Source organism: Emys orbicularis, chromosome 17 (assembly GCF_028017835.1).
Source record: "Emys orbicularis isolate rEmyOrb1 chromosome 17, rEmyOrb1.hap1, whole genome shotgun sequence".
In the NCBI taxonomy this organism is placed as follows: Eukaryota; Metazoa; Chordata; order Testudines; family Emydidae; genus Emys; species Emys orbicularis.
Genome location: NC_088699.1, coordinates 23,006,715 through 23,150,893, shown reverse-complemented (window position 1 = coordinate 23,150,893; position 144,179 = coordinate 23,006,715). Strand labels below are relative to the sequence as shown.

General features: G+C 48.9%; 1 protein-coding gene across 1 annotated transcript; it reads left to right on the top strand.

The window, feature by feature from the left end:
- The first annotated feature begins 43,987 nt into the window (after positions 1-43,987).
- On the top strand, positions 43,988-119,834 carry BAZ1B (bromodomain adjacent to zinc finger domain 1B). The gene is made up of 19 exons (XM_065418141.1): positions 43,988-44,100; positions 53,106-53,222; positions 57,554-57,698; positions 59,060-59,258; positions 68,299-68,420; positions 69,745-69,942; positions 74,975-76,670; positions 82,937-83,075; positions 83,918-84,060; positions 94,794-94,905; positions 101,225-101,323; positions 101,764-101,941; positions 102,852-103,037; positions 107,610-107,757; positions 109,645-109,792; positions 111,966-112,084; positions 115,022-115,173; positions 117,203-117,306; positions 117,918-119,834. Exons 1-19 carry the CDS (start codon positions 43,988-43,990, stop codon positions 118,282-118,284), a joined length of 4,485 nt encoding a protein of 1,494 aa, XP_065274213.1. The 3' UTR covers positions 118,285-119,834.
- The last annotated feature ends 24,345 nt before the right edge of the window (positions 119,835-144,179 follow it).

Genomic DNA, 144,179 nt, shown 5'->3' with positions numbered 1-144,179 from the left:
TAGTTGGAAGAAACACTCTTAGCACAGCTACTCCCCGGGAATCCATTAGCAGCCAAAGCTCTAACACGGCCTCTAAGTTATGACCCCACTTCACAAATGACAGACACACTCCCTCAATCAGCAGGGTTGACATAAGCCTCTCCACTTCCTCCTATTGCTTCCCCAACCCTTCAATAGAGCTTCAGGGGACCACAGTACTCCTCTGGCCCAATGGAGCTCTCTACAATAAGGGTAAAGCTCGCCTGAGCGGGAGATGGAGCTTTCTCAGGGGCTGGTCCGAGGCGGTGGAATTAACTTCTCCAGGAACTAAGGACTGTCCCAGCCCTCCCCACCTTCCGCTCACAGTACAAGGAGAATGTTTTTGGCTTTGCCTTCTCTAATGTCAACATCTAGCCACACGGGTATATATTTAGTAAGACAAAAACTCCAAACTAAAGCCCACTACCGCACACCCTTCTCCCTCTCAGGGGATGAGAGAATGGACATGTGATAGATGCATGTCATGTGGTTTAATGTGCAACTGGAAGGTGCTCAGATACTATTGTGATAAGTGACTAGCCCTCATCCCAAACCCCAACCTCCTGCACACTTTTGTTCTATGGCTCCACTGGGATTCGAAGTTACATCCAATTTATCAACTGGTCAGCGCATCTTGCAATGAACACTTACGGTGTCAAACACAAGACAGCAGAAATGCTTCCCACTCTACGAGGCTTGGCCTTATTAGTTATTTGTACTGCGATAACACCTAGGGGCTAGAATTAAAGACCCAGGTCCCACTGGGCTGGTAGCTGCCAGACCCAGAACAGAACGACAGGCCTGCCCCAAGGAGTGAACCCTTTATAAACCCATGTGAACGCAAAGATGACACTGTAGAATGCCAGGCAGTTCGCTCGTGTCAGTCAGCCACAAAACGTTAAAGCCAGCAACGTTTCGGTGGCTCAGGGCTCGTGGGGCAGCTCCTCCTCCTTGCTGCAGTCAGGCAGGTTATGAAGAGAGCAGCCTTCATTGGTACTATCAGCTCCGCCCCTTCCTGCCTCTGCAGCAGGAAGTGGCTGTCTGTACTGCACCGAACGCTCTCCTAGTCACAGGTAGGGTTGCCAACTTTCTAATTGCAGAAAACCAAACACCCTAGCCCTGCCCCCTGCCCCACTCCCCTTCTCCAAGGCCCCGCCCCGCTCCCTCGATCACTCGCGGCTCCCGGCCAATGCTCGGGGCAGGGGCAGCGTGCAAAGCCCCCATGGTTCCCCCTCCACCAAGGAGCTGGACATGCTGGCCGCTTCCGGGAGCCTCACGGAGCTGGGCAGGGAGCTTGCCAGCCCTCCTGCGCTGCCAACCGGACATTTAACGGCCTGGTCAGCAGTGCTGACCAGAGCCACCAGGGTCCCTTTTTGGCCAGGTGTTCCAGTTGAAAACTGGACATGTGGCAACCCTATTCACAGGTCCTTTCCTTGTGATTGGTTTGTGCAGCACTTTCATACCTACGAATCCACACTAGGATCGAGGGCGATGGCCAACAGTCTGGGCCATGGGCGCACTGCTTGTTGGGGACCCTCTGTTGCGGGTACTAGATCACCATCCTGCATCCCCAGTGCAGTGGCATCTGCCCCTTTCGGGCCTCGTGGTGATTTGGGGGAGCAGTCACAGCCCTTTAAGACCCCTCAGCCATGTCCTGACACAAGCTGGCAGAACAAGATCAGAGGTAACATTTTCAGCAACACCTGAGTAACTTAGGAATGTAAGTCACGTTTTCAGAAGTCACTTAGGAGTCTAAGTCCTATTCACTATCAATGAGCATTAGGCTTCAAAGTGCCTAAGTCACTGTTGAAAATGGGACTTCGACGCTTTTGAAAATGTTATCCCAGATCAAGAATCATGTTTTTCCTCAAAAACTTTTCAGGTCTAGCCCTTGACCTTCCTCCTCCATCTGCCAATCTCCCTGAAAGCACAAGCAATTCAGAAACAGATTCTAAGAACGTAAGAACGGCCATATTGGGTCAGACCAATGGTCCATCTAGCCTAGTATCCTGTCTCTGACAGTGGCCAGTACCTGAGCTCAGGGACAGTGTACAGAACAGGGAAATACTGGAAAGACTCACACCTGTCTTCCCCTCCCTGCTCCTGGCAGTCAGAGGTTTAGGGTTGCCCAAGCGTGGGGTTGCATCCCTGACCATCTTGGCAGATAGCCACTGAGGGGCCTATCCTCCAAGAACTTACCGAGTTCTTTTTGGAACCCTGTTATACTTCTGGCCATGAGTTCCACAAGTCAATTGTTCATTGTGTGAAAAAGTATTGACTCTTATCTGTATTAAACCTGCTGCCTATTAATTTCATTGGGTGACGCCTGGTTTTTGTATTGTGGGAATGGGTAAATTACACTTTTTCCAGCCCATTCATGCCGGTGAGGAACCAGTGGCCATGGTACATGTAGGTACCAATGACATAGGGAAAGGTGGCAGAGAGGTGCTGGAGGCCAAATTTAGGCTTCTAGGTAAGAGATTAAAGTTCAGGACCTACACGGGAGCATTCTCTGAATTGCTTCCAGTTCTGTGTTCAGGGCTAGTTAGACAGGCAGAACTGCAGGTCTCAATGGTGGATGAGAGGATGGTGTTGGGAGGAGGGATTTAGGTTTATTTGGAACTGGGAAACCTTTAGGAAAGAAGGAGCCTATACAGGAAGGATGGACTTGACCTAACCCAAAATGGAAGCAGATTGCTGGCATGTAAAATTAAAAATGTCATAGAGGAGTTTTAAACTAAGGGCTGGGGGAAGCCGACAGGTGTGAAGGAGCACACGGTTCAGAGAGAGACATTCCGTGGGGAGCATTTATATCCTATATCATAGTGAAGAGAGGATAGAAGTTGATAAAATACAGGCAGGAACTGAAGAGAAACAGTCCAATGAAAAAGAGTCCCATTCAATTATCTCACATGAAAGCAGACGACTAAATATTGACAAATTTTATAAGTGCTTGTATACAAACGGTAGAAGTCTAAATATGAACAGGGGTGAATTTGAGTGAACTGAGTGCCTAGTATTAAATAAGGATATTGATATAATAGGTATTACATAAACTTGATGGGAAAATGATGATCAGTGGGACACAGTAATACCAGGATACATAATATACAGGAATATATAGACTGTACTGGTGAGGGGTGGTGCTATATGTGAAAGAAAGCAGAGTCAAATATAGTAAAAATCTTCAATGAATCAAACTGTACCATAGAATCTCTATGGATAGAAATTCCATGCTTGAATAGTAAGAACAGTAGGAATATGTTACCGACCACTTAACCAGGATGATGACGGTGATTGTGAAATGCTCAGGGAGATAAGAGAGGAAAAACCAGTAATAACGGAGGACTTCAACTACCCCATATTAACTGGGCATATGTCATCTCACAATGGGATGCAGGCATAAAATATCTACACTCCATTAATGACTGCTTCTTGGAGCAGCTAGTCCTGGAATCCACAAGGGGAGAGGCAATTCTTGATTTAGGCCTAAATTCAGATACACTCACCTCTTGGTGAGTGTAGCTGAACTGCTTGGTAATGGCAACCATAACGTAATCAAAAAAATGCCACCATGGCTAAACAGCAGATCAAAATAGGCAGGTAGACTCAAAAAGTCATCCTTTAAAAACTGGAAGTCAAATCATAGTGAGGAAAATAGAAAGGTGCATTAATTCTGGCAAGGCAAGTGTAAAAGTATAATTAGGCGGCCCAAAAAAACATATGAAGAGCAACTAGCAAAAGGCACAAAAACTAACAGCCAAAATATGTTGAAATACATCAGCAGCCAGAGGCCTGCAAATAATCATTTGGGCCACTGGATGATCAAGGTGCTAACGGAGCACTCGCTCAGGAAAGACAAGGCAGTTCCACACCTGAGCCATTCTTTTTAGGTGACAAATCTGAAGAATTGTCCTAGATTGTAGAGTCAATAGAGGATGTTTTAGGACAAATTGATAAACAGTAATAAGTCACTGGAACCAGATGGTATTCACCCAATAGTTCTGAAGGAACTCAAATACACCTCTACCCCGATATAACGTGACCCGATATAACACGAATTCGGATATAACGCGGTAAAGCAGCGCTCGGGGGGGGGCCTGCATGCTCCAGCAGATCAAAGCAAGTTCGATATAACGCAGTTTCACTTATAACGCGGTACGATTTTTTGGCTCCCGAGGACAGCGTTATATCGGGGTAGAGGTGTATATAATTGCAGAATTATTAACTGTGGTATGTAACCTCTCGATTATATCAGCTTCTGTATGAGATGACTGGAGGATAGCTAAGGTAACACTTAAAACGGCTCCAGAGGAGATCCTGGTGATTACAGGTTGGTAAGACTAACTTCAGTACCAGGCAAACTGATTGAAGAACAGAATTAAATGAACTTTTGTAAAGGGCAATAATACCTCACCAATCTATTAGAATTCTTTGAGGGTATAAACAAGTATGTGGACAAAGGTGGGATCCAGTGGACATAATGTACTTGGACTTTCAGAAAGCCTTTGACAAGGTCCCACATTAAAGGCTCTTAAACAAAATAGGCTGCCATGGCATAAGAGGGAAGGTCCTCTCATGGATCAGTAACTGGTTAAAAAACAGGAAGCAAAGGGTAGGAATAAATGGCCCGTTTTCACAATGGAAAGAGGTAAATAGCAGGGTCCCACAAGGATCTGTACTAGGACCTGTGCTGTTCAACATGTTCACAAATTATTTGGAAAAGGAGTAAACGGTGAGGTGGGAAAGTTTGCAGATGATACCAAACTACTCCAGATAGTTAAGTCCAAAGCAGACTGTGAAGAGTTACAAAGAGATCTCACAAAACTGGGTGACTGGGCAACAAAATGGCAGATGAAATTCAATGTTGATAAGTGCAAAGTAATGCACATCGGAAAACATAATCCCAACTACATATACAAAATGATGGGGTCTAAATTAGGTGTTACCATTCAAGAAAGAGATCTTGTAGTGGTCATGGATAGTTCTCTCAACATGCAGCAACAGTCAAAAAAAAAAAAAAAAAAAAAAAAAGAATGTTGGGAGCCATAAGGAAAGGGATAGAGAAAAAGACAGAAAATATCATAATGCCACTATGGAAATCCAGGATAAGCCCACTCCTTGAATACTGTGTGCAGCTCTGGTCACCCCATCTCAAAATATATCAGAATTGGAAAAGGCACAGATGGGCAACAAAAATCATTAGGGGTATGGAACAACTTCCATATGAGAAGAAATTAAAAGACTGGGACTGTTCACCTTGGAAAAGACATGAGTAAGGGGGGATATGATAGAGGTCTATAAAATCATGAATGGTGTGGGGAAAGTCAATCAGGAAGTATTATTTACCCCTTCACATAGCACAAGAACTGGGGCTCACCCAATGCAGTTAATAGGCAACAGGTTTAACATGAACATAAGGAAGTACTTCACACAACGCATGGTCAATCTGTGGAACTCACTGCCAGGGGATATTGTGAAGGCCAAAACTATAACTGCGTTGAAAAAAGAATTAGGCCTGGTCCACACTAACCCCCCACTTCGAACTAAGATACGCAACTTCAGCTACGTGAATAACGTAGCTGAAGTCGAAGTACCTTAGTTCGAACTTACCGCGGGTCCACGCGCGGTAGGCAGGCTCCCCTGTCGACTCCGCGTACTCCTCTCGCGGAGGAGGAGTACTGGCGTCGACGGCGAGCACTTCCGGAACGATCCGGGATCGATTTATCGCGTCTAGACAAGACGCGATAAATCGATCCCAGAAGATTGATTGCTTACCGCCGGACCCGGAGGTAAGTATAGACCTACCCTTAGATAGAGGATAGGTCCATCAATGCTTTTAGCAAAGATGGTCGCAGATACAACCCTATGCTCCAGATGTCCCTAAACCTCCAAATGCCAGAAGCTGGGACTAGACAACGGGGGATGGGATCACTGAACAATTGCTCTGTTCTGTTCATTCCTTCTGAAGCATCTGGCACTGGTCACTGTCAGAAGACAGGTTTCAGAGTAGCAGCCGTGTTAGTCTGTATCCGCAAAAAGAACAGGAGTACTTGTGGCACCTTAGAGACTAACAAATTTATTAGAGCATAAGCTTTCGTGGGCTACAGCCCACTTCTTCGGATGCATATGTCAGAAGACAGTATACTGGGCTAGATGGACCATTGGTCTGACCCAGTTCTGCCATTCTTATGTTCTTATTTTATAGAGCCTCTATCACAGCGGTGGGCAAACTTTTTTGCCCAAGGGCCACATCTGGGTAGGAAATTGTATGGAGGGCCATGAATGCTCAAAAAATTGGGGGTTGGGGTGCAGGGAGAGGTGAGGGCTCCGGGGTGGGGCTGGGGATGAGGAGTTCGGGTTGCAGAAGGGTGCTCCAGGCTGGGACCAAAGGGTTCAGAGGGCAGGAGGGGGATCAGGGCTGAGGCAGGGGGGTTGGGGCGCAGGAGGGGGTCGGGGTGCAGGCTCCGGGCAGCTCTTACCTCAAGCAGCTGCTGGAAGCAGCGGCATGTCCCCCCTCCGGCTCCTACGCAGAGGCGCGGCCAGGCGACTCTGTGTGGTGCCCCATCCCCAGGCGCCACCCCTGAAGCTCCCATTGGCCGCGGTTCCCAGCCAATGGGAGCTGTGGGGGTGGCACTTGGGACGGGGGCAGTGTGTGAAGCAGAGCCCCCTGGCTGCCTCTACACGTAGGAGCCGGAGGAGGGACATGCCGCTGCTTCCAGGAACCCTACGGAGCTAATGGCAAGCCCCCAACCCTGCTCCCTTGCTGGAGCACCAGAGTGGGGCAAGCCCTGGACCCCGCTCCCCGGCGGGAGCTCGAGGGCCGAATTAAAATGCCTCAAGGGCCAGATGTGGCCCCTGGGCTGTAGCTTGCCCACCCCTGCTCTACCATATCCCCACGTAAGTGTCTCTTTTCTAAGCTGAACAGCCCTAATTTTTTGTACTCTCTCCTCATATGGAAGCCATTCCATACCCTTGACCATCTTTGTTGCTCTTTTCTGAACTGCTTCCAGTTCCACTACATCCATTTGGAGATGGGGCGAACAGAACTGGACACAGTATTCAAGGTGTTTCCTTCCTCAGGTCCTTCAGTCCAACAGACATGCCCCAGCCTCCCACGGTTTTCAGTTCTGAACCAGTCTCTCCCATTTCTGAGCACGGCACTAGGAGAATGACAAGTTCCCTTTCTCAGCCAAAATGGGCAGCCACAACACAGGGCAAATGGGTTATTCAGCTGTGAGCAGGATCCTGCACAGTCTCTCTCTCCCCTCCACTTTCTCCAAAATAATACTGTCTCCCCTTTCTCCCAGCGTAGAGGTGCAAATTTCTCTGCAGCAATACAAGTCATAGGCCATGTACCGGGAAAGCAGCTGCAGGTGGGAGTACCTTCAAGAGGATTCTCAGGGGCCAAGTAGCCAAGGGGATGCAATCAGCCCTAGACCTAAAATGCCAAATTCTTCAGCTAATTCAAAAATGTGCTGATGCAGAGCTCAGAATTTGGTATCACGTCCAACAGCGTGCAGTCTGGGTGACCGTTCTGTCTGGACACATTTAAAGAAGTCCTATTCGCATATCCTATGATTCACCCTACATCTCAGCTCTTTTCCACCCGCTCTGGTCATGGCACTCCAGCCTTTCAGAAGATGGCTGTTTCCCTGCAAATGTAAGGCTTGTATGGTATTTCCTATCTGGATGACTGGCTCATATGGGCCAGTTTTTCCAGAAGGGGAACTCCACGGTGAGTGGAAGATGCAGGCAGCCTTTGCACATTAATGTGCACAATTAATTATTAAGAGGATTGTCTGATTTATGCCAGTCGCAGTCCTACTCTCTAAGAATGAGAGTTGGTCACAATATTGGTAAATCCCAATAATAGAAACGTCTTGTGGGATAACCAGGGTAAAAAAAAAAATCAATAAAATCACAGAATTGTAAAAAGGAATTGCAATTTCATCATAAATTTCAGGCACAGAGCTACATACAAACTTGAATAATTCACATATTTGGAGTCTGGAAAATCAGAATTTGGCTTGAATCTTGAAATCAAGTTCGTGGGAATAATCCAGTGACCTTCCTCCAATTTTACAACGGCTGGCTGAGTAACCTCTAACACCACAATCTCATCACTGTCTGGAAATCAAACCAAACACTTCCTGAAGGATCGTGGACAAAGCGTGACAATAAAAGGGACAGTATTCAGTTAGGAGTTGTTGTTTATGGCAGTGGAGGAGGCGTAGGTGTTTTGCCCTATTTATTTCACATCTTCATTAATGACCTAGGGAAAGGGGTAAACGCTCCATTAATTAAACATGCAGAGCACATTAAACAGGGAGCTGGTGAAGCTGGGACCACCTCCCAGTGGTGACATTCCTACACAAAGGACACAGCCTGAGTAAACAGGCTCTCGCTGAGCCGTATTCTCATGGGTCTGCAAGAGGCAATGGAGGGTAAGGGAATAGCTTTTAGTTGACCAACTTCTGCTAGGGAACGAGAGAAGCTTTGAAACTTACACTGAGCCCTTCTTCAGGTCTGAGGAACAGAATCCTTATTCATCTCCTGAGTAGACACTACATCAGGGTATGGGGCAGGAGTAGAGGCCAAGGACCTGCTTCCCCTCATGGGCCAATAGATACATGCAGTCCAGGGACCCACTGGCCACATCCTTATCCTCTTCCCATCACACTCCCTCAGGGTTTGTCATCGCTAGGAAGCCTCACTCGGTTCACACACTATATGTAGCAATTGAACTAGGTAAAATGCTGAGCATGGCAGTGGGCAGCACAGACAAGGCCAAGTTGTGTTCAGCAGCTTGTCAGTTGGTGGGGTGTTAACCTAGCTCAGGGGTCGGCAACCTTTCAGAAGTGGTGTGCCGAGTCTTCATTTATTCACTCTAATTTAAGGTTTCGCATGCCGGTCATACATTTTAACGTTTTTAGAAGGTCTCTTTCTATAAGTCTATAATATATAACTAAGCTATTGTGTATGTAAAGTAAATAAGGTTTTTAAAATGTTTAAGAAGCTTCATTTAAAATTAAATTAAAATGCAGCGCCCCCCGGACCGCTGGCCAGGACCCGGGCAGTGTGAGTGCCACTGAAAATCAGCTTGCGTGCCGCCTTCGGCACACGTGTCATAGGTTGCCTACCCATGACCTAGCGCTTAGTGGAGTGCAGCCACGGCGCGATGACAGGATACTGAACAACTGATTCTAGTCACACTGATCACAGCATCACCTCAGCTAACTCGGCGCTTAAGACTCAAGCTAAATACGATTCGATTTCCCAATGAAAACCGGCCCTTGTTCCAGGAATCGCAGCATCCCAGAGATTCACCCTGGCCGGGCTCTTGGCTGCTACACGCTGGGGAAAGAAACAAACAGCAGATCCTGCAAGGCAGCCCTGCTGAGAGACTATGGGGTGCTGCAGAGAGCAGTGATGGGGCAGAAAGTCCAGTGGGATTTTCAGTTCCGTGTCCAGGTTCCACTGGCACAAGCCTGGAGCACGTCCCTCAGCCCGGGATCACAGTCACTCTTTGCGCTAAGGAAGAGAGGTCTTGGGGGAATCAGTGCTTTTTTTGAAGATGAAATTGGCTGCAGTGATAATACTCTGCCCTTCCCAGCACCTTCCATCTAAGGCCTCTCTACACTTCAGCGGCTACAGGGACACAGCTACCACCCTGCAGCTGGGCCACCGCGGCACCATAGTGTAGATGCTTCCTACGTCCCCTAAGGGTTTGCTCCATGGATGTAGATAATCCATCTCTCTGAGGCTGTAGGTAGGTCCATGGGAGAACTCTTCCCTCCACCTAGCCCTGGCTACGCCGGGGGTTGGACTGACCTGAGGACGGCGCTCAGGGCGTCTCACTTTTCACAGCCCTGAGCAGCACCCGGCTCTGCTGGTCTAGTCTTTCTGTGCAGAGCAGGCCTGAGAGCGCGTCCCAAAGGGGCCTAAGATCCGGGCTCGGGGGCATTACCAGGGAGAGCCCCCCAGCCCCGGGCCCCATGTCCCGGCCCCACCTCTGCGCTACAGGCCAGGCCAGGCACCGCACAACCCCCAGCGCCCCTGAGCCACAGCCCGGCCGAGCTCCCGCCGCACCTGGCTCTTCCCTCACGGCCTCGCAAGCGGCTTTCTTCACCTCCAGCGCCCCCTCGGGCCGGCCGGGGCGGAACACGGCCGTGTGCACCTCGACCCGCGGGGCGGCGCCCGGCCCCGGCGGCTGGAAGACCTCGAGGAGCAGCTCCTCCAGGCGGCGGCGGGCCTCCGCCTCCTCCTCGGGCCGGGGCTGCACGATCACCCCCACCAGGGCGGCGGGCGCGCCGCGGCTCTGCTCCCGCACGCCCCGCAGCACCTCCCGCAGCCGCTCGGCCCGGCCCCGCAGCGACGGGGCGCGGCACAGGAAGAAGATGAGCTGCCCGGCCGGGGGCGCGCTGGGCGGCGCGGGGCTGGGCGGCCGGCGGGCCACGGGCAGCACCTCGTGGGCGAAGGAGCTGAGCGCGGCCTGGGCGCGGTCCGGCTCCCACGTCTCCCCGGCCAGCAGCAGCACCTGCGTCCGCTGCACCACGGCCTGGAACTCCCCGTCCGGGCTCGCCCCGGGCTCGGCGGCGTCCGCCCGCCCCGACTGCTCCTGCGGCTCCATGGCCGCCCGCCGCTGAGCTGGGCCCGCGGGGCCACGAGCTGCGCCCCCGGGGCCACGAGCTGCGCCCCCGGCCATGTCACAATCCCACCCGGAGGGGCGCGCCCCCCGCCTGTAGGCTGGCTCCGGGCGCGCTGCCTCCTGCCATCCCTCCGGCGGGCGAGCCCAGGGCAGCCAGCTCCTGCCCGGCGGGGTCGGCTCCCAATAGCCCAGAGCTGCAGGCTCGCAGGGGTGATTGGTGCCTCCTGCCGGCGGCAGCCCCCGAGCCGCTCTGCCTCCTGCTGGAAGGGTTGTTCCCCCCGTGCCCAGGGTAGAGTCTGCACCGCAGGTGGACTGGGGGCGCCCGAGAACAGGCGGATGCCCATTCGGAGGTGAGGACATGAAGGTGAGTGTGTAGGGATAGACGAAGCTAAGTTTGTGTCTCCTGGTTGATGAATGTGTGTCATGGTCTCTAGATAATTGCAGACACACGCACCTCTGTGTGTTGAATTGTATGTAATATTGGAAGAGCAGCAGCTCCCTTGGATGTAAGATGCACAAGACTTTTCTGGTGGCGTTTGGGCCAGTTACCCATTCAGAGGCCGTGGAGACTCTGAAGAAGGAATGTCTGGCGAAGTCCGGCAAAGGACACTTGGCTGGTCCTCTTCATAATTGAGATCCATGTCCATCAAAGGAATTACCAGATACCAAGAATGCGGTCCTAGAAGCCTACACACCTCAAAGATCTTTCTAATTACTGCTCCAGGTCTAAACCTGGCTTTCTCCATGGTTACAGGGACAATGGTGTCCTCTGCCAACATTCTAGACTCATCACCATGCCTCCGGCCAGGACACAGCACACAACTGGCCTCGCTGATGGACAACCTTATTCTGGCTACTGACAGCAAACCTACCTCTCAGCCTATTCTGCTAGACTCCACTGCAGGCATTGATACTGAGGGGGCCACACTCCCTACCACATGACTCCCTGCTCTCTCCCATCCTAGCCAAGATCCACATAAGAGACTGGAGAGATTGTGACACCTATGTGAATGACAGATTGTGACACCTCTTCTCTGCTGATACAGTCTCCACCAATGCAGGCTATCCCAGTGCTGGGAAGAAAGCAGCTGATGGATAAAACACAGTGGCCAGCTCCATCTGGGAAAGGCAGAAGTGGTGCTGATAGAAAAGGGGAAACATTTTGAGGAAATTGGCAATGACTGAGAGCATCAGACCACAGATGGTAAAGGTGGTGCAAAACCTTGGGGTCTTGCTAGACTAAGGCCCCCCCTACTCCTGGATATGCAGATTGCCATAGCAGTGGGGAACACATAATCTTCGCCTGGCCGAGAGTCTTCACCCAATCCTTTCACAGGATGATTTAGCTCAGTGGTTCTCAACCAGAGGTCCGGGGGCCCCCTGGGGGGGGGACGTGGGCAGGTTTCAGGGGGTCCGCCAAGCATGGCTGGCATTAGATTTGCTAGGGCCCAGGGCAGAAAGCCAAAGCCCCACTGCGCAGGACTGCAGCCCATGGCCCTGAGCCCACCACCCAAGGTTGAAGCTGAAGCCTGAACAACTTAGCTTTGTGGTGGGCTCTGTGGCATGAGGCTTCGGGCAACTGCCCTGCTTGCTATCCCTTAACACTGACCCTGGCTTTTATATGCAGAAAAACAGGTGTTGTGGTACAGCTGGGCCTGGAGTTTTTATGGGCGGTGGGAGGGCTCGGTAAGAACAAGGTTGAGAACCCTGATTTAGCTGCTCTTTTGTTGTGTGTTCGCACAGCCCCTAGCACAGTGGGGCCTGCTCCTTGCCTAGGGCTCTTAGGCTCTATGGTAATACCAATAATATTGTAGCTCACCTACCTGTACAACAAGGCTCCTGGTAGCATTAGCAATAAAGGTTGAGGTGAACACTTGGTTGGACTCCACTGACTCCCTGTTCATTTCAGAGCAGAGCTCAACTCCTGCTCCTAGTGAACTGGGACTTGACTAGGTCAGAGATCACCTCAGTCTTCACAACCCCCCCCCCACAGCTATGCTTCCCAAGGTCAGGCTTGGGGAACAAAGTATTCTCAGTGACAGGAGCTCATTATCCAAAGAGATCAGACTGAGCCCAAGCTAAGGTGTAAAGCTGCAGCGCCTTTGTGGCAGTACCAGGGGGAGAGAGGTAAATCTCCCTTTTGTTTGGGTTTTTGTCCACTTCAGTTTTGTGCAGCGCCTAGGCTCCACCTGGGACAGAAAACCTCCAGGGTGGAAAGTTTTCCTTTTTAACACATGTAATAATCTTGTCACGGCCTCTTGCCCAAATGTGCCTTCTCCGGGGAACCTGTCCGGTCCGGAGCGTATCGGACAGGTGGATTTGTGTTAAATCACAGCTAGGGTAGGGAAGATAGAGGGGGCTGCTCTAGTGATAGTTCCTCGCTGATGGGACGGGGAGGGACCTGGCCTATGTGGGTCCCTAGCAGCACCGACTGGCTAACTGGCCACCCCGCGGGCTCCAAAGGCAGGTGACTGGCCCAGGGGAATATGGCCTGGTCGCGGGGGGAAAGGGTGTGTGTGGGGGGGGTCTGTCTGTTCCAATGGGACTGTGTTCCTGACCCGGGGAAGGGAGGGACCCTAGGGGAAGAGTCTGAGCCCTTGGCAAGCGGCTGCGCCGCTCCCGGGTGGGATTGTGACATGGCCGGGGGCGCAGCTCGTGGCCCCGGGGGCGCAGCTCGTGGCCCCGCGGGCCCAGCTCAGCGGCGGGCGGCCATGGAGCCGCAGGAGCAGTCGGGGCGGGCGGACGCCGCCGAGCCCGGGGCGAGCCCGGACGGGGAGTTCCAGGCCGTGGTGCAGCGGACGCAGGTGCTGCTGCTGGCCGGGGAGACGTGGGAGCCGGACCGCGCCCAGGCCGCGCTCAGCTCCTTCGCCCACGAGGTGCTGCCCGTGGCCCGCCGGCCGCCCAGCCCCGCGCCGCCCAGCGCGCCCCCGGCCGGGCAGCTCATCTTCTTCCTGTGCCGCGCCCCGTCGCTGCGGGGCCGGGCCGAGCGGCTGCGGGAGGTGCTGCGGGGCGTGCGGGAGCAGAGCCGCGGCGCGCCCGCCGCCCTGGTGGGGGTGATCGTGCAGCCCCGGCCCGAGGAGGAGGCGGAGGCCCGCCGCCGCCTGGAGGAGCTGCTCCTCGAGGTCTTCCAGCCGCCGGGGCCGGGCGCCGCCCCGCGGGTCGAGGTGCACACGGCCGTGTTCCGCCCCGGCCGGCCCGAGGGGGCGCTGGAGGTGAAGAAAGCCGCTTGCGAGGCCGCGAGGGAAGAGCCAGGTGCGGCGGGAGCTCGGCCGGGCTGTGGCTCAGGGGCGCTGGGGGTTGTGCGGTGCCTGGCCTGGCCTGTAGCGCAGAGGTGGGGCCGGGACATGGGGCCCGGGGCTGGGGGGCTCTCCCTGGTAATGCCCCCGAGCCCGGATCTTAGGCCCCTTTGGGACGCGCTCTCAGGCCTGCTCTGCACAGAAAGACTAGACCAGCAGAGCCCGGTGCTGCTCAGGGCTGTGAAAAGTGAGACGCCCTGAGCGCCGTCCTCAGGTCAGTCCAACCCCCGGCGTAGCCAGGGCTAGGTGGAGGGAAGAGTTCTCCCATGGACCTACCTACAGCCTCAGAGAGATGGATTATCTACATCCATGGAACAAACCCTTAGGGGACGTTGGAAGCATCTACACTATGGTGCCGCCGTGGCCCAGCTGCAGGGTGGTAGCTGTGTCCCTGTAGCCGCTGAAGTGTAGAGAGGCCTTAGATGGAAGGTGCTGGGAAGGGCAGAGTATTATCACTGCAGCCAATTTCATCTTCAAAAAAAGCACTGATTCCCCCAAGACCTCTCTTCCTTAGCGCAAAGAGTGACTGTGATCCCGGGCTGAGGGACGTGCTCCAGGCTTGTGCCAGTGGAACCTGGACTCGGAACTGAAAATCCCACTGGACTTTCTGCCCCATCACTGCTCTCTGCAGCACCCCATAGTCTCTCAGCAGGCCTGCCTTGCAGGATCTGCTGTTTGTTTCTTTCCCCAGCGTGTAGCAGCCAAGAGCCCGGCCAGGGTGAATCTCTGGGATGCTGCGATTCCTGGAACAAGGGCCGGTTTTCATTGGGAAATCGAATCGTATTTCAGCTTGAGTCTTAAGCGCCGAGTTAGCTGAGGTGATGCTGTGATCAGCGTGACTAGAATCAGTTGTTCAGTATCCTGTCATCGCGCCGTGGCTGCACTCCACTAAGAGCTAGGTTAACGCCCCACCAACTGACAAGCTGCTGAACACAACTTGGCCTTGTCTGTGCTGCCCACTGCCATGCTCAGCATTTTACCTAGTTCAATTGCTACATATAGTGTGTGAACCGAGTGAGGCTTCCTAGCGATGACAAACCCTGAGGGAGTGTGATGGGAAGAGGATAAGGATGTGGCCAGTGGGTCCCTGGACTGCATGTATCTATTGGCCCATGAGGGGAAGCAGGTCCTTGGCCTCTACTCTTGCCCCATACCCTGATATAGTGACTACTCAGGAGGTGTGTTCTGGCTGCTGTGAACTGGGGTGTGAGGATTCTGTTCCTCGGACCCATGAGAATATGGCTGAGCAAGAGCCCGTTTACTCAAGCTGTGTCCTTTGTGTAGGAATATCACCACTGGGACGTAGTCCTGGCCTCACCAGCTCCCCATTTGTTATGCTCTGCCCCTTTCCCCATGTCATTAATGAAGAAGTCAAACACCCAAGCCTCTGGCACCGCCATAAACCCCAACTCCTTACTGAATACTGTCCCTTTTATCATCACTCTTTGTTCATGGTCTTTCAGGCAGTGTTTGGTTTGATTTCAAGCTAGTGAGGGGGAGTCTGAGATTGTGACAATAGACGTCACTCAGCTAGTAAGGTTGGAGCGAGGTCATAGGAATACTGTCAAAAGCTTGATTGCTAGACTAGGGGCAAGCCTTGATTTTCCAGACTCCAAATATGTATATTATTCCAAATTATTATGTAGTCCTGTGCCCGAAATTCACAGTGAAACTGAAATGTCTCTGCAGCCCCCTAATTTTATTGAGTTTTATTTCTAATTTTCCCACAAGACCTTTTATATTGGGGTTTACCACTATTGTGACCAACTCTCATTCTTACTGTGTCTGGGGTAAATCAGACATCCCAGATTTGGCTGTAGTTAATTTGCACACAGCTTAAAGGGGTGTCACAACTGGTAGGAAAAGCATGTTGGCACCAGAGGAATTTAGACTCCTTTGTTGACAGCATAGCTGTGAATCAGGGCCTTCTTCTGTTTAGTTGGCAGTGGCTTTTTAACCATATTTGCTTTGTGTTACATATGCTTGCCAGTTGTTGGTGTATTTGTATTACAGCTGAGTGCTGAAACATCCACTGAATATATGTATAATCCCTTACAATATAATGGGCTGTGTCCCAGCTCTAGGCCATGGAGGGGGGCTGTGCCCCAGGGTGAGGTGAGGCAAGGTGGTGTATTGTGACATAGCAAGAAAGTGTAATTTGTGATTCCTTCAGTATTAGGCGAGCAGAGGGCAGGAGAGTTCATGCTAACAGGACATGGACAGTGCGGGGCAGGTGTCCGAGAAACCCCCTGCTGCTGCCACTGGCGAGCAGATCCTAAAGGATTTCCAGGTTCTGATAGAGAAGGTTGGCGGGAAGCCAGAGGTGCTGCTGGTTGGAGAGTCTCAGGAGGGAAAAGACACTCGGGCTCTGATGGCGGCTTTTGTCCAGGAATTGTTCCCGGACGCTTGCAAACCAGGGATTAGTCCAGCAATAGCTGTGACCCAGACACTGCCAGGGGCCAAGCCTGGTGCTAGCAACAGTCAATCCCAACTCATCTTCTTCCTGTGCCGAGCTTCCTCCCTGCGGGGCAAGCAGGCCGAGATCCAGAAGATCTTGAAGGAAGTGAAGAAGTTTAGCCGCAGAGCCCCAGCTGCCCTGGTGGGAGTCATCGTGCAGCCCAAGAAGGAAGAGGAGACAGAGGCCCGGAAGCTGATGGAGAGCGTGCTCCAGGGTGCCTTCCCTAGACAGCCGCGTAAACGGGACAAGCGGGGTAGGAAGCAGGGCCAGGCGCTGGAGCTGGAGGAGGTGCAGGTGGAGGTGGAAGTCTTCATTCCGGGCCGGCCACGGGGGAAACTGGCCATCATGAAAGCCGCCTGCCGAGCTTCTGAGGCCCTGCAGCAGCGCACATCTGCAGATGTGAAGCAGGATGGTATGGACGGATTGGGGGGAGAGGGGGAGGAGGGAAGCCAGGGAGCACATGGGGGCAGTGGATGGAGGAGTGAAGTACATAGTCTAGAAGTCAAAATAACAAGATTGGTGAACTAGAGTGACTCGTGATAAAGGAGGATATTGATATAATAGGCATCACAGAAACCTGGTGGACTGAGGACGATCAATGGGACACAATCATTCCAGGGTACAAAATATATCGGAAGGACAGAACAGGGAGTGGGAGTGGCACAAATTTGTGAAAGAAAATGTAGAATCAAATGAAGTAAAAATCTTAAGTGAATTCACATGTTCTATAGAATCTCTATGGATAGTAATTTCATGCTCTAATAAGAATATAACGTTAGGGGTCTATTACACTGGTCTACAATTTTTGAGAAGTCATCTGCTTCAGAGATAAAATGTGCTATTTATTATGTATTTTGATGTGCTGAGTTCAAATATGACAATTAAAACAACTGATTGGCTACTGTTTGTAAGATATTTAAGTTTTTACATTTTATGTCTATGTATATTCTGTAGATAGTAGAGTTTTAATCATAAATTGTAAACCTAGGTCTTTTCATGTGTTTATGGTTGCTTTACATGATAATATTTCACCTGTCCTGTTTATGTAACACTTTAAAAATCAGCAAAAGGGTTATATAAATAAAATGTATTATGAAACAAAAGGCAAAAAACTATTATGTACATAGTTTAGTCCTATTCAGTGTCTACTCGGCGCTTCTTGGCTTGTCTCTTGTATTCATTAAATGGAGCATCTCTTGTCACTGTCCAGCAATAGTCTGCAAGCATTGATGGGCTCCATTTGCCCTGATAGCGTTTCTCCATTGTTGCAATGTCCTGGTGAAATCGCTCGCCGTGCTCGTTGCTCACTGCTCCGCAGTTCGGTGGAAAAAAATCTAGATGAGAGTGCAAAAAATGTATCTTTAGTGACATGTTGCAACCAAGGCTTTTGTATGCCTTGAGGAGGTTTTCCACCAACAACCTGTAGTTGTCTGCCTTGTTGTTTCCGAGAAAATTTATTGCCACTAACTGGAAGGCTTTCCATGCCGTCTTCTCCTTGCCACGCAGTGCATGGTCAAATGCATCATCTCGAAGAAGTTCACGAATCTGAGGACCAACAAAGACACCTTCCTTTATCTTAGCTTCACTTAACCTTGGAAATTTTCCATGGAGGTACTTGAAAGCTGCTTGTGTTTTGTCAATGGCCTTGACAAAGTTCTTCATCAGACCCAGCTTGATGTGTAAGGGTGGTAACAAAATCTTCCTTGATTCAACAAGTGGTGGATGCTGAACACTTTTCCTCCCAGGCTCCAATGACTGTCGGAGTGGCCAATCTTTCTTGATGTAGTGGGAATCTCTTGCACGACTATCCCATTCGCAGAGAAAACAGCAGTACTTTGTGTATCCAGTCTGCAGACCAAGCAAGAGAGCAACAACCTTCAAATCGCCACAAAGCTGCCACTGATGTTGGTCATAGTTTATGCACCTCAAAAGTTGTTTCATGTTGTCATAGGTTTCCTTCATATGGACTGCATGACCAACTGGAATTGATGGCAAAACATTGCCATTATGCAGTAAAACAGCTTTAAGACTCGTCTTCGATGAATCAATGAACAGTCTCCACTCATCTGGATCGTGAACGATGTTGAGGGCTGCCATCACACCATCAATGTTGTTGCAGGCTACAAGATCACCTTCCATGAAGAAGAATGGGACAAGATCCTTTTGACGGTCACGGAACATGGAAACCCTAACATCACCTGCCAGGAGATTCCACTGCTGTAGTCTGGAACCCAACAACTCTGCCTTACTCTTGGGTAGTTCCAAATCCCTGACAAGGTCATTCAGTTCACCTTGTGTTATGAGGTGTGGTTTAGAGGAGGAGGATGGGAGAAAATGTGGGTCCTGTGACATTGATGGTTCAGGACCAGAAGTTTCATCCTCTTCCTCTTCCTCGTCTGACTCAAGTGAGAATGATTCTGGTGCATCAGGAACCGGCAGTCCTTCTCCGTGGGGTACTGGGCGTATAGCTGATGAAATGTTTGGATAATGCACAGTCCACTTTTTCTTCTTTGACACACCTTTCCCAACTGGAGGCACCATGCAGAAGTAACAATTGCTGGTATGATCTGTTGGCTCTCTCCAAATCATTGGCACTGCAAAAGGCATAGATTTCCGTTTCCTGTTCAACCACTGGCGAAGATTTGTTGCACAAGTGTTGCAGCATATGTGTGGGGCCCACCTCTTGTCCTGATCTCCAATTTTGCAGCCAAAATAAAGGTGATAGGCTTTCTTAATCATAGTGGTTATACTGCGCTTTTGTGATGCAAAAGTCACTTCACCACAAACATAGCAGAAGTTATCTGCACTGTTCACACAAGTACGAGGCATCTCTGCTCACTTTGGCTAAACAGAAATGTGTCCCTTTGCAAAATCAAACAGTGACAAATAAGAGAGCACGACACTGCATGATTTCTAGAGCTGATATAGGGCAATTTGTTCAGCAGAGTGATGTAAGCTTCGTTATGATTGCATCATCCATGACTTCTAGGAATAACATGATGCAATTCATATCATGTATGACGCAATACCAGCTTCAGATTGCATCATTCATTGTTTTGCCTAAAAAGCATGTACTGTCCAAACTCAGTCATAGATTTATTCATAGATCCAGTCAAAGATGTATTTTAGTCATTTCTGGTTTAAATTGAGATCCCTTCCCTTTATAACTCACTTATCCTCCGCCATTCCCAAGTCAAGGGTCGTACATACTGACCCAATAGCATATCTTGAAAACTAGAGCCAATCAACAATTTTAAGCATCATTTTCGTTCAAAAGGTACAGTGACTAAAGTGAAATCCCTGCAAGCTGCATGGACGCTTTTTAAAGACACCATAATAGAGGCCCAACTTAAATGTATACCCCAAATTAAGAAACATAGTAAAAGAACTAAAAAAGAGCCACCGTGGCTTAACAAGCATGTAAAAGAAGCAGTGAGAGATAAAAAGGCATCTTTTAAAAAGTGGAAGTCAAATCCTAGTGAGGTAAATAGAAAGGAGCATAATCACTGCCAAATTAAGTGTAAAAATGTAATAAGAAAAGCCAAAGAGGAGTTTGAAGAACGGCGAGTCAAAAACTCAAAAAGTAATAACAAAATGTTTTTTAAGTACATCAGAAGCAGGAAGCCTGCTAAACAACCAGTGGGGCCCCTGGACAATCGAGATACAAAAGGAGCGCTTAAAGACGATAAAGTCATTACAGAGAAACTAAACGGATTCTTTGCTTCAGTCTTCATGGCTGAGGATGTTAAGGAGATTCCCAAACCTGAGCCAGCTTTTGTAGGTGACAAATCTGAGGAACTGTCACAGATTGAAGTGTCACTAGAGGAGGTTTTGGAATTAATTGATAAACTTAACATTAACAAGTCACTGGGACCAGATGGCATTCACCCAAGAGTTCTAAAAGAACTCAAATGTGAAGTTGCGGAACTATTAACTATGGTTTGTAACCTGTCCTTTAAATTGGCTTCTGTATCCAATGACTGGAAGATAGCTAATGTAACGCCAATATTTAAAAAGGGCTCTAGAGGTGATCCCAGCAATTACAGACCGGTAAGTCTAACGTCAGTACTGGGCAAATTAGTTGAAACAATAGTAAAGAATAAAATTGTCAGACACATAGAAGAACATAAATTGTTGGGCAAAAGTCAACATGGTTTCTGTAAAGGGAAATCATGTCCTACTAATCTATTAGAGTTCTTTGAAGGGGTCAACAAACATGTGGACAAGGGGGATCCAGTGGACATAGTATACTTAGATTTCCAGAAAGCCTTTGACAAGGTCCCTCACCAAAGGCTCTTACGTAAATCAAGTTGTCATGGGATAAAAGGGAAGGTCCTTTCATGGATTGAGAACTGGTTAAAAGACAGGGAACAAAGGGTAGGAATAAATGGTAAATTCTCAGAATGGAGAGGGGTAACTAGTGGTGTTCCCCAAGGGTCAGTCCTAGGACCAATCCTATTCAACTTATTAATAAATGATCTGGAGAAAGGGGTAAAAAGTGAGGTGGCAAAGTTTGCAGATGATACTAAACTGCTCAAGATAGTTAAGACCAAAGCAGACTGTGAAGAACTTCAAAAAGATCTCACAAAACTAAGTGATTGGGCAACAAAATGGCAAATGAAATTTAATGTGGATAAATGTAAAGTAATGCACATTGGAAAAAATAACCCCAACTATACGTACAATATGATGGGGGCTAATTTAGCTACAACGAATCAGGAAAAAGATCTTGGAGTCATTGTGGATACTTCTCTGAAGACGTCCACGCAATGTGCAGAGGCAGTCAAAAAAGCAAACAGGATGTTAGGAATCATTAAAAAGGGGATAGAGAATAAGACGGAGAATATATTATTGCCCTTATATAAATCGATGGTATGCCCACATCTTGAATACTGCATACAGATGTGGTCTCCTCATCTCAAAAAAGATATACTGGCACTAGAAAAGGTTCAGAGAAGGGCAACTAAAATGATTAGGGGTTTGGAACGGGTCCCATATGAGGAGAGATTAAAGAGGCTAGGACTTTTCAGCTTGGAAAAGAGGAGACTAAGGGGGGATATGATAGAGGTATATAAAATCATGAGTGATGTGGAGAAAGTAGATAAGGAAAAGTTATTTACTTATTCCCATAATACAAGAACTAGGGGCCACCAAATGAAATTAATGGGCAGCAGGTTTAAAACAAATAAAAGGAAGTTCTTCACACAGCGCACAGTCAACTTGTGGAACTCCTTGCCTGAGGAGGTTGTGAAGGTTAGGACTATAACAGAGTTTAAAAGAGAACTGGATAAATTCATGGAGGTTAAGTCCATTAATGACTATTAGCCAGGATGGGTAAGAAATGGTGTCCCTAGCCTCTGTTTGTCAGAGGGTGGTGATGGACAGCAAGAGAGAGATCACTTGATCATTACCTGTTAGGTTCACTCCCTCTGGGGCACCTGGCATTGGCCACTGTCAGTAGACAGGATACTGGGCTAGATGGACCTTTGGTCTGACCCAGTACGGCCGTTCTTATGTTCTTATAGAATGCAAGTGGAGAGACATTGGAAGGCAGGATGAGGAAGCAGGGCACTCGGGGCTTCAGGTCACGGCCATTTTATTTTTGTTGATTGTTGTTATTTTTGAAAAGACTGAAGATGGGGGAGAGCTCTATGTGAATAATAAATATGGGCTCTTTATAGCTCTTCTATAGCTGATTAATGTGTGGGGTAGGTGTTCCCAGGACGCCACTGTGGGCTGCTTGGGTCAGGCTCTGTAAAGCGCCCAGCACATTTTCAGGTTCCATGTAAATAATGACTCCGCCACGCCACGTAGGTGCTAGGCCGCTTTGGGAGCTGTGTGCCCCTCAGAGAGAAATGATTCAAGGGACGGGACTCCTACTCTCCCTTCGGAGAACAGTCTGGATTCTGCCATGATTAGACCAGAACAGTGGGTCTGGCAAAGAACCTTCTGCTTCAGAAGACGTCTTGCTGCTGCTTTGGTATTTATAATGCAACAGGAGGCTGGGGCTTTGTGACATTCCCCTGGTGTTATCCGGACCAGTGATCTGCTAGATCACTCCAATCCTTGACTCTGGGAGCCAGCCTTACCCTGCTCTGCTTTGAGAACCCCCACTCCTGGGCTGTTCACACACAGCCTCTAGCTTGTAAGCTGCTCCCAGCTACGTGAGTGTGCACTTTTGGCCAGCCGCTGCTTGGATAGTGCAACCGAATGACACTAGCCAATATCTCCAGTCCCAGACACAACCCTAGGAACCTCCGTCTTGCAGTGTCCAGTTATGCCCGCTGGATGCTGCAAGCTTACATGAGTTCCTCAATTTAACAAAGAAATTGATATTTACCAGGCTTGTTATCCCAAGGGGAGTTTCTGACATGCTTCAAACCAAATCCACTGCTTCAGGTACAATAAACAAACTGATTTATTAACTACACAGATTTTAAGTGATTATAAATGAAAACATAACAAGTCAGATATGGTCAAATGAAATAAAAGCAAAACGCATTCTAAGCTGATTTTAACACTTTCAATACCCTTATAAACTTAGATGCTTCTCACCACAGGCTGGCTGGTTGCCCCTCAGCCAGGCTCTCCTCTTTGGTCAGTGCTTCAGTCGCTTGGAGGTGATGTTTGTAGATGGAGGTGGAAGAGAAAGAGAGCGCATGGCAAATGTCTCTCCCTTTTTATCATGTTCTTTCTTCCCTCTTGGCTTTGCCCCTCCTCCCTTCAGAGTCAGGTGAGCATTACCTCATCACAATCCCAAACTGACCAAAGGAAGGGGGGTGACTCACTCAAGAGTCCAACAGACCCTTTTGTCACTGCCTAGGCCAGTGTCCTTTGTTCCTGTGAGGCTGGGGGGCGGGGGTTTGTCCCATACATGCCTCAATGAGGTGTGAACTGCCCCTCTGCTCTTAGAGAGCTTTTCCCTGGGCTTTCTTCAAGCCATGAGGACACATTTTCAGCCTCATAACTATATACATGAAATTATAACCTATAACATTACTATAACATCACTATAACAACAATGCTCAGTGCATCATGAGCCTTCCGAAGACACCCAACCTGACAAACTTTGCATTGGATACCACACAATCATTTTCTAAGGATGAACATGGGTGTTTCCACAAGGTACGGAACGTCACAGGCCTGTCATGGTGCTCTAAAGTCGGTTATCATTGCTCTGAATGTACAGTAGAACCCCAGAGTTACAAAAACCTCGGGAATGGAGGTTGTGCATAACTCTGAAATGTTCCTAACTCTGAACAAAACATTCTGGTTCTTTCAAAAGTTTACAACTGAACATTGACTTAACACAGCTTTGAAACTTTACTGTGCAGAAGAAAAATGCTGCTGTCTCTTTATTTTTTTTAGTAGTTTACGTTTAACATGGTACTGTACTGTATTCGCCTTTTTTTTTTTTTGGTCTCTGCTGCTGCCTGATTGTACTTCCGGTTCTGGTTCATAACTCTGGTGTTCATAACTCTGAGGTTCTCCTGTATCTGTTGCGGCAGCCTTCATAGCTTCTTTGTCTGCCCCCCCCCCCCCCGCCATTGCTGCATGTGCTGTAAGCCCCTGGAACTGGGTCATACAGTCCCCCATCTCACAGCCCGCTGCTCTGTTAATGTAGGATTTGCTGCTGAGCGAGGGGCTGTTGGCAATATGCTGTTTGGTGCCTGCTGGGTTGGAGCATGAGGAGGAGCTGTTTGGGGTTTGAGCGAGGGATGGAGAACATAAGAACGGCCATACAGGGTCAGCCCAATAGTCCATCTGGCCCAGTGTCCTGTCTTCTGACAGTGGCCAGTGCCAGATGCTTCTGAGGGAATGAACAGAACATGGCAATTTCGAGTGATCATCCCCTGTTGTCTAGTCCCAGCTTCTGGCAGTTGGAGGTTTAGGAATGCCTGGAGCAAGGGGTTGCATCCCTGCCCATCTTGGTTAATAGCCTTTAATGGACCTATCCTTCATTAACGTATCTAATTCTTTTCTGAACCCAGTTATACTTTTGGCCTTCACAACATCTCCTGGCAAAGAGTTCCGCAGGTTGACTGTGCATTGTCTGTCGAAGTACTTCCTTTTGTTTGTTTTAAACCTGCTGCCTATTAATTTCATCAGGTGACCCAGAGTTCTTTTGTTATGTTCTTCCTTGTTATACTCTCTACACCAGTCATGATTTTATAGACCTCTATCATATCCCCCCTTAGTTGTCTCTTTTCTAAATTGATCAGTCCCACTCTTTTTAATCTCTCCTCATACAGAAGCTGTTCCATGCCCTGATCATTTTTGTTGCCCTTCTCTGTACCTTTCCCAATTCTGATATATCCTTTTTGAGACAGGACAACCAGAACTGTATGCAGTATTCAAGGAGTGGGCATACCACGGATTTATATAATGGAGTTATGATATTTTCCAGTTTATTATCTATCCCTTTCCTAATGGTACCTAAGAACCTGTTAGCTTTTTTTTTCACTTCAGCTACACACTGAGCAGATATTTTCAGAGAACTATCCACAATCTCTCCAATATCTCTTTCTTGACCCCATCATTTTATAGATCTAGTTGGGATTATTTTTGTCAATGTGAATTACTTTATACTTATCAACATTGAATTTCATCTGCCATTTTCTTGCCCAGTCACCCAGTTTAGTGAGATTCCTTTGTAACTCTTCGCAGTCAGCTTTGGACTTAACTATTGAGTAATTTAGTGTTGACCTCAAATTTGGCACCTCTATATTCACCCCCTGTCATGAATATAGGGGGAAGGGTAGCAACCTTTATGTATGCAGTAGCATAAAATCCCTCCTTGGCAGCTGTACTGGATTGCCTTATCTGTAAGGGGTTAAGCAGTTCAAATAACCTAATTGGCACCTGACCAGAAGGACCAATGAGGAAAGAAGATACTTTCAAATCTGGGGGGGGGGGGGGGGCGGGGGAGGATTTGTTTTTTTGTTCTGTGTGTTATTCCCTCTCCGGACGGAGGGAGAAGCCAAGCAGGTACAATATCTCCTGCAAATATACCTGGAATAATCCATCTGAAATCACAGAAACTGTGAGTAGAGCAAGGAAATGCATTAGGTTATCTTTTGTTTTGGCTTGTGGATTTTTGTATGCTATAGAGGTAGTTTTATTCCTCTTTTTGTAACTGTGAAGCTGAGCCGAGAGGGGAATCCTCTGTGTTTTAAATCTGTTTATTACCCTGTAAAGTTACCTTCCATCCTGATTTTACAGGTGTGATTCTTTCATTTTTTCTTTATAAATAAAGTTCTTCTTTTAAGAACGTGATTGATTTCAGTGCCCTGAAGACAAAGGGTCTGGTCTGTGCTCACATTGCTAAGGCAACTGGTTGGTATATTATTCTCACGCCTCCCCAGGAAAGGAGGTGAACGGGCTTGGGGGGATATTTTGGGGGGGGAATAGGGATTCCAAGTGACCCTTCCCTGAATTTTTGTGTAAATCACTTGGTGGTGGCAGCAATACCGTCCAAGGACAAGGAAAGGAATTTGTACCTTGGGGACGTTTTAACCTAAGCTGGTAGAATATAAGCTTAGGTGGGTCTTTCATGCGGGTCCCCACATCTGTACCCCAGAGTTCAGAGTGGGGGGGAACCCTGACACCCCCTTTACCGGATCATTTATGAATATGTTGAATAGCACAGTCCCAGTACAGATCCTTAGGGGACCCCACTATTTACCTCTCTTCACTATGAAAATGGACCATGTATTCCTACCCTTTGTTTCCTATCTTTTAACCAGTTACTGATCCATGAGAGCACCTTCCCTCTTATCCCATGACAGCTTACTTCACTTAAAGAGCCTTTGGTGAGGGACCTTGTAAAAGGCTTTCTGAAAGTCCAAGTCCACTTTATCCACTGGATCCCCCTTGACCATGTTTATTGACACCCAATTTGCCTGGTACCAATGTTAGGTTTACTGGCCTGTAATTGTCAGGATTGCTCTGGAGCATTTTTTTAAAAATGGGCATTCCATTAGCTACCCTCCAATCATCCGCTACAGAGGCTGATTTAAGCAAAAGGTTACATAACACAGTTAGTAATTCTGCCATTTCATATTCAAACTCCTTCAGAACGCTTGGGTGATACCATCTGGTCCTGGTGACTTATTACTGTTTAATTTGTCAATTTGTTCCCAAACCTCCTCTATTCATACCTCACTCTGGGCCAGTTCCTCAGATTTGTCACTTAACAATAATGGCTCACATGTGAGGATCCCCTCCATATCCCGTGCAGTGACGACCGATGCAAAACATGCATTTAGCTTCTCCACAATGGCTTGTCTGTTTCTGATGTACTTACATTTTTTTGCTGTTAGTGTTTGTGTATTTAGCTAGTTGCTCTTAGAGTCTCTCTTGGCCTGCCTTCTTATGCTTTTACACTTGACTTGCCAGTGTTGATGCTTCTTTCTGTTTTCCTCACTAGGATTTGACTTCCGGTTTTTAAAGGATGCATGTCTTTTTGTCTCTAAGTGCCTCTTTTACTCTGCTGTTTAGCCATGGTGGCATTTTTTGGTCCTCTTACTGCTTTTTTTGATTTGGGGTGTACATTTAGTTTGAACCTCTATTATGCTACTTTTAAATAATCACCGTGCAGTTTGCAGACTTTTCACCCTTGTGACTGTATCTTTTAATTTCCGTTTAACTGGCTTCCTCATTTTTGTGTAGTTCCCCTTTTTGAAGTTAAACGCTGCTGTGGTGTGTTTCTTTGGCATTTTCCCCCCTACAAGGATGTTCAATTTAATTACATTATAGTCACTATTACCGAGTGGTTCAGCTATATTCATCTCTTGGGCCAGATACCGTGTGCCTCTTAGGACTAAATGAAGAATTGTCTCTCACATTGTGGGGTCCAGGACTAGCTGCTCCAAGAAATGATGTCTAGAAATTTTATCTCTGCATCCATTCCTAAGATGACATATGCCCAGTCAGTATGGGGATAGTTGAAATCCCCCATTATTATTGAGTTTTCTGCCTTGGAGGGACGTTCAAGGCCCGGCGGGTGGCTCAAAAGGGGGAGAGGGATTGTTCCAGGGTGTTCTCTCCGCTCACGAAGGAGAATTGCCCACCAGTTCATTTCTTTCTGTGGCCCATTGATCTTGGGAAAGACTCATGGGGTCTGACATAGCAGTTCTCAGTTTCACTAAGAACAATGCGGAGGAGCAAGTGCTAACTGCTGAACAGCCCCTTCTGGAGCGGTAGTATCAACTTGTATGGTCCTAAGTACCGGCATCTAAAAGCTGCGTTGTGCCCCGCTACTCCTGACCCGGCAGTGTTTGCTAAGGACGTGCATGTGTTGAGGGCTCTGTGGTCTTTCTGTGCAGGAGGCTGTCCCAGCTCAGGTGGGAAGAGCTTTCATTTTAAGCAGGTGGGGGATTGGTAGCCCTATAGACGGTGCAGTGCAGGACCTGGGACGTTTAGGGGTGACACATCTGGAGGCAGCCATACCCCTTTTGTGTCTTTCAGGAAGGATAAAGAGATCAATGAGGATAAAGAGAGGACGGTTTGAGTTAAGTACACATTGGTGACAGCATCGCCTCGGTTTGAGTCAAGGACAAAAAAGCTGGGGAGGGAACTGGCTTGATTCTTGTGGAAACTGGCAACGGCCTTGGGAAAGAGCCCCAAGATTACACGTTACTTAGACTGGATAGAAAATTCAGTAGGAAAAGAGACGCGAGGGCAGCAGACTCTTCCTTCGGGCTCAGGGATGTAAAGGACTCCAAGAAGGCCACCTTCCAAACTGCAGGGTAAAGGTGGGACAACTGTTAGCAGGATTTCAGATGGAGTAAGGTGAAAGCTAGTGAAGCACCATGTTAAGTTTCCAGGGAGAAACAGTAGGTCCAACCACAGGCCTGAGAAAGGACCGAGAGACTGGGGGGGAACTCCTGGGTGATCCCATTTACAGATCCCCTGAGAGACCCTAACATGGCCACTTGCACCCTGAAAGAACCTGGGGATAAGCATTTTTCACACCCAGATTGAGGAAGGCAGGAACCGAAGAGCTCCCTAGCCTGAACCATGATGTAAAGAATCCCTGCTGTAACAGGCATCGTGGTGTCTGCTCTCCAGGAGACCACGGGTGTGGTGAGAACCCTGCCTGAGGAGCAGTTTGAGGGGTGGGCTGACTGACTGAGCTGTCTGGGGTTTGGATGGGAGATGGCGTGTTGCGCTCAGAAGGCCTAGAAACACAAGCAACCTGATTGGACATGCCAGAGCAAACTGGAGCTGGTTTGTAGCAGGACCTTCTGAGGCCGCTTCCGGCCTGCAGGACCACCTTCACTCTGCCCTCCCTTTTTTAGAACTTGTCTGTGGTGAGGTATTGGAGGGGCATTGAAGACACATTGGGGGAAGTTCCCTTGGACTCGTGCGCCCAGGCCTGGTGGGTTGAGGGTAACAGTTGCAGATTTTACACACTGACTTTGAATTTGTGAGGAGGTCAGCGTGCTGGATGGAGCCCACGCTGGCAAAGTACGAGGCTGAGTGACTCCTTCCCAACGACCTGCTTAGCTAGCCTGCCTTTGGATTGTGGGATGAAAAAGGTTCCTTCAGCCCACAAAGTGCATTCTACCCACACAAAAGATTTTGTGGCTTCTTTGAGGTTTGCACCAGTTGAGATCCAGCACTACAGCTGGATTGTCTGATCTTACCAGGATGTGTTGACCTTGAATTTGAGGGGACCTTTGGCTTGATGGCTTCAGAGAGGCTGTCCACAGACAATCACATTGCTTGAGCTGTAGCTTGTGCATAGGAATCCCCAGTGATTCCTTAGTGATATTAAGCCATCCAGGGATAACTCTTCAGCATGTTCTTTCTGCCTTATGCATTTGGATGCCTGGAGGAGGGGACAGCTCCACTTCTGGATGGTTGGGAGAGCTTCAAGTTTCTAATAGGAACCGCTGCAGGGAAACAGCCACTGCCACCATCGCCTTCCGAAGGCTGGAGAGCCATAACCAGATCGGGTAAAAAAGGATGGAGCTGTAGGATGGCAGGGATATGTAAACAGGCCTCCTTTAAATTTGTCCAGGATGAAAGGTCACCCAGACTGCTCGCTGCTAGACATGTTACCAAATTCTGAGCTCTGCATCAGCACATGTCCAATACACTGAATTAGCTAAAGAAGTTGGCGTTTTAGGTCTAGTGCTGAATGCACCCCGCTGGCTACATGGCCCCTGAGAATTCTCTTGAATATGTTCCTGTATGCAGCCGCTGCCCTGGAACATGGCCTATGGCCTTTACTGCAGCTGAGAAAGCTGCTTCTCAGCATTGGGAGAAAGGGAAGAAAATATTAGTTTGGGAGAAGGAGGAGGAGCAAGAGTCCGTGAGACAGTTGAGTAACCCATTTGCCCTGTGTCATGGCTGCCCACTTTTGCTGAAAAAGGAAACTCTTGGTTCTCTGAGTGCCCTGCTTAGAATTGGGAGAGGCTGGTTCAGAAGTGGAAAATGTGGGAGACAGGGATGTTTCTGTCAGACTGATGGGCCGGAGGAAGGAAACGAATGAGGAATCTCTCTCTGTGTGGCTTGTGCTTTCAGGGAGATTAGCAGATGGAGGAGGGAAGGTCAGGGGCTGGACCTGAAAAGTTTTTGAGAACAACTCCTGTCGTTAATCTGAGGTAACATTTTCAAAAGTATCCGTGACTTAGGAGCCCAAGTCCCATTTTCAACAATGATTTAGGTGCTAGGAGCCTAATGCTCATAGGACAACGTTCACTGCAGTACAGACAGCCACCTCCTGCCCTCCTGCTGCAGAGGCAGGAAGGAAACTGACTGGAGGCAGGCAGGGGCGGAGCTGATAGTACCAATGAAGGCTGCTCTCTTCATAACCTGCCTGACTGCAACAAGAAGGAGGAGCTGCCCCACGAGCCCTGAGCCACGGAAACGTTGCTGGCTTTAACGTTTTGTGGCTGACTGACACGAGCGAACTGCCTGGCGTTCTACAGTGTCATCTTTGCGTTCACATGGGTTTATAAAGGGTTCACTCCTTGGGGCAGGCCTGTCGTTCTGTTCTGGGTCTGGCAGCTACCAGCCCAGTGGGACCTGGGTCTTTAATTCTAGCCCCTAGGTGTTATCGCAGTACAAATAACTAATAATGCCAAGCCTCGTAGAGTGGGAAGCATTTCTGCTGTCTTGTGTTTGACACCGTAAGTGTTCATTACAAGATGCGCTGACCAGTTGATAAATTGGATGTAACTTCGAATCCCAGTGGAGCCATAGAACAAAAGTGTGCAGGAGGTTGGGGTTTGGGATGAGGGCTAGTCACTTATCACAATAGTATCTGAGCACCTTCCAGTTGCACATTAAACCACGTGACATGCATCTATCACATGTCCATTCTCTCATCCCCTGAGAGGGAGAAGGGTGTGCGGTAGTGGGCTTTAGTTTGGAGTTTTTGTCTTACTAAATATATACCTGTGCGGCTAGACGTTGACATTAGAGAAGGCAAAGCCAAAAACATTCTCCTTGTACTGTGAGCAGAAGGTGGGGAGGGCTGGGACAGTCCTTAGTTCCTGGAGAAGTTAATTCCACCGCCTCGGACCAGCCCCTGAGAAAGCTCCATCTCCCGCTCAGGCGAGCTTTACCCTTATTGTAGAGAGCTCCATTGGGCCAGAGGAGTACTGTGGTCCCCTGAAGCTCTATTGAAGGGTTGGGGAAGCAATAGGAGGAAGTGGAGAGGCTTATGTCAACCCTGCTGATTGAGGGAGTGTGTCTGTCATTTGTGAAGTGGGGTCATAACTTAGAGGCGGTGTTAGAGCTTTGGCTGCTAATGGATTCCCGGGGAGTAGCTGTGCTAAGAGTGTTTCTTCCAACTACGCCTGGCAAGATGAGGGTGACCATTTCTTTTGGATGAAGGGAACTTGCTACTTGCATCTGCACCTTTGTGTCCTCTGCACTAGGCTGCTGTAACGTGGTCTTCTTGGGGCTATCTCCTAAGAAAACCTGGAAAGTGAAACTGGTGCTGAATTTGGCTGCCTGAATTTTTGGTGGAGCTTCATATCAGGAGTCCTGGCTCTACACTGGGTGTTTTATTCTTTACTTGTGGAGTTTGGGGAGTTGGTTTTAAACTATAACGCTCTAGGGCAGTAGTTCTCAAATGTTTGTACTGGTGACCCCTTTCACATAGCAAGCCTCTGAGCGTGACCCCCCCCGTATAAATTTAAAATCACTTTTTTATATATTTAACACCATTATAAATGCTGGATGCAAAGCGGGGTTTGGGGTGGAGGCTGACAGCTCGCGACCCACCCATGTAATAACCTCGCGACCCCCTCAGGGGTCCTAACCCCCAGTTTGAGAACCTCTGCTCTAGAGCCTGGCTCCACAAAGGACGTAAGCACCTAGAAAATCACAGGAATACAGAGATCCACAGAGTCTGAATTAGGCACCTAGCCTCCCTATGCAATGAATGGGGAGGGTTAGACACCTTAGGCTACATCCTCACTACAGGGGGGGGTCGATTTAAGATATGCAAATTCAGCTACGCGAATAGCGTAGCTGAATTCGACGTATCAGATCCAACTTACCCTGTTGTGAGGACGGCGGCAAAATCGACTGCCGCGGCTCCCAGTCGACGGCGCTTACTCCCACCTCCGCTGGTGGAGTAAGCGCATCGATTCGGGGATCGATTGTCGCGTCCTGACGAGACGCGATAAGTCAATCCCCAAGAGATCGATTTCTACCCGCCGATTCAGGCGGGTAGTGTAGACCTAGACTAAGACTGGGATCCCCAAAAGCTGGCTCACTGCAGGGACCGGCACAAGCTAGCTAGTGGGAGATCCTGAGGAGAGGTTGTGTTCTAAGCCCTCTCAGGGAGCACCTAGAGTCCAGGCTATAGGGAACTACCTATCTCTGCTTGTGATCCACCACTGGGAACCCCTCTCTGGAGTCGGGCGACTCAAGGACACAAGTTGTTTCATGTGAGAATTAATTACTCCCCTGCCTGACTCCACCCACAATGGCCAGAGAAGGAGGAAGCAGCGGGGGTACTGCCCTTATCACCTTTAGCCCAGTGGTAAGAGCACACACCTGGGACATGGGACACCTGGGTTCAGTTCCCCCCGTGCTTGATGTGGAGAAAAGATTTGAACAAGTGTCTCCCACCTCTCAGGGGATGCGCTAACTACTGGGCTTTGGGATATTCTGATGTGGGGCTCCCTGAATCTCTCTTGTTGAAGCCTCTTCCTCTGGCCAGCTTTCAAGTGGGACATGATCCAGTAAGTGGTCTCTGAGTACGCCTGCCGGATTGGGCCCCACAGGTGAGTTAGGTGCTCATACGCCTGTCTTCTGCCAGGTTGGAGGTTGCTGTGGGGAATCAGGTGGGAGATAGGTACCTGGACACCCAGAGGGAGGCAGAAGTGTTCATGCCCGGAGCCAGGAATTTAGGTTCCTAGGGAACTAGTACAGAGGAAATGTAGGCACTGAGGCTACGTCCTCACTACGGGGGGGGGAGGGAGGGGTCGATTTAAGATACGCAAATTCAGCTACGCGAATAGCGTAGCTGAATTTGACGTATCCGAGCCGACTTACCCCGCTGTGAGGACGGCAGCAAATCGACCTCCGCGGCTCCCCCGTCGACGGAGCTTACTCCTACCTGCGCTGGTGGAGTACAAACGTCAATTCGGGGATCAATTGTCGCGTCCCGACGAGATGCGATAATTCGATCCCCGAGAGATCAATTTCTACCTGCCAATTCAGGCGGGTAGTGTAGATGTAGCCTGAGTGATTTTAGACACCTATGGGGTTAGGCGGCAACCGAGCGGGGGTTTTGTGGATTGCCGTGGCACCTAAAACTGGAACTTAGGCTCCTAAATATATAACCTTTTAACAGTTTTTCATAACATTTTCTTTGCCAGAAGACGCTGTTTGGGTTTCACGAGCCACCCTCTTCAAAGTCCTGGGGGCGCTCTGTGTGGCGTGCGCTGGTATTATCGGAAGCCAGTATATGAACATTCGCACCTGAGACTGGCTCCCATCGGGCCTGCTCCCTGCCTACAGGTGGGTGTCCTTTGACTCTACTCTGCCAAGTTACATTTAGCCATTAGCAAAAGAATCTGTCCACAGCGATGTCCCATTAGCAAACCTATTTGTCTGACATAGTCTGTATGCCAGATGGAAGCTGGTTAAGTGACTCACGCTGTATTCTAAGTACACCTCTACCCCGATATAACGTGACCCGATATAACAGGAATTCGGATATAACGCGGTAAAGCAGCGCTCCGGGGGGACAGGGCTGCGCACTCGGGCGGATCAAAGCAAGTTCGATATAACGCGGTTTCACCTATAACGCAGTAAGATTTTTTGGCTCCTGAGGACAGCGTTATATCGAGGTAGAGGTGTAAAATGTGCTTAGCAGTTCATTAGACTTTGGCATCCATAACTAATTACATTTGTAGCATCACTCATAGGCGCCGACTTTTTGGTTCCCAGGGGGTGCTTCTCCACCCCTTCCCACAAGCCCCCACCTCCGCCTTGGCTCTTCCCGCCACTGCCTCCTCCACCCCGCCTTTTCCTGCTCCCTCTCCCCCAGAGCTTCCTGCATGCCATGGAACAGCTGATCGCAGTGGGTGGGAGGCACTGGAAGAGAGGGGGAGGAGCTGATCAATGGTGCTGCCAGCCGGGTGGGAGGCGCGGAGGGGGAGGGGGACGCGGGGCTACCAGTGCGTGCTCAGCACCCGCTATTTTTTTTCCGTGGGTGCTCCAGGACTGGAGCACCCACAGAGTCGGCGCCTATGGCATCGCTCATAAGGCAGGGGCTCTTACACGGCAATATGCTAACGTCACAGGGTCTCTGCCCCAGTTCAGGGCCCGCTCATGGCGATAATATTTTATATGGTCTCTGGCCAGTGCCTTTTATCTGTGGATCTCCAAGCCCTTCAGGAAGCACTCTAAGTAAAACTTTGTTCCAGTCAGATAGAGGATGTCCCTTCTTCCTGTTCTAAGTACCTTGGGCCTGATTTTTCTGCCCCGGTTCAAGCCCCTTTGCACCACCCAGGTGGCACAGAGGAGCTGAATCTGGCTCTGAGGATTCCCCCAGCATAGCATAGTCAACTCAGACACCAAATACTCCCCACCCTGCCCTGGTGTAGGGGTGGTGCCCAGGGTGGAGCATGTCCATGCTACACTGATTCACGGCTGGCTCAAGGTATATAGGGACCCTATATTGCTATAGTGCCTAGAGGCCAACCAGGTCAGGACCTTGACGTGCTGGGTGCTGTGTAAACCTAATAAATGACAGCCCCTGTCCCAAAGAGCTTGCATTGCACGTAGCCAGCTGGTCTAAAATAGAGTAGCACCTAAGCTGCTCTTGCTCGTGCTGATAGGCTGGGGCAGGTATCATGGGATTCACGGAGACTGTTTGGTCCCTCCTTCACTTATCCCAAGGGTATCTTGGTACAAGAGAAACTCTGTCACTACGTTCTGAGGGTGGGAGTGTCTTAAATCTGCATCATCGCCCCTCTCGCACTATATCCCCCCCCAGTTATGGCTTACATTAGCCGCCATCTTTTGTGTTCCCTCTGTTGCATCTACTACAGAAGCTCTGACAGCTATTCCTGGAGCTGGGCTGAAATTCTCCAGGATTCTATACAAAGTTTTGGGGAGCGGGAAGATGCAAACATTCACCCCTGCTTCCCAAAGCCAAGAGAGCAACAACTTTTATACTCACGCTACTGAGTTATCCATACAATGGAGAGGAAACGAATTAGAACCAAATAAAACTTACCAAAGTATGTTTTCTCTCTAAGCAAAACATAAGTATTAACATTAGTCACTAGGCAGCTAACTTGCCTGTAAATCTGTGGTTTGTTGTAGCATTCTATGCATGTTACCTAGAACACACTGCTGCTATCTCCTAACCTGACGTATGTATTTTCATTTTTTTTCCAGATCCTCTGTCCACCTGGATCTCACCTGTCATCCAAAATAAAAAACATCAGCACCTGTTACTGTTTTGTGTTTGTGTTAATACAGAGCTCCAAAATTACAGTTGTTGCAACAAGCTTCTGTTATAAAGTCCTATGTTAATCCACCAAGAATTTTGGCTTAGAAATTTGATTTGGTATGAAAGTTACCAGATTTGCTCTGAAGGCAAAGGAAAAAATTTCTGCAAAGTTTGAAGAAAATGAATCAAACCGTTTGAGTTACAGATCATTTAAAAAAATACCCCATGTGAAAGTTGGCATGTCTAACATTTTCGTTGGGTCCCTCTAGCTCACAAAAAGATTTGTTTGTTATCCTTCAAATTTTCATAGAGTTAAATTTCCTGGAAAACTCATGCCTTGGCTCTATTGGGAGAAAATAGATTGTAATTAAGCAAACTTTATTAATGTTTTTTGTTGGGAGCCAATTCTGTTCCCATTCCTAAGTGTGTGATGCATTGGGTATTAGTTCTGTTTTGATTTTTTTGGTTATTGACCAGATACTATAGGTGTGTGTGTGAGTAAGTTGATTTCCATTGGTGGGTTACAATTTAGAAAGGACATAAGGTTCCTTCTATATCTGAGAGCTAAGCATAGCTTTCTTTTACTTCAAGTTTGGACTGAGTTTGGAGCTTCAAGATCAGGGTTCTGGACCCACCTTCTGCACCCTGTGTGATTTGTAACTGTGAGGATATAGCCCAGGGTTGGGCAAACTTTTTGGCCCAAGGGCCACATCTGGGTATGGAAATTGTATGGTGGGCCATGAATGCTCATGAAATTGGGGGTGCGGGTGAGGGCTCTGGCTGGGGGTGTGGGCTCTGGGGTGGGGCCAGAAATGAGGATTTCAGGGTGTGGGAGGGGGCTGAGGCAGGGGGCTAGGGGGAGGGCTCGGGCTGGGGGTGCGGGCTCTGGGGTGGGGCTGGGGATGAGGAGTTAGGGGTGCAGTTTGCTCCAAGCTGGGAGGGAGGGGTTTGGAGGGTGGGAGGGGGATCAGGGCTGGGGCAGGAGGGTTGGGGTGCACGAGGGGGCCAGGGGTGCAGGCTCCGGGCAGCACCTACCTCAAGCAGCTCCCAGAAGCAGCGGCCTGTCCCCCCTCTGGCTCCTCCGCCCCTGCAGCTCCCATTGGCCACGGTTCCCATGCGGAGCTCCCTGGCTGCCCCTACGTGTAGGAGCTGGAGGGGGGACAGGCCGCTGCTTTTGGGAGCCGCGCGGAGCGGGGCAAGACCCGGATCTCGCTCCCCGGCAGGAATTTGAGGGCCGGATTAAAACGTCTGGAGGGCTGGATGCGGCCCCCAGGCCGTAGTTTCCCCACCTGTGATATATCCTCTTCATAGTTAAGATTACAACGCATTAGAAAGCTGACTTTGATCCCCTTTGTTAGACAAGAAAGAAGGGGGTTAAAAAGACAAACCATCTTGTTTTCACATTTGTAGGGCGGAATGTCAGTGACAATAGAATATTTTCTAATGTTTTTGAGTAAACTGAGTAAGGGCTTTTTGAGATTTAAATCATTTGACGTGCCTCCTTTTCGTAATGTGTGGAGCGTGTGTGTTGTTTCTTTGTGTGATCATGCTGGGCCAAGAGAGGGATAGTGTACCACGAGTGTGAAACATAAGTAGATCTTGACGGGCTGAAGCAAGAGGCAGTTTTCTAGTAAAATGTTTACAAAATTGCCATTATTTGAAAACTAGACATTAGTCTCTGTCAGTGAAGCCAAGGAGAAAAAACTTGGTGAGGGAGAATTTTCACTGTCAACCTCTGAACTAGCCCAGGTTACTCCTCAAAAGTGAGAGGAAACATCAATGGAGAAATTCTGGCCCTTTTGAGAATAGAGATTTTGCCCTTGACTACAGTGGGGCCAGGACTGCACCCTAGGACAACTCTCCCTGCCTTTCTCACCAAAGTGCCTCCTTCACCTGGGGCAATACGTACTGGGGTAACTGGGGAAAAGAAAATATAAATGCCCTGGAAAAGGTCACATAAGAAATTTTGGATAAGGCTGGGGACAGAATCCTGCTACAGATTTAAGGCTAGAAAGGAACATTCTGATCATCAAACAGGCCTTGTGCATAGTACAGGCCAGAGACTTTCACCCAATATTCCTACAGCAGCTGAATAACTTGCTAGGAGACCCATCTTGTATCCAGTACACCAGGGGTTCTCAAACTGGGGGGTGGGACCCTAAGGGAGTCGTGAGGATATTACATGGGGGATCGCGAGCTGTCAGCCTCCACCCCAAACCCTGCTTTGCCTCCAGCATTTATAATGGTGTTAAATATATTAAAAAGTGTTTTTAATTTATATGGGGGGGTCGCACTCAGAGGCTTGCTGTGTGAAAGGGGTCACCAGTACAAAAGTTTGAGAACCACTGCAGTACACCACACTGCCTGTCACTGTATCAAATCCATGCACTTAGGTCAACGGTCAATTTCAGCTAATAAATCCTCGTCACCCTTTTAAGAATATTTGAGAACTACATGTAATAAAGCAATAGAAATGCAAAGCATTAAAACACAGGTTCAGTAGCTTAACAGTAATGTGGCCTAGGGCGTTAGACACTAGCTGTGGAACCAGGAGAGGAAAGTTCTAGTCTCGGTCTGATGCTTAATCTGCTAAAATTTATGGTTTGTGTTCGGAGTGGTGAAGGCCAGCTGTACGGTGCATGCAGGGATCACTTAGCTACATTTGTGTAGCTTGTCAGCTGTGTTTTGAATGAGGCAGGGTTCTGCAGGAGCCAAAATTAGCTTAGCTGGCACCACCCACCTCTTTAATTCAATAATTTGGTGACACAGCCCATTAATTTAACCCTTTAAAAACTTCCTTCATTTACTTTACAAAATATAAGAAAATTGTGTGTGCTTACATAGGCAGTGTAGGATTTGTTACCCAGACCTAAAAAGTATGATCTAAGATCTAAAATTAAGACTTTGCAATTTCATTGGGCCAGAATTTGATCCCTTTCTTAGCCTTAGTGTCTTACGCTATATGAAATCCTTTTGGTATGAATGAGTCTCCTCTGGAGTAAGGTGCTACTCAGAGCATGTAGGGCTCTAAAGCCCTACATAACACCCCCCCCCCCCCGAGCGCTGCTTTACCGCATTATATCTAAATTCATGTTGTATCAGGCCGCGTTATATCGGGGTAGAGGTGTACTGTGGGCTAGTGGATAAGATGTGGGTCGACCACCTTAAAGGTCAGGGCGGTCACAAGCTGTACCTCAAATCTCCTATGTAGCTTTCAGCAAGTCATTAAAATGTTGGTTTTCTTACTATCCCAACTGATAAATGCCCATTCCTTTGAGACGAGGGCTGTGCTGGCAGGGCATGGAGGAAGAAGAGTCATTTTGCCACATCTTAGCATTTAATTTCACTTTTGAAACGTAACCCTGGCTGATTTTTGCAGATTAACAAAAATATTCTCTCATCACTTGTGTCCCCTGCGCATCAGTTCCATTGACAGAGACTCCTATTTAGTATTCAAATAATAGCAATTTCTTAAACATGTTTATTCTTCTTGCCTTTAAAAATTGCCTTTGTCTTGAACCATATTCAGAATCTGCCTGTGTTTTAGATGTAATGACACACTATGATTTTATTGGGCAGAGTGAGGGAGACAGAAATATTTAACATAAGAACATAAGAAAGGCCGTACTGGGTCAGACCAAAGGTCCATCTAGCCCAGTATCTGTCTACCGACAGTGGCCAATGCCAGGTGCCCCAGAGGGAGTGAACCTAACAGGCAATGATCAAGTGATCTCTCTCCTGCCATCCATCTCCATCCTCTGACGAACAGAGGCTAGGGACACCATTCTTACCCATCCTGGCTAATAGCCATTTATGGACTTAGCCACCATGAATTTATCCAGTCCCCTTTTAAACATTGTTATAGTCCTAGCCTTCACAACCTCCTCAGGTAAGGAGTTCCACAAGTTGACTGTGCGCTGCGTGAAGAAGAACTTCCTTTTATTTGTTTTAAACCTGCTGCCTATTAATTTCATTTGGTGACCCCTAGTTCTTGTATTATGGGAATAAGTAAATAACTTTTCCTTATCCACTTTCTCAACATCACTCATGATTTTATATACCTCTATCATGTCCCCCCCTTAGTCTTCTCTTTTCCAAACTGAAGAGTCCTAGCCTCTTTAATCTTTCCTCATATGGGACCCTCTCTAAACCCTTAATCATTTTAGTTGCTCTTTTCTGAACCTTTTCTAGTGCTAGAATATCTTTTTTGAGGTGAGGAGACCACATCTGTACACAGTTTTCAAGATGTGGGCGTACCATGGATTTATATAAGGGCAATAATATATTCTCAGTCTTATTCTCTATCCCCTTTTTAATGATTCCTAACATCCTGTTTGCTTTTTTGACCGCCTCTGCACACTGCGTGGACATCTTTAGAGAACTATCCACGATGACGCCAAGATCTTTTTCCTGACTCGTTGTAGCTAAATTAGCCCCCATCATGTTGTATGTATAGTTGGGGTTATTTTTTCCAATGTGCATTACTTTACATTTATCCACATTAAATTTCATTTGCCATTTTGCTGCCCAATCACTTAGTTTTGTGAGATCTTTTTGAAGTTCTTCACAATCTGCTTTGGTCTTAACTATCTTGAGTAGTTTAGTATCATCTGCAAACTTTGCCACCTCACTGTTTACCCCTTTCTCCAGATCATTTATGAATAAATTGAATAGGATTGGTCCTAGGACTGACCCTTGGGGAACACCACTAGTTACCCCTCTCCATTCTGAGAATTTACCATTAATTCCTACCCTTTGTTCCCTGTCCTTTAACCAGTTCTCAATCCATGAAAGGACCTTCCCTTTTATCCCATGACAGCTTAATTTACGTAAGAGCCTTTGGTGAGGGACCTTGTCAAAGGCTTTCTGGAAATCTAAGTACACTATGTCCACCGGATCCCCCTTGTCCACATGTTTGTTGACCCCTTCAAAGAACTCTAATAGATTAGTAAGACACGATTTCCCTTTACAGAAACCATGTTGACTATTGCTTAAGAGTTTATGTTTTTCTATGTGTCTGACAATTTTGTTCTTTACTATTGTTTCAACTAATTTGCCCGGTACCGACGTTAGACTTACCGGTCTGTAATTGCCGGGATCACCCCTAGAGCCCTTTTTAAATATTGGCGTTACATTAGCTAACTTCCAGTCATTGGGTACCGAAGCCGATTTAAAGGACAGGTTACAAACCTTAGTTAATAGTTCCGCAACTTCACATTTGAGTTCTTTCAGAACTCTTGGGTGAAATATTTGATACTACATGATTTAGGAGCACAAGTCCCATTGACTTTCATTAGGAGTTGTGCTCCTAAGTCACTTGGGCACTATTGAAAATTTCATCCAAAAATACTATTGTACATTTTAGTTGTAAACTCTTCAGGGCAGGGACTTTCAGACTGTGGGTCTGTAAAATGCACAGCACAATGGGGCCCCAATCTCATGGGGCCTTTAGACTTTACCGTAACCACTAATTAATAACACTTTTCTCAGATTTTTCAGAATTTTTTTGAGTGAGAGACTTAACTCCTCCTGCTTGCACATGTTGAGGGTATTCTTTTTAGGGTTGCCAGGATAGGTCAAAATTGGTCTGATAACGGGATAGGGGTTGCAATGTAAATAATAAAATAACACACAACTGCAGAGTCAGAACCCTGTTGTTCTAGCTCCAACCACTTAAGAGCACAAGAACAGCCATACAGGGCAGACCAAAGGTCCATCTAACCCAGTACCCTGTCTTCCGACAGTGGCCAATGCCAGGTGCCCCAGAGGGAATGAACAGAACAGGCAATCATCAAGTGATCCATCCCCTGTTGCCCATTCCCAGCTTCTGGCAAACAGAGGCTAGGCCTAGGGACACCATCCCTGCCAATCCTGGTTAATAACCATTGATGGACCTATCCTCCATGAATTTATCTAGTTCTTTTTTGAACCCTGTTATAGTCTTGGCCTTCACAACATCCTCTGGCAAAGAGTTCCACAGGTTAACTGTGCTGTGTGTGAAGAAATACTTCCTTATGTTTGTTTTAAACCTGCTGCCTATTAATTTCATTTGGTGGCCCCTAGTTCTTGTGTTCTGAGAAGGAGTAAATAACACTTCCTTATTTACTTTCTCCACACTAATCATGATTTTATAGACCTCTATCATATCCCCCCTTAGTCGTCTCTTTTCAAACTGAAAAGTCCCAGTCTTATTAATCTCTCCTCATATGGAAACTGTTCCATACTGCTAATAATTTTTGTTGCCCTTTTCTGAACCTTTTCCAATTCTAATTGAGCTAAAGGAAGATCTCTTTAGCTGTCACCTATAGGAATATCCTTACATTCAATCTAATCTGTAACCAGCCAATAAAGGGCAACAGGATCCCAAATATACAATGCCCAATCTTGTAATCAAATAAACCAATGGCAAAAAAAGCTTCAGCTAATACCAGCAAAAGCAAGATTGAGATGAAAATTATCCACAACAAAAATCATTAATAATTTTGGTTAATTACAACCTATTTTAATCAAATTTAGTAACTGAACAAGTTCAAAAGGTGATTTAACAATACGGACAATTTGAAGGGCCAAAAACCAACCCATTTCTGAGCTAGAGGGAGACGAGCATTAATCCAGTCATATTTAAAACAATGGAATGGTTTAAGTGACTAATTGTTTTCAAAACTCACAGAAACATTTTCCTTTGCCTTCAGAGTAAGGCTATGTCTACACTAGCACTTTTGTCCGTCAAGAGTGTGAAAAAAGTGCCCCTCGTAACATGACCAAATGTCCCAATTTTATAGGGGAGTCCTGATTTTTGGGTCTTTTTCTTATATAGGCTCCTATTACCCGCCACTCCTTGTCCTGATTTTTCACGTTTGCTGTCTGGTCATCCTAGCCCCTCAGAGTGACATAAGTTTCACTGACAAAAGCACCGGTGTGGACAGTGGTATGTTGGTGGGAGATGCTTTCCTGCCGACATAGCTACCATGGCACAGAGCGGCTATGTGGGAGACAGTTACAGCAGCGCAGCTGAGCGGCTGTAAGGTATGTAGTGTAGACATAGCCTAAATGTGGCAATTTTCAAGCCAAATCAAATTTCCAAACAAAGGGAGCCTAGTATCACAACAAAAATGATCATGGAAGGGAAGAAGCCCATGTGAAGTGCTTGCGGGGAGTGCAGTTTGTCCATGGTGAAGAGATCTGCCTATTGTTTGGCTCAGTTTTTCCTATGTTGGAATAGATTTTTTTTAATACAATGTTGCTACATATCCTAGAATATCAGGGTTGAAAGGGGCCTCAGGAGGTCATCTAGTCCAACCCCCTCTGCTCAACGCAGGACCAATCCCCAGACAGATTTTTGCCCTAGATCCCTAACTGGTCCCCTCAAGGCTTGAACTCACAACCCTGGGTTTAGCAGGACCAATGCTCAAACCACTGCACTATCCCTCCCACAATAACAGTACCCCCATTTTGCAGAGGATGAAACAACAGCAGAGAAAGGGGCAATTGACTCACCTGAGGGCACCCAGCAGGCCAGGGACTAGAACCCAGATCTTTTAAGTCCCCATCCAGTGCACGTAGACCCCCTTGACCAAGAACCAGAGAGGTCTACACTTATGAGTCAGGCACCAAGAGTTTGGTTTAAAAACCATGAATTTAAAGATAGATAAATAAACACACCTTGCTTTTTTGTTTTGTGTCTTTTTTTATTTGCCTTTGGCTTCTGCACACTGCGGGGTCAGGTTCTCAGGCTTCTCTCTGCAAGAGCGTCGCATGGAATCACCTGACTCCAGGCGCTGGTGCCTGGAGAAAAACACCAGGAGACTGGCAGTCTCACGCCAGTGCCTGGGGTGGGCAAGGCGGGCTGCTTGGGCACCATGGCTGGGTGTGGGGGGCCCAGCAGAGCCAGGGCCGCGGGTGCCCTCCTCAGTGAGGGGCCAGCCTGGCTCAGCCCCCGCAGGGTCTCCAGGCCAAGCTCCAAGGAGCTGCCGGGCTGGCTGGGACCAGCACAGCCGGGGGCAGGGCCTGGGGCGGGGGTAGCCGGCTGCGCTGCGCAGGGGGCTGGCGGAAGAGAGACGGTCCCGGGGCGGGGGAGGGTCAGGCCCCCTAGAGCCTCGGCGAATCTCAGCCCTCCGGGCCAGGCGCTACCCCTTTAAGGGGGGGAGGGGGCGGGTTCCGTTTGTGGAGACAAAGCCGGGCGCGCGGCCTCTCCGTGGTACCCGGATGGATATGAGGGGGACGCGCTCCCATTGGCCGGCGAGGGAAGGAGGCGGGGTTAGTAACAGGGCCACAAAATGGAGTCTCGCTCCCCTCCGCTTATATAACGTGACCTTTCACCCTACGCGCTCTGCAGCCTAAATTGTCCGCTAAGTGGGCGGGGCTAGCCGAGTAGACAGGCGCGCCACATGGCCACTAGAATGTGCGTGTCCCAGACTGCGACCAATCGGGCGGTGCCGTAGGCGGGAAGGGCCGGCCTGGCGGTAATAGCAGGTTAGGGTGCGCGCGCAGCGCTTCTGCCGGCCGCTCGCTCGGGAGGGGGGAGGGGAATCTCCCGCCATTTTTCAATCCTCCCGCCCGGGTCCTACCGCTGCCGGGGTCGCTGTGGGGAGCCGCCAGGCCCAGCCGGGGCCACTTCGCTTCCCGTCATGGCGCCGCTACTGGGCCGCAAGCCCTTCCCGCTGGCCAAGCCGCTGCCGCCGGGGGAGGCGGGCGAGAGGTTCATCGTCCCTCACACGCAGGAGGCCTTCCGCACCCGCGAGTATCCGCCCGGCCCGTGGGGCCTGAGGAAGGGGGCCGGTGCGGGGCGGGAGGGGCGGTTCCGAGGGGACAGTGGCCGTGCCGGCTCCGTACGGCTGCCGGCCCCTTCCCCTGGCCCCGGTACCGGTAGGGGTGTGACTGAGCGGCCGCTGCCCGGGCTGGGCATAGGGCTGTTGGCGCTGTCCCGCGGCTGCGAGGAGCTCCCGGTTGGGCTGGGGCAGGAGCGGGCGCCAAAGCGCCCTGGGTGCCGGCCGCTGCCCCGCGTGGCTCCGCGCCCCTCTGGGGGAGGGGCAGCCGCCCGCTCCTGCTGACCGGGCCCGCGGGTGCGTCGGGGCCCCCTTGGCTCGTTGGGCCGTTGACAGCGCTCCGAGGCCTGGCGCTGTCACTCCCCTTGGAGCCCGGGCGTCTCGCACAGCGGCCGGCGAGAGTTGCTGGTCGCGAAACATCAGCCGGGGGCTCGGGAGGTGGGGTCCTCCCGGCCGGCATTGGCCGGCTCGCAGGTTCCTGCTGTCCGGCTTCTGCCCTGGCCGCCTGGGCTGCGCTCCGCCCGGCAGTCCAGCCTCGCACCGAAAGTAAACTAGTCCGTTCCCGTTTGGTTTATAGTCGATTTCTGTTCCCCGATGCGGCGTGATTTGTGTGGCAGATGCTTTGCACGAGAGTTTAACTCCTCGCTTACACTTCCGCTGAGAAATCCCAAACGTTTCTGTTAGTTTGTCACTTCTTCCGAGTTCCACCAAAGCTGCTTTAGAACTCCATGTTTCCTAGATTATTGACTGGTTTGGCTTACTGGGCAAGAAATAGGGCGTCAAGCTCCAAAATCTGATGAAGTAACTGAATACTTAAATTCATATGGCTAGTCTGGTAGTAAACGCAGATGGTTTGCGAAAACTTGCTTCTGTCTCAGGATATTCTTGTAAAATTCAGTTCGCGTTTTATGATTTTTAATTTTGTAAAATAAAGGGAAGGGGGGGGAGAGAACCCAAGTGTAAGTGTTAATTTGGCGAAGCATATTTTAAGAATCTCTGACATACATGCTTGCTGCTTAAACACTTGAAATGGTAAATATGTTAAGAAAACTAGTCTTGCTAAAGCTTAGGCCCTAGAACATTGCACATTGTTTGTTTTGTAGCCTACATTGTAGGAACTCGCGACTATAACTCTTTTTGAGGACAGATAACTATTAGATTTAACCCATTTTAATTCTTCTTGATTATTGGCCCTCCCTTGCTTATAAGGGCAGGTCTACACTTAAAATGCTGCAGTGGCACTTAAGTGAAGATACTCCTACATTGAGGGGAGAGCTTCTCCCATCAGTGTAGTTAATCCAAGTCTGTGAGAAGCAGTAGCTATGTCGATGAGAGAAGATCTCCCGCTGACATAGCATTGTCTACACCGGGAGCAAGATCGATATAACTACAGAGGTGTAGATTTTTCACAGCCCTGAGTGATGTGGACTTGGCCTAAGGGTTTGTAGGATCAGAGCCAGAGTAGAAGGTTAATGGCCCCTGCTTGACAAACTTATACCCCAACTTAAGACATGGCAAATAGTTTGTGTAACAAGAGAATGAGGCAGACAAGAACACATAAGCCAGGAGTGTATACAGGTATAAAGGTTTGAGTGTCTTAGAATAAATATTAATGAGATAAATATCAGAAGCCCCAACTGACCATATATGTAATAGTTGTCAATAGGCCTCAGTTTACTCTAGGCATTGGAGCAGAATTGGGAAGGGATTTAAAGGACCAACTTATTTAGCAAGTGTATTTCTTGCATAAGAGGTGGTGTGGAAAACATAGCTCTTGTGGGAAAAATTAAGAAACAGGCAACGGAAGTTGCTTGTCTGCAGTGGATTCTTTCTCTCTCTCTCTCTCTCTCTCTCTCTCTCTCTATATATATATACAGTTTGAAAGCCCTCTGGGATTCTCCTGTATGAAAGGTAGGCTATAAATTCGTGGTATTGTAGCATAATAATCAGTGTTCATCGCTTCTTGGAGGGATGAAGTGGGTTGTATGCAAATCAAATACCATCATAGGAGATGGACCAGTAATTCTGTGCAGAGGACTTAATGTCTACGTAGATAGGTGTGTGGGTGGGTGTTGTTTTTTTTTTTTTTTATGGGCTGTAACTCTGCAAACTACTGGCCCTGGATTACAACAAGTGGGATGGAAACCGCAAGGAGAACTTAGAGTGTGGAGGAAATGTATAAATGTCTATAATGTGCGCGAGTTCTTGGCAGCCTGTGAGACAAAGGGTCTCCAGAACTTATAAAGACTCTTGCATTAGAAAATGTTCTGTTACTGCACTATGAAGTGCAACCAGGTAATGCCCATAGGAAGGATTATGTAGCCCAGGGGTTGGCAACCTATGGCACACGTGCCAAAGGTGGCACACGAGCTAATTTTCAGTGGCACTCACACTGCCCGGATCCTGGCCACCGGTCCAGGGGCTCTGCATTTTAATTTAATTTTAAATGAAGCTTCTTAAACATTTTAAAAACCTTATTTACCTTACATACAAGAATAGTTTAGTTATATATTATGGACTTAGAGAGAGAGCGCGCTTCTAAAAACGTTAAAATGTATTACTGGCACCCGAAACCTTAAATCAGAGTGAATAAATGAAGACTCGGCACACCACTTCTGAAAGATTGCCGACCCCGATGTAGCCTTTGAGAAGGAAGTGTAAGTCTGAGATTCAGACAGGTATTACTAATGCATTCAATACAATGAAATGGTGTTGGGGTGCCTTAATTCAATGTTTTATTGAACATCATGTTTTAAATCAGTAAGCAGTAAACCTTGAGTTAAACCATTTGATTTTAATTGTTATGCATTTGTACTTATTTATTTTCCTAAAAAAAAGTTGCTTTTTATTAGTTGGTTACTATTAAAACATGTCGATTTGCAACTAAATATAGTCTTTACACTAAATTTGGTCCTTCCTTTTTGCAAGAAGGATATACTAAATTGATGCACATTTATTTAAGCAGTTCTATAACATAAGGTACATTTATTCAGATTCTTAATTTTTACATTTTTTATATTAGAAAATGGTGAATAATGTATTTTACTAGATTAATTTTTTACTTGTGGTTTATATCAAACTCTATTTGGTTGGGAATTCCAAAGCAATTAAAAATACTGAAAAACAAAAAAAAAACTACCTTAAATGTGCTGGATACATAAGAAATTTTTTTCTCAAAACATGTTTTCCGTTTGAAACTGATTTATTAAGAAAAGAAAGTATTATCTGCAGTTAGTGAATTAAACTTACTGTTTCTTGTCAGCATGCCCTTCAGATTTTAGAACTAGTAGATCTCACTCTTACACCTAGTTTTCATTCATAGTTTAGAAGTGTGCATTTTCAGTTTACTATTGGTTTTTAAGAACTAATCATTCAATTGAACTAGCTGAATAAACTGCAGTGATGAAAATATTCTCTGTTCCTGCAGAACCAGCTACTGCTGTCAAAAGTTGGTTTAGCACTTCAACAAACTTTGGTTCCAGGTGCTTAGCCAGTGGCCTTCACCAGTTCAGTGGTTTGACTTTAATTAAGTTGTTGGAAGTAAACATACACTACTACTTGTTTGTTTAATTTAAATTATTTTAACAGATTATAATACATTTATGCTTTAACACTGGTTGTCATAATTTCAAATTTTTAAATAGGTTTAATTTTAAAAATAAGCCTGTATTAAATTTTAAATAAACGAATCTGATTTAAATACAATCATTTTTAATTCTATTTTTATGCACCTTGATATGTATGTGTTAGTTAATTAGTAAGGGGATGTGAGGTATATGTCTTCAAATGGTAGAAGGGTGTAATTGCCAAGGAAAAAGAGAAATTGTTTACTGTCAAGAGAGGCGAGGCGAGTGGCAGGGTGAAGAGTCTCTGGGTTTTCATCCTAAAGCTGCTTTCAAGGCAATCAGGCTCCAAGACATTTAGACCTTCTCTTCCCTAGGAAAAAAGGTGTGTAAGGGCATGTCTTCACTGGCAACGTTTTAACGTTGCCACAGCAGTGTTTTAATGTGGCTGTGTAGTCGCGGCAAAAAAACCACCTTCACGAGGGGAGTAGCTTCCAGTGCTGGTGCATTGTCTACACTGCTACTTTACAGCGCTGAAACTTGCAGCGCTTGGGGGGGTGTTTTTTCACACCCCTGAGCGAGAAAGTTGCAGCGCTGTAAAGTGGCAGTGTAGACAAGGCCTTAGTTAAGAACAAAGGTGTCAGTTAAGAACCCACCGTTTTCCCTAGCGAAGACAACCTTCAGCACTTTCCTCTGTGTTGTGTAGGTTCTTATACTGAATCCATCAACACAATGTAAAGTGGAATCTGGTGGCACCTGAAAGACTAACAGATTTATTTGGGCATAAGCTTTCAGTGGTAAAAACCCACTTCTTCATGTAAGAAGTGTGTTTTTTGTTTTGTTTTTTGTTTTTGTTTTTTTTTACCCGCAAAAGCTTATGCCCAAATAAATCTGTTAGTCTTTAAGGTGCCACCGGACTCCTCATTGTTTTTGTGGATACAGACTAACACAGCTACCCCTCTGATGATGGAAAGTGAAATTCTTTGGATTTTGTCTAAGGGTTAACTGTAGGTCATACTTACTAAAATACGGAAGTTAAGGCTCTCTGCGGGAAAGTATGAAGGGTGGCAAACAGTGGTGAGCTCAACTTCCATATGGGCAGGGTGGAGGGATGGGCTGGTCAGTGGAGCTTGAATACTTATTTGGGCTTATTTGCAGCTGTGCATGGTGCCCTCCACCACCAAATCCCATTAAAGCCTTTTTAGAGGAAAAACACCCTGCCGAGTCCACTGCATGCTAGATGAAACCTTAGGCTTCTGGTCTGTGACTTGGAATGAGCCTTGTTAATTGTGTGGCTCTGGAGAGAGGTGGGATGAATCACTTGGCAAAGCCAGAAATACTCTTCTGCACAGGTTGGCTAATGGGTCTACCCAGAATCAGGTAACATTTACTTTACATCACATCTCACTTGGCTTTATGCAGCATACACATGGGAAGGGAGCAGTCTGCAATAAGTTTTCCTAATTCAGGAATCTGATATCCTGTCAAAAAGACAAACTTTGCCTTGTGTGGCCCAAGTGTCTCTTTCCCAGTGTGTAGGGTGGCTAGCTTGTGACTTCTTTAGAGATGTATTTCATTTACACTGATTGTGGTTTGGAAGAATGCAACTGGTATGCACTGTGCAAAATGCACAGTTTGAGACTCTACTTAACTGACCTGAGAGTGAGGGAAGGAATGCTGAAATCGAAAGTGGCCTGTCCTTAGTGGCAGTGTAATTTGTTTGAAAGCAGTGTTGTTTTTCCCCAAAAATAAAGCTTGCTGCTCTCTTATTTGTCTCCTTTTGTTTAGTATGTGTTCTAAGGCAATGAGCTGGGTCTGAAAGAGTTCAGTATCTCCTACTTTGGAGTAGCACAGAAAATGGTAGAGCGAGAGGTTTCACAAAGGGGAAATGCTTTGCAGATGGGCGAAGGACAAACTTTCAGATCTTTGCATGTGGGTGTCCAGAAAGTTAAAATATGGTTGGAAAATAGTATTATAGGCAGCACCAAAACAGTATCGCGTCATACTGAAGAGACTCTTAGTCATATGAACTTTGTCACCCTTGTGGCAAATTATTTTTAAAGCCAAGACATAAAATAAAAAAGCATGTTTGATATTAAACACTGTAGTTACGACAAATGTGATAGTGTCATCATCAGGCTAAGAATCAGTTTGTTAGAAGTACATTAACCATGTTTATGATAAGTGATTGCTTTCTCGGTGGTTAATGCAAATGGAAGTAATTCAAAGATGATTCTCAAACTGTTGCCTAGTGGATACTACTTGTAGGGATATTAATGGCTTCCCATCAGTCTTGTATGTGTTAGGTTGATATATATATATATATATTATATTTTTTTAAAAAAGATTAAGCATTCTAAGGGCTGGTCCACACTAACCCCCCGGTTCGAACTAAGATACGCAACTTCAGCTACGTGAATAACGTAGCTGAAGTTGAAGTACCTTAGTTCGACCTACAAGGTACTTACCGCGGGTCCACACGCGGCAGGCAGGCTCCCCCGTTGACTCCACGTACTCCTCTCGCGGAGCAGGAGTACCGGCGTCGACGGCGAGCACTTCCGGGATCGATTTATCACGTCTAGACAAAACCCGATAAATTGATCCCAGAAGATCAATTGCTTACCGCCGAACCCGGAGGTAAGTATAGACGTACCCTTAGAAGCATTCTTCTTCTTTAGAAAAGATTCTTTGTTTTAGCACAACTTAGTCTTCCAGGTTTTAACACCTGAGTGCTCTTTAGTGTCTTACCTAAATGTGGGATATTGTCCATTGCCAAAGTGGTATTCATCTGTTAAATTTAACTTGCATGTTATCCATAGATATTTTTGCAAGTCATCAGTAGCTGATCTGGAATTTTTTTTATTAACGCATCTTCAAGGCTCATGGAAATTGCAACCACCAACTCAGTGCTGTTGTTGGAGAAGCTATTTGGTTATAATAGCGAGACAGTCCTGAATCTGATCTGTCAGGTGGCTTGAAATTAGAAAGATTGGCTCTCTTTCCAATTTGAATGGAAAGAACTAAATAGAACTTGCACACCTGAATGGTTTAACATATAGTAATCTCTGTAATAGCATCATCCTGTTTTTCTGGGTTCAGTCCCTGAATCACAAAATACTATCTAGTCTGTATGCTTCCTAGCACTGTTTTGTAGGAGCTGGGAGACACAAAAAGCAGGGTAGCATTTGTGAACATGAACCTGGAATACTAGTTAAAGAATGTGGCCAGAGGTCAGCATTGATGGGCGCTGACCAGCTGTAGTTGGAGTTGAGTTGCATTTGGGTGACAGAGCTGGACTGGAATGGGGAGGCATCCTCTGGATTGTAGACTGGTGAGTTGTTATACCTGCTGGCTTTAAAATTATACTCTAAAAGCATAGAATTTTTATACACTGGGATTATGCTTCTTCGTCCATGAATGCAAGGAAAAAATGTGTACAGAAAACCTGGAGGTGTGGGAAATAGTGTTAGAAATGTGTTAGTCCCAGCTAAGACAAGGCATTTATGTGCTCTCTTTCAGACTGGCCACAGAAGGAGCTGAGTCTGTCTTCAGGGACAGAACAAAGGCCCAGCATATTGTGTGGCAGCAAAGCGGACCCTTAACTATCTTCCCCAGCCACAGATGCAGCACACAGTCTACCAATTTTGCAAACATTTAATAACTTTTAGACATCAAAGATGTTTCTTCTGTTACCAATTGTTAAACATTATGTTAAATATTTAACAAATAAGGGCACCCTCTCCTACTTTTTTCTCTGGCAATTATATGTGCTAGTGTAACTGAACACTTGGTGTTCAAATATTGTCTGTATTTGGTCGGTGTGTGGGTGGTGTGTTTATGGGGTGGGGGATGACTCCCAAAAGACAGTTGAGACAACTGTTGCTTGCATGTTTGGGATTCTGTCTACACTGAGAGCCGGGATTGTCAGTGCCTCTCAAGAGAAATGATTTAGGCACTTTTCGTTCTTGCTAAAAAGTTGTAGGTAGGGCTTTAGTTCAGTGGCTGCAGTTTATCAAGTTTATTGCTGAAATGGTTGGTAGTAGCTATAAATACAAGTAGGAATCTTAGTTTCACAATTAGCTCTCTCTGCCTAGTATCTCTAGAGAGCTGGTTAAAATAACGTCTTAGACAACCTATGTACTTGATGCAGTATCAAGAAAAAACTTCTGTCAGGGTTCACTGTAAAAAATAATCTGTGAAGGATATCTCCTGTAAGTGAAGGCAAAGATCAAGTTCTGGAACTTGAAAGTTAGTGATTCCATCTAACATACTAAACAGGTATTTAAAATGAAAACCAGGGCACAGTGAATGCTTCTGTACACTTAATACTGGTGCAAAGATTGGGAATGCCAGAAGCTTTTTTTTTTTTTTTTTAAATACAGGTTTTTATCATCAACACACCCTTCTGGGGGAGGGGAATGTCTAACGCTTTGGCTAGTGGCAACCTTCTCTAAAGATGACCTATTGCATGACATTGGTTGCTGTGGATACAAATACAATACCTACTTGCCACATGCATCATATCATTTGTGGCTCAGTTTTCTCCAGCTGGAATAGTGTGAAGGGGACCCACAAAGACTGGGATTAATAGTTGTATGTCTTTCCTTCTTAACCAGACTCTGTGGAAAAATGTAATGCTAGTGTGAGTAGCCCACGGCTTAGTTTAACTGAGACACACTAACTGTAGGTACCATAATATCCTAGAAGTAATTTCCAGCACTGAATAGCACTGCCTTCCACGGGAGCATAAGAGTGAGATATCCTTCACAGGAAGGGTTGTAAACTACTCGGTTAGCCAAACTGTGTTTATTCCTCTGTCACTACAGTGATACATAGTTATTGTAAGTGTGCTTTACCTTCCATGCTTGGTGTTTTATTGCAACTCTGTTTCCAAGGTAAAGACACTTTTCCTTGCCTCTCCTCTACTTTTTGCCCCCTTAATTCCCAGTGTTTAATGACCAAAAAAACCTGCAACTTGAGGCTGGTGTTGATATATGAAGAAGCTAATATTAAAGTTCAGCTGAACGGAAAGGAACCAATTCTACTAACTTAACAAATTATTTGTTTTGGAAATTCAAGGAACTTGCCATGAAGTAATTTAATCTCTAATTATAAACTGTCTTTAATTCTGGAATTTACAAGTACAGGATGGAGTAAGAACCTCGTCTATATTAATTTCCTTTTAATCACATTGTTGTGCATTAGTGCAGATGCTCTTTATGCTATTTTTTCAAACACAAGCTCTCCAATTTAACTTAAATTTAGAATAGTGTGTACATACAGAAGCTAAGGTTTGGCTCTGCAGAACTGCAGCATAATATTGTCTCCTAGTCTAGTCAATTGGAAAGGGCTATTTAGTACTTTGGTTTTGCTGTCTGCTCCCTGAATCCTGTTTTCCTGAGCTGATGCTCCTGCAGAGAGTACGAGGCACGGCTAGAGAGATACAACGAACGAATATGGACGTGCAAAAGCACAGGAAGCAGCCAGCTGACGCACAAAGAAGCTTGGGAGGAGGAGCAGGAAGTTGCTGAGCTGTAAGTAACAGTGCAGAAGTTGGTATGCATCTATCTTTAGAATTTGGGGGCAGGAGAGCTGCCTTTGGAATGATAGGTGGCTGCTAGTTACACAGCAAGGAGTTTAAGGTTGTGACTAGTTCCTTAGTACTTTGTAAGATTAAAGAAATTTGGCTCCAAATTTGACATACTCACTAATGGAGCTTAATCTGTAATGTTCTTTTCACAAAATAACTCGGAGTACAACATTTGGCATTATCTCAAAACTACCTACACAAAGGGAATTTTTCTGTAATTTCTCCTGTTCCACTCATTGCTGAAGGAGAGAAAAAACAAAAGCACCGCAGTAGTGTGACTTTTACTGGTTTCCACATAATGATGGTGTGCATACCAGCTAACTCTGCGGCGGCAGTTGTTGTGTTTTCCAGATCTGTGCAGGTATCAACCAGTAAACTGGTGCCATTAAATTCAGTAGTATTTCAGAATAAGGTATTGGTGATCTGCTCCACTTGAAACAAACTGCAAAAAAGCAAAATGGCAAGGATAGTTCTGCCAAGCTCTCTTTTCCCTACCAGTTGGCCTACCCCCTTTTGTCAGTCTCACGGAGTGGCCAGAACTTTGGTTTATATCCAATGTAAAACTTGCCATGATGAAGGAACCTTTCTAAGGGCAAGTCCTTGATTGAACTAATTAGGTATCTTCTTCCTTAATTGCTGTACCCAATGAAAGTAAGGGAGTTGAACACCTAACAGAGGGCATTTCTTTCTCGGTTTTACATACTGGCAACTTTGGCTTTCTCTTTCACTCTATAAAGATGAACTGTTCCCACCTATTTAGTGTGTGTTTATAGATTAAATCTGTCTTGGATATTGCTTCTGCTGTGTTTACTGGAGAGGGAATTCATCATTTTGATTGGAATAAGAGGTGATAGTCCGTGTCCTAGAGAGGAATTGCCTGCAACATTTTTCTTGTCCAATTAAATTGCTCCCTTTAAAAACTACTTCCCAACCGTCCAAGGTGCCAGAAGCCTTAGACAGAGATATAGTTGTCTTTGATCTCTCCCCAGCTAATGTTCTTCAGTATGAGGGAAATGTATGTTGCTGGTTCTGTAATTGCATAATGTTGAAGTAGCTGAGTCAGTGGATCGCTTGCCTAGCTTTGCTGTCTTAATCTGATGCAGTGATACAGGATTAGTTAACTGCTCCTGTTTTTCTGAAAGTTTTCAGTTACATAAATGAGAGAATGTCTTAATTCAGGTTAGATTCAGATTTTTATATTTTTCTTAAACCAAATAGACGTTCAGTAAAATGTCTCTTAGAGACCAGTCTCCATGTTGAATGAGAATTATAATAAAAATTTTATGCAGCTGCAGATTTAAAACTTAAAGCATTGATCTGAATGTACAAGTTTAGTCAGCCTTTGTCGTGAGGAATCCACTGGTTAGTAATCCTAGAATAACTACAAATGAGGACTCAGTCAGCAAGAGCTACCTTAAATCTAAGAAACAAGAAAACTTTTGATAGGGTGAAGTGGAGTTTTTCTATCACTAAACAAACTTGAATTTGGTGCTTTCATTCAAATTTTTTTTTTTTTTTTAAGGGAATGTATGGTGAGAATTCAAACTGACAAACCTGCTCTGATTTAGGAAGTGACCAGGCAAGCTTTCCCCCATCCTTCTAATTCAGTGGTTCTCAAACTTTTTTTGTACTGGTGATCCCTTTTACACAGCAAGCCTCTGAATGCCCCCCCTTATAAATTAAAAACACATTTTTTTTATATTTAACACTATTTTAAACTGATATTTTATGTTTGTTAATATCACTTTTCACAGCAGACTTACTAGTGCAGACTTCACAGCAGACTTGCTAGCTAGATGGGCGGCACATAGTCGCAACCCCCACATAATAACCTTGCGACCCCCTGAGGGATTGTGACCCCCCAGTTTGAGAACCCCTGTTCTAATTAATCATCCTTCACACAACTACATCAGTGGAACACACATTTGCATAGACTAAAATACTGCACAATAATTTATTTAAGTAAGCCCTACTTACTGCATTATAAGACCTATAAAAATATTTTAACAGTATAAACTTAATATGGGAGAAAATGCCAAACTTCAGTTGGGATTGCAATACTCCTGAAGGGAAAACTCATCTTAAAATTAAAAGGTGAAAAGTAGGCCTATCAATTAATCGCAGTTAACTCACACGATTAACTAAAAAAATTAATCACGATGAATCGCACTGTTACACAATAGAAATAACAATTGAAATTAATTAAATGTTTTGGATGTTTTTTCTACATTTTCAAATATATTGATTTCTATTACAACACAGAATACAGAGTGTACAGGGCTCAATTTATATTATTTTTATTACAAATATTTGTACTGTAAAAATGATAACAAAATAAATAGTATTTTTCAATTAACCTCATACAAGTACTGTAGTGCAATCCCTTTATCCTGAAAGTGTAACTTACAAATGCAGATATTTTTGTTACATAACTGCTCTCAGAAACAAAACAATGTAAAACTTTAGAGCCTACAAGTCCACTCAGTCCTATTTCTTGTTCACCCAGTTGCTAAGACAAACGAGTTTGTTTACATTTACAGGAGATGCTGCTGCCTGCTTCTTATTTACAATCTCATCTGAAAGTGAAAACAGGCATTCACATGGCACTTTTGTAGCCGGCGTTGCAAGGTATTTACATGCCAGATATGCTAAACATTCGTATGCCCCTTCATGCTTTGGCCACCATTCCAGAGGACATGCTTCCATGCTGATGATGCTCGTTAGAAAGTAATGCGTTAATACAATTTGTGACTGAACTTCTTGAGGGAGAACTGTATGTCTTCGGCTCTGTTTTACCCGCATTCTGCCATATATTTCATGTTATAGCAGTCTCGGATGATGACCCAGCACATGTTCGTTTTAAGAACACTTTCACTGCAGATTTGACAAAACACAAAGAAGATACCAATGTGAGATTTCTAAAAATAGCTACAGCACTCGACCCAAGGTTTAAGAATCAGAAGTGCCTTCCAAAATCTGAGAGCGACCAGGTGTGGAGCATGCTTTCAGAAGTCTTAAAAGAGCAACACTCAGATGCGGAAATTATAGAACCCAAACCACCAAAAAAGAAAATCAACCTTCTGCTGGTGGCATCTGATCAGATGATGAAAATGAACATGCGTCAGTCTGCACTGTTTTGTATCGTTATCGAGCAGAACACATCAGCATGGACGCATATCCTATGGAATGGCGGTTGAAGATGGAGGGACATATGAATCTTTAGCGCATCTGGCACGTAAATATCTTGCGACGCCGGCTACAACAGTGCCATGCAAACGTTTCTTCTCACTTTTAGGTGACACTGTAAACAAGAAGTGGGCAGCATTATCGCCTGTAAATTATAACCAAACTTGTTTGTCTGAGCGACTGGCTGGACAAGAAGTAGGACTGAATGGACATGTAGGCTCTAAAGTTTTACATTTTTATTTTTCAATACAGTTATTTTTTGCACTTAATTCTACATTTGTAAGTTCAACTTTCATGATAGAGATTGCACTACAGTACTTGTCTGAGGTGAATTGAAAAATACTATTTTGTTTTTTACAGTACAAATACTTTGTAATCAAAAATAAAGCAAGCACTATACACTTTGTATTCTGTGTTGTAATTGAAATCAATATATTTGAAAATGTAGAAAACATCCAAAATATTTAAATAAATGGTATTCCATTATTTAATAATGTGATTAATCGAGATTAATTTTTTTAATCGCTTGACAGCCCTAGTGAAAAGATAATTGAGTGTTCATGTGTCTCATAACTGAGTTACATAAATTAAATTATACACCTCTCCTGGATAGAATACAAAATAACCTGAAGAAAGATTGGTTCCTCTAGGCACTACTGCAGTAGAAATGTTTAAGAATAAAAAATATGGAACTTATTTTTCTGGATAGGTATTATATTAAAAAAATCTATTGTCATGTTTTTGGGTCAGTAACACAGGCAGGGTTTGTTTGGTGTGTAGGCAACACTTCATAGGGAGATGGCAATTGCCAGAAAGATAAGCACTGCCGGCATGGCCCTGTTGCACAGATGTGCTTTGTATTGCTTGTGGGTACAGAAGTGAATTTATATTGGTGACCGTATGAACATTTATTTTTTCTTGTGATAAATCCCACTCTAACCGCTTGCCTTATTATTTATTCTAATGTGGTGTCACCTTGAAAGTGTTTAATTCACTGTCAAAATGCTCTCAGTGGCATGAACTGGCAGAACATGTTGCATTTCATATTTTGTTAGCTGGATGATGTAAACTTTTCACATCCTTGTTCAGTTTGAAGGAGGAATTTCCCACCTGGTATGAGAAACTGGTACTGGAAATGGTCCACCACAATACTATCTCCTTGGAGAAGCTTGTAGATGCAGCCTGGCTAGAGATCATGACCAAATATGCAGTGGACGAGGAGTGTGACTTTGAGGTGAGGCTCTAGTTTCAAATACTTGCCATGCTTCTGCTTAATGCCGCTATCCTCAGGAGAGAGGTAAGAGGATGTCACAAACATTTTCCCCTCCAGTCTTCATGACTGTCTAAATTTGGTGCAGAATGGTAGGACTCTCACCTCTTTGTGGAATTCCCTTGATAATGCCTATTGCCAAAGCAATAGTGTGGAAACCTGTTTCTTAAGCAGAGGCTAACATGGTATTGTCAGAAGATGGGAGTGGCTTGGGCAAAGGAGCCTTTGTCATGCCTAGCAGAAGAAGAGGTTCACATCTAACTGCTCTTCTGCTACACACACACACACACCATGTTCCCAATAGGAATAGCAGAGTGTAACTGACACCGCTTGCACTAGTTCAGCGGTGGGCAAACTTTTTTGCCCGAGGGCCACATCTGGGTATGGAAATTGTATGGTGGGCCATGAATGCTCTCAAAATTGGGGGTTGGGTTTGGGACGGGGTGAGGGCTCCGGCTGGGGATGAGGGGTTGGGGGTCCAGGAGGGTGCTCTAGGCTGGGAGTGAGGGGTTTGGAGGGCAGGAGAGGGATCAGGGCTGGGGCAGGGATGCAGACTCCAGGCAACGCTTATCTCAAGCAGCTCCCGGAAACAGCGGCATGTCCCCCTACCGGCCCCCTGGCTGTCCCTACGCGTAGAAGTCGGAGAGGGAACATGCTGTTGCTTCTGGGCACGCTCCCCAGATGGAGCACTGGAGCGAGGCAAGCTTGATGGTCAGATTAAAACATCTGAAGTGCGATAGTTTGCCCACCACTGCACTAGTTTGATTCTCCTACTTCTTGGAAAGGTCTACAGTAGTGGCAGATGCTCAAATGTGATTAGAGGAAGCCCTCCCCGCCTCCAATTGAGGGGGGGAAAAAAGTGGACCGGGGGGGACTGAGTGGAAACTCAAGTTTGTCAAAAAGGAAGGGGAAGATTCAGTCCTGGTCCTGTGACAGTATATATTTTGGACTGAGTTGTGTTCTCTGTTTCCTGAGCTGGGACCATTGAGATGACACACACAACCCCTTGCAACACATCTGGAAGATTGAGGAAGTAGCAATGGTGGACTTTAGAAAAGCTTGTGTGCGGTTTTTCCTTCCATTGGAGTAATAAGCAGGACTTCTGAATAGGGCGGGTAATGGGGAGATCTTGTAAGTCTGTGACAGAGGAAACTATAGGAGTGTCTCACTGAGGTCAAAGATTAAAAATTGTGTTCTCTCAAACCATAGTGTATATGTGACACTTATTTTGTTTCACTTTCCTTCCTTCCCTTCAAGTGTTAAAAAGCTGATCAGCTCATATTTCCTGCCTAGTTACTGTTTTTTTAATGCATTTTTCTGCTTAGGTTGGAAAAGAGAAAATGCTGCCAGTAAAAATTGTGAAAGTACATCCACTGGAGAAGGTGGATGAGGAGGCTGCTGAGAAGAAATCTGATGGAACATGTGATTCCCCATCCAGTGACAAAGAGAACTCCAGTCAGGTAGCCCAGGACAACCAAAAGGAGTCAGTGGTGAAGGAGGATGACAGCAGAAGAGAGATTATGAGTGAGTAACAAGACAGCCTATTTAAGGGTTTGTGGTCTGGGGGCACAAACCCAAATGTTCTCAGGCCTGGGTTATGAAATACTGTATATGCTCTCTGAAGAGTACCGTGTGGATCTTCTCACTCAATGTTACACGATACACCAAAATTCTGAGCTAGTGGTGTAGTTGTAGTGGAATTAAAAAGCACTGCAAGTCTGCAGCTACATGTAGTCCATTACTTTGTCTTACAGAAATTAAAATGTGTTTAGATTTGCCTTTGTCCAATATAGTCATATGAAACTTTCTTCAGTAGTCCTGTTAATTACAGCATGTGTGCAGTTTCTTTGGGACCTTTATCAAAGCTAAGAAAAATTGAGCATGTTTATCACTGGTGGAGATGCGCTAGTGGTGTTGATAGAAGCTGTAGTATAGCCAGGGCTCGGGTCTTCATCAGTATGTTCATCAGTATGTTTAACTTCACTCAGAGTAAAGTTAGATCAGATAAGGGTAGAGACAACTGCCATGACTAGGCTGTAGCTTCCAAAATTGCTGCCACTGGTTGACAGTTGTCAGTCTAGAGGCCGTGTTATTTATTAATCCCAGGCACATGGAGTCATACTCATCTCACTTGAATGACCTACACCAAGAATGTTGACCATCCAATGTTCTGTGCACACTGCAGCTGAAATAGTGTCACTGAAATATTGGCTAAGCTTCGCTCAGTTGATGCTGTGGACAGGACCTAGATGTTGCTGTCACCTTGTTGGTGTTTAGAGGGAATCATTGAGAAACCTTTCCACTCTGTTGTGGGAACGCTTCAAGACTCTTCCTGTATTTCAACCTCCTGCTGGTACCAGACACTTCTCTTCTCATGAAGATGTATCTCATCCTCTCTGGGTTTCCTGCTGGAGCATAACTGATTGCACTGGTACTTGCCACGTTGCGGTATTTAGGGTCACTTTCTACATAGTGACCAGCAGACAACAAAATGCAGCTAAAACAGAGCATTGTCAACAAAAACAATGATCAGCAGAACTAGGTAATGGTTTGCACTTCTGAAAGGTCAGTAGTATTTAACAAGGAAGAAAATACCCTCTGAGAACAACTGGGGTGATGCATTCTTGGTGATGGGGCTGGGAATTAGGCACTAGCTAACATCTAGTGTGGTAGAATTGCTGAGAGTTAGATTTAAATTTCTGTCAACCACATCTTGAATTTAGAAGGCGTAGCTTGACACATGAGGTTCAAAAGAACGGCTGATATGAGCAGGAGGCAACTCAAAAGCAAGGAAAACCAAAGCTGAGCTTTATGCTCTAGTGCAGGGGTCTCAAACTCAAATGACCACAAGGGCCGCATGAGGACTAGTGCATTGGCCCAAGGGCTGCATCACTGACACCCACCCCTTGCTGCCCCTGGCCCCGCCCCCACTCCACCCCTTCCATGAGGCCCTGCCTCTTCCAACCCCTTCCCTGAAGTCCTCACCCCAACTCTGCCCCCTCCCTGCCCCCAGGGGGTGCAGGAGGGGTGCGGGGTGTGGTGGGGGCTCAGGGCAGGGAGTTGGGGTGTGGGGTGCAGGAGGGGTGAGGGGTGCAGCAGGGGGTTGGGTACAGGGTGTGGCAGGGGGCTCTGGGCAGGGAGTTGGGGTGCAGCAGGTGTGAGGGGTGCAGCAGGGGGTGCAGGGTGTGGCAGGGGGGCTCAGGGCAGGGAGTTGGGGTGCAGGAGGGGTGTTGGATGTGGTAGGGGGCTCCGGACAGGGGGTTGGGAGTGCAGGAGGGGTGTGGGCTCCGGCCTGGCGCCGCTTACCTACAGCGGCGCTGGGGTGGCAGCACTGTGGCCAGGGCAGGCTGCCTGCCTGCCTGCCCTGGCCCCGCTCCGCTCCGCTCCAGGAAGCACCCGGAGTCCCTGGGGGGGAGCAGGAAACGGTGCCATGTGCTGCTCTTGCTGCTCCTCCAGGTACCCCCCCCCCAGCTCCCATTGGCCGCGGTTCCCCGTTCCCAGCCAATGGGAGCTGCGGGGGGCGGTGCCTGGAAGCAAGAGCAGGGAGCCCTCTACTTCCTCCCCTCCCCTCCCTCCCCCCCCCCCCCCCCCCACCTGGGGCTGCAGGGACATAGTTCCAGCCGCTTCAGGGAGTGGCGCGGGGCTCGCGGTGCCACAGGGTAGGCAGAGGGGCCGGGGGGCGCGGGGAGCTGTTTGAGACCCCTGCTCTAGTGTTAACTTTTGTTGTGATTTCCTATCCCCACTTCCCTTCACAGCCCAACCATAAAATCAACCGACCCTTGACTCTAAACGTTGTGGCTCTCTACTTTGAGTCAATATTTAGTGTTTTCTCACCTCCCCAAATAGGCCTTAGGAGCCAATTCTTCCTTTCAGACTTGGAGCTGATTGGAAAACCAAAATCAACTTTGTGGAAAAATCTAAGTTACTATTTTACAAGGTTGGACATAAAACAATTTAAAAATTGTTTTTCTTCCTCTCTCTCTCCCTCCACCCCTTTTTCCCATTGAACACAACAAAATGAATGTCCAAGGCTTTTTCCGTGTTTTCATTTTTGCCTTTTGCTCTTTTATAACTCTTCAAAACTTCCTCAAGTTTGGAAAAGTTAGTGTCAAAAGGAAAAAATGGAACTCTAACACTATCCTCTGTAACTCTTAAGAACTTAAACTTTTTGCTTGTGGTTTTGAAAAGGCAGCTTGAATAAGAACTTTCAACCATCTCTGACCAGGGTAAATATCAAAGCTTATGTTTAAGGACACTTTACTGATTCTTGTAAAGTGCTTGTTACACCCGAGGGGGATGAGCATAGTCCCCATTTTACACATGAGGAAACTAGGAGTAGAGGTGAAGTGACTTATGCACAGTGACACAGCAAATCACTGGCAGAACTGGAACTGGAACCAGATTTCCCAACTTCCGGTCCTTAGCTTCTATGGATTCTCACTCAATGCAGATAAGGAGCTTTTGCACTGCAGGTATATTTGAGCTGTGGACTATGTACATGTTAGTAATATTTGTAATTGTCCATACTATCTGAGAAAATGTTAGCACGTGGAGAAACATTCTGGCATTAAACTCTAAGGCTGTGTCTACACTACAAGTAGAGTGTGATTCCTCTACTCTGTACACCGTGGTAGCTTGATGAAAGCTAGCGTGCATCTAAATAGCAGTAACAGTAGTAGTGAAGGCATGGCTGAGCGGTGCCAAGTACAAACCCACTTGAAACTGGTGGGTATGTACTTGGCATGGCGTGCCATGCCTCTGCTGCCACTACTGCTGTTTATACTCCTTAGCTCCATGAGATCTAGCACAAGTATGTGTACATGGGCAGGGGAATCACACCCCTAGCTCATAACACAGACATAGCCAATCAATTTAGGAAACAAATTGCTGCATTAGTAATGCTTAGAATGGGGCTAAAGCACAGTAATTTAGTTAGCGAGGAACGAAGAAACAGCAAATGCTTGTCATTGGGCAGTAATTGGCAAGAAATTGTGGAATATATTTGTTTTATTCATAGTGTAGTGTTTGCCAAAATTTCATTAAACAAAATATTACACGAGCACAGAAACCCCAAATCAATTAACTTCTGAATGGGGCTGGTCGAGGAAAACAGCCTAGCCCTCTGTGCTTCTGACATAACCACAAAGCCATGTTGAAGAGTTAAGACTCCTGAGTTTTATTCTGGTTCTGCCACTGACTCTGACTTTGGTAAAGTGAATGGTCTAATCTCTGTTTAAAGTTACCCGCTTGTAAAATAAGGATGATGCATACTGTAAATAGGAAATTTAACATTGTAAAGTGCTTTGAAATTATCAGAGGTGTTGAGTATATAATTCCATACTAAATAATCGCTTAATAGAAACGGTAAGAGTACACCATTAAACTCCCAATATTAAGCACGTGCATGCAACTTTAACTCTGTTCTCTTGTGTGAATGCACAATATTTTTTTAATTGCATGGCTGATACATTGTATGAGAAATAGTAACAATGCAATTTTTTTACAATTTTAGATATAACATCACATGGGTAATACTTAGCTGAGTTCGAGTCCTTGAAAATAAATATGAAATGCTTACTGTACTTGTATAACACACTACAGTGGTCAGGGCTGGGGTGCAGGCTCTGGGGTGAGGCTGGGGATGAGGGGTTGGGGGTTCAGGAGGTTTCTCCAGGCTGAGACAGAGGGGTTCGGAGGACGGGAGGGGGATCAGGGCTGGGGCACGGGAGGGGGTCGGGGTGCAGGCTCCAGCGGCGTTTACCTCAAGCAACTCCCAGAAGCAGCGGCATGTTTTCCCTCTGGCTCCCCCCAGCCAATGGGAGCTGTATGGGCAGCGCACTGAACTCCCTGGCTGCCCCTACATGTAGGAGCCAGAGGGGGGACATGCTGCTGCTGCTTCTGGGAGCTGCGCGGAGCGGGAAAAGCCCCGGGCCCTGCTCCCCGGCGGGAGCTCAATGTCCGGATTAAAACATCTGGAGGGCCGGATGCGGCCCCTGAGCCGTAGTTTGCCCACCCCTGCACTAGGGCTTGGGATGGGAATAAGCAGGCTGGGCAGCTGAAATAGTCAGGTTAGGAGACTTCAGGGAGCTGGGAAGCCATAAATTTAAATCTGCTAATGTTGAAAAACTAATTTCATTAGCATTTAAGCTGTTTTATGTGTACATGTGCACAAGTCTGTGGGGGTACTCTTCACAAGTTTAGTGAAAAGAATGTACTGTGTAGTCCTAATGCAGTTAAATCAAAAGCAACTTTATCTGGAGCAAGGCTGAGTATTGCTTCTCAAAGGCTATTTCCACTTGTTTAAAAATGAATGAAACTTCTTAGAAAGTGAGCCAAAAAGTCTGAACAGAGGCAAAGTATTAAACTTCAATGTGAAGAGTATTTTTCTGAGACTCACTCTGAGCCACTGGAAACAGTTATATAACCTGAACTATAGCAGTCACAAAACATTTTTGGAATATCCAAAACATTTGGTAAACAAAAGGAGACAGCTTCATTTGGATGCTTTAGGATGTTAACACCGTTTGGTTAATCCAGGTCTTGCTGAAGAATAACTTGTACCTGTAGAAGACTTTTAAAATCAGATTGTAATTCCTAAAAATGTGGTCGCATTTTTAACTCTAACCTTTATTATATGTAGTCAATGTATGCATAGCCAGAAATGTGTCTTAGCATTCAGACACTGAGTTCTGCTCATTCAGTTCTCTGCTTTCATTTTCTAAGACCCAGATCCTCCAAGCTATTTAGGCTCCTAACTTCCACTAAAATCAATGGGAGTTAGCTGCCTAAATACCTATTGAGGATCTGGGATGAGATGTTTTGCACACAACTTTCATTGTGCTCTTGAGCATTAAAAACATAATATGGCAATGTCCCTTCTATGCCTATAGTCAGTAATACTGTTAAAATGTTAACAAATATTTGTAGAACAAATGCATAAGACTGACTTGTGCATCCTGAGCAGCCAGGAGTGCCTGTCTTGTTCTCTGATCTTGACAAGAAGAGTGTAGCCTCTTCTCTCAGGCCTCTGCACTGTGTTCTGGGCCTTTCACTTCAAGACCAAGCTCGTGTAATGTGCTGTACATGGGGACTGCCTTTTAGACTCTGGAAACTAAAGCTAGTGCAGAATGTGGCTGCCCATTTATTAAATGGTACTTCATGCAGAGAGCACATTATACCTATGCTCTGTAATCTAATCAACAATGCCTCCTTATTAATCTTGGAAGGAGTGTAAAGTGTTGGCTGCTTAACTTGTAAAGCCGTAATGCTTTAGGACCTGGCTGTTGGAGACTGATTCTCTCGCTGTGCAATAGTGCTGTAGGTAGAATCAGCTGAAATATTTGAACTTTGGTCCCCTGGTTTAAAAAGGAGAGATTTTCCCTCTTGTATAATATTTTTCTGTGAGGGTGATATGCTTCCTAGGGTTGTGAGGCACCTTGTTACCACCTGCCCTTAGCATGAGAGAGTCTTATCTATATCTGCCAGGCTCTGCGGTCCCTCCGCAGGCAAGCGGTAAGTACACACCAACCCCCAAGCCCTTCAAGCGTCTCTCTGGAGTGTCCAGCCCCTGTTCTGCTCAGCACTCACATATTCACTATTCCCAAAGGAATAGAACACCAGCTTACTAGTTTTAACTCAGGATCACCACTCCGCTTAACAAACAGCACTTGATGATAAACTTATTCTTTTTTCACTATAAATATACATAAGAATGGAGATTCAAATAATAGAAAGTAAGAATAGTGGAAACAAATGCTTACATATAAACCAAAATCATAACATGCTTTCTAGAGCCTAAACTTAACTCACAGGACATTCCCCTAGCTTACACCAAATTCTTTTCCCAGAATTTTTAACCAGGATGGCTGAGATGCCCTTTCATAAGATCAAGTCTTCTTGTAGTTTCTTTGCAGATTGAAGGATGCCAGTGTGTCTCACTGCACCCCCAGATGTACCAGACCTTTGATCTTCACCTGAAAACTGTCCCACCATCTTCCTCTGCTGTTTACTTTTTCCTATTAATTTCCTTCTGAAGTCTCCGCAAGCCCTTCATTAGCACTTGACTCAGTATGCTAGTACAGTGGTTCTCATCCAATGGTATGAGTACCCCTGAGGGTACACAGAGGTCTTCTGTGGGTACATCAACTCATCTAGATATTTGCTTAGTTTTACAATAGGCTACATAAAAAGCACTAGCGAAGTCAGTACAAACTAAAATTTCATATAGACAATGACTTTATGCTGCTCTATATACTATACACTGAAATGCAAGTACAATATTTATATTCCAGTTGATTTATTTTAGAATTGTATGGTAAAAATGAGTGGGTAAGCCATTTTTCAGTAATAGTATGGGTGTGACACTTTTTTGTATTTTTGTCTGATTTTGTAAGCGAGTAGTTTTTAAGTGAGGTGAAACCTGGGGGTACGCAAGACAAATCAGACTCCTACAAGATGTACAGTAGTCTGGAAAGATTGAGAGCCACTGTGCTAGTAGACTTTTGTTGTAAGACACACGCAATATGCAATGGTCCAGCAGGAGGATAAGCGTCTCCCATTTCCTGTCTGGAGAAGTTTGTCTCAAGGCACCTGTGAGTGACCTGCCTTTAACTACAAGGCCTAGAGAACATAATTTTCAACATATCTACATGATGCCTCACACATGTTCCGTACATGCATCTCACAATGATTGATTGATGACCAATGTGACACATGCTTTCATTAGAGACCTCACGTGACATTATTTTGGTGAACCCAGGGATCTGTGTACCGCTGTGCCTTCTGCCAGTCGGCATCAGGTTACAAGAAATCCTCAGTTTAGGTACTTGTTCCTCATTGACATTGTCTACCAGATCTCAGCTGCCTTCTGAACAGACTGCAATGCCATCTTTTTTCCCCCTTTGCATCCAGATTGTAAGTGGAGTGAGGGATAAAGTTGGTTAGATGTGGCAATGTTATGATTTTGTTGACATATTGATGTTTGGATAGTCTGTTGCTAGGGATTTACTTTGATATGTGTATGATGTGCTTTAATTGTTAGTGTCTAGAGGTGCTAAGTTTGTTAAAACCATAATGTTTACAAATAGACATAATGGTGTATAGAAGTCTGTTTCTAGCCTAGGTCTAGAACAGGGGTGGCCAACCTGAGCCTGAGAAGGAGCCAGAATTTACCAATGTACATTGCTAAAGAGCCACAGTAATACATTAGCAACCCCCCTTTCCCTCCCCCCCACCACCTCAGCACCTCCTGCCGATCAGCGCCTGTGCCTCCTGCCTGCCGTGATCAGCTGTTTCGTGATCAGCTGTTTCGCAGTGTACAGGAGGCTCTGGGATGGAGTGGGGAGGAGCAAGGGTGCAGCAGGGGAAGGGGCATGGGCTTTGGGGTAAGGGGTGGAGGAGGTCGGGCCTGGGGTTGAGCAGTGGAAAGTTGGCACCTGTAGCGCCAGCCCTGGAGTCAGCACCTATGCAAGGAGCCACATATTAACTTCTGAAGAGCCGCATGCGGCTCCGGAGCCACAGGTTGGCCACCCCTGGTCTAGAATTTGCCTGAGTACACAAACATGATTTTTTTATTATTATTATTTTTTAATTCGTAGCAATGAGTGTAAAAATAAAACTTGGGGATGGTCTTCCACAGCAAGTTCTTTTTGAATAAGAGATTTTTTTTTTTTAAGGAAAGACAAACTTCTGGCTGTTTTCTGGTCAAGAAATACACACCTGTTCATTCTAGTAGTTGTCATTATTCCTTTGAACAACTTAACAATTGTAATGTGGGTATTTGGATAGACTGAACATCTTGTGTTGAAGAGAGCTGACCCACTCTCCTGATAACATCTTTTCTCAGAAACTTAATAACTTAAATGGCTTATGAAAATGTGAGTGAGAATTCTAAGACCATTAAAGTTAGCTTATTCTGTACCATTAGTTTGTAGCAAGTCTCCGTGGTGGAATTATTTCCAGATATAAGTGATCTGATCAAATTCACCAGCTTTAGTTGGTTGTTAAAAGTAAGCATGAATGGCACACCGAAAACACAACTGAGAAATGAATACTTAAAACGTCGGTCTTGCCCTATTGTGTTTAGTACTACAGCTCTTTTGGGATGTGATCATCTACTTTACCAAGGCCACTGCATTTGCTAGGTACTGCTGGGAGGGATAAAGTGAATGGTGCATCTAAGTATCAGTTTCACAACTAAAGCTTTTGGCAGTAATACTGACCAATTTTATCTATTGGTGACCAGCTCAAAGGGTCTGAGCAGGTGTAGAGGACTAGATCACTATAAAACCCTCCTCTCTGTGTGTAGATGGTTATAGGCAAACCACTGTGAAGATGGGCTCAGTGGTGGTCCCTCATGCATGTTAAGGTGTCCTAGGTGCTTTACTGAGGGAACTTTAAAGACTGGGGGGCATTAAAGGAACATGTGACAAGTCTAAGCATGATCTGTTAATGGTATGACTGTAGTCTTTTTTTTTTTTCTTTTTTTTTTTCTTTTTAATTCTATAGCCCCTAATCGGTCTGTCTCAGCAGTGCATCAATAACTGTCTTTCTTCTGGTTGATCAGGTGACCGGGCACGCAGGTCCCCTCGGAAACTTCCTACTTCTCTGAAGAAGGAAGAGAAGAAGTGGGTGCCACCTAAGTTCCTGCCACACAAATATGATGTCAAGCTGCAAAATGAAGATAAGGTGAGTTGCCTGTACGAATCTTCTACTATGCAGTGTGACGGAAAGGGATGAAATAAATAACCCCTATGCGCCATCAAGCAGCAGTGAAGATTCCTTTAACCACATGCAGTATTGTATAGAAATGTTGTCTGAAGCCTTGGTGAGTAAGCTGGCTGTTAAGTGGCTAATCCCTGAGCTGTCTGCCAATTGGTTGATGAAACCTGGCCAGTGATATAAAATTTTTTATTAAAGCTAATGTAAAAAATATATATAATACACAGGTTAAGAAAAGCGTGTCTGTACATGTGGGCATAGTGCTTAGATTGTCCACAAATACAAAGTTTGTTTTAAAAGTCATAAGATACATATAGTACATAATCAGCAATAACCTAAATTTAGGTGAATAAATTTAACAATACCATTAGCATCCAAATATTCGGGTACATCACTGATAAAAAGTTGTACAGATTTGTTTGTGTAAAGCGAAATATATCAATGAGTGAAGATTGTCCCTCAGTAATTGAGAATTTAGGGTGGGTTGTTCATTTAGAATATACAATCCATTAGGAAAGTATTTCAGTTACTTTCCCGATTGTGCTTCTCATCAGCACTCTAGCTCATCCCTCCTGGTATTGCTTGTAGAAGTGACCAAGAGTAACTGCTTATATTGTAACTGCATCTGAAGAAGTGGGTCTCTACCCATGAAAGCTTATGCCCAAATAAATCTGTTAGTCTTTAAGGTGCCACCGGTCTCCTTGTTGTTTTTGTGGATACGGACTAACACGGCTATCCCTCTGATGCTTATATTTAATCAGTGATATTTTGAGAGTGACATCATAGCTAATTACACTTCAGGAAGCACTGTGGTTTGCAGCACTGCTGCATGCTTTCTATCAGCTGTTCACTAGGTGATGTAATCTTGATAGGAAGGCAGCAATGACTTCAAACTAATGATTACAGCTTGCAGAGTAACTCCCCTGGTCTCAAAAAGGTTTTGATAAACTAGTCTCTTTTCTTTAACCAAATATTAGTGATTGGGCGTTGTTGCCAAAACAAAGTAGTAGACTTTGGCAAGGAATCCGCAATGTAAGTTAACATTTCAAATACTTCACTGACAGTTTTTAGCTAATTGAACATCCCACCAACTTCTCTCAACTCTCAGTGCTACAAGCGCTATTGGTTCTAATCTGAGGTTGCAATAGGTGGTGGTCACACAAAGAAAGGGGTGGATGCCTCTTGGCTAAGAGGTGATGTAGTGTACCATACCTGTGCTCTTGTGCTGTGTGTTTGAGAGAATATATAAAAATTGAATGTTACTAATCTGTCTTGATGTGATGTTTCAAAGATCATCAGCAACGTGCCAGCAGATAGCTTAATCCGTACAGAGCGACCACCCAACAAAGAGATCCTGAGGTATTTCATCCGCCATAATGCACTACGGGCTGGCACAGGCGAGAATTCTCCATGGGTGGTAGAAGATGAATTAGTGAAGAAGTACTCTCTTCCCAGTAAATTTAGTGACTTTCTGCTAGACCCACATAAGGTAAGAACGCTCATTTAAAAATCTGCTTGCAGGGTAGGGCTGGGGGTGTGGAAGAGACACTGGACAAGATTTTCAAGTGAATAATTTTTTTTTTTGGAGGCTCCAAACTTGAGACATCTTGTAGGGGCTTAGTTTTCAGACTGAAAGCCCTGCACTTTCTGAAAATGAGCTCCATTAAGGCAACTTTAGATGAGCACCTAAAAATAGTCATCTTTGAAAAGACTGGCTGGAGTGGGTTTAGTTGGGCTACGGGAGGTCTTAACCCCTCTTAAGGAGTGGAACTAGGTGAGAAGCCTGTAGTCCTGGGGTCATCAGGTAGAATTAACTTCAAATGAAGTCTATTGTAAATTGCATTTCTCCTTGCCAATCATTGGCAATTATATAAGGAGCCCTCACTCTTGGACAAGAAGAAAAATAAGTTTAGTTGGACACAATATTGTCAGCAACAGATCAATGCAATAAATGTTGCTTTTTTCTAGGTGGTCACTCTCGACAATATATATATATTTTTTTTCAATCCCCTAGCCATCCAGAAAACATACTTGTTTGTGAAACACTGAAGTGTAGAAAATTTGGGTAAAGGAGACCTACAAATACTATTGTAAGGCAATGTGTTTATTCAATTAACTTATTTCATTTAGAGGTTTTTGCCCCGACACAAAACATTGAAAATCTAGTGGCACAATTACTATGATTGCATTTTCTTTGCCGTAGACAAGCAATGTAAATCCCGACTGTTGAAGCTAACTTGAGATGTCAGGAGTTTACTATATAGGAGAAAACTATAACCTTTGTCCAATAGTGTGAATTACTGAATCATTTATCTGGTTATCGTAGTTTAGAGACTGTAGTTGAGATATTAAATATTTTGGTTTTGTAACTGTGTTTCCATAGTCCCTGCAGAATTAATACTTAACTTTCATATAGTGTGCTGGATTCACAGATCTTAAAATACTTTACAAAGGAAGGCCAGGATTACCCCCTTATATAAGTGGGAAATTGCAGTGTAGAGGTGAAGTGATTTGCCCGAGTGCATTAGCATGTCAGTGGCAGAGCTGAAAATAGGACTTAAATCTCCCAGTCATGTGCCCTACTTTTGGACCATACTGCCACTAGAATAGATAGATAATCTATTCTATTATCGTGTTATCCTAGATCAGGGGTAGGCAACCTATGGCATGCGTGCCAAAGGCGGCACACGAGCTGATTTTCAGTGGCACTCACACTGCCCGGGTCTGGCCACCGGTCCAGGGGGCTCTGCATTTTAATGTAATTTTAAATGAAGCTTCTTAAACGTTTTAAAAACTTTATTTACTTTACATACAATAGTTTAGTTATATATTATAGACTTATAGAAAGAGACCTTCTAAAAACCTTAAAATGTATTACTGGCACGCAAAACCTTAAATTAGAGTGAATAAATGAACACTCGGCACACTACTTCTGAAAGGTTGCCAACCCCTGTCCTAGATGCAGGCTTGCCATCCCTTAACTGAGGGAGCTACTTTTGGCAACCCCGTGGCAATTATCACATATACTGAATATTCCACATAGCAGTGATAAAAGGGGCTTTCAGTATTGAGGTTAAACAAGACTCATCCTTCACCCCCAAAAAGGCTAACTATTGCACCATTGCCTCAATATACACCATATTGAAACCCTGCTGGAGCACAGAATCTGCCCTTGGGAGGTGTGCATGTTGGGAAAGTCCTGTTTTTTTCCTTTATGGAATAATTCTAGCATGGTTCAAACTTAGTAAAACTGCACCTTAGAACAAAAAAGGATTTCCTTACATCTTTCTACCTGCCCTAGTAGGATGGCTCCGTGCTCTAGCAGGAATATTTAGGCTCACATAGAAGTCTGGTGTATTTAAAGGAAAGATTAATATAAAATCATTAATATGCAGACTGCCTCTTAATTTGCTGTAGTATTTGGGGCATTCAGTTACTAAAAATACATAATTAAAAAGTATTTGCTGACCACCCTTAAATGCTTTGAGTATTCAAAGCACCAAAGGAGGCATGCTATCAATGTAAAGAATTTTATTCTATTTGCACTTGCAGTGACTTCTCTACGCTGCTGCAAGTCTTTGGTAAATAGTGCATTAGCTGTCCCTAGAACAAGAGCACTGTTTTTATGAAACTCTTAGCCCTGGTCAGCTTGAGATGGTATTTGAGCCTGAGACACCAGTGTTGTGCCTGTACCCTGTCAATGGAGGTCCTGCAGTACATTCTGTTTAACAAGTGTAGCAAAAAACTTGCAAATCTATTGTAATCAGTTTTACTTTTGGGGGGAGGAAGCTGCTGTTACTTTCATACCATTCCCTGCCACTTCTAGTTACTTCCTATTAGGAAACAGTAAAACTGTGGGAGAAGCTGAAAATTGTTTTATATTTCACTGTAAATATTTAGGGAGTCCTGACCTTAATCAGGTCCATCTGTTGAAATGTTAGAGAATTTTTGTCATAACAGCCAATTTCTGGTTTCTTAGAACTTTTACTGGCAAATTCTAAAGAGAAGTGGAGTAGCATACTGTCTGGATAACTGGCAAGTGAAGACAGGACATAGGAGCTAAAGTTAAATACCAGGAGCTTGACAGGAAAAAAAAATTGTCAACATTTGACTGCTCTTACTTCTCAGAAATTTCCCCAATATAGATTTCTTTTCTTGTAAAGAAATGCCTAAACCATATGATGATTTGACGGACAACTTGTTGCCAAATGTAACAACTGATTTTTTTTTTTTTTTTTTTTTTAAGTAATCTGTAGTTATGCAAGTACAAAAGAGCCTGTAGGGACAATGTTCTCCTCTGGCTTGACAGTTATATCAAAGTATGGAATAGAAACTTTTTTGATCACTGGTCTTGGACCAATGCTTGGGGAAAGTTTACTAATCCTAAGAGCATCTGCACTGATACTGCCAAAGTAGAGTTAACCCTGATAGGTTATGAAAGACTGGACTTTCTACTGTGGGTTGTTATAGTTGTTTGTAATCTTGTAAAACATCTTAATAGTCCCAGAGAATGTAAAGTCAAAATTTTCACCTATGCTGTTTCCCTCTCTGAAGTCTGCAGCGTAAACATACCTTCAGTAAAACACCTGCGACTGGTCCACGTCAACTGACTCGAGCAGGGTCTGCAGGGCTATAAAATTGCAGTGTAGCTGTTCGGACTCTGGCTGGAGCCTTGGTTCTGGGACCCTCCCCTCTGGCAGGGTCCTGAAGCCTGGGCTACAGCTAGAGCCCAAACGTATACACTGCAATTTTATAGTCCTGCAGCCCTAGGCCTGCAAGTCTGAATTGGCTGATATAGGCTGGCCGTGGGTGCTCTTTTCAGTGTAGGCATCCACATGACATTCAGGGTATACCGTAGCCATTTCCTATGTTCAAGAGGCAGAATGTAACCGACTTAAGGGAGAGTAAAAGCAAATGACTGTTCACCCCTGTAGCTTCTCTTAAGTGGAAACAAGAGCTGCTTATGTCAGCTGAATGGCACTAAAGTGCCTTCATTGCCCTGTGGGGTAGAAAGAATAACACTGTAAGGGCCTGGGAATTAATGTAGTAGTTAAGGTTACTTCAGAACTTTCATAATCACAACTCTGAGAATCTTTAGGGAGGAAGTTTTCCATGCTTGGCCTTAGCCCAGAGGTAAATTCAAACAATTTTAAAATCTGAAATTGGTTTGTCCTCCAACAATCTAGGATTAGTTCCTCAATTCTGCCAAAATAACTTTGAGTTGTCCGCATGTTCAACTGGCACACATGCTGCAGTAATATCTAACATAAATGGTTGAGGGTTATCACTAATATCATGCTGAAAACAACTTTCACTGTAGGTGGTCTCCTGCAATGTTTATATGCTGTCTTCAGTGGAGCTCTCTGCAATAAGGACCCGAAGTGCATTAAAAGAAAACTAAACTTTCATTAAATGGTTAATCTTAATGTAGTAGTAAACATTCAGAAGTCAGGAAATAAGAATGCTAACATTGCTATGGGAAATGTAACTTGATTACGATGGGCACATGTTTACTATATCTGTTCTGAAATATGTACCTTATTATAGCAATTATTAGAATGTTGCACATCCTGTATCTCTTGTTATGCTTGACATGACAGAATTTTTCACTAAAACCTTAACTTTTTCACTCTCTGACTTCTGATAGTTGCAGTAATATTTATAACATGAAGGTTATAAATATTATTGCAAGTCTTCTGTTGTTTTTGAGTTCTTGAAATTAACCCATCCGGTGCTCATGATGCACATATGTCACCTGAATCTCAGAAATGCTGAGCACCCAAATACCATTGAAATCAATAGGAGCTGGAGGTGATCACAGCACCTTAAAAATTAGGCCGCTAAACTACCACTGTGTAGTCCTTTATTGGACCAACTTCCGTTGGTGAAAGAGACAAATGAACTTTCACCAACAGAAGTTGGTCCAAGAAAAAGGCTTTGTCACCCCCTTGTCTCTCTAATATCCTGGGATCAACACAGCTACACAAATGCTACAAACAATTGTGTAGTCCTATTGATTAGGTAACAGTCCTGAACAATAGAACTGCATTGACAAATGGATCGCTCCAAAGGCTAAAAACCCTCCAAATCGACCCCCATATCCTCAGGAAAGCGTTCAGAGCAGGCCTCCGAAACTGAGTCCTCTTTTTACCATACAAACTTGCAAGCAAACAAATGCATAAATCTGTGAAAACTAGAAAGCTTTTTCATGTAATGCAGTTGGAAGTAACTTTAAAACATCATTGTAGCAAACAAACTTCACAAACAAATTTGAAAGCTGAATGTTAAATCCTCCTAAGATGGGCTGTTAACTTCATAACCTGAGGAACTCTCTATAGCAAATTAAAAGCCTTTGCAATGGTCTGTGTCCCTCAGTATGCTGTGTACTGAACTTACCTGTGAAACTGAACAGGGAACTGAACTAAACTTACCTGTTAAAAATCATTATCAGGGAAAGGTTCTTCAGACATTGCCCCTGCTTAGGTTGGTTTTATATTAATATATCTCTTCTTAAATTCTAGTACATGACTCTCAACCCCTCAACCAAAAGGAAGAGCTCTGGATCACCTGACAGAAAGCCCTCCAAGAAGTCCAAAATTGATGGATCTTCACTGGGCCAGCCACTGAGCCCTACGCTGTGGTGTCATGTGCATTTAAAGAAATCTATTATTGGCTCCCCACTAAAAGTGAAGAACTCTAAGAACGCAAAATCCTCCAAAGAGGAGTTGGAGGAGGTGATGAAAATGGTGTCTCCAGGCAAACTTGGTGCTGACTTCCACATTCCTAAGAGGAACCGACTAGGGAAGGGCAGCGATAAATCCTTGGACAAGAAACTGAAAGGCAAAAGGGTCCTGAATGGGCAGAAGTCCCCTGGGAAATCAAAATCACCCAGGAAAGGTCTGAAGAATCCCAAGATGAAACTGAAACAAATGACACTACTGGACATGGCAAAAGGCACCCCTAAGGTATCTAGAACTCCTAAGAACTCAGCAGGGACTCCCAGGTCCTCCAGCAAACCCCAGAAGCATCTTCCTCCTGCTGCGCTCCACCTCATTGCCTATTACAAGGAAAACAAAGACCGGGAGGATAAAAAAAGTGCCCTTTCCTGCATCATCTCCAAAACAGCCCGGCTACTCTCCAATGAGGACCGGGCCCGCCTTCCTGAAGAGTTGCGCGGGATAGTACAGAAACGCTATGAACTCTTAGAGCACAAAAAGAAATGGGCCTCCATGACCGAGGAACAGCGCAAGGAGTATCTGAAGAAGAAACGGGAGAAGCTGAAGGAGAAACTAAAGGAGAGAGCGAAAGAGCGGAAGGAAAAGGAGATGCAGGAAAAACTGGAAAAGCAGAAGAGGTATGAGGACCAAGATCTTAAAGGAAAGAATTTGCCTGCTTTTAAACTAGTGGATACTCCAGAAGGACTTCCCAATACTCTCTTTGGGGATGTGGCCATGGTGGTGGAGTTCCTGAGCTGTTACTCAGGCTTACTGATGCCAGACGCTCAGTATCCCATTACAGCAGTCTCCTTGATGGAGGCTCTGTGTGCAGAGAAAGGGGGCTTTCTCTACTTGAACCGGGTGCTGGTCATTCTTCTGCAGACCCTGCTGCAGGATGAAATTGCTGAAGACTATGCTGAGTTGGGAATGAAACTCTCGGAAATCCCCCTTACCTTGCATTCTGTTTCTGAGCTTGTCCGCCTGTGTCTACGAAAGTCAGATGTGCAGGAGGAAAGTGAAGTTTCTGATAATGTAGATGAGAGCAAGGATTCAGCTACCTTTGAAGATAATGAGGTGCAAGATGAGTTTTTGGAGAAGCTGGAGACATCAGAGTTCTTTGAGCTGACATCTGAGGAGAAGCTACAGATAGTCGCAGCCCTCTGCCACCGAATCCTAATGACTTACTCCGTGCAGGACCATGTGGAAGCAAAGCAGCAGATGTCAGCTGAGCTTTGGAAGGAGCGGCTAGCTGTGCTGAAGGAAGAGAATGACAAGAAAAGAGCAGAAAAGCAGAAACGGAAAGAAATGGAGGCTAAAAACAAAGAGAATGGGAAAGATGAGAATGGGGTGGGAAGGAATGACAAGAAAAAAATGGAGATGGTGAAAACAGAGCAACAGATGGAAATAGAGGCTGAAGATATGATCAGTGCTGTGAAAAGCAGGAGACTTCTTGCCATTCAAGCCAAGAAAGAGAAGGAGCAACAGGAGAGGCAAATGAGAGGTACAATACTAGAGTACTGGAGTGTATGTGTGGGAGCGGGGGAATGGGATACAAAGTAATGTAGATAATTCAGTTCTCCATTTCCAATAGTGTTACCTGGCCATGAGGGATTTTATGGCTGGTGTCGATTAAGGTCTCTAGTTCTGTTGATGTGAGGCATTGTGCAGCCTGTAGGATTTTCAAAGCCACAGCTATGTGGTGCTTTATTACTCCATTAGCTCAAAATTTAGTGTGCTATGTGTCAGATCCTCTTCTTTCAGTTTTGCCTTTTCAGAAATCCCTCACAAAGTACCTTCCTAGTTCTCACACATGGGGAGGGCTGGAAAACAGCAAGTCTAGATGGAGTACCGGTGGCTGGCGGTGCTACAGCCGAGCCGCCTGGCTAGAGCCAGCCACGCACTGTGCAGCACAGAACACCAGGTCAGGCCGGGCTCTGCAGCTCCGCTACCCCAGGAGCTTGCAGCCCCACTGCCCAGAGCATTGCGCCCACGGCACAGTGAGCTGAGGCTGCGGGGGAGGGAGGATAACGGGGGTGGGGCTGGGGACTAGCCTCCCAGGCCGGACAGAACAGTCCTGCGGGCCAGAGGTGGCCCGTGGGCAGTAGTTTGCCCACCTCTGCCCTATAGGCTCCATTGTAGAAGATGAAGAAGGGGAATGGAGTTTGAGGAATTCAGAAGGCCAGGTAGAGAAGCCTGGAAGGGTCACCTTCCTTGGGGCCACCTGGCCCAGGCCACCCCTGTGCCTGGATCATAGAAGGAAATGAGAGCGCAGCTGTTAGTTTTTATTCTAGTATTTATTTCCTTTTGTTTTATGGCAGAAGTAACAACAGCTGAACACAGATGAAAAGAATAAAAATAAGCTCCTGTTCCCTCAAGCACTGATTTAGGTCCCCAGAATTAATCCGGGTGTGGAGGCAGCTGTGGACCCTGTTTCATGCAATTTTCCAGGTGTGAGGAACCTCTGCCCCTCATGCCACTGAGTGGTTCCTCATGTGGGACAAGAACCAGATGAATCAGAAAATGGAACAAATTAATCAAAAATGGGAAATGGTGTAAATATACCATAGACACCATGCATCTGCTCCAGGGAGCTGTGCTAGGGTGGCCAGATGTCCGGGGGATCTGACCAGATTTTGATCTGACCAGACCTGATTTCTGCAGGCGGGGGAGGTGCTGGGTCATCACCTGTGCCAGCCCCTACTTAGCTGGGGTCGCCTCCTATCTGCGACGGGTGGCTGCAGCTCCCAGCCCTGGCTCTGTAGGCAAGTCCCTCCTGACCAGGGGAGAGGGGAAAAACGAGAGGGGGGGAGGGGAAGATTCCTGCACTCCTGCTGGTGTGTCCGTTTTTTTAAATATTACAAAGTTGGCAACCCTAAGCTGCGCAGGGCATTGTAGGATCGGTGCAGGGAGAGCACCCAAAATAGGATTGTCAGTGTGAAAGCATGGCACTTTTGCAACTTTCTCTAGTTCAGTCACAACTGTGTAATTGTTTAGTAGAGATGTAGCTAGGGAAACGCAGCATTGGGTTTCAGGTGGAAATTTCCTTCACCACCATAAAGGCTAGAAACCTATGGAGAGTATGTTTTAAATTAAACTGAGATTCAGCAGCAAATCAAACAGCCTGTTAAGGCCCTGTCCATATCTGTTGTCATCCCTTGAGATTCTATGCTGTCCCCGTAGGAGACCCCTTCATAGAATCATAGAATATCAGGGTTGGAAGGGACCTCAGGAGGTCATCTAGTCCAACCCCCCACTCAAAGCAGGACCAATCCCCAATTAAATCATCCCAGCCAGGGCTTTCTCAAGCCTGACCTTAAAAACCTCCAAAGAAGGAGGACTCTTCTGGTCCTATGACTTCTGCTGCTACCTCTGTACTAATGCCAAGCCTGCTGCTCTGCTCCCCATTCTTCAACAACCACTCTGATGTAATCTTTTGGTTGTCTCACCACTCTCTGAAACTCAGTCTCTCAGTAACTGAACTCAACTTTCCTCATAAGTAGCCGCCTCCTGCATCAGCCTTGACAACTCCACTGTCCTTGCTGTCTACTTGCCTTGCAACCTCTCTCACCTTTGTAAAGTGCTCTACTCTGCATCCAGCTTTTTGTCAGTCCTGTTGCTGCTGATTTATCACTAAAATCTGTAGTAATAAAAAAAACGGGGGTGGCTTCTGTCACCCCAGTTTTTGCCATGGTTGTCAGTTTTAGGGTCAACATCTATAATCAGAGGAGAGGGAATGAAATCTTGTGCCCCATGAGGCTCCTATTCCTTGCTGACTGGTTCAAATCATAGAATATCAGGGTTGGAAGGGACCTCAGGAGGTCATCTAGTCCAACCCCCTGCTCAAAGCAGGACCAATCCCCAGTTAGATTTTTGCCCCAAATCTCTAAATGGACCCCCTCAAGGATTGAACTCACAACCCTGGGTTTAGCAGGCCAATGCTCAAACCACTGAGCTATCCCTCCCCACCCTTTAATCCTAAATCCTACTTTATGAGGAAGCTGTCAACCAGGAGCCCTCTTTATGCTATGTGGCTTCAAACAGGAAAGAAAACCCGTTTGTTTTGTGGATGTTGAGTTTAAAGTAAAAGCTGTCTTCTAATGTGACGGTTTTTGGTAAGAACAAGTGTTTCTGTTGCTTGGTATATCTCTCTGTTTTTGAGTAGGAACACTCCGCTTTCCCCTCCCCCCCCCCCCCCATATGTAAAATTTCGTGTTCATTAGCTCTTAATCTGAAAACCCAGTTATTAAACTGAGTAGTGTGTGCGTTATTTGAGCATGAAAAGGTATCTTGGATAATGATGCACTTCAGATGGAAAAAACTCGGTTTAAAAGGAAGCAGGAATGTGGCACATGAATGGAAGTCAAGAGATCCAAGTTCTCTTCTTACTCTGCCACAAGTAGTAATCTTAGGCAAATCACTTACGGACTCTGTTTCTCAATCATTAAAATGGGAATAATATATTCCCTACCTAATAACTGTGTTAAGCTTTATTCTTTATCATTTGTAAAGTGCTCCGGTATAGTGACGGATGCCATAGATGTTACCTACAAATGACTTTGCTCTTTTGCATTCTAATTTAAATGGCCCAACTAGGCACTGGAAGTAACATTTTGCAGGGAATAGGGAAATTAAGTACTATTATACAACTTGCATTGCTGTGTTGTGATTGGAGGGAGTTACCAACAGGACAAAATCCTTGCAATCTGATCTGACTTCTTTAAAAATGAGTTTCTATGCTTTGAGGAAAGTGACAGAAATCTTGGAGACCTCAAAGTGCAGAAACTGCTCTTCCCAGCATATAGGACTTTCCCTGTCCTTTTCTAATCAGTCAGACATAGGAATTGACAGGACTCAAAAAACTTCCCAGGCATGTACTGGCCAGAGGGCAGAACCTACCAATCATACCTTGATATGGAGAATGAGTTGGGTGCCCACCAATGAGCTTCCTGGGCAATACTTTAGTGAGAAGTCCAGCACCCACAAGGGCTGCTGGGATTCTTGGGGACAGCACCCCTGTATGGGCTCCATCTGTTTGTTAACATCTGACTGATAGGCACCTCATAAACTTGCTGCCTTTCCTGTCTTCATCTGACTACTAGAAGGGAGAGAGCTTCATCTCCCCACAAATCTATTTCTCCCCCTTGCCCCACAGAGCATTCTGGCAGCAGCAATGAGAGAGTCTTCCTTCAAAATATGCCTTTCTCAGCTTTCCCAAACAGCAAAAGGTGAAATTGATGTCTCATTTTGGTGTCACTAAGGCCCATATGGTTCTGGGTAGCAGCAGTGAAACTGATCAGAATTGTAGGTTGCACTGTGTTGGTTGGGAAAGCTCTGAGCAGGGACAGAGGCACTGGAGCTGTCTGCAGGCTCAGGAACAAATTGCATTCATCGTATGTTCAGGTGCCATTTGGAGGTTTTCTTTGCAATCATAAGGGCTGGCAATGTAATTTTCTGAGAACTTAAATTCAGTAGAAATTGATGGTGTGGGTTCTGTCACTAGCCATGACAAACTTCTCGCTTGTCAATGGTGAATGGAGTTTTCAAGCCATGATAGTGGTCAAACCAAATTAGTACTCCTAATCTGGTATCATATCAGCAGTTAGGATGCCAAAAGTAGTGCTTAAGAAGTACTATGCTGACTCAGTACAAAGCTTGTAGTAAACCTTGTTCAAGTAACTAGTGAGCTCTCGAGGGTATGATGGTAAATGGGATGGAGTGGGGAAGAGGATATGCTGTTAAGAAATTAGCAAGTGTCAATGCTGACAACCTTTCTAGCCCAGGTGCAAGCCTCCCCAGTGAAGGTTCCCACATTTGCAACTGGAAACCTGCTGGTATGCAGTGGAAACCAGAACCAACAAATAGCTTATTAGGGTTTTAATCGCTCTCTTTAAAAGGCCTTCTTGAGAGCTGGCCCTGTAAGAAGGTGCTCTGAGTGTGCACTGTTCTTGTAGTCCTCGGCTAGCTGTTGGCTATTCTGTATACCTGTCTGCAGCACAAATGTAGGTTGTAGATCTTTTAAGTCCTACTCTCCACTGCCTGTAAAAAGGCTGTGGTGAAGTTCTGGCAGCTATACAAGCAGTAAGTGTACAGCGAATGAGGCTTCAGTCCTAGGTTTCAAAAGAAGGCATGGGGAAAGAGGACTGTAACCTGCATAGAGTGGTGTGAGGAGCACTTCCAGCTGTTAGCAATATATGGGGAAGGTGCCTCCTGTATGTTTGGAGGAGGGCTATTGCCCATCTCCCATTGTGATCCGAATTCCCCAGGTTGGCTTCAGTATTTTGTTGGTTCCAATTTTCTCAAGGATTTGAGCTCTTGCATTTAAGTTCTGAATCTACTTACAATCCATGACCAAAAATCTAAGTAATATAACTTTGTCTTTGGGGTCTGGATTTCAGCTTAACTTTAGACAGATTCATTTTTGTTCCCTTTTTCTCAATACATCTCTTACATAGTGAGGTGGGCTTGTTCTTCAGAGGCAGGTAAAAATGCAGGAGACATCTGTAAAGTGCCCTGAGCCCAAAAGAAAAGCTTAAAGCCCTCTGACCTCACGTCTTTGCCTTCTTGGCAGAAGTTGGTTATTTATCCTGCTCATGAGATGAAATGTCTAAGTAAAGCTCTTGGGTATGTTTACACGGCAATGGGAGAGGATTGCAGCTAGGGTAGGCACATCCATGCTAGCCTTAGTGTCGCTAGTATTTCTTAAAAAGCTGTGAAGACCCAGCAGCCCGGACCCTGGCATGGACTAGCAATAGGAGTAGGGACTCCTGGTTCTGGGTGGGCTTGTGCAGCAACACAGGCTTCAGTGTCGGCTGTATCTTCACTGCTCTTTTTGGCTGTACTAGCTAGATTAAAGAGAGCATAGGTATGTCTGCCTGAGCTGCAATCGCCCTTCCAGTTGCCATGTAGACATACCATTCATCTGCAGGAATCCTGCCACCTTTCACTATTTCATTCTGTTTGTGGACTTCCCGGGGGATGTAGGAGCTACTAGAATGCCAAGATTTTTGTCCTGACAGATGAGCTAACCTTGCTGTTTTTGAACTCTTCTGCTGGCATGGCAGAATATCTGGGAATGTATGAGTTACTAGAGCATGTGCTTGTCCTTCCTGTAGCCAGAGCAGAGCAGAACAGCTGCGCTTGGAAACCTATGTGGCTAAGTGGGGCGTGCCTTCCAGTCTACAATTGTCCATTTGGTAGGAAGGCTTCAGAAAAGGTCCTTTATGGTGAGGACCTGAGTTGAAGCAGCTAGTCAAATGAAGTGAAGATGATGCATAAGGCCATGCTGAGGAACAGGAGAACAGAAAATAAAATACCAGTAATATTAAAGTCCTTCTCTTTGCCTCAGGCCAGCTCACCCTCCTGCTCTGGTTTTGTTCTGCATTCTTTCTCAAACTGAAATTAGCAGCGATTGAGCTTGAGGTTTGGGATTCTTTCAGATGCTGGACCCTTGGGCAGTTGTGTGGTCTGACTTGGGAGAAATTCTAGGGGGTTTTCACATGGGGGGCAGGGGGAGTAGTAACTAGTGCATACTAGCTAAAGTTCACAAGCTATTCTGCAATAACTCCCCATGTGGACATTCCCATTGCGCACTGAGTCCCTTTGTGTGCATTAGCTTAATTTACTTTGGAAATGCATTAACAGAATTTACCAGTAAATTAATCTTCTTTCTTCACCGAGCTAATCAGCAAAATAGAAAATAGCCTATTGCAATATGCAGTGACTCTGATTACAGTAGTTTTCTTTTAATGTGTCTGGTAATCCCTGCAGTAAAACTGGAGAAAGAAGCAGAGGAGGAGAGAATCCGGAAGCATAAAGCTGCAGCTGAAAAGGCATTCCAAGATGGGATTGCCAAAGCTAAGTTGGTGATGCGCAGAACGCCAATAGGAACTGACCGTAACCACAACAGGTAGAAGACCTAACCTTAAAGCTTCCCTGTGCTATCTGTATCCCTTTAACTGCTAATGGTCCTGTTAGGTGATCACCTCCTTTCTGTTGGAATAGAATGTTATAAATGAATATTTATTTAATGTATTTGAGATCTTTTGTACCAGTATGCAATGCATTACTGTGCATCGAGAACTTCGGGGCGGCCTACTGTAAAGCTAAAATAGAGATGAGACCATCTCCAAACTGCTGTAGTCTGGGGGACCTGCATCTCTGCGGGAGGGATGCATGACACTCAGTCTAACCCAGTATTTCTCAGTCTACTCAGGCTGGCACCCTTTATTCTAAATCAAAAGCTTTTGTGATGACCCCTTGCCCCACACTTACAATAAACTAAGAGTAAAAAATGTCAGTGATAACCCTACATAATTGATTTGTTTTGAGAGGCTGACAGGAAGTACTTCACCTTGAAAAGTAAGAGAGTGCGGGGGAGTGAGGGAGCAAGAGTTTTCTTTGCTTTAGGTTGTAATGCAATTTCAATTGCATAGTCTCCTGATTAGCTTTGTGGCCCGACCCAGTAGTTGAAACAGTTGGCTAACGTTATCAAACTGCTGGCTATAGTAGTTACCATTATTATCCTTCTCTCATTCAGACTTGGTGTATGGTAGACTCCTTAGAAAGAACTGTAGGATAGTTGTTTGTTCTTGCTCATGCTGCACTTCTGCTGAAGATATAGATGCATGCACATATTTTAAATGTCTGCGTACTTGTGTTCTCGCTTCTCGTGTGTGAATGTATATGTATTTTTTCTGTGCAACCCTTGTCCTCCTGTGGTTCCTGCAGTAATGTCTATGCTCTTTACAGATATTGGCTGTTTTCAGATGAGGTTCCTGGCTTGTTCATTGAGAAGGGCTGGGTACATGACAGTATAGACTACAGATTCATCCCTCGCCGCCAGAAGAAGGAGGAGGTGGTAGATGATGATGATGATGACTACTACCCAATGGGTAAGATCAGCCAACTTCTCTTGCATATTATCTTTTGTCACTAATGGATCCTCTTTGTTACTAGCTGGGGTTGGGGTGGATCGGCAAATGGATGACCATGTAACAGATCAGTAAAGGTGCTGTTCTTCAAGAGTGTCAGTGTGGATCCCACTGTAGATGTGCATGAGTCTCGTGCATGAGATCGGAGTCTTTTGAATAGAATTGTCAAGGGTTGTGCTTGTACCTCGTGCTCCTTATTATCCCATCTGAGGGGGAGCCATGATCTGTCTTCAGTTCCCTCTTAACTCTTGTGGCAGTCAGGTGGAACCTGGCATGTGTCCAACCCACTAATTCTTGGCTTTGGTTAAATTTTCTCAAACTCTTCATAAAACCTTCAGCACTTTTCTGATCCACTGACATCAGACTGTTGAGAATGATATTGACTAATCTTGACTGAAATAGTCATGGTCCGACACTCCCCTGCCCAGGGCTTCTGAACATGCTGGATTCAAAACCTTCAGGCTTCAAGCCCTGCCCATCCTGCAATGCACTGAATCTATTGAAAAACAGATGTGGGGGAGTGAGGGAGCAAGAGTCCCAAATACTGAGCAGATGTTTGGTGTGCCTTTAATTTGCCACAAGAACACGCAAGTCGTGAGATGTGTGGTTGAAGCTTCATTTTCTGGAGCAATTTATGAAGAGCTCTTCGGATTCTGAGAAGAACTCCAAGTTCTTAGTAGCAGACAGGGACTCCAAAGACCAGTACAGAGAAGATGGCACAGAAAAAGACTGGCCTCCTCACCAAAGTAGACTCAACCAGCACCACAGACACTATCAGCATCTCTGGTACCAAAGTGCAGCTCTGAGAGGGACTGCTGTGAACGTACAAGCAGACACACTAGGAAGAGCTCAGTGTCTTCCCACAAGGATGGACCTCCTAAAGCCTCAGGATAAAACCACAAAGCCCCTCATGGCGTTTAGGACTAGTGGTAAGAAGGAACCTGTGGCACAGAGTCTCCTCCGGCAACAACTCTAGCTCTGGTGACGCATCCCTCGGTGGCAACACCTACAACTGAAGATGTTTCTGGAAGATCCAGGACTGTCATAGGAGCTGATGCATGCCCCAGTGACAAGAACTCCATGTATCTCAGCACCACCCTTAGATGATGTCGATTCCTGCTCTCCATCAAATGTGTTCTCACTGCCTTCAAGCAGAGAATCCTCTACTTGGAGATCTGTGGTCAATACCACAAAGGCATGTCATCTCTCTCTGCAGGTCTCAACTGCTGACTCTTGTGAGGAATGGCACTGGACTAGCCAGTATCAAATAAGTCAACTGTGCCCTTATGTCCTATCACCATGGTCCTATTGAACTTCTGTGGTCTGCCATCACACACCTCTATAAGCCTGTCTCCACCGTATTTGAGGAAGAGATCGCTCTTGCCACCAGGATGTCTGGTCAGACTGCCTAGGCTAGACTATAAGGAAGACAGAACTGGGGGCAGAGCAACAACAAGGTCCTGTGTCATCACCAAAAGACATCTCATCTTCATCACCTGGTGAAGTGATATCGTCAGCATCAATACTGGAACCCGATTACTTCAAGTAATTCCAAGAGCTCCTATGAGAATTACTTAGATCCTGGAGAAACAGACGCTGATCATATTGAAAAAATATAAGTTGATATTTTGACAACTTTCAGTCCAGCCACAGTCGCTGTCCTCATAAATGACCAGGCTAAGGCCCTGTGGCAGATGCCTGACACAATAACACCCACTGTAAAATGGTTAGAGAAGCAGTACCCAATCCCTCAGACAGGGTTTGAATACTACTTTGCCTGCCCTAGCCAGGGCTCCTTATCTGTCTCAAAGGTACAGGAAAAATCCACAGCAAAATGTAGTGCCCTTAAAGACAAGGACCCCAAAAAGGCTCTACCTACTTACTCCTGCTTTTCTGCAACTGCAAGAGGCAAATTACTTTTTGAGCTGGGATAGAGTGACGCCCTTTCTCTTGAAACTCCCGTGTGACAACAGGAAGGCACCCAGGGAAGTAAAAAAGGTAGGCCAGTTGGTGGCAATTGACACTTCCAACACTATGGTCAGATCTATGGCCATGGCAGTGACAATGCACAGAACATCCTGACTCCAAGTATTGGGCATCCCTCAAGAGGTACAGGGTATGATTGGGGACCAGCCCTTTGAAAGCATGGAATTTAAGGAGCAAACAGACAGTTCTTCACACTCTCTTTTGAAGACTCAAAGGCTCCCTGGGGACTGTCACCCCAGCCTCATACTGTAAGCCGTACCAGCCTCAATCCCAGTTAAGACAACAAGCACCATGCTGTCATTCCAAGCAACCACCTGAGTGCCATGCCAATAAAAAGCTAAAGTATGACGGGGTCACCAGACTCCTCCTTCCTTGGCAATGTATCTCGCTCCTATGGCATGTCAGCAAATTTGACAGGATTGTCGGGAGCCTCACCAGATCCAGGTTAGAGAGCATGACTTTCAGAAGCCATCTCACCCCATTCCACCAGGGGTGATCTGCCATAACATTGTACAAATAGGTGCTAGAGGCCATTGCCCCAGCTTCCCCAGCCATCTTCAGGGACCCCTCTCATGAGAGCCTGCTACCAGCAGAAGTGGCCTTGCTGCATCGTCTTGGAGGCTGAGGAGCTGCCACCAGATTTCTGGGGAAGGGGCTTCTGCTCCCAGTATTTCCTTATCCTGAAGAAGAAAAAAAGGGGTCTTTGCTCTGTCCTAGACCTGAGAAGACTCAACCAAAACATATGCCATTTCAGGATGACAACTCTTGCCTCTGTCATTCCATATGTTTATGCTCAAGGCTGGTTCATGGCTCTCTACTTGCGTGATGCATCTGCATACTTCTATATAGCTCTCTATCTGGGCCATGGGAAGTACCCAAGATTCCGAGTGGGACCCAACCATTATCAATCCAGGGTATTTGCCCGTGGTACTCTCCACAACACAGTGTTCACAAAATCCCTGGCAGAGGTGGCAGAACTCTTGGGGAGTAAGGGAATCCATGTCTACCTATACTGAGATTGGCTGATCAGGGCTAGGTCACAGCAGGAGATGTTGACAGCTCTGGAGTACATATTTTCCCTGAAAAAAGAGCAGGAGTACTTGTGGCACCTTAGAGACTAACAAATTTATTTGACTAACACGGCTGCTACTCTGAAACCTGTCATATTTTCCCTGCTGTCCCAATTAGAACTCCTTGTGAACTACAAGAAATAGCCTGTAACAGCCATGCTGATGATAGTTGATCAGATTGTCTATGAACTCTCTCAGGGAGAGCTTACATGTCAGGGGTATGTCTATAGTGCAATTAAACACCCGTAGCTGGCCCGTATCAGCTGACTCAGGCTGCAGGGCTGTGAAACTGTGGTGTATGTATTCAGGCTTGGGCTAGAGCCCAGACTATGGGATCTTCTCCCTCGTGGTCCCACAGCCCAGGCTCTAGCCCAAGCCCGAACACTTCCACTGCAGTTTTTTTATAGCCCTGCATCCAGAGCCCTGAAAGCCTGACTCAGCTGACGTGGGCCTGCTATGGGTGTTTAATTGCAGTGTCATCATCGGCAGCGATCCCTCGATTCGAGGATGATCTCTACCACGGATTTACATAAGGGTCCTGAGATGTCTCAGGAGTCCAATCCTGGAACCACAGATCTGCCCGCAGTAGGTACAGACATTTCCTCGCAGGCCAGCTGCTGCTGGGAGAAAGTTATTTTTTCTTCCTTCTCTCTTTTCAGCTTTGAGGGCAAGGCGCTTCTCCTCAGAGCGGGCCACTGCCTGATGGAGGATGTAGCCCCATTGGGGTCAGTTGGTGGCTTGCTCCTCCCAGCTTGTGATGTCCACCTCAGTTTTCTTGAGAGACGCTTTCATTGTGTCTTTGCAGCATTTCCTCTGACCACCACAGGATCTCTGACCATGGGTGAGCTGAGAGTAGAGGACTTGTTTTGGGAGGCGAGAGTCTGGCATCTGTACACAATATCCAGCCCAGCGGAGTTGGTGCATTAGGATCATTGCTTCAGTGCTGGTGTTAGTGCAGCGATCTTCCCACTGGACGTGATGCTTCCGGAGGCATCGGTGGTGGTACCTCTCCAGACTTTTGAGGTGCGGTTGATAAGGCATCCATAAAGGAGTATAGAAATAACCTTTGTCTTATAGACCTGAATCTTGGTGTCCTGCAGTAGGTCACTGTCTGTTGGAGCAATTTCCTAAAGGAAGCACTTGCGCACTGGATTTGTGTTGATTTTTCTGCGTTTTGAGAAAGTTGGCTACCTCGGTAGCCAAAGTGCTCGACTGTCTCCAAAGTCTGACCTTTGTGCGCGAGGATGGCACAGTCATCAGCATATGGAAAATCAGTGATGGACGCCCTGAGGGGACACTTCAGAGACCAGGTCTGGGGCTGCTAGGCATCCAAGCATCACCTGATCAAGAGTCATGGTCCCTCCCGAAATCCTATAAAAACTTGTCAGCTGGACCTGGAGAACATTTTGAAAGGAGGTTCCCTTCTTGACCCCCTTCCCTACAATGACTCATAGCAGATGCTTCAGGGACAGACTGGGGTGCCCATCTGAACTCTCTAGACGTAAGGAACCTGGTCCCAGTGCGATTTGATGCTGCATATCCATGTCCGGGTACTCAGGGCCATCTGGCTAGCTTGTGTGGTGTTCCTGCACTGCAGAGCCCTGCAGCCCATACAGATCTCAATGGACAACATGTCCACAGTGAACTATGTAAACAGGCAAGGATGTACTCTCTTCTCTCCTGTGTGCCAGGAAGCCATCAAACTGTGGACCCGGTGGTATCCCCATGGGATAACCCCATTGACTCTGCACATTGTAGAAGCCAGCAACAACTTGGCTTCTTACACATGCATGCAGGCCCTTGAGTGGGCACTGCAGATGTCCATCATAAAGCCAATATTTCACCAGTTGAGGGCTCTCTTGATAGACCCATTCGCCAGACAGGACAGCACCAAGTGCCCAAACTTCTGCTCCAGAGTGCATGAGCATGGGCTTGTTCACCAGATGCCTTCCTGCTCCAGTGGACTCCAGGCCTCCTATACAGCTTTCCCCCAATTACCCTGGTCCCCAGGCTATCATCTGGTGGGACAAGACCATGCTGATCCTAAATAGCTCTTTATTGGTAGAGGCAATTTTGGCTGTCAGACCTTTTTCGCGCTTCTATTCTGCCTCCTATCTGTCTCTGTCTGTCTCCCGGGATGTGAGATCCCAGCTCCACTGCCAGATATTGCAAGGACTGCAGGTCTGGGTGCACCTGACTGCTTGGTTGTTGGCTGGCTGAGCATGACAGACTTCTCAACAGGTTCAAGAAATCCTCCTACAGAGCAGGAAGCCGTCTACTAGGAAGACATACTTTTCCAAATGGAAACAGTTGTCCATATGGGCAATCCAATATAATCTGGACCCAACTGAGGCTCCAGTACCAAAGAGCCTCCACACGCTGCACTTGAAACAAAGTCGATTGGCGTTTAATTCTATGCAAGTCCACCGTGCAGTAGTAATGATATGTCCTATTACAATACCTCACCCACCTTGTGTCTCTAATATCCTGGGACTGACATAGATACAGCAACGCTGCATGTACACTTCAGTACCGTCATACTTGCTCTTCTCACATCAGACAGTACTGAGACTCCTCACAGGCATCCTGCGTACTTATCCGTTTGTCAGAAATGCGACTCTTTTGAGGCATCTCAACATTGTTCTCCTGAAACTTATGGAACCTCCATTTGAGTCACTATCAGACTGTTAGATACATCACCTTCCATCACCTTCCCATTAAGGTGGACTACTTGTTGCCATCACTTCAGCATGGGTCAGTGAGTTCCATGCCCTCATGGCTGGTCCTCCGTACAAAGCCTTTCACAGGAACAAGGTGATTTTAAGACTGCATCTTAAGCTCATCCTTAAGGTGGTCTCAAGTGTTTAATCTAAATCAGTTAATCAATCTACCAGTCTTCTTCCCAGAGCCACACTCAACATTCAGAGAGAAGAAGCTATATATTCTAGGTGGTTTTCAGAGCCTTGCTCTATATTATCTTAGCAGGACCAAACCTTTTATGTGTTCTCCTCATCTTTGTGGCTATAACGACCCATTGAAAGGTCCAACCATCTCATCACAGAGAATCTTAAGTGGATCATGCAGTGTATCTCCACCTGTAATCAGTGAGCCTCTTCCCTCCAACTGTCAACAAACGCTGCCTGTGCTCTCATGGAATATCTTCAGTCTGCTTTAGAAACATGCCAGTCTCTGAGATTTGCAAAAATAGCAACCAAAGTCCGTAACCCACTGACTTGTTACACATTTCATTCTTGACATGGCCGGTTGGTCTGATGCCATGGTTGAGAGGGTAGTACTGCGATCTTTGTCTAATGTTGTAGGCATGCCTTATTCCCACCATTTAGATTGTTCTTTTTGCCAGCCACCTACAGTGGGATTCACATTGATGTATACTCAAAGACTGATTGGTTATCCTACAATTCAACATTTCAAAGAACCAGTTAGTGTGGATCCCACAACCTGGCTTCCAGCCACTCTTTTCAGAGTCCTCCGCAGCATGGGCTTTGAATTGCAAGGGAACTGAAAGAGGGCCACAGTCACCCTTGCCTCGTACAGGAGTATGAGGCGGCACAGGGCATATGCGGTGCATGTGCACGTACAGTGAGATCCACACTGACTACAACATATCTCTCAGAACCACATAGACCGTGTGGTAAGAACCCTGCTACATAAAAGCGCTCCAACAGAAAAGAAACAAGATAAAGGTGGGCTGCAACTGCCAGGATTCTAAATGAAACCAGAAATGAGGGGTTTGGGCCTTGTAGCTATAGAGCCTTTCCTGCGACTGCCCTAACTGAAGAGAACCTCAGGCTACTACTTCACATCTCCATACACAACTGCCTATACCAAGGGTGGCCAAACTTACTGACCCTCCGAGCCGCGTACGGTAATCTTCAGAAGTTCGAGAGCCGGGCGCGCCTGTTGGGGCTCAGGGCTTCAGCCCCACTCTTGCTGAAGCCCTGAGCCCTGCCAGGCATCCCCCCACAGGGATGAAGCCCCAAGAACCCCCTCCCGTTGGGCAGAAGCCTGAGATCAACCACCCTGCCACAGGGCACAAGCCCAGAGCTCCGCCCACCAAGTCTGTTGGGGGGGAAGGGAGGGGACAGACACCTCCGCAAGCTGCACTTTAACTGTAAAAGAGTCGCATGTGGCTTGCGAGCCGCGGTTTGGCCACCCCTGGCCTATACATCTCTTGGCTCCTTTTGATAGCTTGAACGTAAGTATCTGGGACTCCTTAAAATAGCCACAGTTGGACTGGCCATTGCCTAGTGGCAGCCACTGTGCGGAGGTGGCTACTTCAGGGGTCTGGTTCCCTGATGCGAAGCTGCAGAGATTGCTGCCATTTGCCTTCAGGCTAATCGGAGATGGGAGGGTAGCACTGAAAGGAAGGTGCTTCCATTTCACTGGGAATCAAGTATCCTCTGCCAACTTCAACTGAATTTCAGTCATTCAGCACTTCCTTGTTTATGGGTTGGTAGATGCGGGTTTGCTATAGAAATGGCTTATTCCTCTAACAGCAGTGCTTGGCCAGAGGGGCAGTTGTGCAGAGCAATTCTGTCAGTTTCCTCTAGTCCTCCACAAATGAGTAGCTATTCCATGGACTCTTCCCTCCCTTAAATGTTCACTCTTCATTTCCCTGGGAAACTACTAGAATGCATGTGTTGCATCTTCAAGGAGGTCCTAAACTAATTGGATGGTTTGCTGCTCTTAAAGATTACATGTAACACCTAAATTCTGATGTAGAGAATTTGTGCCTGACATTGCTCTCTAACACCTTGTCTAACAAGCGACATGAAATCCACTTGAAGTGGTTTTTCTTACAACAAAATAGCTCTGGTATATCTACACTGCAGTAAAATACCTGCGGCATGGCCATGGCTGGCCAGGGTCAGCTGACTTGGGCACTTGGGGCTCGAGGCGTGGGGCTAAAATACGTGTTGTACACGCTCAGCTGGAGCCCGGGCCCTGAAACCCTGCAAGAGGGGTGGGTCTCAGAGCCCAGGCTCCAGCCTGAGCCTGGAAGTCTGCATAGCAATTTTTAGCCCTGCAGCCCCAAGTCAATTGACCTGGGCTCAGACTCCGTGCTGCAGGTTATTACAGCGAGATGTACCTTCAGGTATGTCTACATAGCAGTGTAAGCCTAATCTCCCCCTTGCGTCCCCACACCAGTTGTGTTAACCTAGGGCTCAAACCTAGGGTCCCAGGACCCTGCAGGGCTGGAGGGTCCAAGCCCGTGTTAAGCTGGGACATAGGGTCCAAGCCCTATTGCTTTCCTGTGTGCACATGGCCCCAGCTTGTCTCGGGTCTCAGAAGTCTTCTACATGTATCCCAGAGTTCTTTGGGGCAACTTCCTGAGTCCTCTCTCTGTGGACAATCTGTGGAGCCGTCTATTGCACTCTATTGGAGTGGAAGCCACACATCCCTTTGCAAACTGTAGCAGCTCAGATGAGCATTAACCCATTGTCTGCTGAACACTGGTCTGCAAGCGCACTACCAGGGAGCCTGCAGGGTTTGCAATGGAGACCCATCCGAAGAAGCTTTTTGCAAAGAGAGCTGCTTTCAGGTTATAAGAGCACAGCTAGATTTTGGTGCATGCTGCCCAGGCACCCCTGCCCACACAGTCCCGGGGGGGGGGGGGGGGGGGGGGGGGGAGAGTGCAGCGGGGACGAAGTGGCTGCCCTGTAGGAAGGGGGAGTAGCAGAGCTCTCAGCACAGCCAGGGGAGGGAGGGCTGATCCCCAACACTCTGGCCACTTCCCTTCCCTGCAGGGCAGCCGCTTGGTCTTCGCTCCGTTCTCTTGTGCCCCTGTCCTTCCTGGGGCTGCGTGTGTCTAGGAGTGAGGGCAGTGAGTGGGAGCCAGCCCCAAAACTTCCCTACAGCCTCCCGGGTTCCCTTATCCCCACCTCCCTGGGTGCGGTGGAGACAGGGCTAAGGAAAGCCCATGGGGTGCTGGAGCACACTGCACCCAAGTCTGGGGGAAGCCCTTCACCTCTCTGCAACTGGCAGCAGCCAGGCTGGGGGGGGGAGAGGTGTTTTTCCTCTGAAACCTACATTTTATGTCAAACTTGAAAACAGACAAAAATAAATAAAAAGCCAACTGAACAAAAAGACCTTCACTGAACATCCCATTTTAAAATTAAGAATTGCAATGTTTCATTGTAATAGTTTGACAGCCCTAGAGATTGATGTGCTAATTATCCTCAGACAGGTGCACATGGGCGTTTTCCTGCCAATATGACTCAGCCTAGAGCTGGAGAGCCCAGTTCTCAAGTTAGATGGTAGCTCAGTATAAAGCCTTCTCGAACTGCAGTCATTCTACTCAGGCCACCACCAAAGGAGCTAATTATGCAGTTATCTACTCCTTGATCCTTATGGCACCTGAGTCCCATCAGTAGCACCTCACATTTAGGAATCGGGGTGGGCAGTAGAGTTTTCCCACCCTGATGCATCTGAAAAAGTGAGGTTTTTACCCACGAAAGCTTATGCCCAAATAAATCTGTTAGTCTTTAAGGTGCCACCAGACTCCTTGTTGTTTTTGTAGATACAGACTAACACGGCTACCCCCTGATACTTGATACCCACAGTGAAATGCATTCATAGGGCTAGAGTGCCCCTAGCCGCTCTGGGATAGGTGTACTTGGACTTGCATCTGTGCATTACAGCGTGGAGGCCAAAGCCCTAGGTTTGAGCATGGATCAGAAAATCCTTAACCTGGGGTTAAAATGCTGTGTAGACGCTCAAGCCCCGGGTTTCCTGACATGGGTCAGCTGACTTGAGTCCCACTAACCCTAGGCTTACATTGCTGCGTAGACATACCCTTAGATACCTCTTTACATCAAAGTGTAGCTCCTCCTTTTTTGGCATACATCCCAATGTGAACAGCACAAATGCTGAGACTTTCTATTGTGAATTCACAACGATAGGAAGAGAGCATTCCCTGAGACACTTGAGGGTTGGGAAGGGAGGGAAATGGCATTAATGGCTTGGCTTATATAGTGTCAGAAGGGTAGCTGTGTTTTTTATATATAAATATATATATAAAAATTTCACCTATAAAGCATATAGGCAAGGATTCTTTGTGTGACTGATGGAATTGGTGAATATATTTTCATAGCATGCACATACATACAGACTTGAAATAAATAAAAGGTCAGTGAATGTTTATGCCCAAATATCTAATCATTTCAAAGGAATTGTATACTGGAGTTCAGTTGGAAAGGAAAGACTCTGAGATTTGTACATTGTAAGGGTGGGATGTATTTGTACTTCAAAGCACTAGATGGAGTATCTGGTCAATATATACTGAGAAAAGAGCCTTTTGTAAAATTGTAATAGATGTTATTTCTAATGTCCCTTTCTTGTACTGTGCCTTAATGATACCTTTGTAAATACCAGGATAGTAACTGACTGAAGCATATTCACTGTTTGATTTAGTTTCTTTATGGAAAGCAAATTATAGGGCTCCCTGGCCAAATACGTGAAGAGGCTTACTGAGCAATTTTGCCTCCTTTGCTGTCTTACTACCCCAGCAGCAGTCTGATATAACCATTTTAACTAGTCAGTATAGCTTTTGAAGTAAGAAGTTGAGATGCGACCATGAATGAGTGTGCGTTTTAATTTTGTGTGAATCTTTTACAGATAAGCGAAAGAACATGGCTGCAGGTGGCAGAGTGAACACTCATCACAGATCCATGCATGTTACAGACATTCCGATAGAGACCACTGTACCCAAACAGGGACAGAACTTATGGTAATCTACTTTCTCATGGATGCACTTTTATGCTCATAACCAGACAATTGGGTTCAGTAAAATTTGCTGGACTACTTAGTGTGGTCCCAGAAATGAGGTGTCTCAATTTCATAAGAGACATGGGGTTCTGATCCACCTTGGTGTTTTATAAAGACCAGTATCTAGTATAAAAGGGAGCTGTAGATCATTTCCAGTGGAAACAATTGAAGTGTGGAAAGCTAAATGAACATCTTTAAGGAGTCAAGTATCAGAGGGGTAGCCGTGTTAGTCTGAATCTGTAAAAAGCAACAGAGGGTCCTGTGGCACCTTTAAGACTAACAGAAGTATTGGAGCATGGTATAAATCAGTATGGAGATAACGAGGTTAGTTCAATCAGGGAGGGTGAGGTGCTCTGCTAGCAGTTGAGGTGTGAACACCAAGGGAGGAGAAACTGCTTCTGTAGTTGGATAGCCATTCACAGTCTTTGTTTAATCCTGATCTGATGGTGTCAAATTTGCAAATGAACTGGAGCTCAGCAGTTTCTCTTTGGAGTCTGGTCCTGAAGTTTTTTGCTGTAAAATGGCTACCTTTACATCTGCTAGACACCTTTCCTAGACACCACAGTACAAATAAGCGATGGCCCCATTAACACCACCCTATACCGAGGCCTGATTGCCCTGGAGAGGTTAGTGAAAGGCTGATTCTTTGTCTCAACTGGCTGCAAGGGGAACTAAATCCATACAGACATCGAAGCCCAGTACCAGTGCCCCACTCTCCCTACCAGTCCTGTTATCATACAGAAATCCTTAACAGTACTTGCAAATCTGTTACAAATTAATGACATTGAGCCCCTGGCACTGTCCTCTGTACTAATGCCACCAACACCAGGAAGAATTATACCCTCAGTACTGGTATTCAATGCAGTGCAGAAGAACAGTCAACATCACCTCTAGAACAGACATACTCCTCCTCCCCCAGTCCCTCCGCAAAAGAATAAATGGACACAAATCGGACATCAGGAATGGTAACATACTGGCTTTTGTAAGTGAATACTTCAATCTCCCTGGTCATTCTATTACTCTTCACTCTCAAACTTTCTCCAGAATCAAGCAGAGACCCTTTCCAGACATCCATCCCCCTCTTCCCCTCCCCAAGGATTCCCTGAGTTGAGCAACTCCCAGATCATCCTCTCAATCACCAACAGTCTTTAGGGCTGCCCAGAGATCTCCAGCAAAACATCCTTACATCTCTTGTCAGACATCACTTTGAGCCATAGCACTGTCTCAGTCTTATCCATTTGGCTTTACACCCTAGTCTTATTGGGCATTCTGGTCCCACTTCTGTAGGAGATGCTCCTGTCCCTCTTGCTTCTACAAATGGCCTAGGGTCCACTGCACCAACTAGGTCCATGACTAGCCCACTCAGTGCAGTAGACCTCAAAAAGGGAACGAGAGAATGTGAGGAAAGAGGCAGAGGCTCAGGAGGAAGATTGGAAGGAAATGACTCCAAGATCACAAGAGACTCCTCTCAACCCTTTCTCCCCCACTTCCCCACATGATGAGATGGGGACACTGCTCCAATTCCACCTCCTAGAAGGACCTGTTGTTGTCAGGAGTTGCTATGAAGGGTAGCAGACAATCTGGACATTGAATTATTTGTAATATATATGTTTTCTCTATTCTGACCTCCCAGGTATATTGGCAAAGCTCATAAATGGAGTCCTAGGTTTAAAACAAACAAAAGGAAGTATTTCTTCACACAACTCAGTCAAACTGGAACTCTTTGCCAGAGGATGTTGTGAAGGCCAAGGCTATAACAGGGTTCAAAAAAGAACTAGATAAATTCATCGAGGATATGTCCATCAATGGCTATTAGCCGCGATGGGCAGGGATGGTGTACCTAGCCTCTATTTGCCAGAAGCTGGGAATAGGCAACAGGGGATGGATCACTTGATTGCCTGTTCTGTTCATTCCCTCTGGGGCACCTGGCATTGGCCACTGTCGGAAGACAGGATAGGGGGTTAGATGGATCTTTGTTCTGACCCAGTGTGGCTGTTCTTATGTTCTAAGATTAGACTTGTTTAAAATTGGCATTTGAATTTACAGCCATCTATCCCAAGGGTTAGATTCACTAAGTTACAGCCAATTAAGTAAACTGAAAAATCAGTCTGATGTGCTGGAAAGGATTGGTATGTTATGCATTGCATAGCACAGCAATTTCATCTTCTGTCCTGTATAGTCCACAACTTATTTTATTACAGCCTAGTTTATGGCATAGCCACTGGTGCTCACAAACTCATTACTGCAAGGTTTACTCCCTCTACAAATGCAGAGATTGCCATCCATGGGCAGCTGGTAGTAATTACGGAAGCTCCTGCAGAGCTTTGAAAACTCATGCAATCGGGGGAGGTCCTGGATGATTGGAAAAAGGCAAATATAGTGCCCATCTTTTAAAAAGGGAAGAAGGAGAATCCAGGGATTCACCTCAGTCCCTCAAAAAATCATGGAGCAGGTCTTCAAGGCATCCATTTTGAAGCACTTGGAGGAGAGGATGGTGATCAGGAACAGTCAACATGGATTCACCAAGGGCAAGTCATGCTTGGCCAACCAGTGGATTCTATGATGAGATCACTGGCTCTGTGGATATGGGGAAAGAGGTGGACATAATATATCTTGACTTTAGCAAAGCTTTTGATATGGTCTCCCACAGTATTCTTGCCAGCAAGTTAAAAAAGTATGGATTGGATGAATGGACTAAAGGTGGCTAGAAAGCTGGCTAGATTGTCGGTCTCAACGGGTGGTGATCAACAGCTCAATGTCTAATTGGCAGCCGGTATCAAGCGGAGTGCTCCAGGGGTCTGTCCTGGGGCTGGTTTTGTTCAATATCTTCATTAATGATCTGGACGATGGGATGGATTGCACCCTCAGCAAGTTCGCAGATGACACTAAGCTTGGGGGAGAGGTAGATATGCTGGAGGGTAGGAATAGGGTACAGAGTGACCTAGACAAATTGGAGGATTGGGCCAAAAGAAATTTGAGGTTCAACAAGGACAAGTGCAGAGTCCTGCACTTGGAACAGAAGAATCCCATGCACCGCTCCAGGCTGGGGACCGACTGGCTAAGCGGCAGTTCTGCAGAAAAGGACCTGAGGATTACAGTGGATGAGAAGCTGGATATGAGTCAACAGTGTGTCTTTGTTGCCAAGAAGGCTAACGGCATATTGGGCTGCATTAGTAGGAGCATTGCCAGCAGATCGAGGGAAGTGATTATTCCCCTCTATTCAGCACTGGTGAGGCCACATCTGGAGTATTGCTTCCAGTTTTGGGGCCCCACTACAAAAGGGATGTGGACAAATTGGAGAGAGTCCAGCGGAGGGCATCGAAAATGATTAGGGGTCTGGGGCACATGACTTAAGAGGAGAGGCTGAGGGAACTGGGCTTATTTAGTCTGCAGAAGAGGAGAGTGAGGGGGGGATTTGGTAGCAGCCTTCAACAACCTGAAGGGGATGGAGCTCGGCTGTTCTCAGTGGTGGCAGATGACAGAACAAGGAGCAATGGTCTCAAGTTGCAGCGGGGGAGGTCTAGGTTGGATATTAGGGGAAACTATTTCACTAGGAGGGTGGTGAAGCACTGGAATACCTAGGGAGGTGCTGGAATCTCCATCCTTTAGGCTTTTAAGCCCAGTTTGACAAAGCCCTGGCTGGGATGATTTAGTTGGGGATTGGTCCTGCTTTGAGTAGGGGGTTGGACTAGATGACCTCCTGAGGTCTCTTCCAACCCTGACATTCTATGATTCTGTGAAAGCTCCCATACCTCATGTGCATAATGGAACTGTGCTCCATAAGGGCTCCCTGAACAGAGGATCTCATAGCAGGGCTGGCAGATCTGCAGTAGTATGAATCTGACAGTCCAGCCCCCCTGCAGAGGTTATGTGGCGGGACTATTGGAGCATTGTGAAATTACAATTTTAAAATAGTTTAATTGACTGATCTTTAGTGCCAGGCATTGGATTTCAACTACATGTAAACTGTTCTCAGTAGCCAAATGTTTTCTGTTACCCAGTATTTTTTAGGGTGCCATGGAACCCCTTGTTCAATTCACTTCAAATTTGATAGGAAAGTTCTACCTCCGCTCCAGCAAGCTCCAGACTTAATTTACTGACATTAAGGCAGATACTCCTTTATTTGTGTAGTAGAGAGGGAGTGCCAACATTGGGTTTAAATTGGAAATACAGTTATGCATCTTCGACTGTGGAATGGCTAGTACCGCTCCATAACCGTTCTAGTCAGCCAAACTGAATATTCCACACTTGTTTCCCCTTATGTTGTGTGTAAATGTAAGAGATACAGGTGGACCACTAGAAAGAGACTGTTACAGATCCTCTTGGCATAAGACAGTATTTGCTGGGGGAGGGTGGGGTTGTTTTTAATTTTTTTGTATTTTTAAAAGAATAACAAAATTTGTTGAATATAAAATCCGCGGGGGAAAAAATAAGTTTTTGAAAATTCGAGCCTGCGGGTTTTAGTGGTTTGACTCATTCTAGCAATACAGCTACAGAATAAGTTAGTCCAATAAAACAAATGTGATTACTGAGACAAAAATAAGAACTAAAGAGAGGAATAGCTTTGTATCTTAGTTTAAGATGTTTTGTCTGTGTGGATTCCACTTATGGTGTGCATGAGATGCAAATCTTTTGACCACGCTGTCTGCTGGGCCCATGCCTGTGCCCTGCATGTCCTCCTGCTTCCCCCACCAAAACCCAAGGGTATATAGGACTGAGTAGCCCCAAATGCCTCTCAGTTCTCTCACTACTCCAGACTCCTAGCAGAGATGTACTCTGAAGGAGCAAGGACCTATGCAAACAAAACATGAAAGAATTAGTTACTGTAAGGTAAAGTAAGCATTCCTTCATCTGAGTCTTTCTGTGCAGATACCACTTACGGTGACTAGCTAGTGGTTCCCATATTGAACAGGAAGGGTCTAAGGAGTCCTAACTACACCTACAATGATGTGACAATGATTTGAGAAAATGCTGTGGTTTGGACATGTATGAGTGTCTAAAAACTGCATTCCTGGAGAAGCTCCTGACTGGATACCACCTCATGGAATATGGAAAAGAAGAGGACAACGAACTACATAAGAAAACTATTGAGAAAGATGCCGCAGTCTTGGAAATTGACTAGAATGGAGCAAAAAATGTGTCACTAGACAGCAGTGGAAATACTAGGTTGCCTCATGTGTCACAAGGCATGGGAGCATGTAAACCAAGCTACACTACACCTAGCTAGCTAAGAATTGTCGAACAGCTCTCTGGAATTTGGCATCAGATCTAGACTCCACATCCAATGTGTAATGTTTGGTATTATTAAATCATGTGTATTACAGAAGCGCCTAAGGACCAACCGTGCTATGGTAAAGGCATGGGCTGAGCTCCAAGTGGCTGGCCTGCAGAGGTCTGATATATGAATATTTCTCAGGCATGCTGTGGTGGTTGCCTGGGCCCTGATGCCTGAGGGAAGGGGCATATGTGCTAGTTGGTAACAAGCTGTGATGCACTGAGTAATCCATTTGCATAGTCTCTGGGGACAGATGACCTGACCTGTTACAGCCTTCCCCAAGGTCACAACCAACCAAAGTTATTTCCCAAATGGCTCTGTCCTGTTTAATAAATAAAGGAGGGTTTAGGAACATCCCAAGTATGCAGCTTGGATTCTCCCAGGTTAGAGTAGGGTTTGGGGAAGAAGACAGGGAGGTTGATTTGTTTAGTTTAAGTGTGTGTGTATGTGGGGGGGGAATCAGACACCCCTCTAGTAAGAGACTTAGGGTGAGGTCTCAGCACTACCTGTCTTTAGGGACTGTCATTAGTGCTGAATCTCACTAACACCTTGCTGAGGAGGTAACCACATTTTCATTGCTTGGAGAGCAAGATGAGGGGGACAGCACTTGGGTGAGGGTTAAGAGAGGGAGTTCCCTAAGGTTTATTCTACATTCAAAGGCAGGGGAGGGGAGGCAGGGTAGATACGTATGAACAGAAACCTGCTGCCTTAAAAATATACGTTTATTTTTAATTAAATAAAACTACCCCCACACACACACACACCCATCTTCTGTTTTTTCTCCACCCTAGACTTAGCTGCATCTAAGACATAGCAAATGGGGGCAACTTTAGGCCTCTGTGCCACCATAATACAACTTGAATGATTTGTCACTTTGCCTGGTGGGGATTGGGCATAACTCACAAATACCTGTAAGGCAGGGAGCGGGACTGACCATCTCAGAGGAGGCTTTTATGCTCCCTGTTAAGGCAGCAGAGCTGGTGTCAATGCTTGTTATGTCTTTCAGGTTTCTCTGTGATAGTCAGAAGGAGCTGGATGAGCTGCTGGATTGCCTGCACCCCCAGGGAATAAGAGAGAGCCAGCTGAAGGAGCGGCTGCAGAAAAGGTGAGGCCACTATTCACTACTTTGCATACACCTTGCCCATTGCAAGGTGCATTCTGTTCAGGGTAAACCATCCTGGTATCAGATGGGTGCACAAAGTAAAGCTGTGATCATGTGCGTATAAAGGAAGGGGGCGGGAAGAGGGGCTGCTTTTCTTTTCAGGAACATATTGTGAGTTCTTCATCAGCAAAAGTCTGAGCCACCAAGACACCGTGTCAGCTCTTAAACTGCTGGAGTCACAGCTGGAAATAAGGGCCCTGTTCCTCGGCGGCAGGGCTACAGCATGCTGTTGAAAATTGATCGTTCTGTACAGTTGTAGCTGATGAAGTGTGCAGATTAAATTTGGGCTTCTGCTGTGCCCTCCAGCACACTCCAGCCATTACTGACCATGTGCTGTGGAGTAGCCTGCATCTGTTCTAAAGGTGGTCTCTTGATTTTTCCAGGTATCAGGATCTCGCACATTCCATCCACTTAGCTCGGAAACAAAACCTGGGCCTGAAGTCCTGTGATGGCAATCAGGAGCTGCTCAACTTCCTCCGTAGCGATCTTATTGAGGTGGCAACTCGGCTACAGAAAGGAGGGCTGGGATATGTTGATGAGACGTCGGAGTTTGAAGCCAGGGTGAGGGAACACCGGAATTAAACTTATGCCCCTGTAGTAGCTCTGAAGGTGAAAAACTAGGACAAAGTTCTGGCACACCAGGGCTTGTAACCATTATGGGCTCCTGTTCTTAAGTATTCCCTTGAGCAGATAGCTCTTAGAAATTCAGTTGTGACTTTCCCTTTTGTGTATTGCATTTCCATAGTGGTATCTCTAAATGCATCACCAACCTCTAGATAAGAACTGGTAGCTCACGTTTCTCCGCATAAGTGCCACCTTAAATTTGAGGCTGGAGATCCAGTAAAACTGTTACATCAACTAATTTCCCACAACTTTGGATGGCTTTTTAAAGGGGAGTCTTTTAGGGGAGTTCTCAGCAGTGGTTTTAACTCTTCTATCCGTACCGGCAGGTTTTTGTGGTGAAATGTTACTGCAGGATGGCCAAAACAATTGAAAACTGCTCCAAGCCCTCAGGATGACCCTGAATTGGCAGTTTTCAATTCTTTTGGCCTTCCTGTAGCGACATTTCACCACATCTGCCAGTACTGATAGAGAAGCTAAGTCAGCTGCTGAGAGCTCCTCTGAAAGTCCATAGCCAACTTTTAAAAATATTCACTTCCTTGCCCCTCTTGCCTCTGAATGCTCTGGAGTACGTTTGGTCAGGGAACCTAGGCTGCTGAAGTACCTAAATGGATGAGCTCCTTGAAGTCTACTTTGGTGCTTAATTACCATGGGGAGAGGCATTTAAAAATTGCTTGTGTTGTCAGGGTTATCCAGGAAGACCACCACCTTGAGTTGGGAATCTACAATCTGTTTGGTGGCAACAGAAATATGCTGTATCACTGGTCTACACTTGCAGGACTAGCCTATTTGGGATGGTGGTTAGGGTAGGTTGTCCTATTATTACATGGTTTTGTGGTGTTCCCAACAGGTATGCTCGCTGGAGAGCCTAAAGGATTTTGGGGAATGTGTGATTGCTCTCCAGGCCAGTGTCATTAAGAAGTTCCTACAAGGTTTCATGGCCCCTAAGCAGAAGAGAAGGAAACATCAAGGAGAGGACTCTGTTGCCAAGGTGGAGGAGGTGGATGAAGAGAAGAAAATGGCAGAAGAAGCCAAGGTATTATTGGTTACTGTAGGATCCATTTCTTCTTTTAAATAGCTCTTCTTTGGGCTTACTCCATCTAGTATGAAGCCCAGTGCCTCCTCTCATCCTGCCCCGTTTCAGGTTCTGTGTGCAATAAAATCAGTATTGTGGGGTGGGTGACTTGCCTCATGCGTTCTAAAATGGGTGCTGTCACAATAAAAATCATGTTTAGAATCCATAGTTTATTTCCTCCCTAAAAAGCATTAAACTGGTTAGTGCATTTAGCTTTCTGGTTCCCATGCCCCTACTACACTGCTGGTAGGGGTCCTAGGTTCCTTGCTCCGTGGGTGGATCTTCAAATAAGAGAACTTCTCAGGGAGTGTTTTTAGAAAACTTAATGAAAATGTTACATCCATTTGGAAAGGGCTAGTAGAGCAGATGCCAAGTGTTCTTAATTCCTTCACCTATAGAGAGGGACCTGTGGGGTGCTGAAGTTTCCTGGGGAGTGGGGGTGCAGTAGGATAGGTGCTATGCAAGGGGACAAGGGCAGAGGTATCTGATAGGTTGGGAAATCCAGAGTTTGCTGAATTGAGGGTTCCATGCAGTTTGACTGGCCAGCTGGGGAGATGAGCTCATCTGCCCGCAACAGAGAAGCTACATTAGCAGAAGTGAAGAGGTGTTCTTAAGATGCAGGAGGCCAAGAAGACCTGGAGAGAAGCTGCAGCGCCAACGTGCTCTCTCTCTCTCTTTTCTCTTCTCTTCTCTTCTCTCTCCTCTCCTCTCCTCTCCTCTTTCCCCCCCCCCTCCCCCGGGAGTGTGGTGGGAGCACTGCAACCATCTAATCAAGGGAGCTTGTCTGGTATCTAAAAAGGTCCACCCTGGTGCAGATGTGGAACAGAGGAGCACTGTAGTTTCAGTACACTGCATTATGTGGGGATATGTTTCCTATGACTGATTTCTTTCAGAAGCGCTCCATGTTGGCCAAGTCTGCTCCCATTGAAGTTGCAGAGGCTTCCAGCACTACGAAAGAGCAGGGGCCTCTTGATGCTTCCTATGATGCATTCATTTCTGCATGTTTTGAGCTCTTGTCAACATGGCTGAGCCGCTGTTCGAAGGGAGATGAGAGCCTTTGTCTGTTACGCTGTGACCTTCAGAGAGGTTGCGGAGTTGGCTCAGAGCCAGTGGGAATTGATGCAGCCCTCAGTTTTTGTTGTTTCCTATAGAAAAGTCCAATTAATTAGTCCTTGATGAATCCTCCAGCCTTTTCCACAACAGAGTGACTTGCACAAAGGGAAGGTCTAGTTATCCTAGAAAACAAACTCTAGAGTTAATAGATCTCTGATGATCCAGATCCTTTCTATTCTAATCTTCCCATATTTACAGGAACATTTACAAGAATAAGCTATTCTTTCATCCCTATAGAACTGCATCCGTACTAGAAGTAGTACCAATTTAAGAACATTAATTTGTGAATGGATATAGTTATAGCCGTACAAAAACTGTAGATAAGCCTTTAGCTCCTTTCATACTAGTACTAGAGCTGAACCAGGTTTCAAAACTGTGGCTGTTTGTCTATGTATCTACCCCAAACTCAGCCATTTTTGACAATGGGTGTCAAGTCAGCCACTGTAGCAGACGTCGGATTGCTCTCGCCACTCCTTCAAGCACTGTCAAACAGTACCCCTATTACCATGAACAGGGTTATGGAGCTCAGCACTCCTCACAGCAAAGCCAGGTGTCTAGCATGCTTTGCTCCAATCGGTGTTGAACTTGATTGACCCGGTCCACACCAGAGCTGGGAATAGAGAAATTTGACACCCATTGTCAAAACTGGCTTATTTTCCTAATGTAGCTGAATTTCCTTCAGTGTTATTGAGACTGCTTAGAACATTCAGACTCACTCTGTAAATAAAAAAGCTGGAGTGGTGGTATTCTAAACACAGTTTGGGAATGCATGCCCAGCAGAGTTCAGGTGTGGTTCTTTAACTCTTCTAGCACCACCCAGTTTGTCTAGTGTGACTCCTGTTCATATTATCCAGTTGAGCTTAAAGGTGACTGTAGATTTCAGCACTACCAGAGCATGGCAGTCTAAATCACTCCCTGGAGTCGCAGATCTCTTACCAATAATTCTTTCTTAACTCTTACTGTCATGCCTGTGTCTTGGCAGTAGATTGATAGGACAGCCAGTTAAGTACCAGTTACATCTGGCTATGCTGGTGGGAGTTTCCTGAACATACCTGGCATTACCTGGTATGTTTAGCACTAAAGTGACTGTTGCAGCTTTGAAATGTAAATGAATGTTACAATTGTAGCTTGCCTTCCCTCTAAGACAAGCTCCTGCATGGACCTGAACTTAAATACTGAGTACATTGACTGACTGACCTAAGGCAGTATGTGAAAACCAGCCTTGGTTTCCATGCAAATGGCCCTGACTAGCAGATGTACCCCAGACTGTACATTAGGGAGAGCACACAGAATTAGCCATGTGCCTTCTGCCTACAGTACAGGGTCACAACTGTCTGACCAGAATGAGAGGGCTGGGCAGATCACTAGCCCTTCTGCTGGTCAATGGTATTTGCGTGGGAGCAGGCAGCAGGCCAGTTCTTGCTTTTTAGCCATCGGTTTGGATGCATTAGTCACTAAGGGTATGTGTACACTGCAGTTAGACACCCGTGGCTGGCCCATGCCAGCGGACTCAGGCTTGCGGGGCCTGGGCTGTGGGACTGTTTAATTGCAGCGTAGACATTTGGACCCAGGCTGCATGAGCTTTGGGATCCTCCCACCTTGCAGGATCCTAGATCCCTGGCTCCATCCTGAGCCCAAATGTCTACACCACAATTAAACAGCCCCGCGAGCCCGACTCAGCTGACGTGGGCCAGTCGCAGGTTTGTAATTGCAGTGTAGACATACCCTCAATGCAGCCAGGATTTTTAAGTGAAGCTCAGCAACAAACAATTAAATCTCATTTATTCAGATGGGAATTTTTTCATTCTCAGGTTGCCAGACAATAGGCTTTCTAGCCTGCTCTTTGTCCTTCTCCCAACAGGCTTTTCCTGTCACGCTCTTTTTGTTCTTGATATTTTCCTCTGTTTGTTCATTTGTTGCAGTGGCAGAGTTCTATCTCCTCTAGCCAGGAGGATGCAAGTAACTTCACTGACTCTCATGCTATGCCTGACAGGTTAAGGTGCAACAATAAACAGAGTTCCCCTGGAGATTGGTAATGCTGAAATGCCCCAGCCTCATAGAGCTTGGGAAACAGTGTTAAAGATCTGGTAAATTCCACAGACTTGGGTAGAAAAATTTGAGCAGAATCTGCCAACAGCTTTTGCAAATTTATCTTGGCCCAGTGATCCAGTATGTTAACTGCAAAAGCCATGGAACAGTTAGTTATTTGGAAAATCAATTACACAATATGTGAAGCACCTCAACAATGTTCTGCAAAAAATGGCGGGATGTCCTGAAATCTCCACAACTTTCTGTGCAGTTTTCCACTGACCCTGGCAGTGTCTCCTGCTCTAGGTACCACACCAGCAAGCGACCGTGAGGATATTAGGGTGTTAAAACAATTTGTGTGGTTTTTTTCCAAGCATCCAGTATATACTGCACTTCCTTGAAGTCAGTGGGAGGGGAATGTGCAACTCTGCAAAAATCCTGGGTTTTGTTTGGCTCCCAAATTGCTGTCAGCTGCAGAGTTTAGTTTTCTCACATCTGACACTTTACTGTTTGTTTTTTCATTTTCCTAGGGTAGAAGAACATTTACTTGAGTCCTATTATGTCCCTGTCAGGACTAGGACTCATCGTTGTAAAGCAGAGGATTAGCCTTTTAGTTGAACATGCAGAGGCTGTGGATTGCTTCTCTGTTCTCGTGCATTTCCGACTTGTTTTTAAACCTCTGGTGCTGAAATGTAGATTTCACGGGTGGCTTACTGTGTGCAGACTCCAGCAGTCATGCTGGTGCAAATCCCAGGTTTTAATACTATAGTCTAACTTGCAGCTAATGGGAGGACCTCAAATGTGCTGAAGTTATCGCAGCTCAGTGAAAATAACTGTTCTTGTATTTGGGGCCCGGAATGCTTTGCCTGTCCAAACTGACTGTGGCTGATGTCACTGTCACCCACCTGTCAACTGAACAGCTTTGAGGGCAAACTGTTTACTGGATCTTGCTGACAGACATGAATGCTCTTCAAGTGTCCACTGGAGGGCAGCAGAGACTGTTCTCAGCAGTCATGACCTGAACAATGCCTGCCAGCTGCCTTTTAACTTTCATCCTACTTTTAATGGGGCTAAAATTCCGCCGTTTATTTTCTTTGACTGACAAGTATTTGGGTTAGACTTTCAAAAGTAAAGAATGTAGTGCAGTTTGTGTAGGTGGTTTCAGGCTGGTCATGAAGCACAAAAGGACCGTAGTGTTATGAACAAGATGTCTGGCCCAGTGAGGCTGATTAGAGGGTAAGCCTCAAATAGGACTGTGAGGCTGTGTAGAAGGTAGAAAATACAATAGCTGAATTATGGCTGACAAGGGCCCCAACTAAGAGACGTAAAAAGTCTTCAAGTTATAGTGAGCTGTGTTCCTGTGCTTTGGTATAAACTTAGTTCTGTCTGCAGGTTGCTTCAGCGGTGGAGAAGTGGAAGACAGCAATCCGGGAGGCCCAGACCTTCTCCCGCATGCATGTGCTGCTTGGGATGCTGGATGCCTGCATCAAATGGGATATGTCTGCAGAGAATGCCAGATGCAAAGTGTGTCGCAAGAAAGGTATGGATTCCAGCCCCAAGCTTGCTTAACAGTGGGGAACGCTGGTGCCTGTCAGTGCCCTACCTGGGCAGCACGCTCCTGTAGTGACTCTCCACATCCTGCTCTTGGCTGTGCTTTTGTTCTGAACATCAGGATTCACTCATTCAGTAGCAGAAACACAAATGTCACAGGAACCCTAAGACCGAAAGTCAAATTAAATGTCTTTATATTAAACTTACAGAACACTGCAGAACTGTGATTTCCATAGCCTCTCCTGCACGCCAAGATGTTATCATTGGTTCTTTCTGCAGTACACCAGGTCCTTCTTAGCCTTGCACATCATCAGAGGGCTGTTCCCTGTGTCTTTCTGTGTTTATGAAAGTACTGTGTCCTAAATATTGGATCACCTGGATAGAAGTCCCTATTGTATGAAAGTGCCTCTTCAGAATAACAAACCCTTCTGGGAACAGTCATGCCTTCATTTCATATCCAGAGTGCATGCCATCCTACACAAACCCAGGGCTTACTCGGAGTTCAGCATTTCTGACGGAAATAACTCTCACAAGTGTTTGTGGTTAAATGAAACTGTCCTATTTCTAAGCCCCCTGCACTGTAACTTGGCTCTGTGATGATAGGTGAAGCTGCTGCATGCTACGAGCTATTTATATATGCCCTCTGTTAGTGCTCTTCCACTTGGTCAAAGTAGACTGCCTGAAAACAATTCTTGTCTGTATTCATATCACACACTTTCAGGCTTGAATTTTCTAGGAGCCTTGTGAGTTGAGCCCTTCTCTTGGTTGCTGTGCTACAAAAGGAGCTAATACAACACCCCACAACTGAAGGAGGGAGAACAAGGTGGGATTAGGCTGAGTGAGGCTATCCACCATCAACCTATGCTCTAGGGAGCGGTTGATGGGGGTGGAAGAGAAGGAGCTGGGAGAGAGCAACTCCTGGCTGTTGCTCTTCATGTGAGGGTAGGCAGAGAGATGAGGCCTCATGTCCTGAACTACTACTACTTTGGCAAGTGGAGGAGGAAACTGACCTGGTCCAGAGGAGTCCCCCTCTATGCAAGACGTGTGAAGGTCTGCAAAGGGGAGCTACGTAAATTGGGGGTTATGGGGGAGGGAGTGTCGAGAGAGTCAGCAGCAGTCGCCCTGCCATGTTCTCTGAATGGGAGGTGTGCACAGGCAGCAGCCATCTCTCTACCCTTAGAGAAGAGCCTGGTAGCACATAGCACCTCACTGTAACTTTGTCTTGTTTTGCGTTTGTGCGCTGAAAGGTGCTGTGCTCTCTTGAAATGCTCATGGGAGGTGGGGGTAACAGAGGTTCTGTTTCCACACAGACTTTCTCTCCTAGTTTGCCAGGGGCTCGTGCTAATCACCTTTGCACTTTTAGGCTAGCCTTTGGGAACTAAGCATCAGTAGAAAGAGGAAGCTGGGAGGACTGAGTGAGATGTCCTCTTGAACAGCTACAGTGCATCCCCTCTGTGGGCGATCTTCTGAAGCATTGCAAAAACGGTTTTGTCCATTGCCAGCAGAGGGTGCTCTAGTTGAGTCAAAGGCACCCACCTAGGTCCAACTGGCTTGATTTGACAAAACTAGAATTTCAGGTGTAGGGAGGAGAGTCATGTTGTGAAGTTCTCTAAGCACCTGGCTCAAAATAGGTTTTTGCTCAAGTTAGTGAGGAGCACAGAGGTAGCATTCCTACTGGGGCAATTGCGCTGTGCTGCTCAAAGCCAGACCCAACGGGGCTGGGAAACTTGCATAGGCTTTAAAAGGCTGCAATACTGTTTGAGGAGTTTTTGTGGTCCTCCACCTCTGTCCCTTCTCCATTGTAATGGTAGCTGCTTCTGCTCAGGGTGAGCAGAGCTGTGCTACTAAACTTCATGCAAGTTCTCTCTTCTCCTAGGTGAGGATGACAAGCTGATCCTTTGTGATGAGTGTAACAAAGCCTTCCACCTGTTTTGTCTGAGACCAGCACTCTACGAGATACCAGATGGCGAGTGGCAGTGCCCAGCTTGCCAGCCCTCTACCGCCAGGCGCAGCTCCCGGGGGAGGTGAGATCCTCCTTTCTCTTAATGCTTTCACTGGGGGGGAATTCTAATCAGGCTCTGAGAACTAAGGAGTCTTTCACAAAGAGACCAAAGCGTTAGTCCTTAATCAGTAACTGCTTTTAGAGGAGGGAAATACCTAGATTACCTGATGGCACTTGAACAATAGCAGAGCAATCTTTTCAGGCTGCTCTTACATTAGAGCACCTGTGTTGTAGTGACCCATGACATTTTGTGGGGATTAAATAAATAACTCCACTGTAGCAGTGGAAAAAAAGTCTCTGCAGTAATAAAGGGCTGCTATTCGTGCTGAAACTCACTTGGTGCTTCAGCTCATTTGAGCAGCAGGTCTGGCTGCTTGCTCCTAGGAACACGCTTCCTTAGCGCTGCAGTCCTTTCCCACGTCCAGCTGAGGTGAGCTCTCAGAAGTGGCCTGAACTGAGTGCTGTTCCTGCCCATCCAAAAGAGAGACGTTGAGCCCATAGTCTGCTACTCAGCAGAGAACAATGTTGAGCATAACTGTTTGTTTAGACCATGATAGCCAGTGGTACCTTATCACTCACCTTTGAACTCTAAAGACTTGATACCTACCCTCTCTCCTCTTTTAATCATGACTGTCTGTGGTTTGCATTTTCACTTATGCCAGAGGGATGAGGCTACCAACTACCACCTGAAGAATAGGTACCTAGCCAGCCTCCCCTCCAGAGCAGTGATACAAAGTATATTAGACTGTCATATGCAGGTGGTATATGGGCCTAACAGTATTAATTACTCTCTGGGCACTGTTTAAAAGGAGTTTATCAGGCTTGTTCTGAAATGGCAAGGCTTTAACACAGCTGTTCTAGCCTGAGATCACAGTTGCTTTGATGTGTCAGAGTCATCTGCAAGCTGCTTTGCTCCTGGATGTGAGCCATCAGGTGGAGTAACACCTGTCTTATCTATTTACTACTTTATTCTTCCCAGCTGGAATAGAAGGGGAGAGAATGTTGGCCTTGGAACACCTTCCAGCTCTTAGTGTTGCATGAACTTCGTCTTTTTCCATTTAATTAATGATGGAGACTTTACTCATGCAAGGCAGAAAATTCAAAGTTGTAGCTCCACAGCAAGCACACCTCTGCCTCTTTCTGCATATGCATATTGTTCTTTATTCCTGGTTTTTGTTGTTGTTCCGGATTAGATGTATGCAAAGGGTCAGACTCACTGTGCGAACCAGAACTTTGCATTTTATGACATCTGTGCATGTGCACCCTCAGTGCTTTGCTCAGTAAAGGTGGGAATGTAGCTGTGATGTCTGCCTGATTGTTAGCACATTAAATCCGCTCCGCTCCACGGAGGGCATGAAAAGTGGCACTGCAGTGAGATGGAGTAGGGAAGGAGACAGTCTTCTCTCCCTGCCTCCTCCCAAAAACTTCTTAAGCAGCCCTTTAATGGGAGAAGAAAGAAGGCGGCCAGGAGATCTGACAATCTGTCTGCTGGCTGCCTTCTTTCTTCTCTGCTCCACTACTACTTGCAGTCTCATGTTACTTCTCATGTTCAAACAAACTTAGTATGGATTTGGAGGGAGAAGACTCGAGGAAGGACTGGCTGACCAAATGTGTGGAGTCTGGTAAGGCCACCTTGGCTGCATTGCACTTGGACAGTGTAAGCTGGTAGTGACTGAATGTTTCAGATGCTCCCCATGCATCAGTAGCATTGTACTTCATGGGCAAGAGGACTGCATATGGTCAATGTGGTATCCTGACATTCTTCCTCAAACCCCAAAGCACTTGTCCTTATTGAGGAATAACTACACTGCAAACAGTGTTAAATGTAGTTATTGGTAACATGGCGCTCAGATGTGTGGGACAACAGCAGAGCTGTTTCTCTCTGCACATGTATTCAGCTGTTGAAAGTTTTTAGCATTTGGGCTGAAATCTGTCAGCCTCAAAGTGATAGCCTGGAAAGTAGCAAGAGACTGAAAGTGCCCTCTCAGCCATAACTATAACATGATATCCTGGCTGAAAAAGAACAGATTGCTATAGTGTGAAGCAATATGAAGCGAATGTTTGTTTTAGATTGAGGTGGTCAGCAAGTCTGTGTGTATGAACAAACATGCAGTGAAACTCCCAGGGTCAAGGCTAGCCAGGCTCGGCTAGTTTATTCAGAGCGTCTGACATCTAGCTAATTATCTTGCCTTTAGAAACTATACCGAAGATTCTGCTGAAGAGGAGGCTGAAGAGGGTGAGGAAGGCCCAGATGAGGAAGATGCTGAGGAGGATGAAGAAGAGGAAGAAGATTATGAGGTTGCTGGACTGAAATGTAAGTCTTTAGCTACAAGTTATCGTGTGGGCTCAGCTGTAGTCTGTTCCATCTTTGTCATGTATCCTGTCTGAGGCTTTGTGTCCTGTCTGAGGAAGAGGTTGGGTTCTCACATGGATGTGTAAGGAAGCTCTTTTCAGAGAAGGCTGCAGACATGTGATGTGTTTGTGGAGAACTGGGAATCGACTGCCTTCGTGCCTCTTGCTACTTCAGGATTGAGACTCTCCTTGCAGCAATTTAAATACTACGTCAACTCAAAGGAGTGGGAGCATGCTCACATTCCAGTGTGCTGATCCACGCTTCTTGATCCACAGCTGATGCCATTAAAAACTGCTGCTAAGCTGTCAGCATGGGCCTGCAGCAGCGAAGGGTTAGCAAGCAGCATGATTGATTATTTAATAGCCTTTTTACTCTTCAGCATTTGCTGTCCCTGGGAAGTGGCATGCTGTCTCTCTTCCTCCACCACCCCAAAACTTACTTTTTTTTAAATGCAAAACTAAAAGTTATCTTGTTTGGGATTGGGGGTGGGGAGTATAATTCTAGCCTGTCACCATGAGGTTCCCTTTGTATGCTATTAAAATTCACCTTCACTTATCACTTCCTGTAGAACAGCCAGTGTCTACTGTCCAGACTGTAGTATGAGTCAGGCCCTCTCCAAACTGAACAAACATTGACAGGGAGTTTCTAACAGGGCTGTAGTAACTGTCCTCAGAGATTGAGCTTTCTCAGGCAGCTGAGTGAAATAAAGTCACAGGGTTCAAAATGTATGCAGTGTCGTTGTAGCCGTGGGTCCCAGGATAATAGAGACAAGGTGGGTGAGGTAATGTCTTCTATTGGACCAACTTTTGTTCGTGAGAGAGACAAGCTTTCAAGGACCTGAAGAAGGGCTTTGTTTAAGCTCAAAAGCTTCTCTCTCACCAACAGAAGTTGGTCCAGTAAAAGAGAGTACTTCACCCACCAGGGTTCAGAATGGCATTCCAGACTAAGTGAAACACATGCTTCTCCACCCCAAATCCAACAGTTTCTTTCCTGCCACGCTCCACCTCCTTCCTTTTGTTTTTGGGACGTTGATGCTGCCCCACTGGAGTAGATCAGGAAGCATGAACTGGAAAGATCCCTGAAATGCACGTGTACACCATTTTGCTTTCAGCTGAAATGTCATTGACATGAAAATTGTAGCTTCAGACCAAATTCTTCAGCTAAAGCTGGTGATGGAATTCAGTGACTGAGACCCAGGGGATTTGTATACGTTCTCCCAACGGTCTCCAGCTGGGGAGTGTTTTGTACTACTGAGCTCCAGCTGGCTGCTTCAGGCCTTACACGTTTTTCCATTTTGTTTAATTTGTGGGGTGTTCCTTGATCTTCTGATATAGGTTGCTCTTTGTTCTTTGGAGTATCCATGTCCACACTTGGAGTATGTTCAGCCCTTGATGCATTCCAGTTCCAGGACTAAAGCCAGGGTTTTCAGACAATAGCAAAAGAGGGTTACTGTCACTAAAAATAAAGCATTAAACTCAACCCCCAGCTTTACAGGACATTAGCATGGAAAGGTCAGGGTGGAAAACTTTTGTTTTAGTGGAGAAGTCCCAGTTAATCCTTGTGTAGCGTTTATCCTGAGGATAGAATATAGAATGTTGGATTGTCAGACATTTAACACATGCTGCGAACTTGACACACAAGCAGGAGCGACAGTATACAGACATCCCACTGCCCTGACACACGCTGCTCCTGCAGGGGGTCTGACAAGATGATTTATTGGACAGGGCTGGATTAGAGGCCACAAGTGAAGGACTGCTGCATGTTGGACATGGCTTTCGTATGCATTTATGACCAGGTGGAAGGCGCTTGCTCGGGAAGAAAGACCAACATACACCCAATGCACAGGGGTCGCAGAAGAAATTTAAGACAGGAGACAGTTCGTCACCACGCTTGCATTCCCTCCATTTAAAATGGTGACAGGCAGGCTGACAAATGGGCAAAAACATATATCTGGAACATAATGTAGCAGCCCCAATGTTTGGAATAAAATTCCATTGTTTACCAATTCCAGCATGTGGAGCAGCTCCCTGCCAGAGTAACTCGACACCCACTGTGAACACAGTTAGCTTTTCAGGGGGACTTAGCAACTGGCTTATCCCATTGTGTGGGCCACTTGTAAATGCCTGTAAAGGCACCCATTCAGCCATCCGCACTCTGGCAGGGAGCAAGCGGACAACAGGAAACCAAGGGAATCCCACACATTTCTGGTCTGAACAGTAAAGGAAGGTGTAAGTTATCTCCAAGGCTTAACTCACTCCCCCCCACCCTCCTTGGAGGGCTTGGAGGTATCAGGATTTTAGCACTAGGACATTTCTGCTTCAACACTGCCACAGCTGAACCTTGCTCACAAATTGCTCAGAAATCCAAATCCCCTCCCAACTAGAGGCTTGCTGGCAGTGTGTGTGGTCACCCATGAGTAGGAGTAATGTCCTTGCCAACCACCAGTGTCCTTTCTGGAAAGGGGGCATTTGCTTCACCTGGAGAAGGCATATGATTGCTTGGCTTACTCAATGTATGCAGAAGTGAGTAAAGACTGGTGAGAAGCAGCACCTGTCCAGCCAACTGAGACAGCAGTATGACCGTACCTGCTTTGGTACAACTAGGCAGAGATGGTGCAACTCTCCATTTTAAACCTTTATGTGGCCACTACTCAGGGCACCGAATTCTTCTTTGAATGGTTGCTGTTATATGCGACTGTCTCTGCAGAGATGAGATTTTTTGCTATTGTCTGTGATGGAGACAATCTCAGTGACTTGGGTCAGCTTCTTAACATTAGGAGCAGAAGCCAAGAGGCTGAAGGGCTCTTGTCCATTGTCATCCTCTCTCCTTGGTTTGAGGCGCTCTCAGATTTCTCTCCAAAAGTGAACCTGTTCTTAAAACTGTGGCTGATTGTTTCAGTGAGACCCAGAAAGGCACCCAAGGGCAAGCAGAGCACAATGATGTACCCTTCCAGGCAAAGCAGGCACCAAGGGAAGAAACAGTCGCTGCATGCCACCAGAGGATCCCGGCAGCGGGCCACACCTGTCAACGGAGCAGACATTGATGAGCTGGTAAGAGCCAAATTGCCCCCAGGAGATTGCTCACTTCATGAGTTATAAACTCAACAGGTGTCACTTCCTTCCCCTCCCCTTCTCAGAGAAATGCCCTGAATTGTATTGTGAAATCCACACGGGGCTGAGGTCCGTCTAACAAAGGCCATGTATCCTTAAGGGCCCAGCGCAAACGGAGCACAGATATGCCAGGCATCCTTCCCCAGCCGCTTTCACACATTGTCCCCCTTGATTAGCAGGCGGCCTGCAGCTTGTTAAAGGGTTTTAAATAGTATCCATATGTCTGTGCAGAGAGGTGGGGGAAGAGGGGAGTCCGGGATGGTGATAGAATGCCAGCAATGCCGGACCCTCGCTCCCCGGGCTTGGCCATTTTCTGACAGTTGTTGTCCGGACGGTCACTCCCCAACCTTCAGGACATAATTTAGCTGGTTTAGGTTTCACTTGACATTTAATGAATAAAACCTTGTGTGTTTGAATAGAGCCAATCCTGTGGGTGCGCTGGGAAGGGCGGAGCTGGGGGTTCTGTGCTGACTGTCGCGGGGATGTAGCCATTAGGGTTACGTGGGGATATTGGCATTCTAACACCATGGTGCAGGGTCGCAGGAGCTTCCCACAGATCTGCTGTACATCTAGTGACCAGTGTTAACAGTGCTGTTATAGCCTGTCATAGGAGCTCCTCCCAAAGTGCCCATCAACAGCTTTTGCTTCTTGGGCTGGAGTGCAAGGCTTGGGGCTCAGGCTCCTGCTGCATTAGGGTGCCTGGGGTGGGGTAAAAGAACGGCTAGTGATTCTGTAGTTGCCTCGTGCTAACCTATACAGGAGACCCCTTTTCTGCTGGCCATTTCTTGTTGCTTGCTCGCATGCTCTCCAAATCAGGGGAGGTGCACCATAGCCAGCTAGAGGTTCCTTTTGAGTGAGGAATGGTCTCATCTAAACAGGGTCGGCTGCTGGGAATTGTGGACCTCAGTAAAATATTGGGTGTCTTGGTAAAATAATGTCTGTCTCTCTCTAACCCTCTAGGCTGAGGAGACCGGTCCTGTTAGCTCCCTACCCCTCTTCCCAGCACAAATCTGATTTGTTGACAATTGTAGCCTAGGTCCAGGATGTTACTGCAGTTCCCTCCATATCAACGTATCTGTACGCCGTGACCCCTTCAGAGCTGAGAGGGATGCCAGTACAGTAGTGGCTGACCTGCTACAAATCCCTAGACAAATGGCTGACCTTGTGCACTGCTCGTTTCTCGAGTACAGCAAAGCTTGGGGCCATCAGCTGCTGTTTGGTATTTAAAATGGCATGGTAGCCTCTGCCGCAGGCCTGTTAACATGGCACCACAACTGCTTTCTTCCTCTCCTTTGCCTGTCATATGCTGTCTACCCAGGGGGTAAGGAGGGGAGGGATTTGCACACTCCATTTGTTGTCATTTATTCTTTGGCCACTTGCTTTGAACCTCTTTGAAAAAGCTTCCTGCCCCTGGAAAAAGGACAGGACTGCCTGTAAACTATTCCTGTCAGAGCTTTTGGACAGGGTTCCCATTTTGTAACTCAAGCTGCCATGGCATTTCTTGGCTGCTAGCATCAAAGCTCCCGCAGCCGAGCAGTTTGCTTCTCGATTATTGCAGAGAGGATGGTGGGGTTTGAACACCTTAAGCTTTAGTTTTTACAGCAGTATCACTTCTCCCCTACCCACTGATACACCTGCTTGTGATAGGATTGAAAAGGAAAATTCTACTCCTATTTTCCTCCGCTTGGGGCTTGTCCATGCAGTGAGCAAACTAGGGTGTGAGCGAATGCTCAGCACGCTAGCCTGCCACACACGAAGTTACCGTGATGACCCTGCTGGTGTGCATTAGGGAACTTTTAGTGCATGGTAGTAGGGTACTCACAGCGACTTAGGGTGTGACTATACAGCGCACTGACTTGCTGCTCACCAAGCCTCAATGTGGGCAAGTCCTTAGGAACTGTTTTGGCTACAGTTAAATCATATGCCGGTTCCCCTCCTTTTAATGGCTTGCTCCACTTCGTGTGGTTAGGTGCTTCAAACGAAGAAGACTTCACGTCGCCAGAACCTGGAGTTGCAGAAGTGTGAGGAAATCCTCAATAAGCTCATCAAGTACCGCTTCAGCTGGCCCTTCAGGTGAGGCACTTAGGGCTTCCTTCCCCGTGTAAACTGTCCTTGGAACTCTGCACATGCAGTGGGAGTGGCTACGCCTCAGGGCTGCACGAAGCCATGGTTGCAGGCTGCTGCTGGCCCGGAGACCTGGGTGTGTTCGAAGCAGAGTAAGTACAGAGAAAAAGAAGTGGGTCTGTCTGTTACACTAGGAACCCCTGTGCTCCATGTCTCTGGAGACTAGTTTCTATGGAGGGAACCAAGATTGACCCCTAAAGCTAGGGCGTGACATGCTCCCATTCCCTTCTCTGCACAGTACCGAGCATTGGGCCACCCAGAGGAAGCATGTTCTAGTGCATATAGTCATCTCCAGAGTTCAAACTCAGCTCTGCTACCAATTCCCTTCTATGAAGGGCAAGGCACTTTAACTGCCTGAGTTTCTCCGTCTGTAAGCTGCCACCTCTCAGGGGGTGCTGGGTATTGGTTGATTTGTAAGGGCTCTAGGCACCAAGGTTTATTGTGGTGTTGCTGGGAGCTGCAGTGGATATGGAAGGTTTGTGTGAGTGTCCTGCTAGTATCTAGGTAATGCCAGTGTCTGACGCTTATTCTTCTCCTGTTTTTGACTCCTTCCTCGGCAGGGAGCCAGTGACCACAGAGGAAGCTGAAGATTACTTTGAGGTCATCAGCAACCCCATGGACTTCCAGACTATGCAGAGCAAGTGCTCATGCGGCAGCTATCGCTCTGTGCTCGAGTTCCTCTCTGACATCAAACAGGTGTTCTCCAACGCTGAGCACTACAATCAGAATGGGAGCCACGTACTGTCCTGCCTGGAGAAGACCGAGCAGTGTTTGATTGACATGCTGCACAAACACTTGCCTGGCCATACGTACTCACGCAGAAAACGCAAGAAGCCCTCTGCCAGGCGCCAGGGACTAGAGGAGCAGGAAGGGGACAGTGAGTCAGAGGCCACTGAACATTCCAGGGGGCGAAAGAGAAAGAAATGAGGGGCAGGGAGACTGGAGGGAGACAGAGTTGGAGCAGGCCTTCTGGTGCTGCTGGGCGGCAGGCTTGGCTGTCTGAAGGGATTTAGGAAGCAGCAGACACTTCTTTATTAATCCAGCCTTTCCCGTGACCAGTTCTAGTTTGTAATTTCTCTGTATCTTCCTGAAGTATTTGGCCATCCATCAAGTGAGCAGAGGTGACTTACTGCTTCCAGCAAAATATATAAAGCTCTTATGGGATTGTCCTGCTAGAAGAAGAAGGTGGGAGGGCAAGCGGAAGAACTGGCCTAAGCCTCATTGGACAGGGGAATGTGAAGTCTCCTCCAGTTTGGAGTGCTATCTGCTTTCTCGGAATGGAGCTGCTTCCTTCCCCTTTAGCTGAGCAGCCAACACTGGAGCGCTGTGGGACCTCCTGCCATCTGCTGCCTGTGATGTGAAACCAGCCCTCATCTAGCATGGGGAGGGATCATGTTGCTTCACAGAAGGATGGAGTGTGATCAGGCCAATGGCCGTTAGTTCTTGTATGTGTATATTTATATGGTGTTAATTTTGAGCCCCCAATGAAGGGACGCGTCGAGTGAGCAAAGCACTTACATTTATGGAGATATGGCTTTCACCAGCATCATAATACAAATGGCTTTGAGGTGCTCTTGTTTCTCTCCTCTGTTTCTTCTGGGGAGCGGTCTCCTGAGGTCGTGCTCTGAGGAGCTTGTCTTTTCTTCTGACTGCAGCGCTCCACTTGGACATGGCAAAGAATAGACGGTTGGTTCCCCTGCTCACCTTTAACAGCACATAATCCTGTAGCCCTTCAAGTGGATGAACCAAATGCCAGAGGCATATCAGAGACGTGGCATTCCCCCACATCCCGTAGAAAACCCCGGGAGGGGAAGCAGCAGAAACTTGTTCTGTGTAACTTTTTAAATTAATTTTCTAGTTTAAGTCACTTGTTTCTAGCAGTGAGCTTGTATAAAGAACACCTTGTAAGATACCTTTGTCTTGCTTTGGCACATGTACAGTACAGTTTATATGAAAATGTGTTTGCTTTATATTTTCCCCTCTAAAACTCTTGTTTTCCTCTCAGTAGCTGGAGTTCAGCTGGGGGATTTGTTTGGGGAGGGAGGGGAGGAGTCTCACTGACCCTTTTCTAGATTTGCTCTCTACTTTTATAGTAATACCTCCACTAACTCAGCCTCTCTTCCCCCCCCAACCCACCTGCCACGCCCTGTAACGCGCAGAAGGGCGGACTCTGACTTACACAGCAGTTGACTAGTGGGAAAGAGGTTGTGCTGGGGAGAGAGACATTGCTCTGCCATGCATCCCCAACAGCTTGTGCCACTTGAGTTATTGATTTCTGTTTAAGCAAAACTTTTTTTGCCTCTCCCTCCTTATGACAGATTTTGGTCTAACAAAATCAGGGTTTGAACGTCTTATTATGTCTTTAAATTGGAACAAAATAGCTGTGTGGCTATTCTGTACTGATCATTAAATTTAAAAAAACCTGGTGCAACTCCTATGATTTGAGAATAAAAAGGTTAATGAAGATGGCAGCCCAATGTTGTGTACTTGTTTTTGTTTTTTAAACCAAGCACTTGGTTCACGCCTGGACTGTCAGTCACTGTTGTGAACCTATAGCAGAATTCCAGGCTCCTTCTCTCCTCCCCCCAGCCCCACCATCCTATCCCACAGAACTAGCACTGACACTTGTGTTTGACACCCCCCTTGAAAGCGTTGTTTTGTCTTGTTAATACTGACCATTTTGTGCAGCTCCTACCCAGTGAAACCTTTGGAACTGTACATTATTTAAAAAAAAAAATTGTCATTTGGGGGGAGGGGGGTTCTGCTAAGGGCTGTACTTGTAATAAATTGGAAATTTAAAAATAAACATTATGTACTTGTGTTTGTAAAACTGCTTGTAGAGAGTCCTTTCCTGCTGCCTGTCCAAGCAAAGCTGAGTGGTGCTCGCTGCAGGGCTCTCCCCCATCACAGCCCATTTCTGAACGGTTGGCATCTTGAGGAGAAATGGGGCTACTTTCACAGAGCAACTACCAGTATTCCATGAATGAGTTGGGGAAGAGGGAGAGACTGGATAAGTGGAACTAATATGTAGGAAGAAATAGACCTCACGTGCAACTGTTCAAGGTCTGTACAAGAGACTGACACTGTCACTTTCAGAACTTACAATAGTGCAGTCGCTTGTTGCTGGGGGTGTGGAGCAGCCCAGAAGTTGAGACTGAGAAGGCTCCCACGAGGCTACTTTGCAGGCATCTAGAACTCTGAAGAAAACTGCCTTTTAGGCTAGAGAGGAAGGGATGCCCCAGTCATTAAGGTACTGTTTTGAGACTAGAGTTAGAGTGCAGGGCCAGAAGGGACCATTGTGATCATCTAGTCTGACCTCTAGAGCACAGGCCGTGGAACTTCCCAAAATAATTCCTGGAGCTGAACTTTTAGGGAAAAACCCAGTCTTGATTTTAAAAACTGAGAGTGATGGAGATTCAGGTAAATTGTTCCAGTGGTTAATTACCTTGACTGTTAATTTACACCTTATTTCCAGTCTGAATTTGTCTAGCTTCCGCTTCCAGCCATTAGACTTGTAACTGGGTCTTGGGCAAGTCACTCTGGTCCTCAATCCCCATCAGTGAAATAGGGATAATAGCACTTCCCCGCTTCTGAGTAGATGACAAAACAAGGAGCAATGGTCTCAAGTTGCAGTGGGGGAGGTCTAGGTTGGATATTAGGAAACACTACTTCACTAGGAGGGTGGTGAAGCACTGGAATGGGTTACCTAGGGAGGTGGTGGAATCTCCATCCTTAAAAGTTTTTAAGGCCTGGCTTGACAAAGCCCTGGCTGGGATGATTTAGTTGGTGTTGGTCCTGCTTTGAGCAGAGGGTTGGACTAGATGACCTCCTGAGGGCTCTTCCAACCCTAATCTTCTATGATGCATGAAAGAACACGAGTTGCTCAGATACTCTCATGTCTGTACAAGTGCAATAGGCTGCAACTCTCTCTTTGCGTCCCCACCCCCAAAGTGAACTTTCGGGGACTTTGCAGTATCATTTGTTCAAAGTACCAGCCAAAACTTCCTCGCTAGTTTCTACACTGGCAAGTCCTCATGTAGCGCAGGTCCTCAAGGAATCAATTATGAAACACTTAGAGGAGAGGAAAGTGATCAGGAACAGTCAGCACGGATTCACCAAGGGCAAGTCATGCCTGACTAACCTAATTGCCTTCTATGAGGAGATAACTGGCTCTGTGGATGAGGGGAAAGCAGTGGATGTGTTATTCCTTGACTTTAGCAAAGCTTTTGATACAGTCTCCCACAGTATTCTTGCCAGCAAGTTAAAGAAGTATGGTCTGGATGAATGGACTGTAAGGTGGATAGAAAGCTGGCTAGATCGTCGGGCTCAACGGGTAGTGATCAATGGCTCCGTGTCTAGTTGGCAGCCTGTTTCAAGCGGAGTGCCCCAAGGGTCGGTCCTGGGGCCGGTTTTGTTTAATATCTTTATTAATGATCTGGAGGATGGTGTGGACTACACTCTCAGCAAGTTTGCAGATGACACTAAACTGGGAGGCGTGGTAGATACGCTAGAGGGTAGGGATCGGATACAGAGGGACCTAGACAAATTAGAGGATTGGGCCAAAAAAAACCTGATGAGGTTCAACAAGGACAAGTGCAGAGTCCTGGGAAGAATCCCGTGCACTGCTACAGACTAGGGACCGAATGGCTAGGTAGCAGTTCTGCAGAAAAGGACCTAGGGGTCACGGTGGACGAGAAGCTGGATATGAGTCAACAGTGTGCTCTTGTTGCCAAGAAGGCTAACGGCATTTTGGGCTGTATAAGTAGGGGCATTGCCAGCAGATCAAGGGACGTGATCGTTCCCCTTTATTCAACATTGGTGAGGCCTCATCTGGAGTACTGTGTCCAGTTTTGGGCCCCACACTACAAGAAGGATGTGGACAAATTGGAAAGAGTCCAGCGGAGGGCAACAAAAATGATTAGGGGTCTGGAGCACATGACTTATGAGGAGAGGCTGAGGGAACTGGGATTGTTTAGTCTCCAGAAGAGAAGAATGAGGGGGGATTTGATAGCTGCTTTCAACTACCTGAGGGGGGGTTCCAAAGAGGATGGAGCTCGGCTGTTCTCAGTGGTGGCAGATGACAGAACAAGGAGCAATGGTCTCAAGTTGCAGTGGGGGAGGTCTAGGTTGGATATTAGGAAAAACTTTTTCACTAGGAGGGTGGTGAAGCACTGGAATGCGTTACCTAGGGAGGTGGTGGAGTCTCCTTCTTTGGAGGTTTTTAAGGCCCGGCTTGACAAAGCCCTGGCTGGGATGATTTAGTTGGGAATTGGTCCTGCTTTGAGCAGGGGGTTGGACTAGATGACCTCCTGAGGTCCCTTCCAACCCTGATATTCTATGTAGACACAGACCAGGCTAAAGGTGTTTTGCCAGTACAGCTTATTTTACTTGGGAACAGGTATAAGCTATTCCTGTATAAACTTTTTTTATGGATAGTATAAGCTGCATCTGTGCTTGGAAGATATGCCGGCATAGCTACACTTGCAAATCTTTCCTAGCAAAAGCTAGGGTTTTTCCTGATTCCTATCCTATCTCCTAGAACTGGAAGGGACCTTGAAAGGTCATTGAGTCCAGCCCCCTGCCTTCACTAGCAGGACCAAGTACTGATTTTTGCCCCAGATCCCTAAGTGGCCCCCTCAAGGATTGAACTCACAACCCTGGGTTTAGCAGGCCAATGTTCAAACCACTGAGCTATCCCGCCCCCCGCCTTCTTGTATTTAAAGGCAAAACGCTACATAAATGCAAACCTAGTTTTCGTAGCAACTGTGCCTTGGAACTTACAGTGACATGCATTGAGACCAAACTCAACATATTTACAAGGAGTCTGAGTTGCACTGCTGGGAAGGAACTGAATTTCCTGGCTTGCTGTAGTTTAAAATCTCAAAGTGAGTGGGGCTCTGGCTGTGTGCTGTGTGGTGGAAGCCTGCCAAGCTGTTCCAGTAGGTCTCTGGGTGGAATGGGGAGGTGTGAATGCTTTCTCCAGCAGAGATGCTGGACTCATCTGAGGTTCCTCTGGAACCTAATTTTTAGCTCCTGGAAAGAACAGTAGAACCTGAGTGCATTAAAATGTGTGACTCAAACTGGTCTCTCTCCAGCCTTTAGTAGAGACCTCACTCTAGGACCTGCTCTGAAATCTAAGACTTTTACAGCTTATCCTTGCTAGTGTCCTCTAGTGTCTACACACACACCCCACCTACAACTCAAAAGAACAGAACAGTCTGTGTTGTGATGTATGTGCCTCTCTGCACGGGACACACTTGCTAGTTGCAGTGCGGGTTGGGGTGTGGGGGTGGGCTCTGGCGTGGGGATGAGGGGTTTGGGGTGCAGGAGGGGGTTCTGGGCTAGGGTTTGGGATGGGGGGGGGTGCGAGGTCCCGGCAGCGCTTAGGCACATGGGCAGCCAGGGTGGCTCCACGTGCTGCCCTTGCACCTGCATGCGCTGCCCCCACAGCTCCCATTGGTCACAGTTCCCAGCCAATGGGAGCTGCAGAACCGGCACTCGGGTGGGGGCAGTGCACAGAGCCTTCCTGGCCGCCCATGCACCTAGGGGCCACAAGGACCTGGTGACCGCATGGAGCCAGGGCCAGCAGGGAGCCTGTCTTAGCCCTGGCCCCCTCACTGCGCTGCCGACCGGACTTTTAACGGCCCAGTTGGCAGTGCTGACCGGAGCTGCTAGGTCCCTTTTTGATTGGGCGTTCCAGCCAAAAACTGGACGCCTTGGCAACCCGGCTGAGCCCAAATGTCTACATTGCAATTTCATAACCCTGGAGCTGAAGTCAGCTGATCCAGCCCAGACGCAGGTGTTTTATTGCAGTGTAGAGACACCCTCAGGCTTCACCAGGAGCTCTGTAATGAGCTGCAAATCAAAAAGGATTCTGCCAAAAACTGGAAACATGGATGCATTGCTAAGGCGAAGTACAAAAGAACCTGATTTCCTGCTTTCATAGTGTTACTGGCCTAGTGGATAAAGACAGAAGCAGTAGATGTGATATCTTGATTTTAGTAAGACTTTTGGCACAGCCCCATGTGAGTTTCTCACAGCAACTCTGGAAAGGTAGGTGGGTGGGCAACTGGCTGAAAGACCGTACTCCAAGAGTAGTTATCAAGGGCTCACTGTCAAGCTGGTGGGGTGGAGTTCAATGTTTTCATTAATGACTTGGACTTGGGAAGTAATTGCCCTGCTGTGCTCGGTGCTGGGGACTGTGTCCAGTTCCGGGCGCTGCACTTTAGGAAAGATGTGGGCAAACTGGAGAGAGTCCAGAGGAGAGCAGCAAAAATGATCAGCGCTTTAGAAAACTTGCCCTACGCAAACTAGGCAGGTGAAGTCTTGAAGGGGATTTGATTGCAGTCTTCAAATATTAAGGGCTGTTCTAGTGGACAGTGATCAGGTGTTCTCCATGTCCACTGAAGGTAGGACAAGAAGTAATAGGCTTAATCTGCAGCAAGGGAGACCTGGGAACTGGTCACTCACTTTCCTCTTGTGGGAACAGAAGGTGGGGCTTCCGAGGCCAGAACTAGTACAACTGTGGGCATGGATTTCTGCGTGCAAGGTGCCACTGGTAGGGGTAGGGATTTCAGCCACTGGGTCTTCTGCCTAAGTCAAGCTTGGTTTCCCTTTTCAATGAATCGATTGTCAGAAGTTTGGAATAAATTGACTGATCAATGAGGGAGGAAGGTGTGAGCAAGAGGGACAGACAGTTTGGATAGTTTGAAAGCTTTCTGGAAGGTCTAATTCACAGCAGCTACTCCTCCTCTTCCCCACCCACCCCTGCTTCTGGTAAATAGTTTATGCCGCTGCTTCTGAAAAATGGTACCCCTTCCTCATCTCTCCTTGCTCCCACCTGCCAGCCACGGTCTAAACTCTCCAGTGCTGTACTGTCCCTGGGGAAATGCCTGCTTGGCTCCGGGGTTGGCAGAAAGGACATGCACAAAAGCGAGCTGTGTGAACTTGCATGAAAGGGGAGAGAAGCCATGCTAGGGCCTGTGCTGTTCACCCGTTTCTCGAGGGATGCTGAGGCAAGGGCAAGTAACTCACCATTGTGGGGGCGGGGTGGTGAGCACCACACTCCCCCCAAGCTGTGGAGGAGAGGCCCTGAATAGTGAGGAGCGAAGGCGGTTGGACGGCGTATACAAGCTGGAGTGGATTTCTGGCGCTGGACCAGCTTTGTCGTCTGTAATCACTAGTGCGTGGGAGGGGAACGAGGCCCCTCTGGGGATGTGACATTGCTGCACTTACAGGAGTCACCTGGAAACCCAACGTGCAGTCAGCGTCCGCACCAGAGCGGGAGCCGGCGATTGGCCGTAGTGCATGCTCCGAAAGGGCCCAGAGGGAGAGTCAAATATGGGTGCTGGAACTAGGGGTGCTGGGGGTAAAGCAGAATCCCCTGGCTTGAAGTGGTTTCCATCATATGCAGGATTTATAGTTTGGGTCAATGGCTCTCAGCTCCCTGGCAAGGGGACCCGATGGGTGAGAGTAAAGGGGAACGGTGCGGGAGGGCTGGCTGTGGGGCATGGTCCCAGCAGGGGGCGCTATAGGGAATGGGGGAGGAGGGCTGGCTGGGGGGGTGCTATAGGGAAGGGTGGAGGAGGGCTGGCTGTGGCGGGCGCTATAGGGAACGGTGGAGGAGGGCTGGCTGGGGGGGGCGCTATAGGGAACGGTGGAGGAGGGCTGGCTGGGGGGGGCGCTATAGGGAACGGTGCGGGAGGGCTGGCTGTGGCGGGCGCTATAGGGAACGGTGTGGGAGGGCTGGCTGGGGGGGGCGCTATAGGGAACGGTGGAGGAGGGCTGGCTGGGGGGGGCGCTATAGGGAACGGTGGAGGAGGGCTGGCTAGGGGGGCGCTATAGGGAACGGTGCAGGAGGGCTGGCTGGGGGGGGCGCTATAGGGAACGGTGTGGGGGGGTGCTATAGGGAATAGTGGAGGAGGGCTGGCTGTGGGGACGCTGGAGGGAACGTGATGCAGCAGTTACCACAGCTGGACCCTGCTGACATAGGTGCTGGGGGTGGAAGGGGTGGGATATGTGCTCTCGCACCCCCTGGCTTGAAGTGGTTTCTGTCACACACAGGGTTTCCAGTGTGGGTCAGTGGCTCTCAGCACCCCCGCCCCATACACATTGCTCCAGCGCCCGGCCGCTGAGGCCCCTCCAGCGCTCCATAGCTGCAGTTGAAGTGGGTCAGTCCCTGTGATGCCCGAGCCTGGGCCCCAGGAGCGCTGTCCGCTCGCAGCCTCAGGGCGGCTGCTCTGAGCTCGGGTCCCCCTCTCCCAAATCGTTCATTGCCTAGAGCAGGGGTAGGCAACCTACGGCACGCGAGCTGATTTTCAGTGGCACTCACACTGCCCGGGTCCTGGCCAGCGGTCCGGGGGGCTCTGCATTTTAATTTAATTTTAAATGGAGCTTCTTAAACATTTTAAAAACCTTATTTACTTTACATACAACAATAGTTTAGTTATATATTACAGAGAGAGACCTAAAACCGTTAACAGGTATGACTGGCACGCGAAACCTTAAATCAGAGTGAATAAATGAAGCCTCAGCACCCCACTTCTGACAGGTTGCCGACCCCTGGGCTAGAGCGACGCTGGGGTGACCTCCCGCCTTGGCCAAGGAGCCAGCGCGCCCCTGCTCTGGGGGTTGGCAGCAGGCGCCCGGGGGGGCACGTGGTTGATAAGGAGGCGCTGCTCCCAGCTGGCCCGAGGTGTTAGAATGCGAAGCAGCCTCGGCAGCGCCGCACTCTGCCCCTCGCGCCCCGGCCCACGGGACCCGCTTATCTCGGGATACTTGAGGTGAGGAGTTACTTCGTTAGCGCAGCTGCTCGGCAAGGGCAGGCTGCCCCGTCCTGCTAGCTGAGGGGTTTGCCTGGCAGGGACCCAGCTGCTCCCGTCCAGGGCGCTGCTCTGAGCCCCGAGGGGCTCCCAGCTCAGGCTATACCTGGCCTGGGCTGGGCGGTAACTAGGACCCTCCTCGTGTCCCAGACCCGTGGGCTCTCCAAGGCGCAGGCCCAGCTCTGGGACACGCTCCAGTTGGGTGCCAGCTTTGTGGAACCCAGTTGTTTGAAGTGCAGGCGGACTCCTAACGGGGCTGTGGGGGTCAGACTCTGCTTCCTCTCTCCATCCTGGACCCCCAGCCTCTATGGCACAGCAGGTCCACCACCCCTGCTGCTGTGGGTGACATCTGCCTTCCCTTCCTCTGCGTGGAGCCTGAGCCAGCGGCCCAGCTCCCTGGGCTCAGCCGCCGGGTGCCGGAGGGGCCGCCTGGCCTCGCGCTGGTGGGGGCTAGTGGAGCCCCCTCGGCGCAATGGGGACAGCCCTGACGTGATCTGGCTGTTCCTCGGCTCCTCTGCTCCTGTTTAGTTCCCACGTTGGCTGCACCACTGAGTCCTTAGCCCCATGGCAATGAAGCCGAGGCTGAGATGCCCCATCCTGGCTGGGTGGGGGCGGCTGGGACACAGGAAACGGGGGAGGGGGTCCCAGCTGGCAGAGCTCCAGTGTGGACAGATGCGCTGGAGCCGGGCTGCAGCCTCGGCAGCTTCCCAACAGCACGACCCTGGTCACGCCCAGCCCCGCAGCAGCAGGGCAGCGATCCTGGCTGGAAGCAGCCTGCACGGTGGGCAGGGGCTGGAGCCTGTCGGCTGCAGGGGGCTGCTCTGAACCCGGCCTGAGCCGAGACTGGCGGGAACTGCTCTCAGCCCAGTTCCCCCTTCACCCGCAAGCCTGCCAGTCGCTCCTGGTACTTGGCCATGTCTCAGGGCTGGGCCTGTCGCCTGGGCTTCTCCTTCCCTGGGGAGAGGCTGTCACTGCGGCATCTTCCTCAGCTGGGGGGGGGAGGGTGGCTCTGCCATGGGGAGCTGGGGGAGGGAGGGTGGCCCTGTGCCGGGGAGCTGTGGGGGGTGTGTGGCTCTGCCATGGGGAGCTGGGGGAGGGAGGGAGGGTGGCCCTGTCCCAGGGAGCTGTGGGGGGGTGGCTCTGCTATGGGGAGCTGTGGGTGTGTCTGGGCCACGGAAGGATTTGGCTGGCAGCAGTGACAAGGTTTTGCTTTCCCAGCCTGTCTGCATTGGTCAGGGAGGTCTGAGAAGAACAATGGTGTTGAAGGACGGGGAGTTTGCAGGGGAGGGGTCAGAGACGCCCCCATGTTCTCCATCCTCAAGGTGGGCTGGGGGCTGTGACAGCAGCTTTCCTGGCCAGAGGCTGGGCACTGCCCCGCAGAGGGGGTGGACAGCACCTGGGGGCTACAATCTCCCGGCTCCCTGCCCAGCCAGGGCAGCCCCCCAGTGGCCATGATCTCCCAGCTCCTCAGCTCTGTCCTTGGCTCTGATGGCTTCATGGCCCCAAGGGACGTGGCTGCCTTGGGGGACCATCTCCAAGCTGCTGTGGGCCGATTCCTTGTAAAGAGGCAGGCGCCCCCCTCTCCAGTGCAGAGCCGGGGCAGCGAGGCAGCCCGGAGCCGAGGTCCCCTAGCTCCTCTCCACGCCCGCTTGCCTCGTCCCGCGGTACGGGGAGCCGCGGTGACATTGTGGGCCCTGGGGAGCGGCACCGGGGAGCTGTCTCCCAATATGTGGCACGGTCTCAGGAAGCTTCCTGTCCAGCTGCAGCTTCGAGAGACCCCAGCCATGGCGTGGATCCCGGGAGCACCCATGGGTGATGTGGGGCAGGCCCCCTCTGGGTGGGAGTGAGCTCTCTGAAGGGTTTCCCTCTGCCCATGAACCTCGCCTCCGTTGTGCCCTCGTCAGGGGAGTCGTGCTCAGTCCCAGGGAGCTGAGCGGAAGGGGACCCGGGGCGGATCTCCACGCGCCTAGCACTCTGGCTGTAGAGCAGCCGGCAGCCCACACCTCGGCTTCGCCGGCACTCTGCGGAGGGCAGGCCCTGGCACGCCAGCTCCATGTGTTCCATGAATGGCTGGTGGGGAAGGGTCGAGCCTCTCTCTGGATCACAGCAGGCCCCATGCGCGTGGGGGCTCTGGAAGAGGGTGGCACTGACCCCTCAGCCCTGCACAGCTGCTCCGAAATCGGAACATCTGAACCATGGGAAATTCTGCCATTGGGGAATTGGGTCGTTCTGAACCAGACTGAAACGCTGATGTTTCCTGCAGAACAAAATTTCTATTCAGGACCCGAGAAACACCGTCCTGTGATACTGTGGAGTTGTTTCATTTCAATAAGATCCAAACCCTTTGCAGTGATGTCAAAAGATCATATAAAATATGAAATTCTATCATATATAATCAGGCTTAGAAGGAGCTAATTGACGTTGAGCATGCAAACCAAGAAAAAATATTTCCCTCGATAGCAACTGAAATGTACAGGTAGGCAAAGTAAAAAAAAAATCAGTTTGAGAACTTAGTGGCGTTTTATTTAAACTCTTTATTGGGTGTATTTTGACATGCGATGGTGACAATTTGTGTTTTATCGGTTACAGAGCTTTAACTTTGAATCTCAACATCTGTCATTAAATAATTATTGTGTGACCCCCCCCCCATTGCCCAACCCACCCAACCCCCCGCATAATTTTCTGTACCTGTGAACATTTCATTCTATAAAAATAAAAAATGCTTTAAAATCAATATTATCCATTGAAATTATGAAAAAATAAAAATCGAATTCTGCCAACCCTAAATACAATATTACCAGTAATAGTGAAATAGACAAGTCTAAATGAAATGAAAGAATAAAGTAGAAATGAAAGGGTTTTATCCGTTTTGTTGAACCAAAACATGGAAGTTGAGACGTTTTCCTGTCAAAGATTTTGCTGAAATTGACACAAACCTGTTGGATTTCCAAAGCCTGCCTTTTCCGAGCAGACCCAGCTGCATTGGAAGTGTTCTGCCCATCTCTGCTCCCTGTTATCAGTGGGATGGGGCTGAGGGGCTCCAGTCACAGAGAGGGACCCATGCTGCAAGGCCCTGTCCAAGCAGAATGGCACTAAAGTGCTTTCCAAGGCGTAGGCTCCTCATTCCCTTTGTAGCTGGGCTCTCAGGTGCAGAGGGGAAGGGACTGCCCCAGGTCACATGCTGCGAGAGGCAGAGCAGGGAGCAGGCCCCACCTCTGCTCTTCCCACTAGGCCGTGCTGCTCCTGGCCTGGACGCTAGCCCACTGGTTCTCAACCTTTTGGGGCTCGGGCCCCATTTGTAAATCTTGGGGGCCTGCTATGACCCAGCTTATTACCCATGTCCTAGCTATGCTATGTCCCCGTGTCCCTCTGTCAGACACACTGAACATGCTCTGTGCTGAGTACGTGTCTGTCCGCTCCTGTGGCTCACCGCCCTGCGCCGGGCACTGGGATCTCCAGCAGCCCGAGGGCAGGCGCCCAGTTCCCTTACCCGCCATGTGACCGTGTGGCACACTCCAGTGACCCAATGTTGGGTTGTGACCCACAGGTTGAGGAGTGCCCCCCGAGTGCCAGGGCTACCCCAGTGCATGCTGGGGCAGGACACTGCAAGCCAGGTCACTGCCCCATGCCCTGAGGGAAGTTTCAGCACTGGGTTGTGGGGCCTTGGTCCCAGCTCCTCTCTGTACCGGGGGCTGCGGCCTGACCCACCCAATGGGGAGCGCTCCCTCGGGCTGCCCGCACACTCCTGCCCTGCAGAGAGGCAGGGGCGCCATTCGGCGCCGTAACGGACTCTGCCCCGATCAGCGATAAGAGCAGGGGAGGGTGGGAGTGTCTGAGCCGAGCCCCCCGAAGGGCCCAGCCACTGACCCCCTGAATTCACTCCACTCTGCAGCAGCAGGCGTAATGTGGCTTGGGCCTGCTGCAGATTGTCCCTCTTCTGCCCAGCTGGCACCAGTCACACAAGGGCCGGCATTCGGCTCTCCCCACGCGCTGGCAGGGCCCAGGGGAGCTGGGCACAGGCTGCAGTGTGGGTGGGACGAGGCAGGGCATCCACTGGTCCTAGGGGCATGGGGCTCTGCCTCCCAAATGGCAGTGCCCCCTGCCCCAGGCACCGGCAGGGGCTGTTTGGTGTCCCCAGCAGCCTGAGGCATCACCTGGAGGTGCCTACATTCCCCGCCGGGTCACCAGCGGCTCCTCACCATCCCCTCGGCATTACCAGGGTCGGGCTGCCCATGGGGGACTGGCGGTAGCAGTGGTGAAGCCTGCCCAGTTGATCACACCCAGCTCCAGACAGGATGTCTTTCTAGACCTTCTGCTCAGCGATAAGAGCTGCGATCCCAGCCTCGCCCAGCAGGGGACGCTATGGGTCGTGGTGCGGGTGACACAGCGCAGGCTAATTCCCTGAGTCAGGGTCAGGAACAAGCAGCTCCCCACGCGCCAGCCCCAAGGCAGTGCCCCCTGCTGGGCCCGTCTCTGCTCATGTGGCAGCAAGAGGAACCGGAGTCCAGGAGAGTGACATGAATCACGGCCCCCTGCCCTGCCCTGCCACAGCTGCCTCCCCGATCCCCTACCTGCCTCCTTTCCCCTCCCCTACTTCCTGTGCCCCATCACCCCCCTATAGCCCTCCCCCCACCCACATCACCCCCCACCCACGTCCCACACCCCATCTCCTCCTGCAGCCTGTCCCCCCCCATCATCCCCACCCGTGTCCCACACCCCATCTCCTCCTGCGGCCTGTCCCCCCATCACCCCCACCCGCGTCCCACACCCCATCTTCTCCTGCGGCCTGTCCCCCCCCATCATCCCCCGCCCGTGTCCCACACCCCATCTCCTCCTGCGGCCTGTCCCCCTCATCATCCCCCGCCCGCGTCCCACACCCCATCTCCTCCCGCGGCCCGTTCCCCCCACATCATTCCCCGCCCGCGTCCCACACCCCATCTCCTCCTGCGGCCTGTCCCCCCCATCGCCCCCCGCCCGCGTCCCACACCCCATCTCCTCCCGCGACCTGTGCCCCTCATCACCCCCACCCGCGTCCCACACCCCATCTTCTCCTGCGGCCTGTCCCCCCCCATCATCCCCCGCCCGTGTCCCACACCCCATCTCCTCCTGCGGCCTGTCCCCCTCATCATCCCCCGCCCGCGTCCCACACCCCATCTCCTCCCGCGGCCCGTTCCCCCCACATCATTCCCCGCCCGCGTCCCACACCCCATCTCCTCCTGCGGCCTGTCCCCCCCATCGCCCCCCGCCCGCGTCCCACACCCCATCTCCTCCCGCGACCTGTGCCCCTCATCACCCCCACCCGCGTCCCACACCCCATCTCCTCCTGCGGCCTGTCCCCCGCATCATTCCCCGTCCGCGTCCCACACCCCATCTCCTCTTGCGGCCCGTTCCCCCCCCATCATCCCCCGCCTGCGTCCCACACCCCATCTCCTCCTGCAGCCTGCCCCCCCCATCACCCCCACCCACGTCCCACACCCCATCTCCTCCCGCGGCCCGTTCCCCCCCCATCATTCCCCGCCCGCGTCCCACACCCCATCTCCTCCTGCGGCCTGTCCCCCCCATAACCCACACCCACGTCCCACACCCCATCTCCTCCTGCGGCCTGTCCCCCCCATTACCCCCCGCCCGCGTCCCACACTCCATCTCCTCCTGCGGCCTGTCCCCCCCATCATCCCCCGCCCGTGTCCCACACCCCATCTCCTCCTGCGGCCTGTCCCCCTCATCATCCCCCGCCTGCGTCCCACACCCCATCTCCTCCCGCGGCCCGTTCCCCCCCCACAATTCCCCGCCCGCGTCCCACACCCCATCTCCTCCTGCGGCCTGTCCCCCCCATAACCCCCACCCGCGTCCCACACCCCATCTCCTCCCGCGGCCCGTTCCCCCCCCCATCATTCCCCGCCCGCGTCCCACACCCCATCTCCTCCTGCGGCCTGTCCCCCCCATAACCCCCACCCGCGTCCCACACCCCATCTCCTCCTGCAGCCTGTCCCCCCCATAACCCCCACCCGCGTCCCACACCCCATCTCCTCCTGCGGCCTGTGCCCCGCATCATTCCCCATCCGCGTCCCACACCCCATCTCCTCCTGCGGCCTGTCCCCCCCCATCATCCCCCGTCCGCGTCCTACACCCCATCTCCTCCCGCGGCCCGTTCCCCCCACATCATTCCCCGCCCGCGTCCCACACCCCATCTCCTCCTGCGACCTGTGCCCCGCATCATTCCCCGTCCGCGTCCCACACCCCATCTCCTCCTGCGGCCCGTTCCCCCCCGCATCATCCCCCGTCCGCATCCCACACCCCATCTCCTCCCGCGGCCCGTTCCCCCCCATCATCCCCACCCGCGTCCCACACCCCATCTCCTCCTGCGGCCTGTCCCCCCCATCACCCCCACCCACGTCCCACACCCCATCTCCTCCCGCGGCCCGTTCCCCCCCATCATTCCCCGCCCGCGTCCCACACCCCATCTCCTCCTGCGGCCTGTCCCCCCCATAACCCCCACCCGCGTCCCACACCCCATCTCCTCCTGCGGCCTGTCCCCCCCATCATCCCCCGCCCGTGTCCCACACCCCATCTCCTCCTGCGGCCTGTCCCCCTCATCATCCCCCGCCTGCGTCCCACACCCCATCTCCTCCCGCGGCCCGTTCCCCCCACATCATTCCCCGCCCGCGTCCCACACCCCATCTCCTCCTGCGACCTGTGCCCCGCATCATTCCCCGTCCGCGTCCCACACCCCATATCCTCCTGCGGCCCGTTCCCCCCCATCATCCCCACCCGCGTCCCACACCCTATCTCCTTCCGCGGCCTGTTCCCCCCACATCATTGCCCACCCGCGTCCCACACCCCATCTCCTCCTGCGGCCTGTCCCCTCCATCGCCCCCCGCCCGCGTCCCACACCCCATTTCCTCCTGCGACCTGTGCCCCCCATCACTCCCACCCGCGTCCCACACTCCATCTCCTCTTGCAGCCTGTCCCCCCCATCATCCCCCGTCCGCGTCCTACACCCCATCTCCTCCCGCAGCCTGTCCCCCCCGATCATTCCTCGCCCGCGTCCCACACCCCATCTCCTCCCGCGGCCCGTTCCCCCCCCATCATTGCCCACCCGCGTCCCACACCCCATCTCCTCCTGCGGCCTGTCCCCCCCATCGCCCCCCGCCCGCGTCCCACACCCCATTTCCTCCTGCGACCTGTGCCCCCCATCACTCCCACCCACGTCCCACACTCCATCTCCTCTTGCAGCCTGTCCCTCCCCATCATCCCCCGTCCGCGTCCTACACCCCATCTCCTCCCGCAGCCTGTCCCCCCCATCACCCCCACCCGCGTCCCACACCCCATCTCCTCCTGTGGCCCGTTCCCCCCCCATCATTCCCCGCCCGCGTCCCACACCCCATCTCCTCCCGCAGCCCGTTCCCCCCCATCATCCCCACCCGTGTCCCACACCCCATCTCCTCCTGCGGCCTGTCCCCCCATCACCCCCACCCGCGTCCCACACCCCATCTTCTCCTGCGGCCTGTCCCCCCCCATCATCCCCCGCCCGCGTCCCACACCCCATCTCCTCCTGCGGCCTGTCCCCCCCCATCATCCCCCGCCCGCGTCCCACACCCCATCTCCTCCCGCGGCCCGTTCCCCCCCCATCATTCCCCGCCCGCGTCCCACACCCCATCTCCTCCCGCAGCCCGTTCCCCCCCATCATCCCCCGCCCGCGTCCCACACCCCATCTCCTCCTGCAGCCTGTCCCCCCCATCGCCCCCCGCCCGCATCCCACACCCCATCTCCTCCTGCAGCCTGTCCCCCCAACCCCTCTCCTTCTGTGCCCCCTCAGTGCCCTCTCGCCTTCCACACCCCGTCACTCCTGCACCCTTGTAACGATGCGGTTCTGGTAGGACCCAACTGAGAATGCCAATTCAGAACAAATCGCTTGAAACAGGGCAGTTACAGCCCAAGGCTGGGGTTTTTCCACCTCTAAGGCAAACCAAACCAAACGAGCCAGACAGTGAAGACTTTGGTCTCACCCCACTGGCTAACCACAAGTCACACAAGCAATTCCCTATGACACTCCAGTTTCCCAGTATCACCACCAGTGCCACTTGTTATGGGGACAAATGGTTATGAAAACCAATACCCCAATAAAAGAAAAAAGGTTCTCCTGATCCCATAGGACCAAGCCCCAGACCCAGGTAATATACAAATCAGATCTTACCCACAAATCACGCTGTTGCCAATCCTTTAGAATCTAAAATCTAAAGGTTTAGTCATAAAAGGAAAAAGATAGAGATGAGAGCTAGAATTGGTTAAATGAAATCAATTACATACAGTAATGGCAAAGTTCTTGGTTCAGGCTTGTAGCAGTGATAGAATAAACTGCAGGTTTAACTCAAGTCTCTGGAACATCCCCAGCTGGGATGGGTCCTCAGTCCTTTGTTCAAAGCTTCAGTTTGTAGCAAAGTCCCTCCAGAGGTACGAAGCAGGACTGAAGACAAAATGGAGATGAGGCATCAGCCTTTTATAGTCTTTTCCAGGTGTAAGAACACCTCTTTGTCCTTACTGTGGAAAATTACAGCAAAATGGAATCTGGAGTCACATGGGCCAGTCCCTGCATACTTTGCTGAGTTACAAGGCGTATTTGCCTTCTCTCAATGGGTCCATTGTATAGCTGATGGTCCTTAATGGGTCATCAAGCAGGCTAGGCACAGCTAACACCAACTTGTCTGGGATCTCACCCAGAAGCATAGCGTAAGTTTGAAATACAGACAGTATAGAGCCAATAATCATAACTTCAACTACAAAATTGATACACACATATAGACAACATAATCATAACCAGCAAACCATAACCTTGTCTTAGGCACCTCATTTGACCCCCTTTATACAAGATTTGGTGCCACTACAGGACTTTGGTTGAAACCATGTTCGATATGGTCCCAGATTATATCAATAACGTCACAACCCTCTTCCCCTGTCACTCCACTGACCCCCCTTGCCTGCTACCCTGGCTCCCTCCCACACATGCCAGCCCCTCCCCCAAGTCCCTCTCTGCTCTAGCAATGCCACTCCCCCCACCCCGATCGTTCACCTGCCTGACTAGCTGCACTGCCTCACTGTGCCCCACTGCCCGCAAGCCACAGGGGCTCACCCCCAGCCCATCAGCACCCGCCTTCCACCCCTCCTGCAGCCACGTGCCTGGCCAGATCCCCCTGCCCCAATGCCCCATGTCCCCCTCTCGGCCTCATCCCTACGTCCCTCTCCCCGTCCTTGTGTCCCCAGCTCCGCCTCGTCCCTATGTCCCTCTCTCCGTCCCTGCGTTCCCAGCTCTGCCTGGTCCCCGTGTCCCCAGCTCCGCCTCGTCCCTACGTCCCTCTCCCCGTCCCTGCATTCCCAGCTCTGCCCAGTCCCCGTGTCCCCAGCTCCACCTCATCCCTACGTCCCTCTCCCTGTCCCCGTGTCCCCAGCTCCGCCTCGTCCCTACGTCCCTATCCCTGCGTTCCCAGCTCTGCCCGGTCCCCGTGTCCCCATCCCCATATCCAGCCCTGCCCCATCCCCATGCCCCTCTCATCCCTACATCCCAATCCCCGTGCCTGTGTCCCCGTCCCTGGCTCTGTGCTGTCCTGGGCACGTTTCCATGTGAGCCCAGCCTGGCGCCTTTGGGAGGCAGCCGTGAGGGGCGGAGGCGTCACGGGGCCCAGCGCTGTGCTGAAATCTCCTAAAAAGGCGGCAGAGCCAGAGGGGCAAGCGCAGTGCAGGGGCTGGGGGGGCAGGGAACCCGGTCATAGAGGCATTGCCCAAAACAGCCATGGCCGGAATCCCATTGGAGCAGCCAAGCTGCCTATTAATGAGTTATAAATATGGCTTCGGGCGGATGCCATCAATGCCCCCGCCCCACAGCACTGTCCTCTGGGGTGACCTTCTCTCTGGCCCAGCACAAACCCTGGCCTCAGGGTGACCTGCCCCCCATGTCCCCTGAGCCACGCTCTCTGGACGACCTTCCCGGGGTCTGAACTTTGGATTCTTTCTCCGGAGCCAATATTGACTCTCGCTGCCCAGGGGTCGGGGCTGCTGCTTTCATCTTCCCCAAACAAACAGCCGAGCACAACAGCTGCTGGGAATCCCATCCAGGGAGCCAGCCTGGGCCGCCTCCCGCTGAGCCCCACCTGAGCAGGGCCAGGCTGGCAGCATGCTGGGGGGCCCTGCCTCCCCTCCCCTGAGCCGCGGGAACTTTCCTGAGCAGCAGGGCGGGGTGGGGAGTGCCCCGCTCACTGCTGAGCCCCCAGGAAGAGCAGGCCCTGCGGCTAGACCCAGCCCCCGGAGGACCAGGCACCAGCCGGAGGCAATGCCACTTGCCAGTGACAAGCGCTAGCCAGAGAACTCCTTGGCCCCCCTCCGTGTTTTCCACCCGGCGTCTCCAGCCAGAGGAGGCGACGGAAGTGACCCAGCCCCAGCGGAGGAGGTGTCCCGGCCCCGGCTCCCTGCCTGCCGTTGGGTGCTGGCCTCGCTGGGAGCCTCCCGGGGGTTGGCTGCAGTTCTTCACCCTGGGCCTGCGAACCTCTGCAAAGCCAGCGAGCCCCCAGCAAACACCGCGCAGCCTGGCGGGCAGGAGCAGGCTGAGAGCTTCCCAGGGAGACAGCCCTCCCCATGGGGCTTCAGCCCAGTGTGACCCCCGGAGCGGCAGCACCGTGGCACCCGCCAGCCAGGTTCGAGCCCCTGCTCTGAACCCAGGGCTGCCCTCACCACGGGCTCGCACACAAGAAGCTCTGGGTTTCGGGTCCCCATGCAGCGGCCCTGGCCTGGGCACCTAATGCCAGGAGACGGGTCACAGCTGAGACTCCGGCGCCAGGGCGCCTAGCGACCCAGGTCAATGGGAGTTAGGTGCCCAAATATCCTGGAGAGGACGGGGCTTGGCCCCGCCCATTTTCTCTGTGTTGCCCTCCTGGGCTGGGCTGGCTGCTAGCTCCCTTCCCCCACACGCTGTGGGGAGCCTGGGCTGCAGGGCATCTCCGCCCCTTGGTGGAGCTGGGTCTCCTCGGGCCCAGGCCAGTGCGCCGACCACTGGCCCAGCCTGCCTCAGGGACCCTGGCACCCCTGCCACAACCCAAACTGCTCCATGTTGTAAATGCAAAGCCACAAGCTGCCACCAGCCCAGCCACGTCCCCTCCCCCAGCGTTGCTGAGCCGCGTGCCCGCGGTGACTGAGCGTCACGGCAGGACGGGCATGTGGCTCCTGGGCCAGCACGATCGGGTGCCAGCTATATCCAGGGCAGCGCACGGAGCTTGGTGAGCGCCTCCCCCCCCTGCCCCCGCCTGCCCCCAGGCTGGTGGCTGTGCCGCACGGCCTTGCCTGGGGATGGGGACGGGACGCTGGGTGGGGGCGGTGCAGCAGGGCTGGGAGGCTGACGCCAGCTGGAGGAATTACCTTGGCTGTGGCCTTCACATGCTGCTGCCTCTGGGCCTCTCGGCGGGGGAGACGGCTGCCTGGGAAGGAGGAGTGGGCTAGGTGGGGAGCGTTTGGAGCCCTGGGCCCCACTGGAGGGGGGAGGCTGGGGGAGACAGGCAGGAGTGGGGCCCCAATGCACTGAGCCCACGAGCTGCAAGCTCCTGCCCCCCTCTTCCCCCCCCCACCCCCGCCCAGCCGTGGCTAAACCTGATGCTGCCTCCGGGCTGGGGGATCAAAGCCCCTAACACTGCTATTTGAGGGGGGGGGGGGGGTCTGTTCCTCATGCTGTAGCCGGATCCCCTGGGCATGCCAGCTGCGTGAGCACCAGGGGGCACCAGCCACTGGGCACAGCATTGCCTTGTGGCACAGCAGAGGGCACAGCTGTGGGAGGCGGGGAAGGAGGAGCTCAGCAGGCAGCAGCCCCAGAACAAAGGGCCCGATGGGGGCAGGTCCGGGGATGGAGCCCGAGGGGCGTGGATCGGTCGGGCACTCAGAGCAGATCTCCGGTGAGAGCTGGGGCGGGGGCTGCAATCCAGGCCCAGCGCTTGGCTAAGCAGGTGCCGTCTGCTGCCAGTTCTGCCCTCCCCCAGCAGCTGGCCAGAGAGCTCCACGCCCCACTGGTGAGCGCCAGGGGTTCCTCCCGCAGCCAGGATCTGCTGCTGCTGCAGGGCCAGCAGGAGCCGCACGGGGGCTGGTGGGGGGAGGGGACGGGCGCACACTTGTGGGGAGAGCACAAACGGGCCATTCATGAGCACAGCAGATGTTTTCTGTAGGAAGGTCGTTAAACCAGGACATTACTCCCATTGCAGAGCCCACCCTGCCCAGCCCGGGCACCGGCCCCAGAACCCACCCACCGCCCGGCCCGGGCACAGGCCCCAGAACCCACCCCCTGCCCGGCCTGGGCACAGGCCCCAGAACCCACCCGCCGCCCGGCCCGGGCACCGGCCCCAGAACCCACCCACCGCCCGGCCCGGGCACAGGCCCCAGAACCCACCCCCTGCCCGGCCTGGGCACAGGCCCCAGAACCCACCCGCCGCCCGGCCCGGGCACCGGCCCCAGAACCCACCCCCTGCCCGGCCCGGGCACAGGCCCCAGAACCCACCCGCCGCCCGGCCCGGGCACCGGCACCAGAACCCACCCCCTGCCCGGCCTGGGCACAGGCCCCAGAACCCACCCGCCGCCCGGCCCGGGCACCGGCCCCAGAACCCACCCACCGCCCGGCCTGGGCACAGGCCCCAGAACCCACCCGCCGCCCGGCCCGGGCACCAGCCCCAGAACCCACCCACCGCCCGGCCCGGGCACAGGCCCCAGAACCCACCCCCTGCCTGGCCTGGGCACAGGCCCCAGAACCCACCCACCGCCCGGCCTGGGCACCGGCCCCAGAACCCACCCACCGCCCGGCCTGGGCACCGGCCCCAGAACCCACCCCCGGCCCGGCCTGGGCACCGGCCCCAGAACCCACCCCCCGCCCGGCCTGGGTACCGGCCCCAGAACCCACCCCCTGCCCGGCCTGGGCACCGGCCCCAGAACCCACCCACCGCCCGGCCTGGGCACAGGCCCCAGAACCCACCCCCTGCCCGGCCTGGGCACAGGCCCCAGAACCCACCCGCCACCCGGCCTGGGCACCGGCCCCAGAACCCACCCCCTGCCTGGCCTGGGCACAGGCCCCAGAACCCACCCACCGCCCGGCCTGGGCACCGGCCCCAGAACCCACCCCCTGCCCGGCCTGGGCACAGGCCCCCAGAACCCACCGGCCGCCCGGCCCGGGCACCGCCCCCAGAACCCACCCCCTGCCCGGCCCGGGCACCGGCCCCAGAACCCACCCACCGCCTGGCCTGGGCACAGGCCCCAGAACCCACCCCCTGCCCGGACTGGGCACAGGCCCCAGAACCCACCCCCTGCCCGGCCCGGGCACAGGCCCCAGAACCCACCCGCCGCCCGGCCTGGGCACAGGTCCCAGAACCCACCCCCTGCCCGGCCTGGGCACAGGCCCCAGAACCCACCCGCCGCCCGGCCCGGGCACCGGCCCCAGAACCCACCCCCTGCCCGGCCTGGGCACAGGCCCCAGAACCCACCCGCCGCCCGGCCTGGACACCGGCCCCAGAACCCACCCCCTGCCTGGCCTGGGCACAGGCCCCAGAACCCACCCACCGCCCGGCCTGGGCACAGGCCCCAGAACCCACCCCCTTCCCGGCCTGGGCACAGGCCCCAGAACCCACCGGCCGCCCGGCCCGGGCACCGGCCCCGGAACCCACCCCCTGCCCGGCCCGGGCACCGGCCCCAGAACCCACCCACCGCCTGGCCTGGGCACAGGCCCCAGAACCCACCCCCTGCCCGGCCCAGGCACCGGCCCCAGAACCCACCCCCTGCCCGGCCCGGGCACCGGCCCCAGAACCCACCCCCTGCCCAGCCTGGGCACAGGCCCCAGAACCCGCCCGGCCTGGGCACAGGCCCCAGAACCCACCCCCTGCCCGGCCTGGGCACAGGCCCCAGAAGCCACCCCCTGCCCGGCCTGGGCACCGGCCCCAGAACCCACCCACCGCCTGGCCTGGGCACAGGCCCCAGAACCCACCCCCTGCCCGGACTGGGCACAGGCCCCAGAACCCACCCCCTGCCCGGCCCGGGCACAGGCCCCAGAACCCACCCGCCGCCCGGCCTGGGTACAGGCCCCAGAACCCACCCCCTGCCCGGCCCGGGCACAGGCCCCAGAACCCACCGGCCACCCAGCCTGGGCACCGGCCCCAGAACCCACCCCCTGCCCGGCCTGGGCACAGGCCCCAGAACCCACCCGCCGCCCGGCCTGGGCACCGGCCCCAGAACTCACCCGGAGCCCGGACCGGGCACCAACACCAGAACCCACCGGCCTCCCAGCCTGGGCACCGGCCCCAGAACCCGCCCCCCACCCGGCCTGGGCACCAGCCCCAGAACCCACCGGCCACCCAGCCTGGGCACCGGCCCCAGAACCCGCCCCCTGCCCGGCCTGGGCACCGGCCCCAGAACCCACCAGCCGCCCGGCCTGGGTACAGGCCCCAGAACCCACCCCCTGCCCGGCCTGGGCACAGGCCGCAGAACCCACCCGCCGCCCGGCCCAGGCACCAGCCCCAGAACCCACTGGCCACCCAGCCTGGGCACCGGCCCCAGAACCCGCCCGGCCTGGGCACAGGCCCCAGAACCCACTGGCCTCCCAGCCTGGGCACCGGCCCCAGAACCCACCCCCTGCCCAGCCTGGGCACAGGCCCCAGAACCCACTGGCCGCCCGGCCCGGGCACCGGCCCCAGAACCCACCGGCCACCCAGCCTGGGCACCGGCCCCAGAACCCACCCGCTGCCCGGCCCGGGCACCGGCCCCAGAACCCACCGGCCTCCCAGCCTGGGCACCGGCCCCAGAACCCACCCCCTGCCCAGCCTGGGCACAGGCCCCAGAACCCGCCCGGCCTGGGCACAGGCCCCAGAACCCGCCTGGCCTGGGCACAGGCCCCAGAACCCACCCGCCGCCCGGCCCGGGCACCAGCCCCAGAACCCACCGGCCACCCAGCCTGGGCACTGGCGCCAGAACCCACCCCCTGCCCAGCCTGGGCACAGGCCCCAGAATCCACTGGCCGCCCGGCCCGGGCACCGGCCCCAGAACCCACCCACCGCCTGGCCTGGGCACAGGCCCCAGAACCCACCCCCTGCCCGGCCTGGGCACAGGCCCCAGAACCCACCCGCCGCCCGGCCCGGGCACCAGCCCCAGAACCCACCGGCCACCCAGCCTGGGCACCGGCCCCAGAACCCGCCCGGCCTGGGCACAGGCCCCAGAACCCACCGGCCTCCCAGCCTGGGCACCGGCCCCAGAACCCACCCGCCGCCCGGCCCGGGCACCAGCCCCAGAACCCACCGGCCACCCAGCCTGGGCACTGGCGCCAGAACCCACCCCCTGCCCAGCCTGGGCACAGGCCCCAGAATCCACTGGCCGCCCGGCCCGGGCACCGGCCCCAGAACCCACCCACCGCCTGGCCTGGGCACAGGCCCCAGAACCCACCCCCTGCCCAGCCTGGGCACCGGCCCCAGAGTCCACCTGCCGCCCGGCCCGGGCACCGGCCCCAGAACCCACCGGCCACCCAGCCTGGGCACCGGCCCCAGAACCCACCCCCTGCCCGGCCTGGGCACCGGCCCCAGAACCCACCCACCGCCTGGCCTGGGCACCGGCCCCAGAACCCACCGGCCACCCAGCCTGGGCACCGGCCCCAGAACTCACCCGGAGCCCGACCCGGGCACCGGCCCCAGAACCCGCCCCCCACCCGGCCTGGGCACCGGCCCCAGAACCCACCGGCCACCCAGCCTGGGCACCGGCCCCAGAACCCGCCCCCTGCCCGGCCTGGGCACCGGCCCCAGAACCCACCAGCCGCCCGGCCTGGGCACCAGCCCTGCAGGGTAGGGAAGGCTGGGCTCTGCCCCTCACCTGACAGCCAGTGGCCCCCTGCAGTGAGCCGGCTGAGGCTGAACGCTGCTGTGGTTCTGATACAAGGAGCTGGGGGTTGGGGAGTTACCTGGCCTCCTCCGGGACCCTCTGCACACTGACCTCCCCACTCCTCCTGCCCAGAGCTGGGTGTGGGACTCATTGCCACTGCCTGGGCTTCCGCCGTCAGAGTGTGACTCCCACCCCCAGCGCTGGGAGCAGCCTTGGAGATGCAGCCAGCGAGCCCCCTCCTCACTCCCTTTCATCGCCTGCAGCAATGTCCTGCTGGGGGCGGGGGGCGGGACACCCCCCCCCGGCCGCAGGGGGCTCTGGCGGGAGAGGCTACAGCACTTAGCACAGTGCTGAATGGCAGCGATGAAATGCCCTGCCCCTGCCGATCAGGATCGCTCCAGAGCCCCCGGGGTTATTATTACAGCAGCTCCTGGAGGTCCCAGCTGAGATCTGGGACACATGCTGGGTGCCTGACATGTACAGAGCGAGAGACGGCCCCTGCCCCAAGGACCTCACAGTCTACATAGATCAGACAGGGTGGAAAGGGAAACTGAGGCACGGAGGGGGGCAATGACTTGCCCAAGGCCTCACAGCAGTTTAGTGATAGAGCCAGGAATAGAATTCAGGCTCCCCCGACTCCCTAGCCTGCGCTTTAGCCCCGCATGCCCTGTGATATGGATCTGCTAATCGGGACATTTCCCAGGATATTCCACTTCACCCCATAATTCCTAGTTATGTGACCTTGGAGCCCCCCCCCAAAATGATCCATCCTCCTGCACAGAGTGTTGACCTGTTACTTGCCGGCCACTCATTGGTATTTAGCTCATTATATTTCACTCGTTGAATTTCTCCAGACCCTCAAGCATGAAGGCTGCTCTTCTCTGTGTTTCTTTCTGTTTTCCAGCATCTATGGGATATAGAGAGGCTGGACCCCAGCTCTCAGCTGCTTGCTGAAGACAACGGCGTATTTCCTTCTGGGAAGACTAGCCGCATGATTCCAGACTGACATTGTCTTAAACAGGAAACATTTACTAAAGAAAATGGCTACAAACCATAGACGCAAACACAGCTTGAGTTCCAGCTCTGTCTCCCTTGTTTACCAGGGATCACAAGCTGTCAGGAATGGCTGAA

Coding starts and splice junctions, on each gene's coding strand:
- BAZ1B (XM_065418141.1), top strand. CDS start 43,988: ATGGCGCCGCTACTGGGCCGCAAGCCCTTCCCGCTGGCCAAGCCGCTG. Junction 94,906..101,224: donor AAACAGGGACAGAACTTATG/GTAATCTACTTT, acceptor TATGTCTTTCAG/GTTTCTCTGTGATAGTCAGA. Junction 107,758..109,644: donor CAAAGTGTGTCGCAAGAAAG/GTATGGATTCCA, acceptor CTCTTCTCCTAG/GTGAGGATGACAAGCTGATC.